At 40.5% G+C, this 109,428-nt stretch overlaps 1 protein-coding gene across 5 annotated transcripts; it reads left to right on the top strand.

Annotated features, from left to right (window-relative positions):
* Window positions 1-30,707: 30,707 nt before the first annotated feature.
* Window positions 30,708-104,063, top strand: ME2 (malic enzyme 2). 5 transcript variants are annotated; one of them, XM_005586678.4, is made up of 16 exons: window positions 30,708-30,940; window positions 51,535-51,654; window positions 63,235-63,368; window positions 67,948-68,097; window positions 71,384-71,459; window positions 72,561-72,722; window positions 73,337-73,440; window positions 75,655-75,764; window positions 75,869-75,966; window positions 76,432-76,545; window positions 79,498-79,612; window positions 81,150-81,292; window positions 87,893-87,995; window positions 95,516-95,586; window positions 96,236-96,334; window positions 103,199-104,063. In XM_005586678.4, exons 2-16 carry the CDS (start codon window positions 51,547-51,549, stop codon window positions 103,364-103,366), a joined length of 1,755 nt encoding a protein of 584 aa, XP_005586735.2. In that variant the 5' UTR covers window positions 30,708-30,940; window positions 51,535-51,546; the 3' UTR covers window positions 103,367-104,063. The 5 variants fall into 5 exon arrangements, with proteins under 5 accessions (XP_005586735.2, XP_045234164.1, XP_073878322.1 ...); XM_045378228.3 differs by having other exon boundaries at window positions 30,751-31,334; XM_045378229.2 differs by lacking the exon at window positions 51,535-51,654.
* The last annotated feature ends 5,365 nt before the right edge of the window (window positions 104,064-109,428 follow it).

The raw sequence follows: 109,428 nt of genomic DNA, 5'->3' as shown, positions 1-109,428 counted from the left end.
CCAGATGATCTCTGTGTTTCCTTCAGTTCTGACATCATTTGACTCCGTATGCAAAAAACTACCCCTCTGCTCCTTAAATCAACAAGTTTATTAGTCTGAGCGTTGAGTTTTAAGACTTCATAGGCCAGTAAAATTCCCTCGTCCCCAGTTTTTTTCTGTGGGATTTTCAGAGGGTTAGAAGTCTTTTATTTTTGTTGTTGTTGTTGTTATTTTTATTTTTTTGAGACAGAGTTTCACTCTTGTTGCCCAGGCTGGAGAACAATGGCACGATCTTGGCTCACCGCAACCTCCACCTCCGAGGTTCAAGCAATTTTCCTGCCTCAGCCTCCTGAGTAGCTAGGATTACAGGCACCTGCCACCATGCCTAGTTAATTTTTGTATTTTTAGTAGAAACGAGGTTTCACCGTGTTGGCCAGGCTAGTCTTGAACTCCTGACCTCAGGTGATCCGCCCACCTCGGCCTCCCAAAGTGCTGGAATTGTAGGCGTGAACCCCTGCACCTGGCCAAAAGTCTTCTATTTTGAGAAAAGAAGGAGTTTTTTTATTTCTAGTCCCACCATCCTATAAACCATCACTATCATGTCATTTTAATAAGCCACGTTAAGACCAGAAATTTAATCTCTGGATAAAAGATAATTCTTGTGTTTAATACATTTTAAGTTAATGAAAAACTCATTGAAGATTCCTTATTTTTCTCATTTCACCATAGACTAGTGAAATCTTTGTCACAGGCTCTTTCTGTTGTCATCCTGATTCAACACTTTTTTCTCTGTGTGACCTAGGATTAAATCCAGCTTCCCCTTTGCTACATAGAGATATGAGGAAATTGACCGTTTTATCATCCATATATATTATAAAATCTAAAATATCAGCATTGGAAGGTTTATCAAATATAAATCCATCAGAAAGATATTTGCATTCTTTCTACTATACCTCCATGAGACAGTTATCACACTGACAGCTGATAGCCAGAGAGCTGTCTGGTTCTGAAGGTGGAGGATGGAACAATAATAGCCAGCTATATTTTAACATGCACATTTTACCAGCTTCCCTTTTACAGATCCCATATCAGTGATTTATGCACTCTGAAAGGAGACTGAGAAACATGACATGTGCATACATCTGATTATGTAATACAGTTGAAATGTTCTGTCTCTGAAATGTCTAGATTGTCTCCATTTTTCAATGCTCAGTATAAATGTCTCCTCCTCCAGGAAGCCTTCCCCACTTTGCCAGCCAAAAGCAATCTGCCCTCTTTTGAACTTCCTGAGTATTATTTCACCCTATCATATGATACTTTCCAATTTCCTCCACTTTAGTGTTATGGTGAAATACGTAAAAATCTTATTTCTTCTACTAGATTGTAAAGTCCTTGGTGACAGGAATTATGTCTTTGGACATCATGTCTAGCCAGACACAGTTAGCAGCGAATACTATAGGAAATGGGTTCTCAGTAAATCAAGGGAGAGATGAAGCAAGTGAAGAAGAAAAAACTCTGTTGCATAAAGGAGAGGCCCGCTGCTTGGAAAAATGTCTTTAAAGAGAATAGTCAAGAGAAAGTGAGGGAGCAGGCCAGGCACGGTGGCTCACACCTGTAATCCCAGAACTTTCGGAGGCCAAGGCAGGCATATCACCTGAAGTCAGGAGTTCAAGACCAGCTTTGCCAACATGGTGAAACCCCATCTACTAAATATACAAAACTTAGCCAAACATGGTGGCAGGCACCCATAATCCCAGCTGAGGGAGGCTGAGGCAGGAGAATCACTTGAACCCAGGAGGCGGAGGTTGCAGTGAGCCAAAATCGTGCCATTGCACTCCAGCCTGAGTGACAAGAGCAAGACTCTGTCTTTAAAAAAAAAAAAAAAAAAAAAGAAGGAAAGAAAGTGAGGAAGCAGAAGGCAAAAGTAAATTGGGTTAAAAGCCAACTGATTAAGAGAAGAGATTGTGTCAAACCTAACAAGGAGCAGAGAGGAATGAGAGGATGGCCTATTATCTAGGTGGGTGTTACTCGGCCCCATAGCCTGTGCTTCCACTTCTTCTCTCACCTGTTGCTTTTCAAGTCCTCTTACTGAATGGGTTCACTTGACACCCTTAAAGAAATCAGAGCTTGGTCAGGCACAGTGGTTCACGCCTGTAATCCCAGCAATCCCAGCACTTTGGGAGGCCAGGGAGGGCAGATGGCTTGAGCTCAGGAGTTTGAGGCCAGCCTGGGCATTTGAAAAAAATTAGTCAAGTGTGGCGGTACACACCTGTTGTCCCAGTTACTCTGGAGGCTGAGGTGGAAGGATCGTTTGAGCCCGGGAGGTCAAGGCTGCAGTGAGCTGAGATTGGCCACAGCACTCCAGCCTGGGATGACAGAGCAAGACCCTGTCTCAAAAAAAAAAAAAAAAAAAAAAAAAAAAAAAAGAAGAAGAAGAAGAAGAGAAAGAAGTCTGAGCTAGGCATATGCAACAACCACAGGCAGACTTAAGCGCCAAGAAGCCATGTTAATTCCTTCCCTAGAAAGTCAGTATGGGCCGGGCGCGGTGGCTCAAGCCTGTAATCCCAGCACTTTGGGAGGCTAGGACGGGCGGATCACGAGGTCAGGAGATCAAGACCATCCTGGCTAACCCGGTGAAACCCCGTCTCTACTAAAAAATAAAAAAAACTAGCCGGGCGAGGTGGCGGGCGCCTGTAGTCCCAGCTACTTGGGAGGCTGAGGCAGGAGAATGGCGGGAACCCGGGAGGCGGAGCTTGCAGTGAGCTGAGATCCGGCCACTGCACTCCAGCCTGGGCCACAGAGCGAGACTCCGTCTCAAACAAAACAAAAAAAAAAAGAAAGTCAATATGGTCTGTATGAGAGCATAAGAGCAATCAGCTGGCTCAGTAGAAACCTCTCCCCACTGCACATGAGCAGAATCCTTCCTGCAACAGGAATCTGGAACATCTTGTTCAGTGAAATCATTTCTCCTTCAAGAAAACCTATGCCAGTGCTTACGATGACAGACTATCCATCCCTGACATAGGACTCTGTGTTGACACAGAAATGTGACCTGAGTCGGCAGGGGCCTTGGGGCAGGACCCTCTGTCTCTGATAGGATTAGAGGTCACAGCACTCATATATTGCCTATCAAGACCATCCTTCCTAATTTAGATTTGTGTGTGTGTGTGTGATGGGGTCTTGCTCTGTTGCCAAGCTGGTCTCAAACTCGTGGTCTCAAGCGATCCCCCCACCTTCCTGAGTAGCTGGGATTACAGGCTCAAACCACCATGCCCGACCCAATTTAGATCTTATTTTCATTTGACACAAACTGGGCTTCAAACCAATGAGCCTCATCAGTCCAGGCCTGGCTACCCATGTCTTCATACAGCCAGCACCTCCAATTCAATTTGTCCAAAGTAGAACCCTTCACCTTTCCACATGCTGGTTTTTCAATCCTTAACAAGGGTATCTATTTCCCAGGTTGGGAGGCCTTACAGACCTTTCCACTACTCAACCCTAAAGCTTGTTTCCTACCTGGGCCTACTCAGCTGCTGGAGTCTCCTCCCATCTTTGCTGCAAACTCCAGGGTTAAAGCCAGGGTTCCCCTTCTCACCCAAGGGTTATCGCCAAAGTCAAAGTTAAGTGAAAGAAAAGAATGACCAATCCCTTTTCCTAGGGATATTTTTTATCACCACTCCCATAGCACAGAAACCAGTGGTAAACTATAGATAAACTCATAGTTTGCTTCTGTTTCCAAAGGGAAGCTAACCAGTGCCTCATCACCTGCTTCCTTCTGACCTGACTTTCAACCCAGGACAATGCAAGCTTGCAGAACACATGGGCTGCCCTTTATCAAGCAGTCTGTTTGCGTTTCTAAGACTCTCCCTGATTCTATTTTTTGGTTTGTTGTTGTCGTTGTTGTTTCAGACAGAGTCTCACTCTGTCACCCAGGCTGGAGTGCAGTGGCACCATCTCAGCTCACTGCCACCTCTGCCTCCCGGGTTTTGATTCTCCTGCCTCAGTCTCCCAAGTAGCTGGGACTACAGGCATGCGCCACTGTGGCCAGCTAATTTTTTGCATTTTTAGTAGAGACAGGGTCTCACCATGTTGGCCAAGCTGGTCTTGAACTCCTGGCCTCAGGTGATCTGCCTGCCTTAGCCTCCCAAAGTGCTGGGATTACAGGCCTGAGCCACCATGCCTGGCCTCCCTGATTCTGTTACTCTGTCTGACCAAAGAATGGTCACTTCCCATTTTCTCACATCTTTTTGAAAAACCAACAACTCTTAAAACTTTAGAAAAATGACTCCCTCTCTCTGTCAAACTTGCAGAGCTCTATGTTCCATCTCTTCCTTTCCATTCCCATTCCCCTGGTCTAGTCTAGGGTATTGTTCTACCCTCCTACATGGTCATCTGGTTCCTGATTCACTCCAGAATGATACTTCTAAAGCACATTTTGATCATGTCACTACTGTCACCCCGTTCCTTTGCAACCTCCAAAATCTCTCACTAACTCTCCATTGCTTACAGAACAAAGACCAAATTACTTAGCATGGTATTGAAGGTTTCCTTCCATATTTGAGCCCCAACCTGACAATCTAGTCTTGCTTACATTCTTATGTTCCAAATTCCTGCTAACAGGATAAGCTCTAAGATTTCACATCCACCTCTCTGTCTGGAATTCATTTCAACCTATCAGAACTATAGCTATCCTTCAAAACTCAGATAAAATGACAAACAACATGTACTACACAAGCCTTCCTTGATAATCCCTACCTGAAATGTTTTCCCCCTATTCCTGGCACTTCCATGAACCTCCCCCTTATAAGCATTTGCCACCTTTTACTTTGTATTACGGTAACTTGTGCATACAACCTAGTTCTTATTCCAAACTGCAAACTCCATAAGGCCAAGGACAGTGTTATTGAATTTTATATCCTTTTCAATGCCTAGCACACTCCCTTTCATAAAGTTACTTATAAGTCCATTAATCCAGCCGAGTGCAGTGGCTCTTGCCTGGAATCCCAGCACTTTGGGAGGTTGAGGTGAGCAGATCACTTGAAGCCAGGAGTTAGAGATCGACCTGGCCAACATAGTGAAACCCTGTCTCTACTAAAAATACAAAACCCCATCTCTATTAGAAATACAAAAATTATGCACCTATAGTCCCAGCTACTCAGGAGGCTGAGGCACAAGAATCACTTGAACTCAGGAAGTGTAGGTTGCAGTGAGCTAAGATTGCACTGCAGTACTCCATCCTGGGCAACACAGCAAGACTCTGTCTCAAATAAATAATAAATAAATAAATAAGAAAGAAAAATTCATTAATACACTAGTGGTGAATGTTGTCAACAGCTTTTTTTATATAGTTAAGTAACTTCAACTTCAAACTTTAAATTTGCACGTTTTGTCTAGAAATGATGTTAATCATTTATCATACAATCATATCCTCAGTCCAGAGGTTAATCTATGCAGAAAGGAGCTTTCATTTTACATTCAAGTGAGTTACATTTCAGATAACCGGGTAGTAGTGTCTACTTGGCACTTTTCATAAGAATCAATTCTTTTGTATTCCCTGTAAGTCAGGGGAGGAGAGGAAACCAGAAGGATAAAGGAACACATTCAAGGTCCCTGGCAAATGAGGACAGAGATTAGATTTAGAGCTTTGCAAGGTTGAGGGAAGGGTTGCATTGATATTCCCAGAGTGCTGGGTCTCAGAGCAGTCAGTGAGTCAACTATGAAGGCGCTGAGTAATGAACTATGAGATCTGAGCGGCATCTCACACAGGACGCTGAAGAAAGGCATTTCGTTGACTGATGACTGCCCTGCCAGTGTGGTGGGTGAAAACGGAAAGTTCTGGCCGGCAGTGTGGCCCTTGTCTGCAGTCAGTCTTGAGGGGACTCATTCACTTACCTGTACAAGCCTCACTTCACCTTCCAAGAAGGAAAAATGTTGAACTTACTTAGGTAACCAATAGGCCCTTTCTAGCTTTCAAGCTGTGGCAGAGGAAATCATTCGCTTAGTAATGAACACTCTGAGCAAGTGGCTTTTTACAACCCTGGGAAGTACAAAAGAGCCTAAGGGCAATTTCCAGGGCAAAACTAACACCTGAAAAGAAATTAACAGCTCAGTGGGGAATAGAACTGGGTGGGAATAAAACAGGACCAACTCCTGGAGAGTCTGGAGACTCTGGAGAGGCAGGCTGTGAAATCTGACCATGACTTAGAAGAGGGAGCAGAGTGGGAGGCTGGTAGGTAAGAAGGAGGTTCAGACTTTGGACTTCAGACTTTGAACAAAACATCCCTCATGTCATCTGAGCCTCACAGTATGGTAAGAATTGTGCAAGATACAGGGGCAGCCATCAGGTTCAATCTACATGTGAATCAAATTATTTCAGGCCCTCCAACAATAATGCCTCAACTGAATACCTTGATGAGGGATTAATTCCAGGTCCTCATCTGGGCTATCCAGCTCCAGGAACTTAAGCTGGCATGACACCAGTACTGGCTTTGTATGGCACTTCCCCACACTCAAGAAAGATGAAGAACCTGAAATGGAAGAAATGAAATGTTTACCCAGACTTCTGATTTAAGGTGCAGTGCCTCTTTGTACTGCCTTGAGCTGGAGACATGATATGGTCAAAGTACTGTTTTTGACAGGTAAATTAGCTAGGTGTGGTAGCTCATGCCTGTAATCCCAGCACTTTGGGAGGCTGAGGTGGGCAGATCACCTGAGGTCAGGAGTTCAAGACCAACCTGGGCTACATGGTGAAACCTCCCGTCTCTACTAAAAAAAAAAAAAATACAAAACTTTGGCCGGGTGCAGTGGCCCACGCCTGTAACCCCAGCACTTTGGGAGGCTGAGGTGGGTGGATCACGAGGTCAAGAGATCGAGACCATCCTGGCCAATATGGTGAAACCCTGTCTCTAATAAAAATACAAAAAATTAGCTGGGCATGGTGGCACGCGCCTGTAGTCCCAGCTACACGGGAGGCTGAGGCAGAAGGATTGCTTGAAACCAGGAGGCGGAGGTTGCAGTGAGCCAAGATCGTGCCACTGCACTCCAGCCTGGCAACAGAGCAAGACTCCATCTCAAACAAACAAAAATACAAAAATTAGTCAGCCATGTTGGTGCACACCTGTAATCTCAGCTACTCGAGAGGCTGAGGCAGGAGAATCACTCGAACCCGGGAGGCGGAGGTTTCACTGAGCCAAGATCACACCACTGCGCTCCAATGTGGGCAACAGAGCAGAAAAAAAAAGAAAGAAAGAAAGGTAAGTTAAGCAACCATTCGTAAGATGGGCAAGCATTGGAAGAGGAGGAAGACAGAAATGTGGCCAGTTAGGAAGTATGACAATTAATAAGGGCTGGAGACGGCAATGCAAAGACAGGAAGCAGGTCTTGGTGACAAATGCATTATAGGGGAAAAAGGAAAAATTCTTTTCAGATTCCACTGACATCTACTGAACACTTATTCTATTTCTTCTCCTTTCTTTCCTTTTTTTCTTTTTGTTTTTTCGAGATAGAGTCTTGCTCTATTGCCCAGGCTGAAGTACAGTGGCGCAATCTTGGCTCACTGCAACCTCTGCTTTCCAGGTCCAAGTGATTCTTCTGCCTCACGTCCTGAGTAGCAGATTACAGGTGTTTGCCACCATGCCTGGCTCATTTTTGTATTATTAGTAGAGGTAGGGTTTCACCATGCTGGCCAGGCTTGTCTTGAACTCCTGACCCCAGGTGATCTGCCAGCCTCAGCCTCCCAAAGTGCTAGGATTACAGGCGTGAGCCACTGCACCTGACCTCTTATTCTATTCCTAGTTATATTCTTAAGTGCTTTCATGTGCTCTTTAAATTTAGTCTTCAGAACGGCCCTACAGAGATAAATTTAAGTTTTGTAAGAGATACTGAGAGAAATGCCATGGTCCATAGCTAGCAAGTGGTAGAAGAGAATTTGAATCCAGGCATCCTGATTCCAAGTTCCATGTTCTCTTCATGACATTATGGATCTAAAGCAGTGGCATTTAAAGAAATGGCACTTCTGGGAGGAGTGGCCCATAGAGGGGAAATACACTGGCTTTGATTTGGATCTGAGCTGTGGTAGGATATCCAATTTCTGATGTTCCATACTGACCTGGCTGATGTCTTGCTTTCCAACCTGACTCACATAAAAACCAGTGACCTTCACTGCGCGACTCCCTCTGGATCACACTGGATCTCGGCCATCTCAGGCAACTGCTCACTTAAAACTTCACTTTCTGTCTACAACTCTCCAACTTTCCAGGCTTCCAGCTCTCTCATTCCTATTACAAACACTGAAATGCTTTTGACTTTTTAGTCATCAGTCCCTTGATATTTTTAATTTTTTAGAAACATCAGTCCCTTGATATTTTTAATTTTTGTTTTCTCCCAGTCTCTCTCTCTCTTTTTTTTTTTTTTTTTTTTTGAGACAGACTCTCACTCTGTCACCCAGACTGGAGTACAGGGGTGTGATCACAGCTCACTATAACCTCAAGTTCCTGGGCTCAAGCAATCCTCCTGCCTCAGCCTCCCGAGTAGCTAGGACTACAGGTGCCCAACACCACTCCTGGCTAATTTTACTAATATTTTCATTTTTTGTAAAGATAGGGGCTCACTATGTTGCCCAGGCTGATCTTGAACTCCTGGGCTCAAGCAAGCCTCCTGCTTTAGCCTCCCAAAGTACTGGTCTCCCAGTCTTTTTTTTTTTTTTTTTTTTTTTTTTGAGACAGAGTCTCACTCTGTCACCCAGGCTGGAGTGCAGTGGCGCAATCTTGGCTCACTGCAACCTTTGCCTCCCGGGTTCAAGCAATTCTCCTGCCTCAGCCTCTCAAGTAGCTGGGATTACAGGCACCGGCCACTACGCCCAGCTAATTTTTTGCATTTTTTAGTAGAGATGGGGTTTTACCATGTTGATCAAGCTGGTCTCGAACTTCTGACCTCATGATTCGCCTGCCTTGGCCTCCCAAAGTGCTGGGGTTATAGGCGTGAGCCACTGTGCTCGGCCCCAGTCTTTTTTTTGTTAGTTCCTCCAGACATCTCTATCTCCCCAAATAACCCCAGATGCCTTAGCTCATTATCCAAAGCCTACTTTTGCCTTTGATTTCCCAGTACCCCAATGGAGAAGTACAGATGTTACTCTGTAACATCTCTCAAGACAATACCCCAAGTCTGGCTGGATGTTACAACCTGTCTTCACCTTTACTTAGTTGCCAGGGGAAACTTTCTCAGTCTTCTTGAGAACACTCACAATCTCCAACTTCAGCTGGGCCCTGAGCACCCCTCAATTCTTCCCCTGCCCAGAGTCTCTCCCTCATTGCCTCCCATTTCATAGAAAAAGCCTGAGAGCTTCACACCTTCTCTCTCCATCACCCTCCTACCTATAAATGTAGCAACGTCCATAGCCTTGCCACTGCTTTCCCTCCCCTCAGCAGAGAAGCCACTGTCCCTCCTGCCCAAGGCCAGGACCTGCCCTCCTGGGCCTCCCAGGATTCTGCTTCTTCACACCACTGAGTGTCATCTCTCTTCCTCTGATGCCTCCTTTCTGTCAGCTTCTAACGTGCTCCAACCTCTCCTTCCACACCCCACAACTTCTCCATCCCTGCTTCTCCAAACTTCTCAAAAGAGAGAGAGCCTTGACTTCCTCACCTCACACCTGCTTCTCAACCTGCTGCAGTCTGACTTTCACTTCCATTAGCTCTTGAAACTATACCCCTAAGATCTAAAATGCCCTCCTAATTGACACATCTTATTTTTATCTTCCTGGGCCACTCTGCTCCCTTTTTTAAAATTTTTATTTTAAATTCTGGTCAAATACACATAACATAAAATTTACTGTCTGAACAATGTTTACGTGTACAGTTCAGTAGTGTTGCATATATTCACATTATTGTGCAAACCCATTAAACGACAACTACCCACTCTCCCCTCTCTTCCAGCCCCTGGCAACCACCACTCTACTTTCTATCTCTGTGGATTTGACTATCCTAGATACCTCATATCAGTAGAATCATACAGTATTTATCTGTTTGCGTCTGGCTTATTTCACTTAGCATAATGTCTTCAAGGTTCATCCATGTCATGGGATGTGTTATCATTTCCTTCTTTTTTTTTTTTTTTTTTTTGAGATGGAGTTTCGCTCTTGTTGCCCAGGCTGGAGTGCAATGGCGCGATCTCAGCTCACTGCAACCTCCGCCTCCCAGGTTCAAGCAATTCTCCTGCCTCAGCCTCCGGAGTAGCTGGATTACAAGCATGCGTCACCACACCTGGCTAATTTTGTATTTTTAGTAGAGACGGAGTTTCTCCATGTTGGTCAGGCTGGTCTTGAATTCCTGACCTCAGGTGATCCACCCGCCTCGGCCTCCCAAAGTGCTGGGATTACAGGTGTGAGCCACTGCACCTGGCCTAATTTCCTTCCTTTTTAAGGCTGAATAATATTCTATTGTATGGATGAACAATATTTTGTTCATTCATTCATCTACTGATGGACATTTGGGTTGCATACACCTGTTGGCTACTGTGAATAATGCTATGAACATGGCCATACAAATATTTCTTTCTAGATCCTGCTTTCAATTCTTGTGGACAGATAACCAGAAGAGGTATTGCTGGATCATATGGTCTGCTCCATGGTGTTTTGTTTTGTTTTGTTTTTTGTTTTTGAGACGGAGTTTCACTCTTGTCGCCCAGGCTGGAGTGCAATGGCGCGATCTCAGCTCACTGCAACCTCTACCTCCCAGGTTCAAGTGATCCTCCTGCCTCATCCTCCTGAGTAGCTGGGATTACAGGCATGCACCATCATACCTGGCTAATTTTGTATTTTTAGTAGAGACAGGGGTTTCTTCATGTTGATCAGGCTGGTCTGGAACTCCCGACCTCAGGTGATCCACCCGCCTCAGCCTCCCAAAGTGCTGGAATTATAGGCGTGAGCCACTGCACCCAGCTGCTCCATGTTTTAAAGGCCATGATTAGGCCAGGCACAGTGGCTCATGCCTGTAATCCTAGCACGTTGGGAAGCAGAGGTGGACGGATCATGAGGTTAGCAGTTCAAGACCAGCCTGGCCAACCCGTGAAACGCTGTCTCTACTAAAAATACAAAAAAAAAAAAAAATTAGCTGGGTATAGTGGTGCATGCCTGTAATCCCAGCTATTTGGGAGGCTGAGGCAGGAGAATCACTTGAAGCCAGGAGGCGGAGGTTGCAGTGAGCCAAGATTGTGCCATTGCACTCCAGTCTGGGCGACAGAGCAAGACTCTGTCTCAAAAAAAAAAAATTTTTTTTTTTTAAAAAGGCCATCATTGCTTCCTTCCTGAAGCTCCCTGCTACATTTTCTCCATGAGACATAGTCCTTATTCTCACCTCCAGTTCTCTTGGCACCCTTCTTACCCTTCCGTCTCCTCCTCTGCAGGTTTTCCCTCTGCCTGCCATAGGGGTCTGAATCAGAGTACAATCAGAAAAACAGAAGTTTCCCTATAAAAAGAAGGTGTTCAATACAGGGAATTGATGAAATAGCCATTGGAAAGTTGAAAGAATATACAGGGGAGTGTTGAGATAGCCCAGATCAATAACTGCAGGAAGTCACTCCCACTCCTACAGCTGAAAAACAAAGAGGTGAGGTTCACTCCCACCTGTAGAGGCTCTCAGAGACCTGTCTCCCTTACTGCACAGCTGGGCTTTGACCCTTGAATTAGAGAATTAGAGTCAGGGTTTTCCAGAGAAACAGAGCCAACAGGAGACAGAGAGAGAAAAATAGATAGAAGAAAGAAAGAGAGAGAGAGGAAGGAAGGAAGGAAGGAAGGAAGGAAGGAAGGAAGGAAGGAAGGAAGGAAGGAAGGAAGGAAGGAAGGAAAAAGAAAAGAAAAGATAGGAAAGAAAAGAAAGAAAGGCAGAGGCAAGCAGACAGGCAGACAGACAAATAGGGGAGAGAGAAAGAGAGAGAGAGAGAAGAGAGAATTTGTTGGCTCACACGATTGTGGAGGCAGAGAAGTCCCACAATGTGTCATCTGCAAGCTGGACAGCAAGGAAACCCCATGGTATAATTCCATCTGAGGCCAAAGGCCTGTGAATGGGAGGCTGGGAAAGGGTGAGTGGGAGTGCCAGGGTTGGTGTAAGTCACAGAGTCCAAGGGCCCAAGACTCAGGATCTCTGATATCCAGGAGCAGAAGATGGACATCCAAGGGCAGGAGAAGCTGGATGTCCCAGCTCAAGCAGAGAGTAAAGTCTCCCTTCCTCTGTCTTTATGTTCTATTCGGGCCCTCAACAGATTGGATGATGCCTTTTCACACTGGTGAGAGCAAATCTTTACTGACCCTACTGATTCAAATGTGAATGTCTTCCTGAAACACCCTCACCGACACATCCAGAAATAGTGGGAGACTGGAGAAAACAGTTTGCAAACCTCAATCATAGCCTCAAAGAACAGAGTCCAGAAGGACAGATTTGGAGCCAAGAGACAATACACAGATGACGAGCCTGGGTCTCTGTCCTGGGTTCACCATTCTTCTCACTAAATTCACTTTCTAGGAGAGGTCTCAATTTTCCAGGAATAAACCCTCACGCTTCCAACCACTACCTACATGCCCATGACATCCAAATCCATTTGTCCAATGCAGACCTTTCTTCTGAGTTTTAGACACATTTCTTCATCAGTTGCCTTCTGGGAACGTCCGCCCTGATGGCCTTCAAATTAAATAGGCTACAAACAGAACTTGTCATCTTTCCTGCTTGACCCGCCTCCAGTCCTCGGTTCTGCAATTGTCTGGGCACGGTGGCTGTTGCCTGTAATCCCAACATTTTGGTAGGCCAAGGCAGGAGAATTGCTTGAGCTCAGGAGTTCGAGACCAGCCTGAGCAACATTGTGAAACTGCATCTCTCCCAAAAATACAAAACTTAACTGGGCGTGGTGGCATGAACTTGTAATCCCAGCTGTTCAGGAGGCTAAGGTGGAGGATCGCTTGAGCCCAGGAGGTGGAGGCAGCAGTGAACCCTGGTTGCACCACTGCACTCCAGCCTGGGGGACAAAACAAGACCCTGTCTCAAAAAAAAAAAAAAAAAAAATTAGTGGATTTCCCTACCCCCATCCCAAATGGGTTAGGTGGGTGTCTTTTCTTTGTGTCCCCATTATACACTGTAACACTTTTTTTTTCTTCTGAGACAGAGTTTCACTCATGTTACCCAGGCTGTAGTGCAATGGTGCAGTCTTGGCTCACTGCAACCTCCACTTCTCAGGTTCAAGTGATTCTCCTGCCTCAGCCTCCCGAGTAGCTGGGGTTACAGGCATGTGCCACCATGCCCAGCTAATTTTGTATTTTTAGTAGAGGCTGGATTTCACTATGTTGGTCAGTCTGGTCTTGAATTCCTGACCTCAGGTGATCCACCCACCTCGGTCTCCCAAAGTGTTGGGATTACAGGCGTAAGCCACCATGCCCAGGTTGTAACACTTCTCTTATCGCACTGACATTATAATTATCGGTAGATGTATCTGCCTCCCACCTCTCTTCACCTCTCTGCCATCTCCTGAGAGCTCTGTCATGTCAGGGGCAATCATATATTTGTTTGAAACCAAGTGGGCACTCCAAAGGTGTTTGCTGAGAGAATGGTGCCAACTGGGGGAAAAGGACTGGATCAAAAGTGAAAACTCACAGTGAGGCACCCAGATGTTAGAGTCCTCTCAGTGGGGTTAAGTTTAGAATTGAACCTTGCGGATCACCTCTAATTATGAAAAAGAGGGAGAGGAGATGGCAAAGATGAGGCAAGAGATCCAGAAGAGTCCCAGGCCAGGGGAACCAAAAAAGGTGTTTCCAGGCCAGGCGCCGTGGCTCACGCCTATAATCCCAGCACTTTGGAAGGCTGAAGCGGGTGGATCACCTGAGGTCAGGAGTTTGAGACCAGCCTGGCCAACATGGTGAAACCTTATCTCTACAAATTAAAAAAATTAGCTGGGCATGGTGGCAGGCACCTGTAATCCCAGGTATTTGAGAGGCTGAGGCAGGAGAGTGGCTTGAACCCGGAGAAGGCAGAGGTTGCATTCAGCCAAGATGGAGCCACTGCACTCCAGCCTGGGCAACAGAGAGAGACCCCACCTAAAAAAAAAAAAAAAAGTGTCTCCAGAAGGAAGGGAAGATCAGTTGGGCCAAATTTGGCTGAAAGAATCAGGAAATTGAGGACTGAGAAAAGGTTTGAATGTCACCAAAAAAGAGGAACTTTTGCACAGTTTTGAAAAAGTTGTAGGGATAGAAGCCAGATTCCCTGAGCTGCAGATGCAACTGCTTTCACAGGAGTCTGTAGGCTGCTTGTGGAAATGGTTTGGCAATAAGGAGGTGAGTTAAGCTCCCCCATTTGGATGGAGTACAGTGAGCCCCAGAATGTTATTTCTCATATTTTCTTCTCACTTCTCCTTTCTGCCCCAATAAGTACAAAACGAACTGACAGTCACAGGGTTTGTGACCTGAGAACAGTTCCATTTCCCTTTCCTCACTGTTGGCATAATGCTTTTTGAATATTATTTTCACAACTGAGGCCAGGTGCGGTGGCTCACGCTTGTAATCCCAGCACTTTGAGAGGCCAAGGCGGGTGGATCATCTGAGGTCAGGAGTTCAAGACCACCCTGGCCAACATGGTGAAACCCCATCTCTACTAAAATTACAAAAATTAGCTGGGCGTGGTGATGCATGCCTGTAGTCCCAGCTACTCAGGAAGCTGAGGCAGGAGAATTGCTTTAACCTGGGAGGCGGAGGTTGCAGTGAACCGAGATCACGCCACTGCACTCCAGCCTGGGTGACAGAGCAAGACTCTGTCTCAAAATAATAATAATAATAATAATAATAATAATAATAAATGTCATTTTTCTTCACAAAAGAAGTTAAAATATATTTTTGTATCAAAAATAAAGTTGTAAACTGCTTTTTAAAAAATTCCTCTGTGGGAGGCTTTCAAAAACATATTCTACAGCAATTATTCTGAAAGTCAGTATGTCAGTAATAAATTACTTTCTTGACCTAACAATATGTGCCCCCGGCAGAAGGAAAGACATAAACAAATTCCTCTTCACATGGAACAGAAGATAGCTAAGACAAGTTTCCTAAATTATAAACCTAGGAGGCTGGTAAATTTGTCCAGTTTTCAACTTGAAAGTAACCTCTGCAATGTTAATCAGTTAAACCTGCATTTGTGTCATAGTGTGGATTCACCCAGTAACTGGAAAGCCCAGGTAATGTAACATTGTCCCTGGCAAAGCTCAACAAATTGAAAGAGTGGAGTTTACTGAAAGTCACAAAACACCTGTTGACGGAGAATGTCCCCACTTCACCTTGAAATTGCGGATCTGACAAAAGAAATTGCTACGGCAGATTGTTTTCCATGATCACAAGTTGAACTCATAAACTGCTGACAGATAAAACAGGGTTCCTAGTTGAACTTAGATAAAAACTGATAGTCTGGTACAAGAGTTCTTAACCATAGGTGGTATGTGAACTTGGACTGGGAAAAATACACAAACAGTCCCAGACTTTAGATTTTTTAACTTTATGATGCTGGGATAGTCACACGTATTCAGCAGAAAACATTCTTCAAGCATCTATACAACCATTCTGTTTTTCACTTTCAGTACAGTATTCAATAAATTGCATGAGAAAGTCAACACATTATTATAAAATAGGCTTTGTGGACGGGCATGGTGGCTCATGTCTGTAATTACAGCACTTTGGGAGGCCGAGGCAGGTTGATCACTTGAGATCAGGAGTTTGAGACCAGCCTGGCCAACATGGTGAAACCCCATCTCTACTAAAAATACAAAAAATAGCCAGGCTGGTGGCGCACACCTGTAATCCCAGCTACTCAGGAGGCTGAGGCAGGAGAATTGCTTGAACCTGGGAGGTGGAGGTTGCAGTGAGCTGAGATCATGCCATTGCACTCCATCCTGGGTGACAGAGCCAGACTTTGTCTCAAAAATAAAATAAAATAAGACTTTGTGCTAGATGATTTTGCCCAAATGTAGGCTAATGTTAGTGTCCTGAGCACACTGAAGGTAAGTAAAGTTAAGCTATAATGTTTGGTAGTTAGGTGAATTAAGTGTATTATCAACTTAACAATATTTTTATGATGAGTTTATCAGGGTATAGCCCTATTAGAGGCTGACGAGTATCTGTATTTATTTACACTAATTTCTAACTGGAATTTAACATTTTCTTCAATTTTCAATGTAGGGAACAAACTGCTAGAATTAACAAAAAATACAGTTTTTTTGTTTTTGTTTTTGTTTTTTTTGAGACAGAGTTTTGCTCTTGTTGCCCAGGCTGTAGTACAATGGTGCCATCTCAGCTCACCACAACCTCTGCCTCCTGGGTTCAAGCGATTGTCCTGCCTCAGCCTCCCGAGTAGGTGGGATTACAGGCATGTGCCACCACACCCAGCTAATTTTGTATTTTTTTAGTAGAGATGGGGTTTCTCCATGTTGGTCAGGCTGGTCTCGAACTCCAGATCTCAGGTGATCCGTCCGCCTCGGCCTCCCAAAGTACTTGGATTACAAGCGTGAGCCACCACAGCCAGCCGAAATTACAGATTTTTTTATGTCACTTTACGGTTGTTGCAGATATTAGGTTGGTGCAAATGTTATTGAGGTTTTTGCCATTGAAAGTAAGAGGAGAAACCACAATTACTTTTGCACCAACCTAATACTTTGAAATATCTTTATCACTAGTTATTATAGCCACTGTTATTTAATGCATTAAAAAGTAGCATATATATTATTACACCAGAAATTTGGGGTTTAAAAAATTATTCTGGTAACTTTATTTCATTATAATTGGATTCTGTGGTTATTCTATGTATTTTGTTTTACGAATTTAATAAAACATTCTGAGGAGTCTGTAGGCTTCATCAGACCGCCAATGGTGTCCAGCACACCAAAAAGGTTAGGAAACCCTTGATCTAGGACTTTATGAATAAAGTTTTTAGGCCATCATCTTTTAGTTGCAGGCACAAAGATCTGAACAAGAAATTCTATTTGCACCGTTTGGTGGCCTTAATAAGTTGGAATCTAGATTATCCTTTTTGCAAAGTAGTATTATTTAGGAATAATCTATGTCTTTCTGTATAATCTAATTTACAATTTTGGTTCAATTTTGGTTTTACAATCTAAGTACAATTCCCGTTCTGGGATTTTTTTCCAGATGTCAGCCAGAGACTTTGCCTCTATCCTATTTAGTGAAACCTTCTACCTCGTGCCTTGTTCATTACTACACATCTAGTGAATAGTACAATACAATTGTACTGCTCATGGTTTAAGCAGAACGTGTGGTTCCAGTGCAAGGAAGGAAAGACATACCACTTTCCTTTGGATGCCTGTTATTCAGGAATGCTCCCAGTTAATTTCTGGGGCTGGCACAGACCCCAAAATGGCCAAGTCCCAAGGTGAAACACTGGAATTGAGTCAAACCTCTAAAGAGGTCTTGGAGTCCCACAGACATTCCTAAGGTAGCTAATGGCCATGAGAAGAACATTTGGAAGGATCTTCAGTGCAGGAGCACAGCTTGCTGTGGGAGGTAATTCAATTCAGAAAGCACTTCAGAAGGCTAGCAAGTTTAAAGTAAAAAACTATTGGGACCAGGCATGGTGGCTCACACCTGTAATCCCAACACATTGGGAGGCTGAAGTGGGCAGATCTCTTGAGCCCAGGAGTTCCAGACCAGCCTGGGCAACATGGTGAAACCCAGTCTCTAATAAAAATACAAAAAATTAGCTGGGCAGGGTGGCACATGCCTGTAATCCCAGCAACTCGGGAGGCTGAGGCAGAAGAACCCATGAGCCGGAGGTTGCAGCGAGCCAAGATTGCGCCACTGCACTCCAGCTTGGGTGACAGAGTGAAACCTTGTCTCAAAAAAAAAAAAACAAAACAAAACAAAAAAAAACCTATTGGAAGGAAAGGCACACCTAGGAGGTTCCTTTTGTGGTTCGACCACATCTTGTTCATGTAAAATATTTGAAAGATTCAATGTACAATGTCAAAGCTGTTTTTAGGGTTCTGATATCCCATGCACAAAAGAACTTACCATTTGTTGCTTAGTAGGAAAAGATATTGGATAATCAAACATAATTTATCCATTTTGGTGTCCTTAAGTTACTGTACCTGTTGTAACTGCTCTCTTGGCCAGAGAAATTATGAACACTTTACAGAAAAATGTCCCTGTACTGCCCCCAAGAGATAGAATCTCAGAGGTAGCTTTTCATTTATTTATTTATTTATTTTATTTTATTTTTGAGATGGAGTCTCGCTCTGTCGCCCAGGCTGGAGTGCAGTGGCACAGTCTCAGCTCACTGCAAGCTCTGCCTCTCGGGTTCACGCCATTCTCCTGACTCAGCCTCCCGAGTAGCTAAGACTACAGGTGTCCACCCCATGCCCAGGTATTTTTCTTTTCTTTCTTTCTTTCTTTCTTTCTTTCTTTCTTTCTTTCTGTCTGTCTGTCTGTCTGTCTGTCTGTCTTTCTTTCTTTCTTTCTTTCTTTCCTTCTTTCTTTCTTTCTTTCTTTCTTTTTTTTTTTTTTTTTTTGTATTTTTAGTAGAGATGGGGTTTCACCGTGTTAGCCAGGATGGTATCGATTTCCTGACCTCGTGATCCGCCCGCTTCGGCCTCCCAAAGTGCTGGAATTACAGGCGTGAGCCACTGCGCCAGGCCCTGGAGTGGCTTTTTCTAACAAGCTGCCAAGTGATGCCAAATTACTGTTTCTGGAGTCCTCAGGTAAGGACTTCCAGATAATGATGGAGCCAGGACTAGGATTTAGAATAAGTAACAATAAGCAGCCTACAACTCAGGAAAATTTTAGGGGTGGGGCTTCAGCAAGATTGAATCACTTTTTATAAAAGAAGAGGGTATTTCCACTATGCCATGATGCTAGTCAATTTTTCCTTCACTCCCTCCGGGTTACCTAAAGCCCAAAGAGAAAAATCAAATGTAGTACAATACTATCCATAAATATCAACATGCTATTTTTCCTTAAGGAATAAAGGTTCTTACTATTGTTAATAAGCCTGTCATGTTAACTTCTTTATTCTTCACAAAAATTTCTAGAACTTATCTTAAAATATTTTGATAATGAAGACACTGCTTATTATGGCACTAGTTTACTCTTTAGGCAGCTTGAAAGCTGTATTTATTTTAATTATATAAAGAATTGTTAGTACTTTTTTGGAGGTAATTACCACCATCAGCACTTCACCGTATTTGGGGAAAACATGATTTTTTCTTAATGATCGTACTTACCTACATCAAATGCTTTTATGCTTCACTTTCAGACTAGGCTGACAAAAGGTTTGTTTTTGCAGTATGTCTAGCAAAAAAAAATGTCTTTAGATATACTGTTTACTTACTCTTGTATTTTTAGAGTTTGCATTTTTAAAGATCCTAATTTATTAGAGAATAATTCTCAGTGGTGCAGTCAGTATTCATTATTAATATCTTCTATTCCAATTTTTTTTTTTTTTTTTTTTTTTTTTTTTTTTTTTTTTGAGAGGGAGTCTGGCTCTGTCGCCCAGGCTGGAGTGCAGTGGCCGGATCTCAGCTCACTGCAAGCTCCGCCTCCCGGGTTTACGCCATTCTCCTGCCTCAGCCTCCCGAGTAGCTGGGACTACAGGCGCCCGCCACCTCACCCGGCTAGTTTTTTTTTTTTGTATTTTTTAGTAGAGATGGGGTTTCACCGTGTTAGCCAGGATGGTCTTGATCTCCTGACCTCGTGATCCGCCCGTCTCGGCCTCCCAAAGTGCTGGGATTACAGGCTTGAGCCACCGCGCCCGGCCATATCTTCTATTCTAAAGCAGATGGAGTTATACAACTGTAAAGATGTGAGTAGCACAATCTATCTGCTTTTGCAGTAGATAATGTGTCAACCTAAAGCCAACAATCTTACTCATATACTACTCTCATCACAAAGAGAATAACCTTCTGTAAGTCTCTGAAATCTCAATAATATGGATTTTGGCCAAGCAGGGTGACTTATGCCTGTAATCCCAGCACTTTGGGAAGCTGAGGAGGGCAGATTTCTTGAGCTCAGGAGTAAGAGACCAGCCTGGGCAACATGGCAAAATATATATATATATGTAAAAATTAGCCAGGCATGGTGGTGTGCGCCTGAGTCCTGGCTACTCAGGAAGCTGAGGTGGGAGGATCGCTTCAGCCCAGGGGGGTCGAGGCTCCAGTGAGCCATGATTGGGACACTGCATTCCATCTTGGATAACAGAACAAGACCCTGCCACAAAAATAATAAAAATAATAATAAATTAATAAAAAGGAATCATGGTGCTTGGATGAGATAAGTCTGCTCCATTCTCACAGCAACTGATACTTGATACAAAAGTTTTTCTAGGCATCTTCCTTTAATTTTAAGAAAAGCTGTGAATATATGCCCATCTTGAGATAACTGGCACATATACTGCTTTACACTTTGCCAATGGAAGGATTTTACAGGGAAGTCACATGACCAGGTGTGTGCCCGCAGACTGCCACTTTAAGACTCCTCCCCATTCACAGGTGAATAGGCTAACTGAAAACAAAGCCCAAAATAGCAGCCTCAGTTTCCAACAGTACAGAATTCATACAACTAATCCACACCCCTGCCTTCCTCTGTCTGTTTGGTTATCAAACCAAACACCTATTTCTTCCTCTGGTTTCATGTTCATTTGGGCCTTGGCACCTTGTTTTACCTGATCCTCTGTGTTGTAATCCATCTTTCTTCCAAGAAGAGCTTGTGCCTTCTTTCTGGGGCCAGCATTGTTTGTATTGTTTGCAATGCCATTTGACCACGCTGACAAAGCCTTGTGAGCTTTATTCTGGGCAATCAAGAATGTGCCAAGGATGGCTCTTTCCTTTTTCTCAGAGAGTTTAGTATCAGACACCAAGGAGGAAGTCCATTAGGAAGATATTGAATTCACAACTGAGTTGCAGTGAACCTTTACTCCCAAAGAAACAGCAATGCACAATGCAAATGGCTTGTTTTATATATTCATTGGGGTGGATATAAAATTTATGCAGTGAGGTATACAAAGTACACCAATTTCAAACATGATGAATTTTTACATATGTACACACCTATGTAGCCATTGCCCAGACTAAAAGATAGAATGTTTTCAGCCTCCAGAAATTTCCTTTATGTCTCTTTCCAGCCAACCTATCTTAACGGTAACCAGTTTAATGACTTCTGTCATCATAAATATTACCTTAAAGACTTTTTTTTTTTTTTAGGCAGGATCTCGCTCTGTGGCCCAGGCTGGAATGCAGTGGCATGCTGTGATCTCAGTTCACTGCACCCTCTGCGTCCCAGGCTCTAACGATCCTCTCACCTTAGGCTCCCAAGCAGTTGGGACCACAGGTGCGTGCCTCCACGCCTGGCTAATTTTTCTATTTTTAGTAGAGACAGGGTTTTGCCATGTTGCCCAGGCTGGTCTTGGATTCCTGAGCTCAAGTAGTCTGCCCGCCTCATCCTCCAAAGTGCTGGGATTACAGGTGTGAGTCACTGTGCCCAGCCAAGGTTAAGTTCTTAAAACTCAAATGAGTCATTTCTGTGTCCACAATAGCAAATAAAATGTCATAATTGTTTCTCATTCACAATAAACTTAGGTTTCAAGCATTATAATAAGCAGTATTTAATTAAGAAATTGGAAAACTGAAATTGAGAACTACACAAAACCTTTTCCTAATTTCTTTTACCACAAGAGCTTTACTTTTTGATCATACAAATGAATGATGCCCTTGGAGCCAGCTGGGTTTCAGAATTTAGACACTTTTGGAGCATATACTGTTTGTTACATAATACCCACTGTGGGATCCGGAGCAGTGCCTATTAACACATTCACATTTTTGAAGAGAAATAAATAGATACTTACACTATGTTGGGGAAATAAAGACTATAGATAGCCTTGTGACAAATTCTTATTTGTCACCAAATAAATTCTGGCACTACCAAAATGACAAAACTACACAAAAAAAAAACTTTTTGGATTTTGGAAGTATAGATAATAGTTTGTGGACCTGTAGTAGATAATATTTATATTTATTTATTTATTTATTTTGAGATGGTGTTTTGCTCTGTCACCCAGGCGGAAGTACAGTGGCATGATGTCGGCTCACTGCAACCTCTGCTTCCCGGGTTCAAGCGATTCTCCTGCCTCAGCCTCCTGAGTAGCTGGGATTACAGGCATGCACCACCATGTCCAGCTAATTTTTGTATTTTTAGTAGAGAAGGGGTTTCACCATATTGGCCAGGCTGGTCTCGAACTCCTGACCTCAAGTGATCCATGCCCCCCCTGGGCCTACCAAAGTGCTGGGATTACAGGTGTGAGCCACTACACCCAGCTGATAATATATCATTTAAGGGACTTTTCTGCTTGAGGCAAGGCTCATTCTGATATCCATGTTCTCCACAAAGCTTTCTGAGGTAATCCAAATTTAAGAAGTGACTACTTCTTTTGAACTACTACACACTTTGAGCTTATTCTTCACATGGTGACTTTAAAAAAAAAAAAAAACTTTTCACGATGAAATGCTTGATTAAACCCAAAAGTAGAAAATGTAGTATAATGAACCCCATGAAAACTTCATCTGGGGCCGTGTGCAGTGGCTCATGCCTGTAATCCCAGCACTTTGGGAGGCCAGTGTGTGGCAGATCACCTGAGATCAGGAGTTCAAGACCAGCCTGGGCAACATGGTGAAACCCCCTCTCTGCTAAAAATACAAAAATTAGCTGGTGTGGTGGTGCCCACCTGTAATCCCAGCTACTCAGGAGGCTGAGGCAGGAAAATTGCTTGAACCTGGGAGGCAGTGGTTGCAGTGTACCAAGATTGTACCGCTGCACTCCAGCCTCAGTGACAAGAGTGAAACTCCGTCTCAAAAAAACCAAAAAACAAAAGCAAACAACAACAACAAAACCTCATCCAACCTCAACAGTCTCATTAGAAATATAATGATTGTATCACTTCACCTGTACATATTTAATTATTTAATAACACACTGCCTGTTTAAATACTTACATGAGTAAATACTTTGTTTCCATATTGTAATGTAGACTCCTTGATGGTAAATGTTGTGTCTTTTTCATTCCTATTTCCCAATTACCTTTTCTCAGCAGGAAATTTAATACAGGAAAATAAATTATGCCCTGAGGAATGCTTGATGAATGCACATCAAACAGTGGTTCTTAAGCTTGAGTGTATGTCCAGATCACTAGGAGAGCTTGTTAAAAGGAAGACCCTTGGGCCCCAACTCTGGAGTTTCTGATTCAGAGGCTGTCGGGTGGGGCCTGAGAATTTGCATTTCTAACAAGTTCAAGATGATGATGATGATGGCCTGGGACCACACTGTGAGAACTCCTGCATTAGATGTCAACATTGAGTGACTTGCACAGTAAAACAGACAGTTTTATCCTTTAATCAAGCATCAATCATATGTGAGGACTTAGGAATACAGGAAGAAACACTTTTTATAAATCTCTACTCTCATGGAGTTTCTAATATGCTGTACAAAAAGTATATGAAACAGAAATACACGAGAACTATTAAGAAACATGGATTTTGGAGACCCACATCAGAACATTCTTATTTTATGGGTATAAGGTAGGCATCAATTTGTTTAAAGCTCCCTGGTGATTCCAGTGTGCATTTACATACTATTACACCAGTGTTCACTGAAGAGGTGAGATTAGAATTTGTCCTTGAGTTATGAAGCAATTTTTAATTGACAGCTTACAGCGGGGAAGGCTTTCCCAGGTTGGGGAGTGGGGTGACATAATGCTCCAAGCTTACTTTCAAATCTTTCCAAGACACTGAACTGTACATAAACATATTTTAAAATATTCAGTCCGTACAGTGTAGTTTGTATCCTCTTTCCACTTATTAGTGGTATCCTTGGATGAATCAACCTCTAAGTCCTCAGTTTTCCCACATGTAAAATGGGGATAATAATTATACCTACCAGCTGGGCACAGTGGCTCATGCCTGTAATCTCAGCACTCTGGGAGGTCAAGGTGAGAGAATAGCTTGAGATCAAGAGTTCAGGAGCAGCCTGAGCAACATAGCGAGACCTTGTCTCTACTAAAAATAAAAAACATTAGCTGGTTGTGGTGGTGCATGCCAGTAGTCCCAGCTACTTGGGAGGCCGAGGCGGGGGGATTGCTTGACCCTAGGAGATCAAGGCTGCAATGAGCTACAATTGGCACCGCACTCCAACAATTCCAATACAACTGTCCAACTCCAATAGTGACAGAGCAATACCCTATCTCCAACAACGACAACAACAGCAAAAACAGAAGTGGCACAGGTGGCTCATGCCCATAATCCCAATATTTTGGGAGGCCAAGATGGGAGGATTCATTGAGTTCAGGAGTTCAAGACCAGCCTGGGCAACATGTCAAGACCCCCCATCTCTAAAATAAAATAAAAAAAGAAAGAAAACAGAAATAATTATACCTACTTGATAGTGTTGTTAGGACAATTAAATAATTTTAATATATACATGAGGTGGGCAGGGTACAGTGGCTTATGTCTGTAATCTTAGCACTTTGGGAGGCCGAGGGTGGATCACCTGAGGTCAGGAGTTCAAGACCAGCCTGGCCAACATGGCAAAACCCTGTCTCCACCAAAACTACAATAATTAGCGGGGCATGGTGGCACACACCTGTAATCCCAGCTACTCAGGAGGATAAGGCAGGAGAATCACTTGAACCTGGGAGGCGGAGGTTACAGTGAGCTGAGATCATACCAGGCACTCCAGCCTGGGCAATAGAGTGAGACTCTGTGTCAAAAAAAAAAAAAAAAAAAGTAAAAATAAATAAAATACATTAGGTGCCTTAGAGTAACGCTTAGTAAATAGTAAGTGCTCAGTGAATGGTAATTATTATTTATGGAACATCATCTACATACCAGGCAGAGAGCCTGCATAAGAATACTTTGTATCCTTTTAAACTTTGCAAAACCCTTGCATATTTTTTTCATCTCATTCCTCTTTTCAATGCCCCTTGAGATATGTAGGGAAAGTTTAATTGTGTTCACCTAACAGGAGAAAAAGACATCCAGCCTCTTATTAAGACAGTGTGAGAGCTAGCCCTAGAATTCAAGTATTCCACACTCCCAAAGTGTGCTTTTTCCTTCTATGTAAATAATTAAATGAACAAAAATAAAACAAAAGCAAAAAAAGTTTGAAGAACTGAGGCATTTGTCCAGATAATTTTCTAACACTCCCTCCATGTCTCCCACCCCCATCCCTTAAGAATCCAAATAACCTTCCTTCTATCATTCCCTGATTATCTATAATGGGGATGTCTAATTTGTGGATAACTTATACTCTGCTTGGAGTTATATTTCTTCCTCAGCCATAGTTCTAGTCGAAAATTGTCAGGTTTTATCTTCATTTACTGGAGAGACCCTGTATTTAGAAGAGATTCTTTCCTTCTCTCAAGGATTATCCAGAAAGTGATTGAGCCATGTTTAGCCTTAAATCCTACCCTCATATTTTTGTGAAAAAGCCCATATTTGTATAAATCAACTCTAATTGGGTTTTCCATTGTTGGGAGCTAAAAATAATTTCTAACAGTTACTGTTAAAATGCACAAAAATCTTGTACCTGTCATAGTATCTTCATTTATACTTCTTCCTTTAAAATAGCTCATTAACTCTTATTAGGTCAAATTGAGGATGTCAAGTATAAACTGCTAGTAGTTGAGTAGTATTAATAGTAGTAAGGATACTCATAGTACTGTTTTGGTTCTGTGTGCCCCGACCTACTATATATTAGACTTTAACATTCATTTAAAAAAATTCTACACTTGAAAAATAACTACACACTTACATTATTTCTGGAGACCTAGGGATGTATATAATTCCCCTTGGTCCTTTAAGCATTAACTGATGAGACATTTTAGTGTCTCACTATAACTATTACTGGATCAAAGTAGCTTTTTTTTTTTTTTTTTTGAGACAGAGTCTCACTCTGTCGCTGAGGCTGGAGTATAGTGGTGCCATTTCCGCTCACTGCAACCTCCAGTTTACCTCTGCCTCCCGGGTTCAAGCAATTCTCCTGCTTCAGCCTCCTGAGTAGCTGGGATTACAGGTGCACACCACCAGGTCCAGCTAATATATATATATATATATTTTTTGTATTTTAGTAGAGATGGGGTTTCCACCATGTTGCCCAGGCTGGTCTTGAACTCCTGAGTTCAGGCAATCCACCCACCTCAGCATCCCAAAGTGCTAGGATTACAGATGTGAGCCATTGCGTCCGGCCTTTATTTTCCCTTTTTTCTTTTCTTTCTTTTTTTTTTTTTTTTTTTTTTTTTTTTGAGACAGTGTCTCACTGTCACCTAGGCTGGAGGGCAGGGATGCGATCTCAGCTCAGTGCAACCTCCGCCTGCTGGGCTCAAGTGATCCTCCCACCTCAGCCTCTCAAGTAGCTAAGACTACAGGCATGCACCATCAGGCCTGGCTAATTGTGTGTGTGTGTGTGTGTGTGTGTGTGTGTGTGTGTGTGTGTGTGTGTGTAAAGATGAGGTTTTGTCATCTTGCCCAGGCTGGTCTCAAACTCCTGTGCTCAAGCAATCCGCCCATCTCGGCCTCCTAAAGTGCTGGGATTACAGGAGTGAGCCACCTCACCCAGCCCAAAATATCACCATTTAAAGATGAAATAGCTCAATTCAAGCAAGAATGCTGGACAGATAGGGGATAAAAGGTAAATGCAAGAAAGCACAGTATTTTTCAAAGCTTAAGATGAGTATTGTGTTTAAAGTATGTGAATGACTTTCCGCACATCTGTTTTCAATCACGCAGAAAATTCACAACCAGTTGCAGGGTAATGACCACTTTATTTAACCCAGGAGTTATATCTGCAGTGTAATTCTTGCCTGTAGAAACCAGCAGAGGGAAATTTCATAAGGTTTTAGACATTATGTTTCTACTAATGATTACTCATGTTTTCCAATTACATGTGTCTTTTTCCTGCCTTTTCACTGCTCAGATCCTAATACATGTAGTATGTCACTCAGCAGCTGTTACACAGAAGGAACGTGTTAGGTTGCTATATTAACTTTTCCCATATGCATGTGTGTGCACTGAGGAGAAGAACCCGGGCTCTTCTACTCCTCTGACATCCTTAGAGTGCAGGCCTTCATTCTCTTGTTTGTCATCCTATGGCCCAATGATGAGTGCCATGCAACTAAACATCTCTGGCAAAAAGTGAGATGAAGCAAAAAAGCCAAAGACACATGCTAGTTGAATCTGTTCTTTTTTTTTAAAAAAAGCCTTTCCAGAAGCCCCAGCCATCGGCTTCCTTGTATGTGTTTCTAACAGGGTCACCTTAGACCAGCATTGTCCAACTGAAATACAGAGCAAGCCACAAATGGAAACTACTTATATAAGTTTAAATTTTCTGTAGCCACATTTAAAAAGTAAAAGAGATTTAAAAAATAACTTTAATAATACATCGCATGAACCCAAAATATACAGAATATTATTTCAACGTGTGATCAATATTTTAAAAATCAAGTTATTTCCATTATTTACATTTTTTTTGCACTGTCTGCAAATCCAGTGCATATCTCAACTTAAAATAGCCACATTGCAAGTACTCAGTAGCCATATGTCACTATACTGGATAGGAAAAGAAGCCTGTGACATTGTGATAGAATAGGAATGTATATTTGGTCTCTGCCATGGTTCCTGAGAAACAGCTTCTAAATCCCTTGGAATTTCCTGAGTGACAGGGGCATCCTTTGTTCTAATGAGGCAACTCTTGGTGGGCTCCTAGATAGCCTCAGGATGGGGGCTGGTTGCCAGGGGAACCAACCACGTGATTAGAGGATTGGAACTTTTAGCTCCATCCCCTGCCCCCTGAACTCCTGGGAAGGAAGAGGAGATAGGGGTTGAATTGATCTCCAATGGTCGATGATGTAATAAATCATACCTATGTAAGGAAGCCTCCATAAAACTCCAGAAGGACAGGGTTCAAAGAGGTTCCTGATTGCTGAACACGTGAAGCATCTGGAGGGTGGGAAGCCAAGAGAGGGCATGGAAACTCCACACCCCTTGCCACATACTGTGCCCCATGCATCTCTTCCATCTGGCTGTTCATCTGTGTCCTTTATGACATCCTTTATAATGTAAGTAAAGCGTTTCCTTGAGTTTTGTGAGCCATCTTAGCAAATTAATACAACCCAGTGACAGGGTAATGGCAACCTGGGACTTGTGACTGGCATCCAAAGTGGGGGACACTCTTGTGAGACTGAGCTCTCAACCTGTGCGATGAGACACTATCTCCTGATAGATAGTATCAGAATGGAGTTAAATGATAGGACACCCACCAGGTCACAGCTGAAGAATTGGTTGTTAGTGAGGAGCAACCTATACACATTTTGGTGACTAGAGGTGAAGTATTGTATTCTGTGGTGACTGTGTGTGCACAGTAGCAGAAAAAGTTAGTTCTGTTTTCTTTTCTTTTTTTTTTTTTTTTTTTTTTTTTTTTTTTTTTTGAGACACAGTCTCGCTCTGTCACCCAGGCTGGAGTGCAGTGGCGCGATCTCGGCTCACTGCAAGCTCCACCTCCTAGGTTCACGCCATTCTCCTGCCTCAGTCTCCCGAGTAGCTGGGACTACAGGCGGCCACCACCATGCCCGGCTAATTTTTTGTATTTTTGGTAGAGACGGGGTTTCACCGTGTTAGCCAGGATGTAGTTCTGTTTTCATTAGAAAGTCTTTGACCAATCACGGGAAGTGGCTAAGGGGAAATAAATTGTCAGAGCAGACCAGAAAACAGCAGTGTCTACCTCCTTGACAGTAACAGGTATTTAATAAGGAATGAATTGACTTCAATTTCAGCAAAATAAATTCCCTCCATGATAGCTCTCTACAACCTTCAACCTGGGAGTATTTGAATGTAGAATAAACTGTCCTTAAATTTTTTAAATGGACAAACAATAATTGCATATAATTATGGTCGGGCGCGGATGATTCATGCCTGTAATCCCAGCACTTTGGGAGGCCGAAGCAGGCAGATGACTTGAGGCCAGGAGTTTGAGACCAGCCTGGGCAACATGGCGAGAAACCCCGTCGCTACTAAAAACAGAAAAATTAGCCGGGCATGGTGGCGGGTGCCTGTAATCCCAGCTACTTGGGAGGCTCAGTCAAAAGAATCGCTTGAACAAGCAAGGCAGAGGTTTCGGTGAGTCAAGATCACATCACTGCACTCTGCACTCTAGCCTGGGCGACAGAGCGAGACTCCATCTCAAAAGAAAAAAAAAAAGTATATACTTTTATGCAATGGGGTACAATGTAATGTTTCAATACGTTGTGGAATGATCAAATTAGGCTAACATATCCATTACCTCACATACTGATTTATTTTTGGTGAGACTATTTAAAATCTACTCTTTTAGCCATTGTGAAATATACACTATGAACTATAGTCACCACGCTGTGCGGTATTTCTAAAACTTACTCCTAACTAAAACGTTTTACCTTTTGACCAACATCTCCCCATTTCCCGTCCACCCTCCCCACCCCCACAACTGTCTTTCAAAGACAAAAGAATTTCACCTCGACTAATGAAGCGTTTATGTAGAAAGATACTTGTAATGTTTCGTTTCCTTCATCCAACCTGCTGCATCTTGTAAGTTCCTGGCAAGCAGGGTTACTTTAGGTCATGCATATTTATAACTTCTCCACGCCTGCGGTGGTTATTATAGCAACCACACCTATGGGTTATCACCTAACTGGAGTTTCCGCCCCACCCTTCAATGTTCAGAGAGGGGCGGCTGCCCCAGATTTTACATAATTGTCAGAGTTTAGGAGGGAGAAATTCACTCTTCTCTACTTCCACTCCATCTTCTTAAACCTACATTTCCAACACTTTTAATTTTATTCTGCCTTGCCTCTTTTTTATATTTTACATCTTATTTTTGAAATTAACATTACCTTGCCTTGTTTTAAGAGTACACGAACTCATTACAGTAGTTTTGGGTGATAACATTTTCTGAATTAAGGGTGAAGAAATATCCTCCCATGTCACAACAGTTGCGGGGGCGGGGGTAGGGATGTAGGAAGGCACGGTCCCTGCTGCTTTCAAGGACAAGACAATTAAGTGTTCCGTTGCTTTTCTGAGGCAGAACATTGAACATCTATTTATGGTGACTGTGACAGTGAAGGTGATTGGTAAATTCCCCGCAGGCCAATAATCTTGCCAGCAGCCACAAGGAGTGGCAAAGAATTCTGCGGAAGAGCAAGTCCTCCGCACACAAAACAGCTCGGAAAGTGAAAGCGTCGCTGAAGTGCGGAAGCCTCGCATTTCCTGAGTGTTCTTCCTCCTTCCTTTGCAGTGTCCTGCCCTCCCGTCCTCCCCCTTCCTCTGTGGCTCAGGCAGCACGGACCCCAACTCCCAGCTTCCCTGGCCTCGGCGGGTTTGGAGACTAGGACCCCAGGGCCGGGAGTGCTGGGGGCGCGGTCGGCCAGCCCCGGCTTCCTTCAGGGAGCGGCGGAGCTCCTCCTCCTACTCTGCACTGCACTTCTCACACCCGCAGCATCGCGTACACGAAGGCACCCGCCCCGCCTCAGAACCGTAACCTCCAAGAGCTGAGTTGAGGAAGGCGCTGAGGGCAGGAACCCCGGCGCCGCTCGCTAAGCCTCCAGACGGAGTCCGCCCCTCAGGCCGGTTCCTGCCTCCCATTGGCCCGCGAACCCGTCCGTCTCCGCCGTGGGCCGCGCCTTCCGTGGGCCGCGCCTTCCTGGCCCCGCGCCTGGCCGGCTCCGCTCGCCCTCCTCTCACCCTGCAGCTCTTCGGGCTACCTCGGGGTGTGGGGCCGCCCGCGCCTGTGCGAGCCTGAGCTGGCGGCGGCTCCGGGAGGCTCGCAGAAGGGGAGGGCCGGGCGGCGCGGGAGCTGAGCATCGCCAGGGCGGGCGGCAGGGCGCAGCCTCTCCGCCGGCAGCACCACCTGTCGCGGCGCTAGACCTCTGGTAAGGCCCGGCGAGGTGGGGCCCGGGCGGGGGTCCGGGAGAGGAGCGGGCGCCGGCTTCCCTTGGCCCGGCCCCGAGAGCCCAGCGCTGCCGCGCCTCCGGCTTCCGTGCGTGCGGCCCCAGCAGGTCCCGGCCTGGCGGTGGGGGCTGGGGGAAGGGAAGCGGCCCGCGGAGTCCGCGCTGAGGGCGAGAGACCGGCTGCGTCGCGGCGACCCGGGTTCCAGCGACCGCGGCTCATCCCTGCGCGCGATTTCCAGGTTCCTCCGCACGCTGCTGCTGGGGCGCCCCCGTCTCGCCCGGGAGCGAGGCCCTGGGCCTCCCAAACGCCAGCATCTCTTTCTCGCTCTTTCTGCACCCCTCCGCAGAAGGACTTTTGTGGCTGGAAACCCCTTTGGCAAGTCTATCTCTTTTATTCAGTCGGGCCGAGTTAACGGCAGGAGTTAGGCTGTGTGTGTGGCTCCTCCCTTTAAAAAAAAAGACTTGCTGCGGGCTGGAGAGTTATAAGATTGGACTGATTTCGTCTATTCTTATGAAATGCCATCTGTGGATCGGGATTGGCACGTGTTTCTTCCACGTTGGAGATAACTATCTCTGCATATGGTGTTATCTAGGTGGTCCTAGGTTTCGACTTTCTTTTTTGGTTCCAGAGATAATTCTAGAAAATTTATGTTGCTTGTGGTGAGAAGCGTGATCAAATTAACATGTGCTTTCTTACAAAAGGTTTTAACATCTTCTGTCTGTTGATTTACCTTCCTGATGCTTGTGGCTATCACCTCTAAGCAAAGCGGTTAATAGCATTGCTATTTCTGTTAGTGTTGCAGTTGATAACGATAACAATAGTAGCATGTGTTAATCGCTGGTGACAGGCAGAGCGCTAGTTTCTACACGGATTATCTCAAAATAACCCTTTTGAGGTTGATACTGTTACTGTCTCCAGTTTACAAACCAGGAAACTAAGGTTTATGTCGGTTGAGTAACTTGCCCAAGACCACAGTTTTAACGTGACAAAGCCTAGATTCAAACTCAAGTGGTATAACTTCATAGCTGCATCCTTCACCCCCACTCCCATAAACGTGCATGTTCCTTAAGCATTGCTCATGTTGTTAAGCTAATTGCGATATTGTACCCATGATTTTGATTTTCAATTTGCAAATATTCTGTTAGATGAGAGAAACGGTTGTTTTTAAAAACATACATATAGGTCGTTCGCGGTGGCTCACGCCTGTAATCCAGCACTTTGGGAAGCCGACGTGGGTGGATCACCTGAGGACAGCTAATTTTTGTAATTATAATAGAGACGGGGTTTCACCATATTGGCCAGGCTGGTCTCGAGTTCCTGACCTCAAGTGATCTACCCACCTTGACCTTCCAAAGTGCTGGGATTACAGGCGTGAGCGACTGCGCCTGGCTCCCAGTATGACTTTTATCGGGCATTAATAGCAAATGTTGGGCTATGCTTCTGTAGAAATATTCTCTTGAGAGTAATATATTTATGCTTAATAGCTATTCCTGAGAACTGCTTATGGGTGACACCCTTAGAGGGTGTTTGTATGTTTTTGTATTTTAATATATTTATGAAAACAAAATATTCATAAAGGAAAAAAACCCATTTACCATTTGGGAACTTAGTTTGTAAAATTAAAAACTTCTAGTTATATGTGTATAATTTGTATATTAAGTTAAAAACTCTAATTGATTTTGGTGAATTTCAGACAAACTAGACCTATTTTCTTTTTTTTTTTTTTTTTTTTTTGAGACGGAGTCTCGCGCTGTCACCCAGGCTGGAGTGCAGTGGCCGGATCTCAGCTCACTGCAAGCTCCGCCTCCCGGGTTCACGCCATTCTCCTGCCTCAGCCTCCCGAGTAGCTGGGACTACAGGCGCCCGCCACCTCGCCCGGCTAGTTTTTTGTATTTTTTAGTAGAGACGGGGTTTCACCGTGTTAACCAGGATGGTCTCGATCTCCCGACCTCGTGATCCGCCCGTCTCGGCCTCCCAAAGTGCTGGGATTACAGGCTTGAGCCACCGCGCCCGGCCTTTATTTTCTTTTTTCTTTTTTTTTTTTTTTTGAGACGGAGTCTTGCTCTGTCACCCAGGCCGGAGTGCAGTGGCCGGATTTCAGCTCACTGCAAGCTCCGCCTCCCGGGTTCACGCCATTCTCCTGCCTCAGCCTCCGGAGTAGCTGGGACTACAGGCGCCTGCCACCTCGCCCGGCTAGTTTTTTGTATTTTTTAGTAGAGACGGGGTTTCACCGGGTTAGCCAGGATGGTCTCGATTTCCTGACCTTGTGATCCGCCCGTCTCAGCCTCTTTTTTTTTTGAGACGGAGTCTCGCTCTGTCGCCCAGGCTGGGTGGCCGGATCTCAGCTCACTGCAAGCTCCGCCTTCCGGGTTCCCGCCATTCTCCTGCCTCAGCCTCCCGAGTAGCTGGGACTACAGGCGCCCGCCACCTCGCCCGGCTAGTTTTTTGTCTTTTTTGGTAGAGACGGGGTTTCACCGTGTTAACCAGGATGGTCTCGATCTCCCGACCTCGTGATCCGCCCGTCTCGGCCTCCCAAAGTGCTGGGATTACAGGCTTGAGCCACCGCGCCCGGCCTTTATTTTCTTTTTTCTTTTTTTTTTTTTTTTGAGACGGAGTCTTGCTCTGTCACCCAGGCCGGAGTGCAGTGGCCGGATTTCAGCTCACTGCAAGCTCCGCCTCCCGGGTTCACGCCATTCTCCTGCCTCAGCCTCCGGAGTAGCTGGGACTACAGGCGCCTGCCACCTCGCCCGGCTAGTTTTTTGTATTTTTTAGTAGAGACGGGGTTTCACCGGGTTAGCCAGGATGGTCTCGATTTCCTGACCTTGTGATCCGCCCGTCTCAGCCTCTTTTTTTTTTGAGACGGAGTCTCGCTCTGTCGCCCAGGCTGGGTGGCCGGATCTCAGCTCACTGCAAGCTCCGCCTTCCGGGTTCCCGCCATTCTCCTGCCTCAGCCTCCCGAGTAGCTGGGACTACAGGCGCCCGCCACCTCGCCCGGCTAGTTTTTTGTCTTTTTTGGTAGAGACGGGGTTTCACCGTGTTAACCAGGATGGTCTCGATCTCCCGACCTCGTGATCCGCCCGTCTCGGCCTCCCAAAGTGCTGGGATTACAGGCTTGAGCCACCGCGCCCGGCCTTTATTTTCTTTTTTCTTTTTTTTTTTTTTTTGAGACGGAGTCTTGCTCTGTCACCCAGGCCGGAGTGCAGTGGCCGGATTTCAGCTCACTGCAAGCTCCGCCTCCCGGGTTCACGCCATTCTCCTGCCTCAGCCTCCGGAGTAGCTGGGACTACAGGCGCCTGCCACCTCGCCCGGCTAGTTTTTTGTATTTTTTAGTAGAGACGGGGTTTCACCGGGTTAGCCAGGATGGTCTCGATTTCCTGACCTTGTGATCCGCCCGTCTCAGCCTCTTTTTTTTTTGAGACGGAGTCTCGCTCTGTCGCCCAGGCTGGGTGGCCGGATCTCAGCTCACTGCAAGCTCCGCCTTCCGGGTTCCCGCCATTCTCCTGCCTCAGCCTCCCGAGTAGCTGGGACTACAGGCGCCCGCCACCTCGCCCGGCTAGTTTTTTGTCTTTTTTGGTAGAGACGGGGTTTCACCGTGTTAACCAGGATGGTCTCGATCTCCCGACCTCGTGATCCGCCCGTCTCGGCCTCCCAAAGTGCTGGGATTACAGGCTTGAGCCACCGCGCCCGGCCTTTATTTTCTTTAAGACGGAGTTTCGCTCTTGTTGCCCAGGCTGGAGTGCAGTGTTGGTGATTTCCGCTCACTGCAACCTCCGCCTTCCGCGTTCAAGCACTTATGCATCAGCCTCCCTAGTAGCTGGGACTACAGGCATGCGCCACCACGCCCGGCTAATTGTGTGTGTGTGTGTGTGTGTGTATGTATGTGTGTGTGTATTTTTAGTAGATACGGGGTTTCACTATGTTTTTCAGGCTGGTCTCGAACTGCTGACCTCAACTGATCCACCTCCTTCGGCCTCCCAAAGTCCTGGGATTACAGGTGTGAGCCATATTTTGAAACACAAATAACATTAAAACCTATATTTACTAGGGATTAATGTTAGAGGACAAAATTCACACTAAAAATTACATTGACTTTATAAAAAGATATCTTTTATTAGAAATTATTTCATTTGAAAGTTACCATTTTGATTTTATGGTAGCATATTATACCTCCTTTGATCAATATGTACAGATTTCAAAAGTGATAAAAAATATATTGATTCTGTATATACTTGTTTAGGATGACATTTAATGTTGCCTGTATCTGTATGCCATCCAAATTCTCATTCTTGACTTAGAGATTTGATTTGAAATATTTTAAATAAATGTTAATCATGATTATCCTTTCAGTCTCTTATATTAATTTCATCATTAAAAGATGTTGATGCAGAAACTAGCAGGCATTTAGAAGGCACTGTTATGCCCAGACCATTTATTCCCCGAAGAAGACCACCAGAGTCCAGAGTCAAAGCTAAGCAGCAAGGATCTTTATTACAGGTTCGAACCTGGAACTCTCCCTCGCTCGTGAAACGAGACGGGCAGGAGAGCTCCCCCACTCAGCTCCGAACAATGTTATATAGTCTAAGAAAAGTGGGCATAGAGTTATTATACAAATCAGATATATGATTGGCTAGTGTTTGAACAAGGCGATTTGGCTAACTATGATTGGTTCCTGCCATTTCTGATATTTTGGTTCAAACTTTGAGGCGGGAGAGCAGGTTTATGGCAGCAAGAGTTTATCTTACTTAAACACGTCTTGTGACCTTGCCTCAGAACTTACAAAATCTCTGGTATGTGCAAAACAAAATCTCTGGTACGTGCAGAAAACCAGGTACTCACAGAACTTACAAAATCTCTAGTATGTGCAAAGATTAGAGAGCAGAACAAGGGTGTAGCGGGTGGGGGGCGGGTACACATCTATCTTTGTGTCCTTTCAGCACCTTGCGACCACCTTAGTCTATAACTGCTAATAGTAATGCTTATAACTAGCTTCTAGAGCACCTAGAGGGTGTTGTGATAAGCATCTTAAATAGATTATCTAATTTAAATCTTAAAACAGCCTATTAAATAGGTCTTGTTGTTTAATGTTCCCATTTTACTCATGAGAAAATGCGAATCGGGAAGGTTGTGCCTTACTCAGCATCACAGAGCTAGTAAATGGCAAAGCCAGGATTTATTTTGTTTTGCTTTGTTTTGTTTTGTTTTCGTTTTGGAGACAGGGTCTCACTCTAACCCAGGCTGAAGTGCCCTGGTGCTATTATGGCTCACTGCAACCTCAACCTCCCATGCTCAAGCCATCCTCCTGCCTCAGCCTCTGAAGTAGCCGGGACTACAGGCGCATGCCACTACCCCCAGTTAATTTTTGAATTTTTTGTAGAAATGAGGTTTTGTCATGTTGCCCAAGCTGACCCGGAACTCTTCAGCTCAAGCAGCCCACCCTCCTTGGCCTCCCAAAGTGCTGGGGATTACAGGTGTTAGCCACAGGATTTAAATCCAGGCAGTTTGACTCCAGAACTCGCCCTTTGACCACTCTGCTAGACTATTTGGTATGGGTTTTATTAAGCAAACTTTCAAGTCAAGTAGTCAAGCTCTTTATACTGATACTATTGTAAAACTCTAAGGAGTATATTAATAATATGTATATCGATATTACTACACAGAATTCTGTAAGTTTCCTCCCCCACTTTATTGATGAGAAAAATGAGACATCTAAGTCAATGGCTTCCAGACTTTTGGACTTAGTGGACAAGTGAAAAACTGTATGTGTGGGGGACAATTGGGACCAGACATAAATCTCCAACTTTTAGTTATGTCAAGGTTAAGAACCTTCTTAAAAACTACTGCAATCTGGTTGGGCGCAGTGGTTCATGTCTGTAATCCCAGTACTTTGGGAGCCAGAGGTGGGTGGATCACTTGACGTCAGGAGTTCGAGATCAGCCTGACCAATGTGGTGAAACCCCGTCTCTACTAAAAACACAAAAATTGGCTGGACGTGTTAGCACACACCTGTAATCCCAGCTACTCAGTAGGCTGAAGCAGGAGAATCACTTGAACCTGAGAGCCTGAGGTTGCAGTGAGCCGAGATCATACCACTGTACTCCAGCCTGGACGACAGTGATTTTTGAGACTCTGTCTCAAAAAAACAAACAAAAAACCTACTGCAATCTACTGTCCTGATCCTTTTCTTTAAAAAGGGACATTTTTACCACCACAAAGGTAGGAAGGTCATAATTACAACATAAAAACAGAATAATATTATGAAAAACTGTATTACGTTGTGTTAGTTTTTCCTCATTTGGTCATAGACCAGTCAAAAACATGTCCTAAACTAACACCAATTCAGAGACCATTTGGGAATGCCTGGGTGACACAACTGATTCTGAACTGGTAATTAGCTGAGTCCAGTCCAGATTCACTCTCCACTCTGTCTGACCGCAAGGCCTGTGCTTGTTGCCCTGTCTTGAGCTCTTTCTAGTGAACAGTGTCTAGGGTTTTGGTCTCCTGTGAACAGTCTTTCTCAGGTGTTGACTGTTTCCTTCTCCCCCCAGGTAGGGGGCCAGGGAGAATAGTCTCCAACAGCCAATGTCTTCACAGCTTTAGTCCCAGTGCAGTTTATAAATACCACCCAGAGGGTGAGTTCCACTGCCTCCCTGTTTGAAGTAGTTCTTTTGTCCATGCTTACTCATGGAAAGAGCAAGGCAGTGGCCATACCAGGGCAGGAAACCACAGGCATATTCCAGTATTCAAGAAACTCTCCGGCCAAGTGTAGTGGCTCACACCTGTAATTCCAGCACTTTGGGAGGCTGAGGCAGATGGATCACCTGAGCTCAGGAGTTCGAGACCAGCCTGGCCAACATGGTGAAACCCTGTCTCTACTAAAAATACAAAAAATTAGCCAGGCATGGTGGTGGGTGCCTGTAATCTCAGCTACTCGGGAGGCTGAGGCAGGAGAATTGCTTGACCCGGGAGGTGGAGGTTGCAGTGAACCAAGATCGTGCCATTACACTCCAGCCTGGGTGACAGAGGAAGACTGTCTAAAAAACAAAAGAAAGAAACTCCGGTGAATAGCTTGATTTTACTTAGTTATTCAAAATTAGAATCCCCACCTTCTTTTATTTGCTGTTTTTACTTCCCTCGCTCCTGTAGTTCTCCTTCTGTCATCTTTGTGTAACATAAGGAGTTAGGTGTGTGTTTTCCGCGTTCTGTCTTGTCTCCAGCAGATATTAAGCCCACCTGTCTGTTTCTCTCTATAAGTGTTCTGAGTTCTGATTTCTGCAAAGATTGGTTTTTTCCTTAAGTTATTTTTTTGCTTATGCCTACTAAAGACACTGTTAAAATTACTTTTATATTTTATTTTACTCTATCACTTGCTAATAAAATTAAATTCTCTAATACTTTGAATAATATGTTTTATCTTTATAATACTCTTTTGCATATATTCTCTTATTTGATCATCACAGTTTTCTGTGAGGTAGATTTGAGAGGTGATGTTGTCTTTATATACAAGCCAAATTCATTATTTTATTTATTTATTTTGAGACAGAGTCTCACTCTGTCACCAGGCTGGAGTGCAGTGGCGCAATCTCTGCTCACTGCAACCTCCACTTCCTGGGTTCAAGCAATTCTCCTGCCTCAGTCTCCCAAGTCACTGGGATTACAGGCACGCACCACCTCGCCTGGCTAATTTTTGTACTTTTAGTAGAGATGGGGTTTCACCATGTTGGCCAGGATGGCCTCAATCTCTTGATGTCGTAATCTGTCCGCCTTGGCCTCCCAAAGTGCTGAGATTACAGGCATGAGCCACTGTGCTGGGCCCAAATTCATTATTTGATAGGAACAAGATTTTAACTAGGAGTTGAAAATAGAATATTTCATATATCAGAAACCTGATCTTAACTGATGATTCCAAAATGCATTTTTTGATTCAAAATAAAATGTATTCCATACCATTTTAGATTTACCTAGTTTGCAGTACTAATGCAAACTAGTTTGCAGTACTAATCACCAAAGTGTGCGTGTGTGTGTTTGAAATGGAGTTTCGCTCTTGTTGCCCAGGCTGGAGTGCAGTGGCATGATCTCCGCTCACTGCAGCCTCCGCCTCTCGGGTTCAAGCGATTCTCCCACCTCAACCTCCCGAGCAGCAAGGATTACAGGTGCCTGTCACCACACCCAGCTAATTTTTTTGTATTTTTAGTAGAGACAGGGTTTTGCCGTGGTTTGGCCAGTCTGGTCCCGAACTCCTGGTCTCAGGCAATCTGCCTGCCTTAACCTCCCAAAGTGCTGGGATTTCAGACTTGAGCCACGACGCCAGGCCCAAAGTTGTAACTGTAGTAAATAATGCTGTCTCTCCCGGAAGAGCCACACAAACATATGATGAATTACTTTAGAACTTCTTTTTAGCTGGATGTGAGGGCTCATGCCTGTAATCCTAGCAACTCACGGGCTGAGGTGGGAAGATTGCTTGAGGCCAAGAGTTCAAGACCAGCCTGGGCAACATAGTGAGATGCCAGCTCTACAAAATATTAAAATCAGCCAGGTACAGTGGCTTATGCCTATAGTCCCAACTACTTGGGAGACTAAAGCAGGTGAATCATTTGAGCCAGGAGTTCAAGACTGCAGTGAGCTATGATTATACAACTGTACTCCAGCCTGAGTGACAGAGTGAGATACTATCTCTTAAAAAAAAAAAATAAAACTTTTTTTAAATGACAATTTTAAAAATTTAAATAGGTTTTTTTCACCACTTAGCAGAGTATCAACCATCCCAATTTTGTTAATAATACTTTTGTCGCCATGTTGGGGATTCTGGGGAGAAAGCTACTTGGTGTGCATATTTTTAACACTGTGCTGATATAATTAACATTATTAGTAATTTGATACTGATTAATTTTAAAAGTGTAGAAACATGATGTATATAGAATTTGTACTTGTAGAACCAACTGCTGGTACTTTCTGGAGTACGCTAATAAATGGAAATGAAGTGCCATGGACCTTTCATGCAACATAATCCTGAAACAATGTATAAAAGTCAAATTTGAGTAACTTGAAATTTAAAAATAGCCTGAAAAATCTTGCTATTTAAAGAAATCCAGTGAAGAATTCTCTTATATAGCAAATTCTCTCTCTTAAAAGTAAAATCAACGGAGTTTGTTCGAAGCAGGCTCTGCCACTGTTTCTCCTTCTAGATTGTACGTATTTAATAGATATCAATTATTAGATTCAGATAGCGAAGATACTTTGTAAGTACACAATGCGGGTTCTATGTGTGTGTGTGTGTGTGTGTGTCTGAATACCCATACAAATTTAAAATTTTTAAAAAAGGAACACTTGGGAAGCCTATACAGATATATGTCTATTTTTTAATTTAAAACTGAGAAAGGGTGAGTTAGATTTTGTTCTGAGATGGAGTCTCACTCTGTTGCCTAGGCTGGAGTGCAGTGGCATGATCTCGGCTTACTATAACCTCCACCTCCCTGGTTCAAGCGATTCTGATGCCTCAGCCTCCTGAGTAGCTGGGATTATAAGAATGCACCACCCTGCCTGGCTAATTTTTGAATTTTTAGTAGAAGTGAGTTTTCACCACGTTGGCCAGGCTGGTCTTGAACTCCTGACCTCAAGTGATGCGCTCGCCTCAGCCTCCCAAAGTGCTGGAATTACAGGTGTGAGCCACTGCACCTGGCCAAGTTCTTTTTCTTGGTTTTGTTCATGCTTATAGTTCTTTTAAAAAGCACAAAGGTGAGCTTTATATAGGACTTTATAACTTCCTGGTAATAGAACATTAACAGAATATATTGCATGGTGGTGATTTAATAGATTCTGTTGAATGCTTTTGATGTTTACCTAAAGAAAACCAAATCTGGCTGGATGCAGTGGCTCACACCTGTAATCTTGGCACTTTGGGAGGGCAAGGCTGGCAGATTGCTTGAGGCCAGGAGTTTGAGACCAGCCTGGGCAACATAAAGAGACCCTATCTCTACCAAAAATACAAAAAAATTAGCCAGGCATGGTTGTGTGTGCCTATAGTCCCAGCTACCTGGGAGGCTGAGGCGGGAGAATCACTTGAATCCAGGAGACAGAGGCTGCAGTGAGCCAAGATCGTGCCACTGCACTCCAGCCTGGGTGACAGTGACAGCGAGACTCTGTCTCAAAAAGAAAAAGGAAAACCAAATCTGATGGTGTAAGTTTCATAGAGGCTAAAAAGACATGGATTCCTGTAGTGTTAAGTAGGATTATGAGAGCAATACTAACCGTAGGCCTCATTCCGGCCCTGGCGTGTGGTAGGTGCTCAATAGATTAGTAAATAATTATGATATAGGTTTAAACTGAATCAACTTCCAGTTTAAAGTGATCAATTAGTCACATGCCAGAATCTCCCTTTCTTGCTCTAAAAACACAGAGATGGTAAGTAAAATTGAAACAACACAGAGCCAAGTTTGAAAGCAAGAGAGAAATCTCCGCATGCAGGAATGAAGAAAGAACCTATAGCAGTGAGCTTGATTGAAGACAAATGTTCCATGGGTAGACAGGGAAGAAATACAGTACATAAATACTACTTAGGGTCTGAAGTGTTTATTGCTTGCCAGGAGATGGAAACTGAGTTCCCAAGGCCTGTTCAACATTCAGAACCAAAATTAGACATATATTGGGAAGCTGAGAATGGGGAAACACTTTTCTCTCCATGAATGAAGACTGTATCCTCACTGGGGTTGAGACAAGAGTTAAACCATCCATCCCACACCATAAGTAGAATCCTAAGCCTCAACTTGTTTGAATTTGACTTTGGAATTCTACCCGAGGTATGTAACCATCTAACACAGAAACTAACATAGAAACTAGTTTTAGCCTGTAGACCCTCTAGATCTCATATAGAGGCAAACTTAAAACTGCCCCCAAGGGTTGATTTCCACAACATACAACATGTATGGGACCACCGTGAAAGATTGCTCTTATTTTTTTTTAAAGTGAGCTTACAGACAAAAATTATGCCATTGAAAGAGACTGAAAATTTATATTCAGGCACTAAAGACATTAGAAAATGTCTTTAAAATAAATATTTAGGCCAGGTGCGGTGGCTCAAGTCTGTAGTCCCAGCACTTTGGAAGGCCGAGACGGGCGGATCACGAGGTCAGGAGATTGAGACCATCCTGGCTAACCCGATGAAACCCTGTCTCTACTAAAAAAAAAAATACAAAAAACTAGCCAGGCGAGGTGGCGGGTGCCTGTAGTCCCAGCTACTCGGGAGGCTGAGGCAGGAGAATGGCGTAAACCCGGGAGGCAGAGCTTGCAGTGAGCTGAGATCTGGCCACTGCACTCCAGCCTGGGCGACAGAGCGAGACTCCATCTCAAAAAAATAAAAAATAAAAATAAATAAATAAATATCTATTTAATGAGGTCAGAATTTAAAGTTATGAAGCATGAACTGGTGACTGTAAAACAGAACCAAATAGAAATATAGACATAAAATAATTGAAGTGAAAAAATGGAATATCAGAAATAGATAACTAAAGAGCTGTATAAGAAGTTAGATGGTGGATAAATTGCTTAATCAAGAAATGAGGCCGGGTTCAGTGGCTCACGCCTGTAACCATAATACTTTGGGAGGTTGAGGTTGGCAGATCACTTGAGCCCAGGAGTTGGAAACCAGCCTGGGCAAAATGGTGAAACTCTTTCTCTACCAAAAAAAAAAAAAAAAAAAAAAAAAACCTACAAAAATTAGCTGTGCATGGTGGCACATGCCTGTCATCCCAGCTAGTTGACAAGCTGAGGTGGGAGGATTGCTTGAGCCCCTGAAGTCAAGGCTGCAGTGAGCTGTGATCATGCCACTGCACTCTAGCCTGGGGAACAGAGCAAGATCCTGTCTCAAAATAAAAGAAAATAAATGAAATGAAATTTTGTCTTTAAAAATGGAATTTAGAAAGGAATGGGAGGGAATACGTTTATGAAACAAAAACAATATAACCAAAGGCTCAGAAGCTGAAAAATTTGGAAGAGGAAGGGAAAGCAAATAAAAACCATGGACTACCACTAAAAGCTGAGTGATACTGGACTGTCCATTTCTATCTCTGGGCTTTAGGGTTTTTTTCATTTAAATTAAGATATTTAAACTAGGTGATGTCTAAGACTTGTGATAACTATAATTATGATTCAAGAAAAATCTATGTAAATCTAATTAGAATAAAGCACTATTTAGTTTAAGGTTTATGTACTTGGTAATATATACTGTTTTAGGAAAGAAGCTCTATAAAGGGTATCAGGGTCATAAAGATGCATTAAATAGTGTGGTATTGTACTGAATATATTGATCTTCCCAATTCTGTCACAGAGCTCCTCCAACCCTTGGATTTCCTGAATGATAGGAATGTCTTTAAAAAAATGTTTTTAACTGATGCATAATAGATGTACATAGTTCAGGGTACATGTGATAATTTAATATATTCATATAATTTGTAAGGATCAAGTCAGTGTATTTTGGTTAGCCATCACTTTCAATATTTGTATTTATGCTAGAAACATTCTTTTAACTATTTTAAAATGTACAGTAGATTATTATAAACTATAGTCACCTTACTGATCTAACACTAGGTCTTATTCCTTCTGTCAAGCTGTATATTTGTATCCATTAATCCCCTCCCCCCCATGATAGGCATGTTTTTTGTCATAATGATCCCCTTTTGATCACACCTGAGTGTATGCTAGTCACATGAGGTGACTCTACTCTGCCTAGGTAGAGCCCCTAGGCAGCCTCAGGATAGGGCTGATCACTAGAAAGACCAAGTGATTAGAGGGTTAGAACTTTCAGCCCTATCCATGAGCTTTGGGGTGCTGAACATTAAGCTCTATAAAACTCTTGAACAACAAGATTTGATGAGCTTCTGGGTTGCTGAACACATGGCGCTGGGAGAGTGGCCTGTCCATAGAGGGCATGGAAGCCCTGCATCCCCTTGCCCCCAATACCTTGCCATCTACATCTCTTTATCTGGCTCTTCATCTGTATCCTTTGTAATAAAGGGGGATCTTTTTGAAGATGTATTAGGAAAAAGCAATTTACCACGGATAATAAGACTTAAAAATGGGCCATGGTTAAAGACTTGATAAGAGTTCATAATAATAATGATACAATTGACAAGGAAATTTAGTTATTTCTGTGACATACAACAGTTTAGCATTAGAATTATGACTGACAACATTTCCTAAGACGTATCAGATTTCCAGGAATCTCATGCAGTTTTGGAACACATATTGACCTGTTCATGTTAATGTGACTGTAGGACATGGTTAAACATTATTCTTATTTGATAATGCTTCCCATATAATTTAACAGGCCCAGTAAGCCTAATGTGTTTCGCTTGGGCTTCTGCGTGCCCTTTTGGAATGTCCAAGAGTTGGTTTAAGGTCAAAAAGATATAATTTGGAATTTGAAATTTGATTTGGTGATAGTTTAGAGATTTCAAAAATCAAGAATCCTCACTCTTTGATAGAAAAGCAACCCCATTTTCCAAAAAAATCAAAAGGCTCAATAAAGACAGTATGATGCAAACAGAATGTTTCTTCTATTTTGCAGCTTACTCAAAAGGCAAATTATAGTCTTTTGTTATTTTTTTATTAATACTACACAAAAATCTTGTTCAGAAGAGAAAAACAAATTCAATATATTATTATTATTATTATTTTTCCTTTTTTGTACTTTTTGTGGAGACAAAGTCTTACTATGTTGCCCAGGCTAGTCTCGAACTCCTGAACTCAAGTGATCCACCCATCTCAGCCTCCCAAAGTGCTGGGATTCCAGGCATGCACCACTGTGCAGGGCCTCAATGTAGTACTATTAAAGTGAATTTTAATAAAGCCTTATAAATAAGTTCAATCTCAGTCAACTTTGACCACACAAGATAAGATTTCTGTAAATTTTTTACAACTACTTACAAAATTATTTCAGGTTTTTTTGTTCTCTAACTTATTTTATCAATTTAGTTTTATCTATATCATTTTTTTCCTTCATTGTAAAACTTTTAAATAACCTCTAAACTAGACGGAATTACTTTTTTAAACAAAAAACACATCTTTTGTCTTTCTTATAACTTTCCTCACCAAAAAGCATCCTGCCTTTCTTGTAAAATAATTTTCTTTATATCTAGTTGTTTTAATTACATATATTGCAATTTTGACTCTTACTAATTTCCAGTATAAAACCTAGCAGGAAGCAATTTTAATTGCTATGTACCAGGTACAGAGTCCTGGACAGAGCTATTAAGACTACGTCTGTCTGGGGGACCCAGCCCCTTCTAGCATGGCCAGGAGGCACTACTGGACCAGGAGGGCAGGACCATATAGGGCCTGGCTCTGCCCTGCAGCTGGTGGCCCAGGTACTGAAGATAAATGTATGTACCTGGGCCTCACCATGGTCACCTGTGTAGACTGCAGAATTTAAAGGCTCAAAACCAAAAACGTAAGTTCAGACAAATCAAACAAATATTTAAAATATCTCAGGAGCAACAGTTTGATGACCTTAAAATAACGAAGAAGAAACTGTAAATCTGACCAGTAGACCCAAGGCAAAAATGTCTGAATTATATTTAATACTGACAATTTTGAGACATTCTTATTTTACCAACAATTTTTAAACTAGCTTTATTTCAAATAGAATTTAAGCTTTTTCAAGAAGGAGTTTGGATAGGTCAGAGGAGACACTGAGGAAGGTTAATCTGAACTACCAGACTACAAGGTGGAGTGGTCTTCTTTATAAATCCCACAGGGGATCCAAAGCAGACAGTTTGAGCATACAAAGAAGTTTTACTTTGTTGTAAATCTGAATTCTGCTTGCGATTTTCCTTTTGTATCTTTTCATAGATCTCTGAAAAGATAAGAGGTCTCTGAAAAATTTTCTCATAAATACAGCCAATTAATTTATTTCATAAGCACCTAAGCCAATGAGCCTTTTTCATGGAAAGTTCCAGAGGTAACTCTGCAGGTTTAGAATACCATAGACATGAGTGACATTTTTTAAATGGCACAGATGTGTTTCCGCATGATCCCCAAAAGAATTCACTCCCACAAATAGGCTAAGATAGCAGAAGACTCTTGTTGCCATAGACAGTGATGGTGTTTGTTCATGGTGTCTCCAGTATCACAGAAATTTGTGGGGGGCACTAGTCACAGACCCGTTTCTCCATGACACCAGGAGGCCTACCTGGACCACCTGGAATTGGACTTACAATTCTTTTTTTTTTTTTTTTTTTTTTTTTTTGAGATGGGGTCTCACTCTGTCATCAGGGCTGGAGTGCAATGGCATAATCTTGGCTCACTGCAACCTCTGCCTTCCAGACTCATACAATCTTCCCACCTTAGCTGGTACCACAGGTGTACACCACACCCAGCTTAATTTTATGTGTGTGTGTGTGTGTGTGTGTGTGTGTGTGTGTGTGTGTTTTGGTGGAGACGGGGTTTCACCATATTGACCATGCTGGTCTCGAACTGCTGAACTCAAACAATCTGCCTGCCTTGCCCTCCCAAAGTGCTGGGATTACAGGGGTGAGCCACTGCACCCGGCCTGGACTCGTAATTCTTTATAGTTTCTTTACTTTCTGAAAAAATGTTAACATCTTTAATCTGTTTGAAAGGTTTTGCTAACTGTAATGGCAAATCCTTCTACCTCTTCTTTTTCAAAATTTCTTGGATTTTCTCACATTTGCTCTTTCAAATATTCGTTCAAGCTGAGTCTAAAGCTCCCTAAAGTTCAAGGATGCAGTGAGCTATGATTGGGCCACTGCACTCCAGCCTGAGCTCAGAATGAGATCTTGTCTCTAAAAAAATAAAAAACAAAGCTCTATAAATATTCGTGGAATTTTTGTTGGAATTGCCTTAGAACTGTGTGGATTGTTTCAGGGGAAACTGATATTTTTACTGTTGACTATTCCCATCCAGAAATGGGTATTTCTGTCCATGTATTTAGGACTTTTTTTTTTTTTTTTTTTTTTTTTTTTTTTTTTTTTTTTTTTTTTGAGACGGAGTCTCGCTTTGTCGCCCAGGCTGGAGTGCAGTGGCCGGATCTCAGCTCACTGCAAGCTCCGCCTCCCGGGTTTACGCCATTCTCCTGCCTCAGCCTCCCGAGTAGCTGGGACTACAGGCGCCCACCACCTCGCCCGGCTAGTTTTTTGTATTTTTTTTTAGTAGAGACGGGGTTTCACCATATTAGCCAGGATGGTCTCGATCTCCTGACCTCGTGATCCGCCCGTCTCGGCCTCCCAAAGTGCTGGGATTACAGGCTTGAGCCACCGCGCCCGGCCTAGGACTTCTTTATGTCTATTAGTTTCTCTGTTGGTGTACTTCCTAGGTATTTTATAATTTGTATTAGTATTATAAATAGAATCTTTTATCCTATTAAAGATCTTATTGCTGATATAATCAGCCACTTTGCTGAAGTCTTCTTATTAGTTCTAGTATTTTTTTCGGTTGACTGTCTCAGATTTTCTAGATGGCAGTTATATCATCTGCAGCTTTAGACCTGTGTTGTAAATGGGCCCAAAATAATGCTGCTTTTTTATTCTAAGAAAAACAATTCAGTGGAGTCATGAAGTGAAAAGTATAGTAAAAAAATTACTCTTTAAGGCCAGGCGCGGTGGCTCACACCTGTAATCCCAACACTTTGGGAGGTTGAGGTAGGAGGATCACAAGGTCAGGAGTTCGAAACCAGCCTGGCCAACATGGTGAAACCCCATCTCTACTAAAGATACAAAAAGTCAGCTGGGCATGGTGGCACATGCCTGTAATCCCAGGTACTTGGGAGGCTGGGGCTGGAGAATTGCTTGAACCCGGGAGGCGGAGGTTGCAGTGAACTGAGATCATGCCATTGCTCTCCAGCCTGGGCGATAGGGTGAGACTTCATCTCAAAAAAAAAAAAAAAACCCTTTAAATTTGCTTGAATACTTGAGTTATTATAAAATAATAAGCATAAATATACAGAATAATAGTAGTAGTGTATATGCAAAATCGTAATTTTATAGTATTTTGAACTTAAAGCATCAAGATGGTAGCATAAATTAATTTCTAAAAAGATAACCTGAACACTTATTTTTCATCATGGTTATTTTTGCTACTCTATTATGACTATAATAGAAATGCAGCAATGAAAAAGGATGAGGATAATGATGTAGCACCTGCTTAATGAATAAAACCAGTCAGATGAGTAAAATACATAATTTCAATAATTTGTGTTACCTTTCCCCTGAAAAGGCTATCAGGAAGTTGTTAGAGTTTGATGCCTCCCTAGTAGTCAGCCTTGGTAATTGAGAAAGTAATTTGCTTGTGTTTGACTCAAAAGGTTTGTGTAGGCTCAGCTACTGGTTATTTTTCTGTCTTACTGTCTTTTGAACAGCTCAAATATTTCTTAAAAGGGTCTCAAATCTCCTATGTGTGATTTTGTAGTTTTATTCTACTAACAACATATTCAGAAATTAAATCATTTTTTTAACAGTACATTGAAGATTTTCTATTACTGCCTTTTCCTCTTACTCTTTCTGCTCTTCCCATTTTCTACATTCTTTTTTTTTTTTTTTTTTTTTTTTTTGAGACGGAGTCTTGCGCTGTGGCCCAGGCTGGAGTGCAGTGACCGGATCTCGGCTCACTGCAAGCTCCGCCTCCCGGGTTCACGCCATTCTCCTGCCTCAGCCTCCCGAGTAGCTGGGACTACAGGCGCCTGCCACCTCGCCCGGCTAGGTTTTTTTTTGTATTTTTCAGTAGAGACGGGGTTTCACCGTGTTAGCCAGGATGGTCTCGATCTCCTGACCTCCTGATCCGCCCGTCTCGGCCTCCCAAAGTGCTGGGATTACAGGCTTGAGCCACCGCGCCCGGCCATTTTCTACATTCTTTGTCAGTGTTTTGTTAAGGCTCATAATTAATTCTTAAATTTCTTCTTTGAAGCTGTGAACAAAACCATCCCTACTATCTTGGCCTGGCTACCTGTACAGTGTTTTTCACTTTTTTGACAAAGAACAGGAAACCTTTTAAATCATTCACACATTCTTTTCATTCATGTCCTTAATGCTTTGATTATTTAGTTTAATTGCATCAATGACTATTTAATGTGAGTGAAACATTCTTGGCAATGTTGAAGGACTTCTCACTCTGTGTCATATTTAATATCAGGCTTACCATCCATACATGGATGTGTTGATGAAACGCTAAGCCTCATGCAGGTGGTCTTGAAACATCAAATCGCACTTCATTTCAAAGGTTGGTGGATGGAAGTGGTATGGGAGGCAGAAAACAACTTCAGCATAGTTACTTGCAAACTGGAGTGTTTCAGTGTCCAGGAATAAGTGATCATGCAACACCTTTAAAACATCCCTTTTTGGCCGGGCGCGGCGGCTCACGCCTGTAATCCCAGCACTTTAGGAGGCTGAGACAGGTGGATCACCTGAGGTCAGGAGTTCAAGACCGGCCTGGCCAACATGGTAAAAATGTTGTCTCTACAAAAATACAGAAAAAAAAAAAAATTAGCCGGGCATGATGGCGGGTTCCTGTAATCCCAGCTACTCAGGAGGCTAAGGCAGGAGAATAGCTTGAATCCAGGAGGCAGAGGTTGTAGTGAGCTGTGATCGCGCTGTTGCACTACAGCCTGGGCGACAGAGAGAGACTCCGTCTCAAAAAAAAAAAAAAAAATCCCTTTTTTGGTTGGGCACGGTGGCTCATGCATATAATCCCAGCACTTTGGGAGGCTGAGGCAGGTGGATCATGAGGTCAGGAGTTCCAGACCAGCCTGGCCAATATGGTGAAACCCCATCTCTAATAAAAATATAAAAAATTAGCTGGGCGCGGTGGCATGTGTGTATTGTCCCAGTTACCCAGGAGTCTGAGGCAGGATGGCAGGATAATCACTTGAACCTGGGAGGCGGAGGTTGCAATGAGCCGAGATGGCGCCACTGCACTCAAGCCTGGATGACAGAGCCAGACTGTTTCTCAAAAATAAATAAATAAATAAATTCCCTTTTTTGAAGTTCTCACTGACCTCTGGATTGAAATATGCGTAAAAGTAATCCAGAAATCATGCTGCCACTGAACAACCCCCCACCTCGTGTGTGTGTGTGTGTGTGTACAACACAGGCAGGATAGTTTCCTTCCTGCCTTTCGGGTCACAGGGATTTGTAACACTTATAGTAGAGCTTGGCAAAACTTTTGTTGTAAAGCATAAATATACAGAATAATAGTAATAAAGAGTTTATGTTGTAACGGACCAAAAGGAGGAATGGGGAATAACTGCTTAATGGGTATAGTGTTTCTTTCTGGGGTAAAAAGTTATTTTGGAATAAATAGAGGTGGTGGTTGTACAACTATAAGAATTTTCTGGCCGGGCGGGGTGGCTCATGCCTGTAATCCCAGCACTTTGGGAGGCCGAGGCAGGCGGATCACGAGGTCAGGAAATCGAGACCATCCTGACCAACACAGTGAAACCCCTTCTCTACTAAAACTACAAAAAAATTAGCCAGGCGTGGTGGCGGGCGCCTGTAGTCCCAGCTACTCAGGAGGCTGAGGCAGGAGAATGCCATGAACCTGGGAGGTGGAGCTTGCAGTGAGCTGAGATCGTGCCACTACACTTCCACCTGGGCGATAGAGCGAGACTCCATCCCAAAAACAAAAACAAAAAAAGAATTTCTGAAATGCTTCTGAATTGTTCAGTTTAAAATGGTTACTTTTATGGTATATGAGCTTGAAAAAGAAAAAAAAAATCCTTATGTAAATGGTTTTGCTGCCCCCTCACACAGATCATGGATTTCTCCACAAATAGAAATTCCATTTAAAAAAACTTAACAGCATAATCATTGCAATGATTTGTAATGTTTAAAGAAATAAATAGGCATTTCAAATTCTGATTTTTGGTGAGGTAATTGGTAAGCAGAAGAATCTATTGTCACTAAATATTTTATATTTAATGTATAGTTTTCTCTTTAAAAATGTCCATGTTTATGATGGATGCAATTATTTTATACATTATTTCATATAAAGTAATTATACACAATTTATATGTTTTCTAGCCAATTTATATTATTTATTTATATTAAATAACAGGTTTGCTAAGACAAAAAATTCTAGTATATTAAATTTAAACATTAAACATAGTACATTGAAATTCTAGGTCTAGATTAAGAATCAGGATAGTTTTTCTTCCTCTGTGTGTGTCTCCACTTTCCTATTATTTACTTTTCTACCTTCAAGCTAAACTCTCACTCACTAAAATGAAACTCACTTTGCTATTTACTATGTTACCTTGTTTCTTACCCTCTTAATTTGTTTCTCTCACAAGTGGGAGATGCATACCTTGCCACACTTGTGTGTCTAGAAAGAGGTTAAATGTTTTTTGCAGTGTCTGATACATAGTAGGTGGTACATAAAGAGTAGCAGTGATTATTTCCCAAGAACATAAGAGTGTTATCAGAAAAAGTTAAGTTTTCACCTTCGCCTTTTGTTACCTTTTTAAAACAGTTGCAGCCTATGGAAACATGAATGTGTTTTGAAAACTGATACCCAGTGGACATGGAGGCCTATAATATGATTCTCAACAGTGGTTTATTTGGTTTGTTTTTTTCAGGTGAAAGAAAAGATGTTGTCCCGGTTAAGAGTAGTTTCTACCACTTGCACTTTGGCATGTCGACGTTTGCACATAAAAGAAAAAGGCAAGCCACTTATGCTGAACCCGAGAACCAACAAGGTGGTAACATTAATACCAATGTACATTTTCTCTCTTCCTGTTAAAGGTTTGATATATTTAAGACTGATGAGGTGTGACATATTTTTGTAGCTTTATGCTAAGGCTGTTCAGAGATAGTTGTTTACGTGAACTTTTTACGCTTCTCTACATGGCAAAATCGTGGTTGCTTTATACCCCCTAAATTTCATCCTCATGACTTTTACCACCAGAAAAGGATTGACTTTGATTCCTAGTTCTAGCTTTAAAAAATAAAAAATAAAAACTTGGAATAGTGCTTTGGCCAGGACGTTGGGCCACATGTGAGATATTTACATTTCCCCAGCTCACATCAGGTACTCACCCTGAGCTAATCAGTTAGGTCCTTGGAAGGTAGGGTCAAAATTGTGAAATGAACCTTTATGTAAAGTCCACATCACCCCACCTCCACCTGTCTTTTTGGACACAAACCATTGCACACAAAAAACTTTCCCCCTTAGTTAGAATGATTAGATGACTGCTTCAAAAGAGAGCGACTCTTGACTCTTTATTATACTCTTGGGACAAAAGTGACGCGCAGTATTGAGATCCAGTCATGACTTCGTCCTTCATCTGTGTTTAGTTCAGTGGACAAGTGCCTGTCTGTTTTTTAGTGGCAATATTAAATGGTAAGTAAAAGTTCTGGGAAGAGATTTTTTTACAAGAAGCTTGCAAGAGGATACATTGCAATATATGAAATTTACCTTTGGGGGAAAGGTAAATTCAAATGAAAGGTGTGACTTATTTTAAAAGAGCAGTCATAAAAAACTTGTCAGTCCCATTTGTTTCCCACTATCAGGGAAAATAGTTTATTGTTATCATATGATAAGTAATGAGGGGTTTCAGGCCTACAAAGGGGAATTTGACCATGGGTAACACAGAGCACCTCACCTTTGTATTCTTGTGTGTGACACAGAATGAGTTCGGCAAGCAGTTAGTGCGTTAAATGAAGCTTAATGAAGGATATTCTAATCCTCTCTTCTTTGTGCTTGACCTCTCCACATCACATTTGCTCTTTAAGATGCACCTCATTTCAAATCCAGTTCTCCTGTAGAACCTTTTTATACCACCATGGAGGAGTAATTACTCCCTTCTCTGAAACCCCATAGCAGTTTCTTCCTGTACCTGTGGCAAGTAATCAATATGTGTTGCTTTGTGCTTCTTTTCATGGTTTTAAGCTGTTATTGAAGTCATTTATGGTAGTTACATTTTCATGAATTTATATCTTCTTGACTATATTTCTGGTTCCTTTTGGGCAGTGACCATTCAAATACTTCTGTGTATCTTTTACAGTGCTATGGGTGCATTTGATAAATATATTGGTTTTATTTTATCTGTTATCCTTATGGAAATAATTTATTTAAAACCTACTCTGGGGATTTAGAGATTATAAGAAATTTATAAAGTACATTGAGTGGCAAACAAGTTTGCAGATGGAGCATAGTCTAAGTGCATTACCATACTTCTCTAAAGAAAATAATGTCAGCCAGGCTCAGTGTCTCATGCCTGTAATCCCAGCACTTTGGGAGGCCGGGGTGGGTGGATCACCTGAGGTTGGGAGTTCGAGACCAGCTTGACCAACATGGAGAAACCCTGTCTCTACTGAAAATACAAAATTAGCTGGGCATGGTGGTGCATGCCTGTAATCCCAGCTACTCGGGAGGCTGAGGCAGAATTGTTTGAACCCGGAAGTGGAGGGTGCGATGAACCTAGGTTGTGCCATTGCACATCAACCTGGGCAAGAAGAGTGAAACTCTATCTCAAAAAAAAAAAAAAAAAAAGAGAAAAAAGAAGATAATGTCTAACATCTGGCCTTCTGAAATCTCTAAGATTGAATAGCATCTGTATGGTCACATCATTGAAGGACCACTTCTGGAAACCCCTTAAACATCAGGAAGAGTTTAATTTTTGTTTGAAGAACATAGACCAGTGATTCCCAAGTCATAGGTTATAGACTCCTCAGGAACTTACCATGTAAAGAAATCAAGTTTGCACTTCAAACATTGTAGACTTAATAACTTTTCACATTTTTGTAAATATTATTTTAAGGATATGTTGCTGCTATAATTAATAAAATAGTAATTAAAGGCAGTATTGAATTCTGAATCTTCTTAAATGTATGTCTGTAATCACTGTATACTCAAGGTATACCTGCTCTTTGTTTATAAAACTTTTTTATTGTGGTAAAGGAAGCATATTATAAAATTGACAATTTTAACCATTTAAAAGTATACAATTCAGTGACATTAAATTCATTTAGTGTTGTGCAACCATCATCACTATCTAGTTCCAGAACTTTTTTATTATCCCAAGTAGAAACCTAGTATTATTTCATTTTATTTTATTTTTTATTTTTTATTTTTTTTTGAGATGGAGTCTCGCTGTGTCACCCAGGCTAGAGCCAGTGGCACAATCTCGGCTCACTGCAAGCTCTGCCTCCCTGGTTCACACCATTCTCCTGCCTCAGCCTCCTGAGTAGCTGGAACTACAGGCGCCCGCCACCATGCCCGGCTAATTTTTTGTATTTTTAGTAGAGATGGGGTTTCACTGTGTTAGCCAGGATGGTCTCGATCTCCCAACCTCGTGATCTGCCCGCCTCGGTCTCGCAAAGTGCTGGGATTACAGGTGTGAGCCACTGCGCCGGGCCTATGTTATTTTTTTGAGACAGGTTCTCACTCTGTTGCCCAGGCTGGAGTGCAGTGACACTATCACGGCTCACTGCAGCCTTGACCTCCCTGGGCTCAGGTGATTCTCCCATCTCAGCTTCCCGAGTACCTGAGACTACAGGCACATGCCACCGCGCCTGGCTACTTTTTGTATTTTTTTGTAGAGACGAGGTCTTGCCATGTTGCCTACGCTGGTTTTGAACTCCTAGGCTCAAGTGATCCACCTGCCTTGGCCTCCTAAACTGTTGGGATTACAGGCATGAGCCACCACACCTGGCCAAAATTTCTTATACTTTAAAAGGTGGGACACCATTATGCTAGGTTATAAGCAGGAGTTTAGGTGCTAATTTGAGCTTTACCATTTACTAGCCATAAAACTTTGGCAAACCCTTCACCTTCTCTAGGCCTTAGTTTTTTCATGTAAATAATATAGGTAATAGCATTTGGAAACATTTAAAGTGCTATACAAGTATAAAATTGTATTTCTCCTTTTCTCTGCATGCTCATTTGGCTAACTTTTCTAATAATTTTCTGAAATTCAGCTCTGCATCCTTTCCTATACAGCAGAAGGTGAGCAGTGGTTGAGTAAGTGAAGCTTCATCTGTATTTACAGCCACTCCCCATGGCTTGCATTACCACCTGCGCTCTGCCTCCTGTCAGAGGAGCACAAACCGTAATGTGAACTGTGCATGCAAGGGATCTAGGTTGTGCACTAATTATGAGAATCTAATGCCTGATGATTTGAGGTGGCACAGTTTCATCCTGAAACTATTCCCTACCCCCTGAAATATAGTCAACAAGATAAAAACTCATGAAAATATAACTATCATCAATGACTTCAATAACAGCTAAGACATGAAAAGAAAAATTGTCTTCGGCCGGGTGCAGTGGCTCACACCTGTAGTCCCAGCACTTTGGGAGGCTGAGGTGGATTGCTTGGGCCCAGGAGTTTGAGACTAGCCTGGCCTGGTCTCTACCAGCCTGACCTCGTCTCTACCAAAAATACAGAAAAATTAGCCAAGCATTGTGGTGCATGCCTATAGTTTAAGCTACTCAGGAGGCTGAGGTGGGAGGATCACTTGAGCCCAGGAGGTGGAGGTTGCAATGAAATCGTGCCACTTGCACTGCAGCTTGGGTGACAGAGTGAGCCCCTGTCTCAAAAAAAAAAAAAAAAGAAAGAAAAATTGTCTTCCGTGAAACTGGTCACTGGTGCCAAAGAGGTTGGGGACCACTGCTCTAGGAAGTTTTCACTGACCCTTTTTTCTACTTCCTCACCACACTGGATGAGTTACTTCCCTGTTTGTTCTTTGAGCATTCTTGTGCTCACTTCTGTCAATACCATTTATCATACTCAGTTGGAATTATCTCATTCCTCCCTTGAGGACAAGGACCATATCTTGGTCTGTATCCTCAATATCTTACCCCAGAGTACTTAGCACACACAGAGCCTCAGTACATGCTGGATAGATGGATGAATGCATGAACAAATGAACACATAGGAAAACAAAATCTGACATGATTGGTGCTCAGAGTTTCACAGATAATTAAACATGGGTTTTGTTTTCAGAAAAGAAGTTTGGATTAGGTAGGAATTTTGTTACCTACTTCTTGTAAAACAAGTTAGGAAATACCCCTATTCACACCTTTTTTTCCCAATGTACTGATTTATATGTCTTCTTGTCATTTTTTTGTGTTTTTCTTAAGCCCACTTCATCTTACAAAGTCTTAAAAATTGAGTGATACAGTCTTTTTTTTTTAAATAAGAATAGGAGGAAGAAGAAGGAAAAAAGTAAGAATAATTTTAAATTACGTTAAAGAGTTTTCAGTTGATGAGTGATATGATTTAGCTCTGCGTCACCACCTACATCTCATCTTGAATTTTAATAATTCCCACGTGTCAAAGGTAGGACCCGGTGGAGGTAATTGAATCATGAGGGTGGTTTCCCCCATGCTTTTCTCGCAAGATCTGATGGTTCTATAAGGGACTTCCCCCTTCGCTCAGCACTCATTCTGTCTCCCGCCACCCTGGGAAGAGGGACCTTCCACCATAATTGAAAGTTTCCTGAGGTCTCCCCAGCCATGTGGAACTGTGAGTCAATTAAACTTCTTTTCTTATAAATTACCCCTTCTCAGTATTTCGTCATAGCAGCATAAGAATGGGCTGATACAATGAGTATATTTTATTTCAAATTTATGTATTAAGACCTAATTCCTATACCAAAACAACATAAGCAATAGAACATGCAATGTGAGTAATTGTGGATTTGTGATGAACAGAGCTTTCCACTTAGTTATAATTTGCCCTTTTTAGTGCAAGTTCATCTCAGTTAACACATTTTCAGAAATGTAAACGTGCATTTGAATGCTAGTGAGGCACTGGCTATGTAGTGCCTATCCGTATTGAGGTTAAGGGAATGCATTTTATCTCCTGCATATAAATGTATATAAATGGATTCTATCTCCTGAATCATTTGCCTTCTTACATTTCTCAGTACAAACCCAAATCAGTGTTAAAGAGTCTGAAAAGTTGTTTTAGTCTTAGATTATTTCTATTACACTCATGATATGTCTTATATTAGATTGTAAAAGGCTTAAAGATATAGATAAAATGTGCTTTAAAGTATGAAATGAGTACCAGTAAATAAATATTTGGTTGAATCATAGAGATAATAAAATATATAATAAATGAATTGGCTATTCATTTTTAGTGTGGATTTAAAGCCTTTAGAGGTAGATAAAAGTGATACTTTCTTTTACATTTTAATAATGCTTCCATAGAGTAGAGTTCTCAAACAAGAAATTTGGGGAGGATTCAGGCTGAAGTTTATTATGATTACAACTGTAAAAGTGTACAATTGTTTGATTACAAGATGAGCCAACTCTAAACTATGTACATAGCCTCCTACCCTCAATTTTTTTTTCACTTTTGTTCTTCCTACCTCTGTGTTGGCTGCCTTAGCAAGAGAGACGCCAGCATTTTTATTGATGACCCAGTGATTTAAAGGTATAGGAGTCCTTCTGAAATTTTTTTAAAAAACACCTGAACACTATTGATAGAAGCTAGTAATTCTCAAATCACTCCTTCTATCTACATTTTTTTCTTTTTCCAGTTCCTCCCATAATAGTACTGAGCATCTCTTTTAAACCAAATATTCTCTTCAAGATGTAAGATTGTAAAGAGATTTTACTACAGATTTTTAATTTATTTCAGCCAAATTAAAATATCCTAATGGACTCTATTTAGAATAATGAACCATAGATTGCCAGAACTAAAAGAGCTAAGTACATAGTAAATACCTATGCAAACCATTAACTTAATTCAAGAAGGAGTGTTGAAGAGAATCAATAACTCCTTTATTTTGTAGATTCCATCCCTAAGATTTAAGGACATGCTCAAGCTTTGTATCTGGAACTCTGGTTTTCTGGTTATTAGTTCTCTGAGGGTTTTGTTAATTTATTTGTTTTTATTTTAACTTCTCCTGGCTAGTTCTTTAATAAATTTAGAATTTTCTTCTGGTTCTTATTTACGCAAATAATATGACTAATAAAAGATAAAAAAAACTATCATCTATTTTTATTTGGCCATGATTCTCTTAAAAGTATACTTACTTTTAAGATTATAGCATATACTTTTATATGCAATTTTACCACTGAGAAAAGTATATTATAAATATATCCCCAAAATGTTTCATAAGCCATATAATAAATACATGGGTACATAATAGTGTAATAGTCATTGGATTTGGAATTCCAATGGCTGATGAGACTCCCACTTTACACCCTTACTGGCTCCCTAGCATGTTTACCTGAATATTCAAGTGTCTGTTTAAGAGATTTGTGTCGGTATTGACTCCTGTGGAGAAACTGCATGTGCCTAAAGGAAAATAGTTCAGGATCTTTCAGGATCAGCCAGAAGAAGTACACCTCTGCTATGTAAATTGGGAGGGAGGGAATTGCTGTTGCATAGATGAGAAAAAGGGAGACTTGGGAGAAGTGGCAAAGGGAGATGGAGAAGAGTAGGTGAGAGGATGATCATTTCAGCTTAATATTAAACTAATAAATAATTTGATATGTTTCTTCTTTTTTTTTTTTTTTTTTTATTGAGGCAGAGTCTTGCTCTGTCACCCAGGCTAGAGTGCAGTGGTGCAATCTCGGCTCACTGCAAGCTCTGCCTCCTGGATTCATACCATTCTCCTGCCTTAGCCTCCCCTGCAGCTGGGACTACAGGTGCACGCCGCCACGCCTGGCTAATTATTTTGTATTTTTAGTGGAGACAGGGTTTCACCATGTTAACCAGGATGGTCTCAATCTCCTGACCTCATGATCTGCCCACCTCGGCCTCCCACAGTGCTGGGATTACAGGCGTGAGCCACCGCACCTGGCCGATACGTTATGTTTTAATGCAAAGTATCTTCTGATTTCCCTTGTGATTTCATCTTTAGCCAGTTGGTTATTTAGGAGTATGTTATTTATTCAAATATTTGTGAATTCCTCAAATTTCCTCATATTATTGGTTTCTTATCTCCTTGCATTGTAGTCTGAGATCACACATCGAATGACTTAAATTATTTTACATTTTCTGAAACTTGTTTTATGGTCTAACACGTGATCTGTACTGGGCTGTTCTGTGAGCACCTGAGAAGAATATGTATTCTGCAGTTGTTGAGTGTTCTGTGTATCTGTCAGGACTCATTAATTGATGCTGTTGTTCAAGTCTGCTGTTTCCTTATTTTGTCTAGTGTCTCCTCCATTATTGAAAGTGGGTATTAAAGTCTCCAACTTGTTGAATTGCCTTTCTGTCTTCAATTCTGTTAGCTTTGCTTCATGTATTCTGGACCTCTGTTGTTAGGTATGTCTATATTTATAATAGTTATATCTTCATAATAGATTCACCCTTTCATCGTTGTAAAATGTCCTCTGTAGTAGCAGCATTCATTTTAAAGTCTGTTTTGTCTGTTGTTAGTATAGCCACTGCAGCTCTCTTTTGATTACAATTTGTGTGGTATATCCTTTTCCATCCTTTTACTTTCTACTTAATTGTGTCCCTTGCAGAAAGCATATAATTGGATTATGTTTTGTTTTTTCTGGTTTTTTGTTTTTTTGAGACAGAGTCTCGCTCTGTCACCCAGGCTGGAGTGCAGTGGTGCAATCTCGGCTCACTGCAACCTCCACCTCCTGGGTTCAAGCTATTCTCCTGCCTCAGCCTCCCAAGTAGCTGGGCCTACAGATACCTGCCACCAGACCTGGCTAATTTTTTTTTTTTTTTTTTTTTGTATTTTTAGTAGAGACAGGGTTTCACCACATTGGCCAGGCTGGTCTCAGAACTGCTGACCTTGTGATCCACCTGCCTCGGCCTCCCACAGTGCTGGAATTACAGGCATGAGCCACTGCACCCAGCCTAATTTTGTATTTTTAGTAGAGACAGAGTTTCTGCATGTTAGTCAGGCTGGTCTCAAACTCCTGACCTCAGGTAATCTGCCTGCCTCAGCCTCCCAAAGTGCTGGGATTATAGACTTGAGCCACTGCTCCTGGCCGACGTTATTTTCTTTAGAGAAGTATGGTAATGCATTTAACTATGCTCCATCTGCAAACTTGTTTTTGTCTTTGTCTAGGTGTAGATCTCTTTGAGTTTATCATACTTGGAGTTGTTGAGCTTGTTGGATTAATGTTTCTCATATTTGGGAAGTTTTGGGGCATTATCTCTTGAAATATTCTTCTGCTTCTTTCTCTTCTCTCCTCAGACTTCATTATGCATATGTTGGCATACTTGATGGTATCTCACAGGTCTCAGAGATTCTGTTCATATTTCTTTTTTTTGAGACGGAGTCTCCCTCTGTCCCCAGGCTGGAGTGCAGTGGCACAATCTCGGCTCACTGCAACTTCCGCCTCCCAGGTTCAAGCAATTCTCCTGCCTCAGCCTCCTGAGTAGCTGGGACTGCAGGCACACGCCACCACACCCAGCTAATTTTTGTTTTTTTTAGTAGAGATGGGGTTTTATCATGTTGGCCAGGATGGTCTCGATCTTTTGACCCCGTGAACTGCCCAACTAAGCCTCCTCCCAAAGTGCTGGGATTAGAGAGAGGCATGAACCACCATGCCCGGCAATTCGTATTTCTTTATTCTTTTTTCTTTCTGTCTTAGACTAGATAATCTTGGGCGACCTATTTTTAAGTTTGCTGGTTCTTTGTCCCACTTGCTCAAATCTACTGTTGAACCCCTCGGGTAAATTTTTTATTTTCATTTATTGTACTGTTGATGAAAAGATTAAAAGTCTGTAAAACATTTGAAGAGATTTATTCTGAGCCACATAATGAGTGACCATGGCCTGTGACACAGCCCTCAGGAGATCCTGAGAATACGTGCCCCAGGTTGTGGGGGCACAGCTTGGTTTTGTACATTTTAAGGAGACATGAGACATCAAATACATTTAAGATACACATTGGTTCAGTCCAGAAAGGTGGGATAACTCGAAGCGGGGGCTTCCAGGTTATAGGTAGATTCAAATTTTTTCTTATTGGCAGTTGGTTGAAAGAGTTATTATCAATAGAAATAAATGTCTGGATTATGATAGGAGGTTTTGGAGACCAAAGTTTCTTCATGCAGATGAAGCCTCCAGGTAGCAGGCTTCAGAGAATAGATTGTAAGTGTTTCTTATCAGGCTTAAGGTCTGTGTTGATGTTAATGCTGTAGGAGTACAGTGAGGCATGTCCAACCCCCCACTTGCTATCATAACCTAAACCAGTCTTTTCAGGTTAAATGTTAGAGTGCCCTGGTCAAGGAGGAAGTCCATTCAGGTGGTTGGGGGACCTTATAATTTTATTTTTGGTTTGCAGTACTTTCATCCCCAGAATTTCCATTTAATTTCTTTGTTGATAGTCTGAATTTGGTGGGACATTATTCTCACACTTTCCTTTAGTTCTTTAGACATAGACATCTTTTAGGTCTTTGAATGTATTCAAAGATGTGAATTTAAAGTCTTTATCTAGTAAGTACAATGTTTAGGCTTCCTCAAGGACAGTTTAATGATTTTTGTTGAAAACTGGACATTTTAAATAGGGTAGCAGCTCAGGAAATCAAATACTCCTCCCAGGGTTTGTTGTATTGCTGCTCCTTTTGCTTGTTTAGTGATATTTCCAAACTAATTCTTTTCTTTTTTTGAGACGGAGTATCGCTCTTTTGTGCAGGCTGGAGTACAGTGGCATAATCTTGGCTCACTGCAACCTCCACCTCCCAGGTTCAAGCGACTCTTCTGCCTCCGCCCCCCAAGTAGCTGAGACCACAGGCACGTGCCACCATGCCCAGCTAATTTTTGTATTTTTAGTAGAGACGGGGGTTTCACCATGTTGGCCAGGCTGGTCTCGAACTCCTGACCTCAGGTGATCTGCCCTCCTTGGCCTCCCAAAGTGCTGGGATTACAGGCATGAGCCACTGTGCCCGGCCTCCAAACTAATTCTTTATAAAGTCTGTATCCTTGTACATGCCCACTGAAGTCTCTGATTGGTTAGTTTTGTGGTCAGCTGATAATTAGACAAAGACTTAAATGCTTGGAACTAGTAAATTTCCCATTTTTTGCCAAGCGGCTCTGTGTGCATGTTGCGGCATACCTCCAGCACTGAGCCAGGCAGTTTACAACTACCCAAAAGCCTTCACTTCCTGCTTGCACAGAGCCTCAAGGTTAGCCAGAGGTGTGAGCTAGGGTCTTTTTCAGGTGTTTCCTGGGTGTGTCCATAGCTCATGTATGTGACCTTCTAGAGTCCCAGTAATACCTCATGGCTTTTCAAAGCTCCAATCCCATGGTCATCTCATTCTTTAGCTTTTCCTTGTCAGCTTTTTGGTTACCCTGTTGTTTTCCTCAACTGTTATCCACTGTCTTGGGCAGCTGCTATGCTAAATTATTGCCTCTTGATTGTTTCCAACAAGCACTTCTGGGGAAATGGCTTTTCACACTGGGTGAGCACCAAGTTAGGTCAAATGAAGACAGCCTTGCAAGTGGGGTCTTCCAGGAAGCCACCTGACAGGTCAAATAATGACATTTTCCTGGAATGGGGTTTTAGAAGAATCTCCAGCCCCTTCTCCCTGCTCCAGTGGCTTCCAGGCTGCTGATTTTCACAGTAATTGTGAGGTGTTAGTTTTCAATTTAAAACTGGCACAAAACTTGCTGCTTACTGAAATCCAGCCATTTTTCCTGAATAACTGCTCCCTGATTGCTACATTCCTTTGGTAGATTTCCAGAATGTTGAAGAAGTTGTTTCTGGTTATTTGTCCAGTGTTCTTGTTGCTTTTATGGAGGAAAAGATTTTCCAAAGGCCTTGCTCCAGCATTTTCACTGACATTGTTTTGATATGAAGAATTTAACCCATAGTCAAATACCAGAAATTGAAAAAGATTTTCTTATGATATAGATTAATTTTTTCTAAAGCATCATTTCTTCTATTCCCTTTTTTATGGTATTTCATGGTATGAATATACTATAGGATGCTTAACTCTTTCATAGTTAATGGGCTTTTGTTAGCTTGTAATAGCCAAGAGAACTAGAAACAACGTTACAACTAAATTTTTGTATATGCCTCTGTATGCCATTAAGAATGTTTTTCTAGAATGGCTACCTGGAAGTCAGATTGCTTGATGAATAATATGTGCATTAAAAAAATTTAAGAATACTTTAAAACTGTCTTCCAAAGGCCTAAACTGGTTTATATTTCCAGCAGTGGCTTGTGAGAATATCTCTTTTCCACACCCTGACCAATACTGGACATCAGTCTTACAAAGTTTTGAAAGCCTGGGCAAAAATAATATGTCGTTGATTTTTCAAATTTGCATTTGAATTATATTTTGAAGAACAATGTCGTTGCTACCCCAGTAAGTAATAATTTTTAATCCTTTTATTTCTCCTCTTTAGGGAATGGCATTTACTTTACAAGAACGACAAATGCTTGGTCTTCAAGGACTTCTACCTCCCAAAATAGAGACACAAGATATTCAAGCCTTACGATTCCATAGAAACTTAAAGAAAATGACTAGCCCTTTGGAAAAGTAAGAGTTGGTTAGCTGTTTCATTTTTTTATTGGTATTCTGATTAGAAAACTTGTGAGCATTATGGTTATTATGGCATGAGAAATATACAATCTCATATAAGTTTGTGTTTTGTCAGTTAACTACTTTTATAATGATTGTGTTTCTTTTACTTCAGTGAATACTTCACAAGTATTCACTGTTGTAAAACTTAACAAATTAGTTTTTATGCTTACAGTCAGAGCAATTCAGATTTCAATGGAATATTAGAAGCAAAGGATACCATCTAATTTGCAATCATTTTATTCAACAACTTTTATTGATCACCTACTTTGTGTTGACACTGTACCAGCCACTGAGGCTATAAAGTGGGTAATAGATAGGGTGACCATATGCTATATCACCTAATCCAGGATACTTTGGAGAATAAAAAAGAGGTGTACCTAAAGCTATCCCTGGCAAACTTTTTTTTTTTCTTTTTTTTGGACGGAATCTCACTCTGTTGCCCAGGCTGGAGTTCAGTGGCGTGATCTCAGCTTACTGCAGTCTCTGCCTCCCGTGTTCAAGCAGCTCTCCTGCCTCAGCCTCCTGAGTAGTTGGAATTACAGGCACCCATCACCATGCCTGGCTCATTTTTGTATTTTTAGTAGAGATGGAGTTTCACCATGTTGGCCAGGCTGGTGTCGAACTCCTGACCTCAGGTGATTCGCCCGCCTCGGCCTCCCAAAGTGCTGGGATTACAGGCGTGAGCCACTGCGCCTAGCCTTTTTCTTTTTCTTTCTTTCTTTTTTTTTTTTTTTTTTTTTGAGACAGGTTCTCACTCTGTTGCCCAGGCTGGAGTGCAGTGGCACAGTTTCGGCTCACTGTAACCTCCACCTCCCAGGCTCAAGCAATTCGCCCAACTCAGCCTCCCAAGTAGCTGGGATTACAGGAGTGCACCACCATACCCGGCTAGTTTTTGTAGTTTTTAGTAGAGACAGGGTTTCACCGTGTTGCCCAGGCTGGTCTCGAACTCCTGGACTCAAGCAGTTTACTCGCTTTGGCCTCCCAAAGTGCTGGGGTTACAGGCTTGAGCCACTGCACCAGGCAGCAAACTTAATATATATGACCAACCCAGTAACTCACAGCCCTGTCTTCTAAAAGGTCATCAACAGATAGTTATGCTATGATTGTTATTGGTCTCTAGACCACAATGTACAGTACAATGAGAAAAAGGTACATGCAGATATATTCTGAGAGCCTGCAGAGGGCATCTAGCTCAACTTAGGGGAATCAGATAAAAGCTTCCTGAAGGGAATGATGCCTAAGCTGAATTGTAAATGGCATGTTACAGGTAGCAGGCCAAGTATTCTGGGTAGAGGGATAAGTCTGCATGTAGAACTAAGCGTATCAATTGAGTTTGTTAAGTATAGGAGATTATTGGTGACTGGTAAGAGTGGTTTCTTTGGTGTGATGGAGCAAAAGAGATACTGTGATAGACTGAAAAATGAATGGAAGGGGAGGAAATAAATGTAAACTACCCTCTCAAGAAGTTCAGATAAGGAGGGAAGGAAGACATTAAACAATAAGTAAAGCAAGACTTGGGATTAAGTATGTTTCAAGCTGGGAGAAAGTTTAATGTTTCATCGTAGTTATGAGGAATGAGCCCAGGAGAAAGGATAATTGATGGAGCAAGGTCTCAGGGAAAGGAAGAAGGCATAGGGTCAAATGCAGAGATAGAGTGGCTGGCCTTGAGCAGGAACAAAGAACAGCTCATTCTCCAAAGCTGGAGGAAAGATAAATACAGATATTCGTAAGGATAAGTATGGAGATGATTGAGCAGAAGTAATGAACTCTCAGTTTAGCTGATGACCTTGCTTTCCTTTATGACATAGAATATGAAAGTCATCACTCAAATGTAGAAGGGCCAAGGTTGAGTAGAGTTGGTGAAGAGAGTGATAAATGCTTGGAAGAGCCACGTAGCTGTAAGATAAAGCTGAACAAAAGCTAGGCTTGGTGGCTCATGCCTGTAATCCCAGCACTTTGGGAGGTCAAGGTGGGAGGATCGCTTGAGCCCAAGAGTTCCCGACCAGCCTGGGCAACACAGTGGGACCCTGTTTCTACAAAATTAAAAAAAAAAAAAAAAAAAAATTAACCAGGCATGCTGTTACACACCTATAGTTCCAGCAACTCAGAAGACTGAGGCAGGAGGATAACTTAAGCCCAGGAGGTCAAGGCTGCAGTGAGCCATGATTGCACCACTGCACTCCAGCCTGGGTGATAGACTGAGAGCCTGTCTCAAAAAAAAAGAAAAGAAAAAGGCCGAACAAGAGCAGGTTAAAGGGATGAGAGCAGACCCTGATGGCCTGGTGGCAAGATCTTGTTTATATTGGTGCCATTCTGCACAGCAATGTTATTTTTCCACAGAAAGGATGAAATGTAACATTGATTCAGGCTTGGAGTTTGCTGGGCTGGCAAAGGTTACATCAATTCATTCAGTTAATATTCAGGACTGCTATGTGCCTGGCACTGTTCTAAGTTTTGGAACTCCAAAAATGAAAACACTCAGCCCTTCTCTTCAGAGAGTTCACTGTCTCTGGTGGAAAGGCAGACACTGTGGAAGGGGAGTACAGTGAAAAATCATGTGGGGATTCCTAAACAGGAATGACAGGGAGATATTTGCTCAGAGTGAGAGATTTGATCCCGGGATTCAGAGGAGGAAACAAAGAGAATCCCCAAGGGAGCCCATAGAATTGGGAGAGAATGAAGCAGTCAGAGCTAGAGATCCCTCTGAAGGATGATGAAGTGAGGGCATCATATGGTTACCCAAAGTGGTAGAGGATTGTGACCCGAGAGTGGATAAGGGCATTCACCATTACTGAGCTGTAGCAATCCTAGGTGAGTGCTGCCCATCACTGAGGTACACAGAAGAGTGACTAAAGTGAAATAAAGAAAATGGTAACGTTGAAGAGATCCATGACTTGCACAGCTTCCCTCTATCACATGCCTCGTAGGTCATCTGTTCTTTCCTTAACATTACTTCCATCTCACAAAGCCATCCATTCCATTTTAGCAGCCCAGTTTGTTTACTTCCCTATACTGCAGAGAAATCTTCTTCCCTTTAATTTCTATCTATTGATACCATTTCTTCCACTATTAGCTATGTAGAAAATATAATTGAAGGGATCACTTCTCCCCATTTATTCACCAAATATTTGCACACCAGTTGTATGCCACATATTGCTATTAATAGTTCCTGGACCTATAGAAGTATATGAGGTGATCGTTTCTAACTTATGGTATTGTCTAGACTGGAGGAATCCAGAAAGTCAAGAAGTGGAGTGAGAGTTACAGAGGGAAGTAGCGTATCATGGGACCTGAAAACAGGAAAGTCTAAAACGTGTATGTATACATGATAGGGGAGGGGAGTGGATAGAAAAGGGCCCCCAGAGAGCATGCCACCTGAGCTGCGTTTGGAGCGCACGTGTATAGGACTATGCCTGGAGAGAGAGTGCAGGCAAAGGGTGCATCAAACACAGCAAGTCCAGGTTGAGTTGTGATCCTTTTGAGGAGCTAAGTAAGTCAGCATGAAGAAGATGAGGCTGAAAAGTAGGCAGAGGTCTTGTTAACTATTTTAGGAGCTTGAGCCTTATTTTACGACAATTTATTTGGAAGCGAAATGATCACAGTTAGGTTTTTAAGAGAAGAATGAATTGAAGCATAGGAGGAAAATTGTATTTATAAAGACTGGTAAGAAGGCTTTTGAGGTAGCCCAGCTGAGAAATGGTGGTAGCTTGTACTGTGTGAGGGTGGAAGGAGCAAATGGATGTATTTGAAAGCTATTTAGCAGGTAGACTCTGTAGGACTTGGTGATTTATAGGATTGGTGTTGGGGAGGGTAGGAGAGGAAGAAATCAAGAATGGAATCTGGGTTTTGCATTTGGTCATATGATAGCAGAAGAAACAAGGTCAGGGAAAGATAAGTCTGCTTTAGACATATTTAATTCAAGATGATTACTGACTTTCAAGCTTTCAAGCCGATAGTTCCCTGTTCTCTAAATTTAAAAAGAAGTTATTTATATATTTATTGACATCAATTGACAATTGCCTTTTTTGTGCTGCTTCTGCACTCTGTGTAGACCTTATAATGCTTCTAACCCTCCTGGGTTATAAACTCCTTGAAAACAGGGGTCACTTCTTATATCTCTGGAAAATAGTGCCAAGCAGATAGTGTTAAGCAAATGTTTGAATTAATGCCACTTTATTTTGCTTCCTTGTTTATATGTCAGTGTCCTTGAAGAATGATTCTTTAAGGGTAGGGACCTCATAGTGATCTTTGCATTTCCAGTGCCTTCTACAGAGCCTGACCCACAGTAAGGGTTCAGTAAACATTGTTTCTATTGTTACTTCATCGTCATCATCATCATCTACCATTTAAGTACCCTCATATTTTTGTTAATTTTTAGTCCTGGGTGTTAAATAGTGATAATCTGAGGTTTTGGGTTTTTTTAGAATGTGATGTGAGCAGGGCTCAATTTCAATTTTAGGTTTAACTTTCATAAGCCAAGACTTTTAATGTAATGCAGGCTGACTGAGACATTATTTACTGTGCTTAATTTCAGATATATCTACATAATGGGAATACAAGAAAGAAATGAGAAATTGTTTTATAGAATACTGCAAGATGACATTGAGAGTTTAATGCCAATTGTATATACACCAACGGTTGGTCTTGCCTGCTCCCAGTATGGACACATCTTTAGAAGACCTAAGTAAGGCTTATTTAAAAAAGAAGACTTGTAAATGGTTATTGAATAAGGAAAACATCATTCCATAACAGCTATTACATTTCTATTTTAGATATCTTAGCCGAATCACATTTCCTACCTCACAAAAATGTAATTTTTATTAAAAGTGATTAACAAAAACCCAACATATTCATAACTTTTATCTTTGTAAAAATAGCATCATTCATTTCTAATCTTCTTTAAATTATTGTGATTGTTAGAGTAATTATATACTTTTAGAACCTGCCCCCCCACCAAAAAAAGTCTTAATTCTGGTGGGAGAGAATCCAGAATTATTAAAATTTTTGTCAATAAAGCCAAATTAAGAGATTTTTTTTCTCATTTTTTGATCGGTTTTAATTTGTTTGTTTTTTGTTTTTGAGAGAGTCTCACTTGGTCACCCAGACTGGAGTGGAGTGCAGCGGTATGATCTTGGCTCACTGCAACCTCCGCCTCCCAGGTTCAAGTGATTCTCGTACCTCAGCCTCCCTAGTAGGTGGAATTACAGGTGCACACCACCACGCCTGCTAATTTTTGGATTTTTAGTAGAAATGGGATTTCGCCATGTTGGCTGGGCTGGTCTTGAACTTCTTACATCAGGTGATCAGCCTGCCTCAGCCTCCCAAAGTGCTGGGATTTACAGGCACGAGCCACTGCAGCCTGTTCTCCTTTTTTTTTTTTTAATGAATTTTCATTTCAAATAGTTCTAGCACCTACAAACATTGTAAATGGGAAGAGTACTGAAATGGCAAGAACTGACTGTATTCCTTGAATGAGTCACATGATCCCCATGAATGTGTTTCCTTGTGTAAAATGGGAATAGCAGGACCTATCAAAGAGCTATTAGAGAAACCAATGTGACAGTTCTTTGGAAAATTATAAGCTATATATATATATATATATATATATATATATATATATACACACACACACACACACACACGCACATACATGCACACACACACACACACGCATGCTGTTTTTACTTAATCTGAGTTTTCTTGTCTTATTCCTCTAATCTATTATTACTTTTCTCAATCCTTATAATATTTTCCCCATGCCCAATTAACACATTCTTCCACGTGTGGAAATTCAAACAATGTATGACAGCTTTTATATTCAGTCTCCTGTCATCTAGTCTAGTGGCTTTCAAACTTTAATGTGTATAAGAAATACCTGTGGGACTTACTCAAAATGTTGATCTCTGCCAACTTTCCTCTCCTCCCCATCCCCAAGATTTCTGATGAAAAAGAAAAAAGGTCTGGAGGTCCGGATTTTAGTGAGCACCCTCAGTGATTGTGTTGCAGGTATTCCCTGGAAGACACTGAGAAACAGACTGTTCTAACCTATATGCTGCCAACAATTACTGTAACTAAAACATTTCTGTGACATAACCATGCTGTTCAGCTATTTTATAGTTTCCTTATTAGAATGATTAAAAGATAGAGAGAAACTTGGAAATACTGATGCCTGAGCCCCACCCCCAGAGATTCAGATTCAGTTAGTCTAGACTTAGGAGTTTCACAAAAGAGCCTGGTGTGATTCTGATGTGTACCCAGAGTTGAGAACTGACTTGAAACATGAAGAGCATGGCTTATGTGTGAGGGCAAATACTGTTTATTATTTATGCAATGTATTGTGCTATGGGTTTTTTTGTTGTTGTTCGTTTTGTTTTTGTAGATGGTCATTAAATCTTGGTTGGTTGATTGATCTAAACTTTAAGCCAATTAAATCAGAATCTTTGGAGATGGGACCCTGGCATTTTACAGCGTACCAGATGATTCCATTATATAGCCATGATTGAGATATTGCTGAACTAAACTGATTTGAACTGTAATAGTGGTGCCAAATTTAAGATACCAATGAGACAGTTAAACATAAGATCAGTTTGACAGCAATGAGGATCCGTTGGCCCTCATGTCTGCCTGAACTGTGTTCTTGAACCTGCATTTCTTCTTTTTTTCCTCCTTCTCTTCCTTCCTTCTTTGCTTTCTCTTTTGAAATCTGGATTGATTATCTGAATTAGGTAACAACATACTGTGTTTAAAATGACTTTTTGTTAGCCATTCCACAATTTATACAGATTTCAAAACATGTTTTACATGATAAATATAGTTGACCCTTGAACAACACAGGTGTGAAGGTCCATTTTTACTCAGGTTTTCTTGTCCTTCTGCCACCCTTGAGACAGCAAGACCAACCCTTCCTCTTCCTCCTCTTTTTGATTTTGTTAATAACATTTTCTTTTTTCTAGATTACTTTATTGTAAGAATACAGTATATAATTCATATGGCATATAAAATAGTGTTAGTTGGCTGGGCATGGTGACTCATTCCTGGTGGGTGGATCACTTGAGGTCAGGAGTTCGAGACCAGCCTGGCCAACCTGGTGAAACCCTGTCTCTACTAAAAATACAAAACTAGCCAGGCGTGGTGGTGGGCATGTAAAATCCCAGCTACTCTGGAGGCTAAGGCAGGAGAATTGCTTGAACCCTCCGTGGGGGGCAGAGGTTGCAGTGAGCCGAGATCATGCCACTTCACTCCAGCCTGGGTGAAAGAGCAAAACTCCAAGTCAAAAAAAAAAAAATTCTTAGTCAACCTATGTGTTACTGGTTAGGCTTCTGGCCAGTGGTAGGCAACATTAGTAGTTAAGTTTTTGGAAAATCATACAATTTTTGTACGTAAATTTTTATCATGTAAATTTTTGACTTGATTTTCTAACACCCACATTGTTCAAGGGTCAACCGTATATCCAATTTTTGTCAAAAAAATAATATTAAATAAGTAAAAGTAACTTTTCACTTTTTCCTTATGCTTCAGGTAGCTCATCTTTTGTGTGAATTTATTGTAATTTTCTTCTTTCCCTTCCTGCTCCTTCAAATTTCAAATTTTCAGTTTCAGTAAGTTTTAACAGTAGTTTAGTTGGCCTTGTAATGCTCTCCTGCATTGGTGGCTTGCTTCAGATTTTTTTTGTTTTTTTTTCCTGTTGGTGTATTGAGTTTATTTGAACATGAGATGTGGATATATTTCTTCTTGGGTAAAATGATTGTATCATGTAACAATAATCTTTGTTGCATCTGCTATGAACATTGTAATTACAGTTTGAAGTACTTGAAAATGTTTGAAAATAAACCAATGTGACTTAGGTAAATCTGCTTGGAAATTATACCATGTCTTGATATTTTATTAAAATATCAAAATATTTCAATTATGAACAAAAACTTAGAAACAAAGCTGTTGTGAAATGCAAAGGTGTTTTTGTTCTGTTGCAGGGGATTATTTATTTCGATCTCAGACAGAGGTCATGTTAGATCAATTGTGGATAACTGGCCAGAAAATCATGTTAAGGTACTAATAGTGCAACCCTCCTTTTCACAATGTTTTCTCTTTTCTTGTAAATTACCTCTAAATCTCCAAGAACAGTTTTTCGTTGTTGCTCTGATTTATTTTGCACTTATATACATGCAGATTTAGTGCTTTGCAGCTGAGGCGATGATAATAGTAGTAGTTATAAAATGGGCTACCGGTATAGAGTTTGACTCTGAGAAAGAAATTGGAGCTAGAATACAAGGTGAGCCCTGTCGGTATCGGCACCACTGGTGTCTCCTGCCCTCTCAATATCCTTTCCTATTTATCTAATATTATTCTAGGTAAAGAAAATACTTTAAAATACCATAAAAACTTTTGTTTATAATGGTGTTAGAAAAGTTTGATTATGCCTTTTTTTCTTTTAAATCTAAGATTGAGAACCTTAGCAAATATGAAAGTGTTAAATATAGCAAATATAAGCCCTGGCCTATTTAGTTATCTTTCATAAAGTGAAATGTAATAACTTATTTCAAGATTTTTGGGTAGGCTTTTGTAAATTTTATTATAGGCAACAATCTTACCTGCCTTTATACTCCTTTCCAAAATAAACGTTGATGAATGATCATTGGTTTGAATAATCTAGCAAAAATTTGGTCAAATAATTAAACTGACAGTATCATCTTAAGACCTTCCTTATAAGTAGGTATGTTTTTTTTTGTTCTAGACCTTTTCTTTTCCACAGTTGCTAAGGTTTTTCTTGTTTGGCCTAGGTTATTGTGTTGGAGTACCATACTGTTTATTTCTAAACTCTTATTTTTCTCTTATGGTAATCTCTCCATCTTGTTCATCTCTGCCATATTTAATCTTTCTGAAGATACTTAAGTTGGTCCTTTAGTCAGAAGAATTCTATTCCTAAACCGAAGTCAGAGGGAAATCAAATCTAGTTAATGTCTCATAATAGTCAGAAATCCTAGAATTTTAAGTATGGTTGATTGGTTTATATTGGAAATTAGCCAAGAAACAATTTTGTTTTTAAGAGCAAAGAGTAAATATATGTGAAGTGACTCAATCTTTTTAAAAATGCTTTTCTTTAGTGCCCCATTTTTGACAACTTTTAATTTGCATTTTTTTGTGTTTAAGGCTGTTGTAGTGACTGACGGAGAGAGAATTCTGGGTCTTGGAGATCTGGGTGTCTATGGAATGGGAATTCCAGTAGGAAAACTTTGTTTGTATACAGCTTGTGCAGGAATACAGCCTGATAGATGCCTGCCAGTGTGTATTGATGTGGGAACTGATAATATCGTGAGTAACATCATTTTCCCCCTTTATCTTCCTCCTGTATTTTTAAAAATTTGTATAGTATCCCTCTTTTGAAAATGATAATTTAAGAAGGGAAAGTTTTATGATTAAATGTTAGTTTTTTTCTTAAACTCCATTTTTAATATTTATATAAATAATAGTAAATTAAGTCTCTTAAAAGTTTCTTGGGCTGGGCATGGTGGCTTCTGCCTGTAATCCCAGCACTTTGGAAGGCCGAGGCGGGCAGATCACTGGAGGTCAGGAGTTTGAGACCAGCCCGGCCAACATGGTGAAACCCTGTCTCTACTAAAAATACAAAAAAAATTAGCCGTACGTGGTGGCACAAGCCTGTAATCCCAGCTACTTGGGAGGCTGAGGCAAGAGAATCGCTTGAGCCCAAAAGACGGAGGTTTCAGTGAGCCAGGATCATGCCATTGCACTCCAGCCTGGGTGACAAGAGTGAGACTGTCTCAAAAAAGAAAAAATAAAGTTTCTTGAAGGGCAATACATTTAAAAAATTGTATTAGTAATTTTTTATTTTGCAATTTTTATTGTATGTGTTTAAACTGATTATATAATATAAATTATTTTATTTTTACATTTGTTTTGTTTTGTAGGCACTCTTAAAAGACCCATTTTACATGGGCTTGTACCAGAAACGAGATCGCACACAACAGTATGATGACCTGATTGATGAGTTTATGAAAGCTATTACTGACAGGTATTTTTTAAAAGTTTGAGTATATGAAAGCACTTTTAATGGGGGTGGGGGCGGGGTAAAAACTAAAGTTTTGTTTTGTTTTCCTTTATTTCTTGTGAAGATAAGCAGGAGGCGATTAAATTTTTGAGAACTTTGTTCTACTGGCTGTCTCTGCCTGATTAGATGTGCTGATTTGAGGTGGTACCCATGGTCTGCCTTGCTTTCTTGAGTTACCTGACATTTTGAGGGAAGTCTGCCCTCACTGCTCCTGTCAAACCCTTACTGCTCAGTACCTTTTTCAGCCTTGACCTTGTGCTGCTTTCATATTTTAAGTTCTCTGACCATTTGGTCCTCCCACCTCTCTACCTCTTTGCAACATCGACTAAGGTTTTCCCACTTCTATGTCCTTGGAACTCTCTCTTCTCTTGATTGCTAAACAGCTTCCTCCTAACTTGGTCTTCCTCCCACCTTTCTCTCTCTCTTTTTTTTTTTTGTCATCTTCACAGGTTCTTGCTGTCTTATTAAATGTGGATAACCACCTAGTCCTCTTCTCTTTCAGCCATGATCAACTATGACCTTTATGCATGTTACTACTAAACCCATAAAAACCCATCTGTAGTGCCCCTGCTCTTCTGAGGCCTGCATTTCTAATAATCAGAATATTCCATCTGGATATTCTGTTGTGTGTGCATATTCATATCCCACACTGAACTCCTTTCCTTTCCAAACAACCTATTTTCTGTATTCCCACCTTCTATTATTGGCAGTAACATTCATCCTATTGCCAAAACTTTGATCTTGGTGTTACCTTTGACCCTTCTGCCTTCTCCATCAGTCTCCCATGCAGTCAGATATTCCTCAAATTCAGTGGGTACTACCACTTAAATGTCTCTTGTTTTCCATTACCACAATCTTGCTCTCTCCTTATGTCTCTTCTGAAGTTTTCTAATTCTTCCTCTAGTTTCTCTCCTCTCCAGTTCATCTCCACCTTAATACCAGATTAATTGTTTTGAAACATGTACTTCATTATGTCATTCTTTTGCTTGAAATCTCTCATTGGTTTCCTATTGCCATAGGATAAAGTCAAACTCTTTACCTTAATGATCTAACCCTGGCCTACCTTTAAAATTGCTGGCATGTAGAAGGTATTTAAAAATTAATTCCTTTTCAGAGTCGAAGTTAACAAGTCTAAAACTGAACTTTACATCTTCCCGGAAATTGTCATCTCTCCTTCTTCCTCTCACTTTCCTACCTTGGACAACCAAATAGTATCTTCTTAGTTATCCCAGTTACCTTGACATTGTAACAGCTTCTTCCTCATTTCCCAGTTGATCCTTATCAATTTCTATTCATCCTAATAGCTCATAATTACTCCTTTTGCTTCCTGCACCTTCTGCTTCAGATCTCTTGTCTTCGTATCACAGTAGCCTCCTAGTTGCTTCTGCCACTCGCATCTCTCCCCACACCAGTATGTGCTACGTATCACTGGCAGGTTTATCCTTCCTAAAGGGAGTCATATGTGAATTTTTTCCTTTCTTGGCAGCCTTCACTGTGTCTACATGGGATGTAGAAGAAAGTCCCTCTTCTCTAATTTAGCATTAGAGATTCTCCCTTATTTGGTCCCAACCTGCATTAACCAACTTCTCCCTTATCTCTTAATGTAAACCATGAAATGTATAGCCAGACTGTTGAAAATTCAGGGTCACCCTAATAATAGCCTGCTTTTCTTTCTACCTCTTTACTTTTTGTTCTTTCAGGGCCCACCTCCTTTTCAAGCCTTCCCTTACTACTTAGCTCACCTAAACGATTGACATCTTCTTTTGCTGAATGTCAGTGAACTCAAATAGCAATTATTTTTCAGTTACTTATTTAATATATACTTTCTTGTGTTGCTGTTTAACTATTAATGTAATGAGAATATGCATATCAAATATATATTTTTTGAGGTTCAGAGTCAAAGGAAGTGTCTCCTGGACACTTGAAAATAGTTTACATAGATTGATATCCCATGGGTTTATCATGGTGCCACGTTCTTTTTAAACACCTCATACTTTTTTTATTGAATAATTTCTACATTTTGGATCTAGTCTTTTACAGGCTCTAAAATTTTTCAGATGGCCTTAATTGAATTAACATAATACATTATTTTGGAATGCTATTGCAGGGAATATTAGGTGGAAAGCTGTTTAATAGTATTATTTTCATCACAACTATTGTGGGTTTTGCTGTTTTTAGATATGGCCGGAACACACTCATTCAGTTCGAAGACTTTGGAAATCATAATGCGTTCAGATTTTTGAGAAAGTACCGAGAAAAATATTGTACTTTCAATGATGATATTCAAGGTAAAGCAAAAAAAAAAAAAAAACTTTAGGGTTTGGATTCCTACTTTTTAAACATTTTTAATGTGCCCATTTTTTATTTGTAAAACTCTTTGTTTTTCTTATAGGGACAGCTGCAGTAGCTCTAGCAGGTCTTCTTGCAGCACAAAAAGTTATTAGTAAACCAATCTCCGAACACAAAATCTTATTCCTTGGAGCAGGAGAGGTAAGTTTTGTAGGCTTTTTAAAACTTAAGCCATCCTCTCTTCTAGAATTGGAAAATGGGCAGAATATTGATATTTATAAAAGAGCATAATGACCCTGTAATTTTGTTGAGATAGAGGGTATGAAATCAAGACTTCTTCTGTAAAACAGGTAATTTAAAATGTGTTTAGAGAGAATATCACAAATAATTTTTGTTTGATTCGTAAGGGAAAAATAAACCAAATAGTTCTTATTATAGCATATAAGTTTGCTATTTAGAAGGCTATTAGGGGATGTATGTTTTGACTAGTACACAGTTTGGTACTTTTTGTAATGTTGGTTTTCATCAAATATGTTGTGATTCTTTAGCATATAGCATATATATAAGATTATATAAGATTATATGCTATATAATCTTCATATATAAAGTAATTCAAGCATTGCATCATACTCTAGTATATATTGAAATTTATGTTTTGTTGAACAGGCTGCTCTTGGAATTGCAAATCTTATAGTTATGTCTATGGTAGAAAATGGCCTGTCAGAACAAGAGGCACAAAAGAAAATCTGGATGTTTGACAAGTATGGTTTATTAGTTAAGGTAAGGTATTTAAAATTTGGAGAAGCAAAAGAGTGTATTATATTTTTAGTTGGATTTTAAAAATATTATTCCTTAAAATCTTATTTCTCATTGGAGTCTCCAAATTATACCAATTGGGACCTTCCGTTCTCTTTTTAACAAATGTCCCCAGTCTTGTTGTCTTTTACAAAGACTTCTGCTTCATATTTAATTAATCTGTATGTTGGCATCAGACTTACTCTTTCTTGCTTTGTTCTCTTGCTCTTAAGAGATCAAATGGCCATTGTACAAGTATGATTGTGTTTGACACTCTTAAAACTAGGTTTTTAATAGGAACTGAGAATTTCCTGATTAAATTACAGTATTGCAGAACTTTTGATATTTGAGCAGAATTTTTTTTTTTTTTTTAATTTTCTTAATTTTTTTTGTTGGGGGGGAAGGGGGATGAAATCTCTCTCTGTCACCCAGGCTGGAGTGCAGTGGTGCGATCTCACCTCACTGCAACTTCTGCCTCCTGGGTTCAAGTGATTCTCCTGCCTGAGCCTCCTGAGGCCACTGTGCCTAGCCATGAGCAGAAATTCTTAACCCTTTGGAGATGATAAGCCCCTGAGGCAATCTAGTAAAAATCTATGGACCCTTTCCCCAGGAAAAAAGCATGTGCTCCTGAAACCAATTTATGGATAATAAAGAGCTTATCTCCCAGATTAACTTAGTACCTTTGGGCCTGACTATCTTTGTTGGCATTGATTACCATTTTCACTAGCTTAAGAATGTCATATATCTTCTACTGTGTAACACATTGAAATATAAGTAACTGTTTCATAAACCAATCCAGTACACAATGCTATTATATTTTTGTATGTACACATTAAAATATAATGGTATAGCTGTTCCTTGGCATTTATGTCTGTGGAGCAAGCTATCTAAATGTACTTTACTCCAGTTCTAAAATCTTTTCTTCTTAATTAGAACGAGTATTCTATTAGTACAAAAAATAAAATGAAAAATTGACGTATGTGAATGAAAAATCTTGAGTGCTTAAACTACATGTAATTTAAAGTGTAATAGTAGTTATATATCAGACATTGTTATAAGACTTTACATGTATTATCTCCTTTAATCATCTCAAAAACCCCTGTGAAGTTTTACAAATGAAGAAACAGTTTAAAAGGTCAAGGGAGTTATCCAAAGTCATCAGCTTATAAGTGACGGAGGCAGGATTCGAAACCAAGTATCCTGACTGTGAAGTCTGTGCTCTGAATAATTAAACTGTGCTGCCTCCCAAAGAGGCTGTAACTACCATATTTAACTACCATATTTACTAGTATGTAAGGCACAAGGATAAAACATCACATATTTAGAAGGCTATTGGGGGATGTATGTTTTGACTAGTACACAGTTTAGTTTGGTACTTTTTGTAATGTTGGTTTTCATCAAATATGTTGTGATTCTTTAGCTTATTGGTAGGTCAGGTCTAACACGGTATTGGTAGCTACAATGTGTTTACTCAGCACAAAGTGAGAACCCTGTCCATCTCCATATTCATTATCAGATTATATATTTCTTTTCCAGTGTGCAGGTAGCTTGGCCTATGGGCATTAGGCTTCCAGTGTCTCCTGGTGACCCTAAACACTGCCCTTCATTTTGAAACTTTGAAAACAGTGACTTCTTATGTCACTGTTTGCTCAGCCTGGTTTTCTGAGCTGACTGATGATAGTGTGCTGCTTTTCTAGCCCCTGCAGTCTGGGGTTATCTTGGAGTTCTGATGGAAACACACTTTTTCAGGAGAAGTCTTCTTTTTTACCAAAATAAGAATATGAACTTCTCAGGTGGTTTTTGCATTCAGTATGTTTTTGTCTGCCTCAGATCTTTGAGAAACTCTTCCTTGTTCTAGTCTGTCAGTGGTATCTCTTCTGGCTTTGTGGCACTACTAAGAATTTAACGTTTATGGTTTTTGACCTGGGATTTGGAAAAGAAAGCATGTCTCTTCATTCAGCCATCTTTAACCAGAATTCCCTGTTCCTCTTGTTTCTGAACTCTTGGTAGTACAAGTCCGTGGTGGCTGTCTGCAATTCTGAAATCCTAAAGGCCTTGAAATTCCAAAATTTTTTCCGAAATTTATTTTGGTGACCAATCTGATTGCCCTGAACTTACCTAGTAGCAAAACCTGACTCACACTACAAAGAAGCTCTTGGTAATCTTAACCTTTTGTACTTGATGTGACTATTCGTAAGTTTGTTCAGTTGTGGAGTATCTGTTGGGAGGGAGAATATGTAATATTTGATATATGCCATATTGTATTTCTAAAATATGAAAAATTCTCAGCCAGGAGTGGTGGCTCATGCCTGTGGTGGCTCAGCTTCCCACTTTGGGAAGCTGAGGTGGACGGATAGCTTGAGCCCAGGAGTTTGAGACCAGCCTGGGCAACATGGAAAAACCCCATCTCTACAAAAAAAATTAGCCAGGCATGGTGGTGTGCGCCTATAGTTCCTAAACTATAAGTAGTTTAGTGTACCTAAACCACTCTGGAGGTTGAGGTGGGAGGATCACCTGAGCCCAGGGAGGTAGAGGCTACTACTGCACTCAAGTCTGGGTGACAGAGTGGTACCCCATCTCAAACCAACCAAATTAAATTAAAATGAAAAATTCCTAATTCCAAAACTCATCTACCTCAGATAAAGGATTGTAGGCTTTTGTGCCATATTGGACTTAGGAAGACCTCATAGAGTAAATGCATTTTTTAGAGGAACCAGAAAGTTTCTAGGAATAATGGGAGATTGGATTTTTGTTTTATATTTGAGTTTATGGACATGATGAAGATAGAATTGGAAGATACAGGTTGAAGAGGAAAGTAAATGAAAATGAGAAGACATTTCTATTGTAGAAACAATGTGTAACTCATAATGATGTCTTTTTATTTCATCCTTAACATGCGTTGACTAAAAAAATACTGTATTTTATCTCAAAATTTAGGGGCGGAAAGCAAAAATAGATAGTTATCAGGAACCATTTACTCACCCAGTCCCAGAGAGCATACCTGATACTTTTGAAGATGCAGTGAATATACTGAAGCCTTCAACTATAATCGGTAGGTAAAGTTATTCTGTTAAATAATTTTACTTCCTAACTGTATGCCAGTCATAATTACCATGTAGGATTACTAAAAATGAGTTGGCAGTTTTATGTTTTACCTAGATTTCAGCTTGTACAATGTTTTTCTATGATAACTTTTTGGTTACCATGCATGAAATTCAGTTACCAGATGTTGCTTTATACTTTTAGGTCCTAGACACTGTGCAGTCGATCATGCTTTGCTTTTAGAGTTGGTATGACTGTTGGACTCAAAACATGAAAAAGACCAAAGCCATTTGCAGATTTTACCAGGGAAATTCTGTGCAGACTCAAAGTTTTCGTGGGCAACAAAGCTGAAAACTTTGAGTGTGACATTGCATAGCTGCCATCAGACTATGCCATCATGGCATTACCTTCTCAGCAGAAAATGTAAAAATGTTTAAAAGAGGAGCTATTTAATTTTCTATATAGCTGTAAGTTGTTTTGTTTTTTTTTTCTTTTCTTTTTTTTTTTTTTTTTTGAGATGGAGTCTCGCTCTATCGCTCAGGCTGGAGTTGGCTCACTGTAACCTCTGCCTCCCAGGTTCAAGTGATTCTCTTGCCCCAGCCTCACAATTAGCTGGGATTACAGGTGCTTGCCACCATGCCCGGCTAATTTTTGTAATTTTAGTAGAGATGGGGTTTCACCATGTTGACCAGGCTGGTCTCGAACTCCTGACCTCAGGTGATCCACCTGCCTCGGTGGGTGAGACTCCATCTCAAAAAATAAATAAATAAAAATAAACAACTCCCCATTTTCCCCACCCCCCACCCCCTAACAACCACCATTCTACTTTTCGTCTCTATTAATTTAACTACCTCATATAAATGGAATAACATGGTATTTTTCTCTTTGTGACCAGCTTATTTTATTTAGCATAATGTCAAGTTTCATCCATGTGGTAGGTAGCAAGTTTTATCTTCCTAATTAGAGTGATGAAGATAGTTGTATACTCTTTTTAAAAATTGGCTGGGCATGGTGCCTCACGTAATTCCAGCACTTTGGGAGGCCGAGGCAGCAGATCACCGGAGGTCAGGAGTTTGAGACTAGCCTGGCCAATGTGGCAAAACCCCGTCTCTGCTGAAAATACAAAAATTAGCCAGGTGTGGTGGCACACACCTTTAATCCCAGCTACCTGGGAAGGTGAGGCATGAGAATCACTTGAACCCAGGAGGGGGAGGTTGCAGTGAGCTGAGATTGTGCCACTACACTCCAGTCTGGGTGACAGAGCGAGACTCTGTCTCAAAAAACAAAAAGTTAAAAGAATAAAATTTCTCATAATTTACTGTGTGTATAGTAGACAATAAATATTTAAGTGAGAACTTTCAGCATCTTGTTTTTTCTTTTCAGATTTGAGATTGCGTTCTCATAGATTTTGCATTGCTGAGATAGTGCTGTCTTTGTGATGAGATATTACCTGTGTTTTTGTTATTGCAGGCCTATTGTAGAAATGCTATTGATAAGCATTGCTTTTATACCTATAATGAAGTTGCTGTTTTTCCCTCTTACTACAGGAGTTGCAGGTGCTGGCCGTCTTTTCACTCCTGATGTAATCAGAGCCATGGCCTCTATCAATGAAAGGCCTGTAATATTTGCATTAAGTAATCCTACAGCACAGGCAGAGTGCACGGCTGAAGAAGCATATACACTTACAGAGGTATTACTAATCACATGAATTGATATGTGTATTATTTTCCCTCCACTAGCTTATTAGTTATATATTCTTACACAGTTGTTCTAGTGGTTTCCCTAGAGATTACAGCATGCATCTATGGATGATCAAAGTCTGATATAGATCATTGCTTATGCCAATTATGGGAAACAGGTACTTTATAACTCCATTGAAATGCTCTCACACTGTTTGCATTATTGTTGCAAATTTTAATTTTCTATGTATTTTGAACCCAAAATACATGATTGTTATATTTTACAAAAATTATTCAGATTTACCTACATTTTAATTTATTTATCACTATTCTTCCTGCAAGTCTGCTTCTACCTAGGACCATTTTCCTTCTACCAGAAGAATTCCTTTATTTAAGTGTAGATCTAATGAATTCTCTTGGTAATTTGTTTTGCCTTCATTTTGAAGGATATTTTCACTGTGCATAGAAGTAAAAGTTGGTAAATACTTGAGCATTTTGAAGATATTTTACTGTTTTCTGACTTTTGTTTTGTTTTTGATGACATATCATTGTCTTAGGTTTTTAACAGTTTGACTACAGCAGACCTTTGGGTGGCTTTCTTTGTATTTATTCCATATGGGGATTATACTGCTTCTGAATCTGTGGCTTGATGTCTGTTTTTGGTTTTTGTTTTTTCTGTTTTGAAAAAATACCAGCCAGTATCTCTGCTTTGGCCACATTCTCTTTCTCCTCTTATGGGACTCTAACTATATGGTCAGAGATATATCTCACATATCTTTTACACTGTTTTCTATATATATTATCCCTCTTGCTCTCTGTGTTTCAATCTGGTGATTTCCTTTGGCCCTATCTTCCAGTTTGCAGATTCTGTGTTCAGCTGTGCTCATCTGTTGTTAGGTTCTTAATTTTAGTTACTGTGTTTTTTTCATTTGTAGAATTTCTGTTTTATCTGTATAGTAATTTATTAATTTAGTAACAGACTTAAAATCATGTACTGTAGAAACAATCGATTTCTAAATATTGCCTTTTTGTACTTACATTTCATGAAACATTTCTTTTTACTCACTTCAAATGTGTCATCACCATCAGTGTTTGTCTTTTCTAGGGCTGTTTTTTTTTTGAGTCATCTGACAGCTGTGGAGAACAAATTTTTATTTACATCCAAACTGTTTAAGATTGACTACTTTTAGATCTTTGACACTAGCATGGGTTATAGCCCAATTAGAAATATCTGCCTATAAATCACTTGACATTTGGGTTTTTTTCCTACCAGTCTGTAAGGATGTAGTTTTAATCTCCACAATTACTTTCTATATTGTTCTGGTAAGTGATCTAACTGGCTCTAGGAAGTGATTTTTAAAGGCTTGTTTACAATGATGTCTAGCAACTGTAATTGCTAGATTACATCCTTGAGATTAAGTAATAAATCTGTGATACATTTTTTAATCTTCACTCCTTTAAAAAAAAGATTTTTATAATAGAAAAATATTATAGTATATGTCTTAAAAGCTAAGGATTCTTTTAAAAATATAACCACAGGGCCAGGCATGGTGGCTCACGCCTGTAATCCCAGCACTTTGGGAGGCTGAAGCAGGCGGATCACGAGGTCAGGAGATTGAGACCATCCTGGCTTACACGGTGAAACCCCGTCTCTACTAAAAATAAAAAAAAAATTAGCCGGACGTAGTGGTGGGTGCCTGTAGTCCTAGCTACTCGGGAGGCTGAGGCAGGTGAATGGCGTGAACCCAGGAGGCAGAGCGTGCAGTGACCTGAGATCGCGCCACTGCACTACAGCCTGGGCGACAGAGCGAGACTCTATCTCAAAAATATATAAATATACATACACACACATATGTGTATGTATATATGTGTGTGTGTATATATATGTATAACCACAGTACTGTTATACCTTATAATTTGAACAATAATTATATCTTGTCATTTAATTTTTTTTTTTTTTTTTTTTTGAGACAGGGTCTCCCTTGGTCGCCCAGGCTGGAGTGTAGTGGCACAATCATAGCTCACTGCAGACTCCAATTCCTGGCTCAAGTAATCCTCTTGCCTCAACTTCCTCACTAGCTGGGACTACAGGCAAGCACCACCATACCCAGCTAATTTTTTAATTTTTATTTTTGTAGAAACAAGGTCTTGCTTTGTTGGCCAGGCTGGTCTCAAATTGCTGACCTCAAGTGATCTCCCTGCCTCAGCCTCCCACAGTGCTGGGATTACAGACATGAGCCACTGTGTCCCACCTAATTTCTTGAATATATGAATTACAATTAAAATTTTCTGATGGTAACAAATATCTCACCCATTTTTATTATCTATCTTTTGTTCTGTCTTGGTTATCAGGTTTGTTTATGAGGCTAATTTGTACTTTGTTTTTTGTTTTGTTTTTTTGTTTGTTTGTTTTGTTTTTCACCTGCCTCAGCCCCCCGAGTAGCTGGGCCCCTGCCACCATGCCTAGCTAATTTTTTTGTATTTTTAATAGAGACGGGGTTTCACCATGTTAGCCAGGATGGTCTCGATCTCCTGACGTCATGATCTGCCTGCCTTGGCCTCCCAAAGTGCTGGGATTATAGGCGTGAGCCCCCGCACCTAGCCTGTTTTTGTTTTTTTTTAATTGAGTGATGGATAGTGTAGAAAAAGAACTACAGCAATAATTTAAGGCTGAGGATAAAGTTATCTTTGGAGAAAGGGACTTTACTTTTTCGAGTAGATCACCATAATCCAGTCAGGATGTGGTCCACATGAGACCTGGGGTATTTCCAGTTTGCCCTTTCTCCTGGTATCCACTGCTTTGGGTATGAATCATCAAAAGTCCTGAGGTATTTATCAGCACCTCTCATCCTTAATGGTCCCTGAACATCCATTTTCCTCTCTGTCATCATGAGACTTTGGGTAGCTTTGCTGTTCAGGGTCTCAGCCACAGCTTTTGATTTGGAAATCAGCAGTCATCTTGAGGGGAAGAGCTTCAAATGCTAGGCTCCTATATCTTGCTTCCCTCTTCTCTTGGATCTTGGAAACCACTCTTCCCCAACACCAAACTCTCACTATCTTGTTAGGTCTCTACTTCCTTACAAAAATTTTTAAAAATGTATTTTATCTGGTTTTTAAAATTGTAACCAGAGGAAAAATTGGTATGAAATAACCCAGAAAATCATTGCCAAAGCAGAACTCTCAGAACTTCTTGAACTTAATATTCATACTCTTGATATATTTGGCATTCTCTTTTTCCCATTGTTGAACACTGTGTAGGCCAGGCACAGTGGTTCATGCCTATAATCCCAGCACTTTGGGAGGCCGAGGTGGGCAGATTACTTGAGGCCAGGAGTTCAAGATCAGCCTGGCCAACATGGTGAAACCCTGTCTCTACTAAAAATACAAAAAAATTAGCCAGATGTGGTGGCTCACGTCTGTAGTCCCAGCTACCTAGGAGGCTGAGGCTGGAGAATAGTCTGAACCCAGGAGGCAGAGGCTGTGTGAGCCGAGATCATGCCACTGCACTCCAGCCTGGGCAACAGAGCAAGTGTCTCAAAAAAAAAAAAAAAAAACTTTATGTTGACACATGTATTCTCTCAAAATTCTTTTGCTTCCATATGGCCACTCTGTTAGTCAAAATAAATTCTCGTGACGAATAAATTCTCGTGACGTGACTGTTGGTTTCCAACTGATATAATAATTATTGAAATCTCTTCTTCTAAATAAATCACAGAATCATCATACAGATATTTAAAAATTAGTCTCTTTAGTATACTGTCTTATCTTTTTATTACTTTTAGTTTGATTGCCTGTCCTCTTCACCAGGCTTCACCAATCATTACTTAAAACTAATGATTATTGCTCCCCAAATTAAATCTTAGTCATCTACAATGACTATTTGGTAAGTATATTAAATGCATCATGGATCATTGACATTTCCAAAATATAAAAAATTTAAGTATTTCGAGCAGTAGTAGTGTATCACCAGAAGACTGCTCATTTAAGAATTTTATTTTTTGAATAAATATTGTAATAAATGTACATTATTGGAATACATAAAAATTCCCCAAGGAGACTAGTTTGATATACTGTATTTCATCAGTTTTAAGATCAAGGATCACTTGAGCCCATGAGTTTGAGACCAGCCTGGGCAACATAGTGAAACCCTGTCTGTATAAAAAATTTAAAAATTAGCTGGGCATGGTGATGCACACCTGTGGTCTTAGCTACTTGGGAAGCTGAGGTGGGAGGATTGCTTGAGTCCAGGAGGTTGAGGCTGCAGTGAGCTGTGATTGTGCCACTGCACTCCAGCCTGGGCAACAGAATGAGACCCTGTCTCAAAAAAAGTAATAATAAAAAGAGCATTGTGTCATAGTTTACTTTTACATAAATTATTTCTTAGTGTTACATGAAATAATGGCATAGAATTTTGAGTAGTCATCACCTGTTAAATTTTTAGTCCCCTTTTGTTTTCACTGTGGAGATGTTACTCCAACACCCTTTGCTGCTCAGCGAGAAAAATACTTAAAAAGAAAAATCTTCATAGTTGAATTGTCAGCTGCTTACATAGGGCAACTTGGACTTCAGAATAAGAATATACTATTATTAAAACCTGGCCACGTTTAAGCCATGGATTAATTATTGGGTTAAATGGGCAGGGGAGGCAGGGATAATGACCTGGAGAACGTGAACTGCTATAGAATGTTGTCATTATTGAAGAGATTCCCAAGACCTGTCTTTTTTTTTTTTTTTTTGAGACGGAGTCTCGCTCTGTTGCCTAGGCTGGAGTGCAGTGGCATGATCTCATCTCAGCTCATTGCAAGCTCCGCCTCCTGGGTTCATGACATTCTCCTGCCTCAGCTTCCTGAGTAGCTGGGACTACAGGTGCCCGCCACCAGGCCTGGCTAATTTTTTGTATTTTTAGTAGAGACGGGGTTTCACCGTGTTAGCCAGGATGGTCTCGATCTCCTGACGTCATGATCCACCCACCTCAGCCTCCCAAAGTACAGGGATTACAGGTGTGAGCCACTGTGCCTGGCCAACCAAAATCTTTCTGAATTTCCAAACTTAACTGATACCATGAGAACATTTTTTCCATGACGTGCTATATTGTATAATCTACCTTATAAGACTATTAAAATTAATGGTGCCAGAAAAATAAGTATGTGCTTATTGTGATAACATGTATGACATTAACCATGAACTAACCTTAATCGTCAAAGAAACAAAATTTTTAGTCATAAGTAATGTTTGGAACAGATAGAGAATTGTAATAGCTATCCATAGAACAGGTAGAAAATGATAAAACAATATAGAGTTGCAAGTCTAAGATAGTCAGCTGTGCCCTACTAGCATAGTTAGCTTGCTTCTACTCTTAAACCTTGTATCATTTTGAAATGGAAAGTATTTCCTGTAAAAGTAATGCTTACTCTGCATTGTTGACCTTCAGATTACCTGGATTCAAATTCTTGAATGTTAAATCCACTAAAGCCAAGGGTCTACAATACTATAAAGAATAATAATACAATTAATTATCTTAGAAATACTGAATATGCCAGTAACATTTATTATATGCCATTATAGAGCATAGTATCAAAATTGGATAGATGTGACAAATTTGGAGAAGTATTCTTCTTTAACAAGGCATCAGGCCATTTGTTTTCCTGGAGTGATACTATGGTCATGCCATATGCCTGTGTTATAAACTGCCTACTGCTGGGTATTACAGCATCATTGAAAACCTGTGGCTGTGGAGTTACAAAAAAATCTAGATTAAGATTTAACTACTACAGTTTTGATGTGTGACTTTTGACAAAGTATTTGAAAATAGCCTTAGTTTTCTGATTTTTTAAAATTAGTGAAATGGAGATGATGATGAAGTTTTCATGATGGCAGATTAACTGAGTTAACACATATAAAGTACTTGGTTATTATTTTTAGCAGTTATACAGTAAATGACGGCCATTTGTTTTGGTATTTCCCCTTCATTCATAGGTGTTTATATTGGTCTTTATAATATGGAATGATATTTATTGGCTATCTACATTTTAAATTTCTTTTCTTTTTTTTTTTTTTTTTTTGAGATGGAGTCTTGATCTGTTGCTCAGACTGGAGTGCAGTGGCATGATATCGGCTCACTGCAACCTCTTCCTCCCAGGTTCAAGTGATTCTCCACCTGAGTAGCTGAGATTACAATAGGCATGGGCCAACACACCCAGCTAATTTTTTGTATTTTTAGTAGAGATAGGGTTTCACTATGTTGGCCAGGCAGTCTCAAACTCCTGGCCTCCAGTGATCTGCCCACCTCAGCCTCCCAAAGTGCTGGGACTGCAGGTGTAAGCCGCTGTGCCTGGCCTTAAATTTCTTAAAAATAAGTGTCTGGTTTTTAAATTTTTAGTAATAAATGATGTTTAACTTTATTAATTATTTATTGAATGTATACTACACATAAAACAAACCTCATTCTAACAAAGGATTGTAATGAAAAGATTGTTATATAGTATATTATGCTTTGTTTCCAAGTAATATATTGGTCTACTTTACTCCAGGACTTGATTTTGTATGAATTCACCCCAATTTTGTCATCCACAGAAAATAACAAAATTGAAGTTATTCCATCTTCTTAACAGGGCAGGTGTTTGTTTGCCAGTGGCAGTCCATTTGGGCCAGTGAAACTCACAGATGGGCGAGTCTTTACACCAGGTCAAGGAAACAATGTATATATTTTTCCAGGTAAATGCTGTCATTATTTATGTTATAGAGCAATAGTTAATTATGTAAAAATACTTAATGGAATTCTTTGGAATGGAAGATTAAAATGAGCAACAGTATTAGAGAATTTTAGTATAAATGTACAAGGAAACTGAAGGAATTCATTGAATTCAGCATGCTCCATTTTCTCTGAAAATTTATTCATATTGTTAATTAAATTTGTTTTTATTATAGAAATAATGTATTACATGATTTGTAAAAGTGCAGAGGAACAGAATGGCACAAAATTCTGTAACCCTCTCTATCTCCCCTTGGTGTACCTCCTTAATCATACTTCCCAGAACCGTTGTCAGTAATTTGCTGGGAGTTTTTCTGGTGGTTACCATCGTGACTGATAGCTTTGTCTCCCAGGTTCAAGCAATTCCCCTGCCTCAGCCTTCTGAGTATCTGGGACTACAGGCATGCACCACCACACCTGGCTAATTTTTGTATTTTTAGTAGAGATGGTGTTTCACCGTGTTGGCCAGACTGGTCTTGAAATCCTGACCTCAGATGTTCCGCCCATCCCAAAGTGCTGGGATTACAGGTGTGAGCCACCACGCCCGGCCAGGTGTTCTCATTTTTTAAGATACAACCACTATACTGGTATCACACCAAAGGAAATTAATAATAACTGCTTAATATCATTTATTATTAACTCAGTTCAACAACTTATTTTTATTCCCAATACCTTTTTTTTAATTTTAGAATTGCTCTTTCTAAATAACTACTTTAAAAATAAAAACGGCTACAGTATTCTTTCAGCTTTTTCTGGAGAATTATTGGGATACCTTTTAATATTTCTTCCTTTGTGCTGTATTTTCCATAAATTTCTGGTAATCCTCAGTTGTCTCTTTCTTTTAAGCAAGACTATATTGAGTAAAACAGGAATTTTGTATGATTTTCTTTTGCACTTGTGTCTTTTTTCTTCTGGTAGGTCTTTCCCTGACTAGCTGACAGCAGGCTCTAATTAAGATATGACAAGTAGTCTTATAGTTTATATAGGCTGGCATCAGGCAAGCATGTATAACTATTGTCAGAGTAAAGAAGGTATTTAGTCTGTGAATATCCTAGTGCTTTTCTATATTTTTCTCCTTTTTTTTGCCCCTCATGTTTTCCTGTTATCTCTTGAGACCTAACTTCTATAATAGAAACTGTCCCGTCATCCATGATCTCTTTCTAGAACTTGATAATGTTCAAAATCAATATGTTCTATTCAGTAACATTTCTATGGCCTAAAAGGCATGAGGGCAGGAAAGGCAATAATTTTCTGCTGATTTTAACAAAGCTATTTTTTTTAACTTTTTTTTTTTAGTTTCAGGGGTACATATGAAGGTTTGTTAGGTAAATTGTGTGTTGCAGGGGAGTTCACGTATAGATTATTTCGTCGCCTGGGTAATAAGCATGGTACCCGATAGGTAGTTTTTTGATCCTTACCCTCTTCCCGCCCTCTACCCTTAAGTAGGCCCCAGTGTCTGTTGTTCCCTTCTTTGTGTCCATGAGTTCTTATCACTTAGCTCCATGTATAAGTGAGAACATATGGTATTTGGTTTTCTGTTCCTGTGTTAGTTCACTTAGGATAATAGCCTCCAGCTCCGTGCATGTTACTGCAAAGGACGTGATCTCATTCATTTTTATGGCTGCATAGGATTTTTTTTTATTTATATACATGGTGTGTATGTGCCACGTTTTCTTTATCCATTTTACCATTGATGAGCATTTAGGTTAATTCTGTGTCTTTGCTATTGTGAATAGTGCTACAGTGAACATACACATGCATGTGTCTTTATGGTAGAATGATTTATATTCCTTTGAGTAATACCCAATAATAGGGTTGCTGAGTCGAATGGTTGTTCTAAGTTCAGCAAAACCGTTTTTTATATCATATCTGAGTATTAAGGAATTTAGCAGTTGATTATTTTTATGTAACCCTTTAAAGTCCTAACTTTAATAACAGGGATACCATAAACATGGACATTAAAAATGACCTGGCCGGGCATGGTGGCTTTCACCTGTAATCCCAACATTGTGGGAGGCTGAGGCAGGAGGATTGCTTGAGGCCAGGAGTTTGAGACCAGCCTGGGCAACATAGTGAGACCTTGTTTCTTCCAAAAGTTAAAAAAATTAGCCAGGTGTGGTGGTGCACGCCCCTAATCCCAGCTAGGCAGGAGGCTGAGGTGGAAGGATCACATGAGCCTGGGAGGTCCAGGCTGCAGTGAGCCATCATCATGCCAGTGCACTCCAGGCTGGGCAACAAAGTGAGACTGTCTCAAAAAAATAAAATAAAATGACCTGGCATTTGAGGTAGAAATGAGCCTAAAAATAGGAGGATTGGCTGAAAGTCTGTTTATAAAGCAACTTAAAAAAAACTGTTAATATTTGAATGACCTAGTTCAGCAACTGTAACAACTGGATGAAATTTTTTTTTAAGACCATAAAAGGGTCAAAGGGATAAGATACTGACTCTAATGGAATATTGGGGAATTCTGGACCAAGGTTAGGGAGGGAACTAAGGCACAGAGCCAGCTTTTGAAGCCAGTTTTACAGTGGAAACACAGACCAGGAAGAAAGTGGCTAAGAGGTACAGCTGTGCTTTTCATGGAAGGTGGACAAGATCAGCACCATGTCCAAGTCTGGCACCACCTCCCACTCTGGACTGAAACCCTAAAGTGCTGTACCTTGGATTGGGGGTATAGTTTGCAGCAGCAATGGGTGATTTAGAAAACCTCAGGCCTCTGTTCGAGACTGCCAGTGCCCACAAGCGCCCAGCAGAAGCAAATAAAAATTTCTCTGAAATCAGATAATACTATCCTAGTCCTCAAATTATTTTTATAAATTTTCAAGTACAACCTAAGTGGAAAAATAAAAAAAGATAATGAGGCACATAAAGAGACATAACAACAGAAGCCAAAACCAATGAAAACAAGAAAAACAGACATACTGAAACCCTAGATATAACACAAACGCTATGAAACAAATATGCTTATTATATTTATAGAGATAAAAGCCAATCTTGAAAACTTAGACAAGTACCATTAAATTCTAAAATTGAAAAATGTAGTAATCTGTAAGAATTGAGTGGGCTGGGTGTAGTGGCTCATGCCTGTAATCCTAGCACTTTGTGAGGCCAAGGTAGAAGAACTGCTTGAGCCCATGAGTTTGAGACCAGCCCTGGCAACGTAGTGAGACCCCCGTCTCTACAAGTTTAATATATATATATATATATATATATATATATATATATATATATATATATATATATATATATATATATATATATTAGTCAGGCATGCTGGCATATGCCTGTAGTCCTCGCTACTCAGGAGGCTGAGATGGGAGGATCACTTGAGCTTGGGAGGTCAAGGCTGGAGTGAGTCATGATTAGTCCCCTGTGCTCTAGCCTGGGTGACAAAGCAAGACCCTGTCTCAAAAAAAAAAAAAAAAAAAAAACTGAGTGAATGAGGCTTATGGCAGATTAGACCAGAGAGAATTAATCAACTGGAAAATATCTCTGAAGAAACAATCCAGAATGCAGCACAGAGAGACCAAAAAAAAAAAAAAAAATAGGTAAGGGACATACATTTCATTGATAGATCTTTAATTGAAGTCCTAGAATAAATGAGAATGAAGCAGAGGCAACATGTGCTGGCCTCATGGCTGAGTTATTTTTAGAACTGATGATTGACAATCAATATTCAAAAAGCTCGCAGAAACCCATGTGGGATGCATAAAAAGAAATCTACATCTAGGCACATTACTGTGAGGCTTCAGAATCACCACAAAGAGAAGAATATGAAAGCAGCCAGAACAAAAAGATTTCCTTCAAAGAAGCGACCAACAGACTGACAGGAGGCTCCTCAGTGACAATAAGATCCCAAGGCTGTGGAATGACCTATGAAAGTTGCTTATGGGAAATACTTGCCACCTAGAATTCATTACACAGTGAAAATATCCTTCAAGAATTAAGGCAAAGTGAAGACATTTTTCAGAAAAACAAAAAACCGGGGATTCACCACCTGGCAGACTGTTTTTATATTAAAGGAAAGGAAATTTTGTTCCTTAGGGAAAAAGAAAATAATCCCACATAGAAACTCTAAGGTGTAGGAAGGTATGAAGAGCAAAGAAAGTCTATGAATAAGTGGGTGGGTACAACAAAATGAATGTTGTTTATATAGAATGAAACAAACATGACATGGGATTTTGAAAAATACATATAGAAAGAATTAAAATGCACAATAACAGTAGCTCTGTTAAATAGAGTTAAGCTTTTATGAGGGACTTACATTGATTGGCAGGAAGGTAAATTAAAAATTAATGTGGAACGGGGGACATTGGCTCATACCCATAATCCCAGCACTTTGGGATGTCAAAACAGGAGGATCACTTGAGGCCAAGAGTTTGAGACTAGCCCTGGCAACATAGGGAGGCTCTGTCTCTACAAAAAAAAAAAAAAAAAAAAAAAATTAGCCAGGTGTGGTGACATGTGCCTGTAGTCCCAGCTACTGCAGACACAGAGGACGGAGGATCACTTGAGCCCAGGAGTTTGAGGTGGCAAACTTTGGTCGTGCCACTGCACTCTAGCCTAGGCAATAGAGTGAGACCCTATCTCAAAAAAAAAAATTTAATGTGGAATGTTGGTAGTTAAAGATGCATGATATAAATTTTAGGATAACCATTAGAACACTACAAAGACTTCCTGTTTATGGTAAGGTTGGGATGAAATGAAACAACAAAATCCGAAAAGCAAGAAAGAAGAGGAAAAGGAACATAAAATAAGCAAGGCAAGATGAGATGAGAGTGATGAGACTAAGTGTTTGGGGGCTAAATCTGCCCCAATCACTTAAAAAAAAGGTAAAAACTATATTAAATGTAGATGGACCAAATTATCTACTTAAAAAAAATGCTGTTAACCATGTGTTCTTTTCAGCCATGAGGTATTTGGATGACTACCCTTCCTCAAAGCCAGTTGGGATATTCTTTGAATAGAATAAAACAGTGTTTCTAGGCTGGGAGACACCAGACATAGTTGAGGACAGAGGTGCTAGAAAATAGGAAGTTTAAAGGCTTGTACGGTGATGCTCAGAGGAGGCAAACCCCACTCTCACGCTCATAGCTTCCAATCATTTTCTCTAGTTCTTAACCCTTAAATGTGAGAAATGCTTGAAGATTACTAGTCATATGAGGAAAGTCTCTTTATGAAAGATTTTCATAAAAGACCAAAGCAGACAAACAGAAAAAGACATATTGGGGGAAAAAACAAGGATAATGGGAAAATTTAAAAATTATCAGTATCCTCAGGGTGACAAAATATTATATCCTCTAAACAAGACAGAATTTTATTTAAAAAAAAATTAGAAAGCAAAACAAGCTCCTAAAAATAAAGTTTGATAGTAGAAAGATTAGAAGAAAAAGATGAGTAAGTTACCTAAAAAGAGAGCAGAGGACAGGAGAAGGAAAATAAAGAAGAAAATTAGCCAATCCAAGAGGTACAGTATCAGAAAATATAAATGTCAGGGAACAAGAACAGAAAAATGGAGGGAAGTGAATCCTCAAAGCTTCACGAACATTTCCCAAAAGTGAAAGACTCATGTTTTCAGATAGGAAGCGCCTACTCACTGAATGCTAAACATGATGAGTTAAAATAATGCACATCAAGGCACAGTGTTAAGAAATTGCAGACCGTTAGGTATAAAAATAAGGATCTGGCTGGGCACAGTGGCTCATGCCTGTAATCCAAGCACTTTGGGAGGCTGAGGCAAGAAGATTGCATGAGTCCAGAAGTTTGAAACCAGCCTGGGCAGCATAGTAAAACCCTGTCTCTACAAAAAATAAAAAAATTAGCCAGGTGTGATGGTACATGCCTGTAATCCCAGCTACTCAGGAAGCTGAGGTAGGAGGATCGCTTGAGCCCATGGAGGTTGAGGCTGCAGTGAGCTGTGATTGTGCCACTGTACTCCAGCCTGGGTGACACAGCGAGACTGTTGCCAAAAAAATTTTTTTTAAAGGGATCCTACATGCATCCAGAGATTAAACAAAAACAATCACCTAAACAGGATCTGAACTCAGATTGATGCTTCTTACCAGCACAGGAAGCTAGACAGTATTGGAATAATACCTCACAGTTCTGAAGGAAAAATATTTCCAAGCCAGAATTCTAAACCTAGACAAACTATCAAATGTAAGTAGAAAGAAGTAAACACACACATTTTCAGAAATGCAAGTTTTCAAAAAATATATATCTCCCATGCACTGTTCTTCGGAAAGCTATGGGAGAATGTACCCTACCAAAAGAGGGAGTAACAAACTAGGAAAAGTTGAATTTAGGAAATGGAGTCAACTTAGAAGCAAAGAGGCCCATGATGATAAAGGGATTTTCTAGGATGACAGCTCCATAGCTGGAATGGGGGACAACCAGACCAGAATGGAGCTTTAGCAGATTTATTCTAGAGCATGAAATTCGAGAATATATAAAGTAACTAAAACAGAAGAAAATTTAGACAATTGAGAGTTCCAGAGTGAAATAACAATGTTAAATACTAAAAAATCAAAGTAAAGGAAAAAGGATAATTATTAACTTCAAGAAAGACAAAATTGTGCAGAAAACGAAAAGTAATTATGATATAAGCATTGAATATTGATTGAACCAAAATTATGCTCTAACTATATCGGGAAGAAGAGAGAAAGCTGAAAATATGAAAGAGCACTACTTACTCTTATAGGAAGGAGTCAGTGATCTCCAAAACAGAAAATGCAAGATCAGCACAGTAAGAGAAGGCAAAAAAAGGAAAAAAAAAAAAAAGAGAGAGAGAGAGAAAAAAAATCACAAGAAACAAGTTATTTAAGAGTGAGAGAGATACACAATCAGCTAAAAAAAAAATTGAAAGTCCTGGTGATCCGCCAGCCTCGGCCTCCCAACCTGCTGGGATTACAGGCGTGAGCCACCGCGCCCTGGCTGACACGGTGAAACCCCGTCTCTACTAAAAATACAAAAGATTAGCCGGGCGTGGTGGCGGGCGCCTGTAGTCCCAGCTACTGGGGAGGCTGAGGTAGGAGAATGGCGTGAACCCGGGAGGCGGAGCTTGCAGTGAGCCGAGATCGCGCCACTGCACTCCAGCCTGGGCGACAGAGCGAGACTCCGCCTCAAAAAAAAAAAAAAATTGAAAGTCATTGCCTCTGTAGAGCAATAAATGGAGTGTTAGAGGTGGGCTGGGAACTGGTGTTAAAACAAGCGTTGATGAATTGTGTGTATTTGTCATTTTCATAAATGTAAAAACTAAACTGAGAAAAGCCATTTGATATTTCTGAAATTACTTACAAATAAGAATCATTAAAGATCGTTTGATTTTAACTCAGATTTCTGTTTTTTTCTTGGCTGTTTTCTGTTTTGGGGGGAGCTGTTTGGGATATGGATGGATTACCATTTATTTGCCTGAATATAGAAATTGACTTCTTTCATAATTTGAAAAGTGACCGTACTAAGTAAACTTTAAAATGTATTCTAGGTGTGGCTTTAGCTGTTATTCTCTGTAACACCCGGCATATTAGTGACAGTGTTTTCCTAGAAGCTGCAAAGGTAAATGTTTTAAATGTTGCTTATTTTATAAAGGATGAATTATGAAGGTGAATAAATCTGAAAATTAAAAGCAGAGAGAGAATGGGTTAAATCTGCCTTATTAATGAAAAGGAAGTTACTCATACATTACTTTTATGGTTTGCCTATTTATGCATAGAATTGATTTTTTTAATCATGACCTTTCAAATGTTTGTAAACTGAATCCTCTCATTTTAAGAACATTTAGACTATACTTGCTTTATATATATCTAGATATATTTTGACAGCATAGATAACTCATTGCATGCTTTTAATGGGCAAGTACTGGTATTATTTGGAGTGCTGGCCTATGGGAGCTCCAGACTTTGAAGTATTTCTGAAGAACTCGCATTAATACAATTAATGTCTGTTTTCAAAGTAGCCACTGCAATTAAGCCACGCTCTACATGTATAATATAAAGTAGAATATAATCAATACGTCTTTAAATCTGGTTATTTATTGTTTAATGATAACAGTTTTAATTTCTGCAGTGGTTTAAGTGTATTCCTTCAAGAAATAACGGGAATTATATTACCTGTATTACTCTCTGTTTCCCCAATGCTTTTTCCATTTTCCTGGGTCCTTATTCTGTTATTTAAACAAAGAGCAAAATGCTGTTTTTCTCTTCAGGCACTGACAAGCCAATTGACAGATGAAGAGCTAGCCCAAGGGAGACTTTACCCACCACTTGCTAATATTCAGGAAGTTTCTATTAACATTGCTATTAAAGTAAGTAATAACTTAAACTTCTTCACATTAATTTTAATGACATTTTCTTATACAAGAAATACAGGTTTACTAGAGATAAATCTGAAACATTTAGAAGGCTGCAAAGAAGAAATTTTAGGCCCGTATTCTTACTACCAGAATATAACACACATGATTATTTTGGGCTTGTTGCCTTCTAGACTTTTTTCTTTGCAAACACATACATGCATATACACATGCATGTAGTCACTTGTGCCTTTTTAAAAAATTATTTTAAAGAATAGAGATGGGCTCTCCCTGTGTTGCCCAGGCTGGTCTCTAACCTCTTGGCCTGAAGTGATCCTCCTGCCTTGGCCTCCCAAAGTGGCCTGTGCCCATTCTTATAATTGGTTTCTTACTGCACTTTTTCCACTTAATATATTGTAAGCCTTTTCCATGTAAGTTAATAATAATTCTCATGTATGTGATCATTAATGCTGCATGATGTTCTCTTTATATCAAAATGTGTTTCATCATTTCTCTGTTTTTGGACATTTAAGTTTTTAGCTTTTTATTGTTAGAAATAACACTGTAGGCTGGGTGCAGTGGCTCACACCTGTAATCCCAGCACTTTGGGAGACCGAGTCATCTGAGGTCAGGAGTTTGAGACCAGCCTAGCCAACATGGTGAAACCCCATCTCTAGCCAGGTATGGTGCTGGGTACCTGTAATCCCAGCTACTCTGGAGGCTGAGGCCAGAGAATCACTTGAACCTGGGAGAAGGAGGTTGCAGTGAGCCAAGATCGTGCCATTGCACTCCAGCCTGGGCCACAAGAGTAAAACTCCATCTCAAAAAAATAAATAAATAAAAATAAAAAGTTTTTTTAAAAGAAAGAAAGAACAGTGTAGTGAACATTTATCCTTACAGCTAAATATTTGTGTGTACTTTGTGTGTATTTGTGATGGTTTCTTTTTCTTTTTTTTTTTTTTTTTCTTTGAGACAGAGTCTCACTCTTGTCACCCAGGCTTGAGTGTAGTGGCGGGATCTCAGCTCACGGCTCACTGCAACCTCTGCCTCCAGGGTTTAAACAATTCTCCTGCCTCAGCCTCCCAAGTAGCTGGGATTACAGGCGCCCACCCCCATGGCCCAGCTAATTTTTTGTATTTTTAGTAGAGACAGGGTTTCACCATGTTGACCAGGCTGGTCTCGAACTCCTGACCTCAGGTGATCCACCCAACCTGGCCTCCCAAAGTGCTGGGATTACAGGTGTGAGCCACCACACCCGTACTGTGATGGTTTTTCTTTGCAATAAATTCTAAGCTTAAGAACAAAGGTTTTTAAGGTGTTTTAAGGCTTCTGATGCATATTGTCAAATACTCTCTTCAGAAAAAAAAGTACTGATTTACATTGCAGCAATTAGATATGAGTGTATGTTTTTCCACACTTTTGCCAATACTTACAATTATTTTTTTAATCTTGCATATTTACTAGGTAAAATTGTTTCTCATTATTAAGGCATTATTAGTGAGATTGAATAATTTTTTGTTTATTCAACAATTGTATTTCCCTTCAACGAACTACTTTTTCATGACCTTTGCTCTTTTTTATATTGGATATTTGCTTTCCTACTTTCTGGCATTGATTTCTGAGGGCTTGTTTTATATATATATATATATATATATATATTTTTTTTTTTTTTTTATACTTTAAGTTCTGGAGTACATGTGCATAACGTGCAGGTTTTTTACATATGTATACTTGTGCCATGTTGGTGTGCTGCACCCATCAACTCATCAGCACCCATCAACTCGTCATTTACATCAGGTATAACTCCCAATGCCATCCCTTCCCCCTCCGCCGTCCCGGGCTTTTTATATATTAAGTGTAGTGATCTTCCTGTTCGCTGTGGTGCAGATATTTTCCCATTTGTCATTTGTTTTAACTTTATAGAATTGTTTGACATGTCTTTTTAAAGTTTTTTATGTATTATTTGTTTATTTTGTGGATTCTGTCCTCACCTTTTATGAATATTAATGCTTTCTCTCACCCCAAAATCATAACTATCTACTTGCATTATCTAGAATAAAACTTTTTTAATCTCTCTGGGATTTATTTTAATGTATGATATGAGAAAGGGAAACATTTTTTCCTGAGTAGTTAACCAGTTGCCCCAGCATTGTTTATTGATTAATGCCAATTGTTTATTGATTAATGCCTCCGTTGTTTACAGTTAATTGGGAATTGAATCTGTTCCTGGGATTTCTATTCCTGACCATTTTTGTTTACTATCTGACACTGTTTTAAATTTCGTAATGTGTGTAATGTGGTAACATTTGGTACTTCATCTTTCCCATCATTATACTTTTTCAGTGTTTTCTTGACTGTTCTAAATTGTTTTCTTTTGGACAAATTTTTGTATCTGCTTTTTTAATTTTAAAAAACTTTGCAACTTTGTATGAAATTGTTACATTTATAAATTGGTGAAATTGGGTCTTTCAGTATTGAGTATTCTCTAATCACTATCTCTGTTTATTAAGATATTTTTTAAAAAGTTTTTCAGTATAATTTTGTTTTCTTCATCTGAATATGGCTACTTTTTCCTAAATATTTTTAAATTTCTGTTATTCTAATATAATAAAGACTTTTTTTTCTTTCCAAATATTTTTTCATTGATCATTTCTAATTTATAGGAAAAGTTAGGAATAATAATACTAATTTGAAAACATTCATTTTTATGAATTTACTTGATGACCAGTTTTTTGAACAATCTTATTTTAATAGTTTTTCATTTCATTTGGAATTGTTTTGTCTGCAAGTAATTTTTTCTTTTTTTAATATGCATAGTCTTTTTTTCTCTAACTATAAATTAGCTGAAACTGCAGAATAGTCTTAAGCAATTAGGTTAGTAAGGGTATTCTTGTATTTTTTTTTTCAATTTAGAGACAGAGTCTATATGGCCAAGCTGATCTCAAACTCCTAGGCTCAAGTGATCCTTCTACCACAGCCTCCTGAGTAGCTAGAGGCACATGCCACCGCACCTGGCTAACATCTTTGTATGTTAATATTAAATATGATGCTAGCTTTTGATTGAAATAAGTATTTTCTTTTTAAAAGAAGTAGTCTTCTATTTCTAGATTACTAAGATTTTTCTTAAACATGAGGATTGACTATGGAATTTATCAACCACAATTTCACTTCTGTACAGGTGATCATAAAATTTTATCATTTTGACTAATAAATTTATTTATTTATTTATTCTGAGGCAGGGTTTTACCCTGTCACCCAGGTTGGAGTGCAGCAGTGTGGTCTCAGCTCACTGCAAGCTCTGCCTCCCAGGCTCAAGCGATCCTCCCACCTCAGCCTTCCAAGTAGCTGGGACCACAAGCGTGTGCCACCATGTCCAGCTAATTTTTTTTTTTTGCATTTTTGGTCGAGATAGGGGTTTGCAGTGTTGCCCAGACTGGTCTTGAACTCCTGAGCTCAGGAGATCTGCCCACCTTGGCCTCCCAAAGTGCTGGGATTATAGATATGAGCCACTGTGGCCAGCTTTGACTATTAGTTTTATTATTGCATTATTTTGGTGCCTGTCACCTAAGCAAAGATTGGGAATTGGTAAAGGATGGTATGTTTAGGGAATAATAGTTGAGCCTGGAGTCTAAGGAACAGGTAGGGAAATGGCATAAAAGAGAATTTGAAAGTTATATTAAAGACAGCTGTACAGATATACAAATGCCAGCCTAAGGAGTGTGATTACCTTCTACTGCAAAACAATTGAAGATTTTAGAACCCAGAACTAGGATGATGAGTCCGACTTTAGAATTTATAGAATGATATTACAGGTGGGGGAGATTTTGGAAGATACTGGTCAGTTAAGAGATTACTGGGCTAGACACAGTGGCTCACTCCTAGAATCATAGCACTTTCAAAAGCCAAGGCAGGAGGATGGCTTGGGGCTGTAAATTTAAGACCATCCCTGGATAACAAAGCAAGATCTCACCTCTACCAAAAAAAAAAAATTAGCCAGGCACAGTGGTATGTGCCTGTAGTCCCACCTACTCAGGAGGCTGGGGTGGGAGGATCACTTAAACACAGGAGGCCAAGGCTGCAGTGAGCTATGATCATACCACTGCACTCCAGTGTGGATGACAGAGCAAGACCCTGTCTCTAAGAAAAAAAAAAAGAGAGAGAAATAATTGGTATGTCCAAATGAGAGGTAGTACATGAGGTCCTAGAAGACCTCTGCTTGGGATTAGTATAGGAACACAGGCCCAGGTTCATGTCTCCTTGCGTTTCCCCAGAGGCAGGAGTAGAGAGTGTGCTGCATCTGCAGTGGCATAGGCTTTTCTTTTTAGAAACAAAGAAGAAAGTGGTGAGTAGAGGAGGCAGAGCTTTGTGTCTGTCCCAACCTCAAACAGCCATTGATTCACCCCTTTGGCTCTATGAGCAGGGCTGTGTGTGTTCCTCTGACAGCCACCAGTCACCTCCTGCATGCCTCCAGGACCAAGGGGAGCTTTCTCCAATCTCATGCCTTGTCCCTAATCTTTTTCTGTGGGTACCAGCAGCCTGTGGGAAAGAGATTTGCAGTGAGTGTGAGCGCCCCTTATGGCTAAAGCTTGCAGTTGTTCCGGAATAAAACACTAGTTCTCATTGACCTTTGGCAGTTCCTTAAAATTTTAGCTGACTTCTTATTGTATGCATGGTCGCCACTGCCTCATTCTCCCTCCCATGCTGTGCCACAAGTGAGAATTTGTATGTCTACTCTGCTGCCTTCTCTCCTTCGTTCATTTGTTTATAAATTTATATTTATTTACTTATGTTAATTATACTGCTTACTGGCTTCAGAACACCTCCCACCACCCCTCACATCAGGCAGGCCACGTGCTCAGCTCTCCAAGGTCGGAAGGAATGAGGAAAAGTGTGTTTATTCCATCTTTCTGGAAGCAAAAATCTCTGCCTGTCTTTTTATATCATTCCTGTTTTTCCTGTTTAGTACAAAAACTGAGAAGAGCAGTTTGGTCAACAAACTACTAATGACATGTGTTATGTTTATTGGCCCTTGGGTTTTTTGTTTGTTTGTTTGTTTTTGAGATGGAGTCTTAACTCTGTCGCCCAGGCTGGAGTGCAGTGGTGCAATCTCAGTTCACCGCAACCTCTGCCTCCCAAGTTCAAGTGATTCTCCTGCCTCAGCCTCCTGAGTAGCTGGGATTACAGGTGCCTACCACCATGCCCGACTCATTTTTGTGTTTTTAGTAGAGACAGGGTTTCACCATGTTGGCCAGCCTGGTCTCAAACTCCTGACCTCAGTTGATCCATCCGCCTTGGCCTCCCAGAGTGCTGGGATCACAGGTGTGAGCCACTGTGCCCAGCCAGCCCTTAGGTTTTTAACCTTCTCAGATCTTTATTGCAGTTACCTGCCACTGAGGATCTAGCCCTTCCCTACTACTTTTTCTTAGTCAATAATAAAATATTAGTAAAATATGTTTTCTATAATAGAACAGAAAACAATTGAACACATTTTCTATCACAAAATACACTGAGATGGAGCCCTTGGTACCAAGGATTATTTTTTTAATCACCATCTTATTCTGAGATTTTTCTTTTAGAAAGTTGAAATACGAAACTTTAATAATGGTTACCATTTGGAATGAGAATTAGAGGAGGAGAATGACACCTTATAATTGTTTGAATTTTTTCTACCTTATGTCACTACATTTTTTTAAGTTAAAATAAAACCTGCCAGGCACGGTGGCTCATGCCTGTAATCTTAGCACTTAGGTAGGCCAAGGCGGGCGGATCACCTGCAGTCAAGAGTTCAAGAGCAGCCTAGCCAACATGGCAAAACCCCATCTCTACTGAAAATACAAAAATTTACCAGGTGTGGTGGCGCATGCCTGTAGTCCCAGCTACTGGGGAGGCTGAGGCAGGAGAATCGCTTGAACCCAGAAGACGGAGCTTGCAGTGAGCTGAGATCGCGCCACTGCACTCCAGCCTGGGTGACAGAGTAAGGCTCCGTCTCAAATAAATAAATAAATAAATAAATAAAGCCATGACTTGAGAACTTTACTGTGTGAGAGGCACTGTGCTACCCTGTGAGGAAGCGTTTCACATTCCTCATTTTATATCAGAACTGAGGCTCAAGGGCTTATTTTCACCACCAATCATGGTATGTGGCTTGGGTGCAAAATTTGAAATTCAAGCCACCGTTGGTGGGGAGTAATCAAGCTTACTGTTGAGGGTCTAATATCTAGACTCAGAATGCTTTGGGTTTGAAACAGCTCTCACGTAACTACCTTGGGCAAATTACTTAAATTCCTCTCATTCCTCATATGCAGAATGAGAATAAAGATAGTACTTATCTCATGGGGTTCTTGTGGAGAGTAAAGGAGGTATCCTTGTAAAACACACAGAATATGCCTGGCAGTCAGTGATAGTGGTGTCAGTTCCCATGTATAGGTTGTAGCTCTGAATTTACTTGACTTTATAGTTCTAGTGTCTAACTCCTGATTTATAATAATTACTATGCCTCTTAATCCAAATTCTAGAGTAGAAACCTCTCCTCACCTTGGGTTGGGTTTTCATCCTGGTCAAGTTGGCTATGATTAGGAAACAGTCTCTGTAGCCCTCTAGAAAGGCCACCCTTTCAGCAAGACTGGGAGGAATGACATAGGCCGGGCAGATTACCTAAATTTGAATCATACACAGTAGAACTTAAATGTGTTTGGTTTTATCTTTTAAACTTTCCATAGTTTCCAAATGTTTTGAAAGGAGTCAAAGTAATGTTACTTTTTATTTTGAAAAAAGAAAACTGCCATTCTTTTAAACTTATTTTCCTGTGTTATAATAGTACGTTGTCTCTCTAATAGGTTAATACTCAGAGCCTACACAATAACCTTATTTATTTTTCAGGTTACAGAATACCTATATGCTAATAAAATGGCTTTCCGATACCCAGAACCTGAAGACAAGGCCAAATATGTTAAAGAAAGAATATGGCGGAGTGAATATGATTCCCTGCTGCCAGATGTGTATGAATGGCCGGAATCTGCATCAAGCCCTCCTGTGATAACAGAATAGAAGCACTCCCCTGATAAATACTTTCTGTGCTCCAGGGAATCCCTTTTTTCAGACAAGAAGAGATAATGTCCTCAGTTTTATGGTGTTTTCTGTGTTTTCTTCTGCCCAGCCACTTTGGTTGATGTATTTTTTTCCATGCGTCTCCACATCTGTTGGGGTAGACGTGTTGATTGATTGCATTGCCCACCAGCACCCTACAATCAGATAGTTGTGATGCTTTAATTCTAACATACAGCCCATACCACATCCAGGAGATGTAAAAAGTGTGTTTGTGAATGTCTTCACTTGTATTCTAATTCGGACTTGCCAAAGTATTTGCTATTTACTATTATGGGTAATAATCTTCTCTCGCCTGGTTGTTTTAGAGCTACTAAAATAGAAATTTACTTTTATGGATAGAAGTACAGAATTTTAAGAAGAAACTAAATTTTAAGGAAAAATTGTCAGCATCTAAAAATGTTCTTCTACATCTGCTTCATCTTACCTTCATACTCTGAAATTCCCTTATAGCAGACAGAGCTAGGGAAACATTAAAATTTTACCCTATTTATTTTCTGGAACTAAATCAAGGCTTAACTATAACATTTTGAGAGTAATGGGAACTACTGCTGGCTTTAAATAAATAAAAGTCATTGTTTTCAACAGTGTATAAAAATCATAATGTAACCTTTTTATTTAATAAATATCTTAAATTTAATTGCTTCAGTTATGCTATCTTATTGCCCAACTAGAAATTTAGATTTGCTTATGAAAAACACATATTTTTGTTACTTCTAGATGATTCTAGGAGGCAGTATAAGATACCTAACTCATATGGGGAACATCACATGACTTTTAAAATCTAAGTTAGTCATGCTTCACATCAAAATGAGTCATATTTAACTGGAGAAACTATGCCCTTATTCCAGAACTGATGCTCTTTATTACTTGAGATAATTTTGGAATGTTACTATGATACTGTTTCTTTGAATGTCATTAGTAGTGACATCTCTTTCTCCATTGAAGGCAGACTTAATTTTTTTAAGCCACCAAAATTAATTTAGAGCTAAGCGGGAATGAATAAGGTTGGTGTTCATCCAGGAAATGCCCTTTTTAATCCCAGTAAAATGGGCAATTATGGCTAATGAGAACAGTTTTCTTGTGTAGCTTGCATATTGAAGAATTCTAAAGGAAAATGTATCTGCCTACCGTGGTTGCTTTGAGGGAAGAAAACTTTTAAATGCTCATTCTAGGATAGAACAACAACAGATATTCATTGATAATATGAGCATGCACAGTATTTTATATTGCTTTGTAGGAAAAAAGAGACTTCACTTTTTTCATCTTCTGCCTATGGGTACAAACTGATTCTTTTTTTTTTTTTTTTTTTTTTTTAAAAACAGAGTCTCGCTCTGTTACCAGGCTGGAGTGCAGTGGGGTGATCTCAACTCACTGCAACCTCTGCCTCCCAGGTTCAAGTGATTCTCCTGCCTTAGCCTCCCAAGTAGCTGGGACTACAGGCACGTGCCAGCACGCCCAGCTCATTTTTGTATTTTTCATAGAGACAGGGTTTCACCACATTGGCCATGAGGGTCTCGATCTCCTGACCTTGTGATCTGCCCATCTTGGCCTTCCAAAGTGCTGGAGTTAACAGGCGTGAGCCATGCGCCCGGCCAATTTTTTTTTTTTTTTTTTTTGAGACAGTCTTGCTCCTGTCGCCCAGTCTGGAGTGCAGTGGCATTATCTCTGCAACCTCTGCCTCCTCAGTTCAGGCGATTCTCCTGCCTTAGCCTCCCAAGTGGCTGGAATTACAGGCACCTGCCACCACACCCAGCTAATTTTTGTATTTTTAGTAGAGACAGGGTTTTACCATGTTGGCCAGGCTGGTCTCAAACTCCTGACTTCAGGTGATCCACCCACCTTGGCCTCCCAAAGTGCTGGGATTACACGTATGAGCCACCACACCTGGCCCAATTCATAATAATTTTGAATATAATTTGATAATTTTAAAATGGTTGCAATGGCATTGCCATTTGGAGTATGGGAAAGTGCAGTTGGTTAATTCATTGAACAGATGAGTAAAGTCAGAAGTCTTTTTCATAACATATGGTCACAATTCCTTTCTTTTAATTAAAGATGAAAGGTTTGTGGGTTTTGGTTTGTTTGTTTTAGATGCGGGGTTTTGCTGTGTCGCCCTTGCTGGAGGGCAGTGGCTGTTCACAGGCGTGGGTCATAGAGCACTGCAGCCTGGAACTCCTGGGTTCAGGCTCTCCTCCTGCCTCAGCCTCCTGAGCAGCTTGGACTAAAGGTGTGCACCACTGCACCTGGCTGAGAGGCTTCTGTTTCTCATGTTCCCTCTGTCAAAACAAAATCACGCCTAAAAATACTCTCTGTGTGAAATCTTGATTTTAGTTCAACCTAAGAAGTATAATAAGTATAAACCTGTTTCTTGCTTAATGTTTATTGAAGGCAAGAACATATGCTGAATTAAAGTAATTTTACTAAGAAGTTTGCTTATTAAGTATGTCTGGTACAGTCTTCATGGAAGTTATTAAGTATTTTAAGGAAAAAAATTGGCTAAATGGCATATAGCCTTCTTAAATAAAACTTCTATTTTTTTAAAAAGCTCCCTGTTTTCATTGTTATTTACCAGTCAATATTTTAACAAGTATCAATTATTAGATGTAAATAAAGTAAAATTGCTTAATATTAAGCTAAGAATACAGGAAGGATTATTAGCATTGAGGAAGTCGGGGGAGGCCAGAATGGCATCAAGCTGGAAAAGAAATTAAAATGTTACCTTCGATGAGACTTTACCTAGCAAGAAGGTAATTATTTTGAATAACAGCAATAGAGAATCTTCTATTTTGAATTGAGAAGAAATTCTGATGATTAGAGTGTCAGTAAGAGAAAAAGGTGAGAATACATGTGTTTCTAATCTCCCACGACCACCTGTTGTATGGAACAAATTGGATTACTAGCAAGGGTAAGGTTTATTGACAATAATGAGAAGTTTTAGTCCAAGATTTTAGTTAAAATATTTTTAAAGGATGGATTCATAACCAAGAAGTTGCCTCAGATCACTGTGAAGCTTTAAAATGCAGGTGCCTTTGCCCCTCTTCCCTCCAGGCCCCCAGGGCAGAGTCCTGGCTGGTGTCTCTTCAGGAGGTCCCCCTGACACACCGATTCTGCCTTCACAATCACTGCCTTAAAGCAAGCAGCAGAATCTTTTGGAGAACTAACAAGATTCTGATGCTGATGGAGGGGACCTGGGATAGGGCCTCAGATTCTACTTTTTTGTTTGTTTGAGACAGGGTCTCTTCCTCTCTCACCCAGGCCGGAGTGAGCACCCAGCACGCGCTCACTGCAACCTCCACCTCCTGGGCTCAGATGATCCTCCCGCCTCAGCCTCCTGAGTAGCTGGGACTATAGGCGCAAGTCACCACACCCAGCTAATTTTTGTATTTTTAGAAGAGTTGGGTTTTTGCCATGTTGCCTGGGCTGGTCTCGAACTCCTGACCTCAAGTGATTCAACCACCTCGGCCTCCCAAAGTGCTGGAATTACAGGCATGAGCCACTGCACCCAGCCGAGAATGTCCGTTTCTGACAGGCTCCCAGGTGATGCCTATGCTGCTGGTACAGTGAACAACATGCTAAGAGGCATTGCTCCAAGGTACTGCATGTAGTGAGCAGTTCTTTATTGTTCATGTACCATATACTTCAATTTACATGAAAAAGATCAACTGAAATTATGTTCTTACACAAAATAGTTTTCATCTAGTTTTATTATGTTTTTACAGACTGTTTACAAGAACAAAAATTAATAGAGAATTTTTGAACATACTTTTCTGAAAACATATAAAAACTAGAATACTCTTTAATTCTAAATTATAGATTTGTAGCATACTTAGTGAACCTAGCAACCAATTTTCATTTGTAAAAGATTAGCTATCAAGTGGACATTTATTTCTCTGTTATCAGCTTTCTTAGGACATGACTTACCTTATCCTTTGTCGTGTTTCTATAAATTGTCAGCCTCTGGAGAAACACGATTTTGCATTTTTGCCGATGAGTTGCCAATGAATTAAGACCAAAACATCATTATTAAGGAGTATGAAGCATTATTTACTGGCTCTCAGATAACAGAAAACCCAAAAGGGATGGTGGGGGAGTGAAGAAAGCCTTTCCTTGGGAAAAATACTTCAAGTGCTCCTGCAGCTTTTTTCTCAAGCCCAGTCAGTATCCTTCAAGGATAACTTTTTCATACTTTTTTTGGTTTGTTTCTGCTAGCTTTATGACAGAGGTTATAATACTCTTTTCTCCTCTCTTCTTCTTTGACATGTTACGTTGTCTTTTTTTTTTTTTTTTTTTTTTTTAACTTCTTCATACTCTTAAAAAGCTCCAGAGTGGCCAGGTATGGTGGCTCACGCCTATAATCCCAGCACTTTGGGAGGCCGAGGCGGGCAGATCACGACGTCAGGAGATCGAGACCATCGTGGCTGACACGGTGAAACCCCCGTCTCTACTAAAAATACTAAAAATTAGCCAGGCATGGTGGTGAGTGCCTGTAGTTCCAGCTGCTCGGGAGGCGGAGGCAGGAAAATGGCGTGAACCCGGGAGGCAGAGCTTGCAGTGAGCTGAGATCGCGCCACTGCACTCCAGCCTGGGCGGCACAGCGAGACTCCATCTCAAAAAAAAAAAAAAAAAAAAAAAAAAAAAAAAAAAAAAGCTCCAGGGCTTTGTTGAATTCACCAAAATGGAGTCCGCTCTGGTGAGCCTACGTAATACTCGAGAGCATTAATATAAACCTATAGCTCTTTACTGGGCTTCCATTTAAAGGGAAGTCCTGAGAATGAAATGGCACCAGCATCGTGTTTCCATCCAAGACAAGACCACACGCGTTCAGGTGCCACGCATTCATGTAGCTCTCAACTGATTCGTGGTTTCCACTTTGTGCATCTAATTATTAAAATGAAGCTCTCTACAGGTGAGCTGAAGTAACATACTTCATATTTAAAATATTCACAGCAATTTGACCATAGAAAACTTTCTCATCTGAAATCAGGATAAGATTTTTTTTTTTAATGTAAGCAGAGAAAAAACTCAGTGTTTTATTTCAAATTTCAGTAAGTTCAGGTGGGCCTAATTAAGACATGACTATTACTACAAATCCTATTCTTGCCAGAAGTTACTTAGATAGACTAGCGATTGGATTTTAAAAACATTTTCCTTTCTTGAATAAGGAAAATTGTGCATCACAAAGAGAAAAGTAAATATGGAAATATGTTCATAGTTCAGTTGCATAAAATAGACACATTAAGTCAAGTGATTTGAATGCTTAGTATCTTTTGGTAAACAGCATTTTGTCAACAAACTTTTCATATGGCTATAGGATCTTGTTTTTTCCAAATAAAAACTTTGCAATTGGGAAAGTTATTCCTCCATTCAGCACACTTTTTAATGTTAAGACTAGGGGAAACTTGTGGGTATATATTCATTGGTTTTCAGGATTTTCTTTTATGTTCTAGAAAAGTAATTTTTCCTTTCCTAGTTTTAATTGTATATTCTAGCAAATCATTGATTCCTATGCAGCCATTGGATTATCACCAACACATTTGGTATATACAGTGGGCTAATAATGACAAACTAAAGTTTATGGATAATACCTACGCTATACCAGACGCTGTTCTAAGGATCTGACATAATTTAATCCTCACTCCTAACCTCTGTTTCTGTGCCTGATTTACAGATAGGGACAGAGGCACAGAGAGGCTAAGTGACTTGTCAAAGGTCTTAGGATGTGTGGCAGAGCCTGGGTTTTTAGCTCAGACCCCTCTCAGTGAAGAAAGGCTTCGGTGTAGGCAATTTTATCTAATACCTTCAGGAACTGTTACTTCAGATGAGAACTCTTACCTATTCTTATGAGATTAGTCTTAGGTCCTTTTTAATACATTTTACCAGTTCATCTGATTTTTACTTTGTTCCCATTTATAATTCAAATATAATACAAGCCGTTTATTCATTTAGTGTTCAGCATTGTAAGTATTGGACACAAACATTAAATATTTGGTTTTGAATTTAAT

Source organism: Macaca fascicularis, chromosome 18, assembly GCF_037993035.2.
Source record: "Macaca fascicularis isolate 582-1 chromosome 18, T2T-MFA8v1.1".
Classification (NCBI taxonomy): Eukaryota; Metazoa; Chordata; class Mammalia; order Primates; family Cercopithecidae; genus Macaca; species Macaca fascicularis.
The sequence above is the reverse complement of the archived record's forward strand: the minus strand, read 5'-3'. Positions and strand labels throughout refer to the sequence as shown.

Bases quoted from the DNA above. Each gene is read 5' to 3' on its own strand.
- ME2 (XM_005586678.4), top strand. From the start codon at position 51,547: ATGTTGTCCCGGTTAAGAGTAGTTTCTACCACTTGCACTTTGGCATGT. The intron at 68,098-71,383 runs GTAAGGCTTATT...GTTCTGTTGCAG, and splicing joins CACATCTTTAGAAGACCTAA to GGGATTATTTATTTCGATCT. The intron at 71,460-72,560 runs GTACTAATAGTG...TTTGTGTTTAAG, and splicing joins GGCCAGAAAATCATGTTAAG to GCTGTTGTAGTGACTGACGG.